The 121,896-nt window shown below is 45.5% G+C and overlaps 5 protein-coding genes across 11 annotated transcripts in view; 3 read left to right on the forward strand and 2 right to left on the reverse strand.

Moving 5' to 3' along the window:
* LOC109900052 (ras-related C3 botulinum toxin substrate 3-like) overlaps positions 1-8,030 on the reverse strand; it is a 16,292-nt gene extending 8,262 nt beyond the window's left edge. The window contains exons 1-5 of one of the 3 annotated variants that reach the window (XM_031835261.1): positions 7,871-8,018; positions 5,868-5,939; positions 3,273-3,390; positions 3,037-3,099; positions 2,397-2,560 (exon numbers count right to left, since the gene is read on the reverse strand). In XM_031835261.1, the coding sequence (XP_031691121.1) occupies positions 2,397-2,560; positions 3,037-3,099; positions 3,273-3,390; positions 5,868-5,939; positions 7,871-7,905 (452 nt within the window). In that variant the 5' untranslated portion in view covers positions 7,906-8,018. Of the gene's footprint in view, positions 1-2,396; positions 2,561-3,036; positions 3,100-3,272; positions 3,391-5,867; positions 5,940-7,870 lie in introns of all 3 variants that reach the window. The other 2 variants (XM_031835259.1, XM_031835260.1) reach the window with 2 other exon arrangements.
* A 14,217-nt stretch (positions 8,031-22,247) lies between these two features.
* Positions 22,248-44,346, forward strand: LOC109900040 (WD repeat-containing protein on Y chromosome). 3 transcript variants are annotated; one of them, XM_020495759.2, is made up of 20 exons: positions 22,248-22,985; positions 24,243-24,480; positions 24,568-24,714; positions 24,921-25,043; positions 25,159-25,330; positions 26,280-26,326; positions 26,482-26,619; positions 29,531-29,719; positions 30,557-30,748; positions 31,452-31,739; positions 31,943-32,107; positions 32,319-32,468; positions 34,439-34,623; positions 34,722-34,861; positions 36,132-36,277; positions 36,409-36,626; positions 37,937-38,091; positions 38,695-38,825; positions 41,945-42,091; positions 43,197-44,346. In XM_020495759.2, the coding sequence occupies exons 1-20, from the start codon at positions 22,915-22,917 to the stop codon at positions 43,338-43,340; spliced, it is 3,186 nt and encodes a 1,061-aa protein (XP_020351348.2). In that variant the 5' UTR covers positions 22,248-22,914; the 3' UTR covers positions 43,341-44,346. The 3 variants fall into 3 exon arrangements, with proteins under 3 accessions (XP_020351348.2, XP_020351349.2, XP_031691110.1); XM_020495760.2 differs by having other exon boundaries at positions 36,132-36,235; XM_031835250.1 differs by having other exon boundaries at positions 38,734-38,825; positions 43,197-43,447.
* A 10,890-nt stretch (positions 44,347-55,236) lies between these two features.
* Positions 55,237-86,509, forward strand: LOC109900043 (pseudokinase FAM20A). The gene is made up of 11 exons (XM_020495763.2): positions 55,237-56,326; positions 63,190-63,383; positions 63,571-63,621; positions 68,282-68,360; positions 68,456-68,548; positions 76,173-76,288; positions 76,466-76,646; positions 82,842-82,951; positions 83,086-83,167; positions 83,257-83,316; positions 83,481-86,509. Exons 1-11 carry the CDS (start codon positions 55,932-55,934, stop codon positions 83,758-83,760), a joined length of 1,641 nt encoding a protein of 546 aa, XP_020351352.1. The 5' UTR covers positions 55,237-55,931; the 3' UTR covers positions 83,761-86,509.
* Positions 86,510-87,275: 766 nt separating this feature from the next.
* On the reverse strand, positions 87,276-99,208 carry LOC109900049 (cAMP-dependent protein kinase type I-alpha regulatory subunit). 3 transcript variants are annotated; one of them, XM_020495773.2, is made up of 11 exons: positions 99,065-99,201; positions 97,645-97,845; positions 97,296-97,463; positions 94,806-94,897; positions 94,617-94,678; positions 94,464-94,510; positions 93,914-94,072; positions 91,446-91,506; positions 91,124-91,245; positions 90,949-91,030; positions 87,478-90,736 (listed from the first exon to the last, which is right to left on the reverse strand). In XM_020495773.2, exons 2-11 carry the CDS (start codon positions 97,816-97,818, stop codon positions 90,564-90,566), a joined length of 1,140 nt encoding a protein of 379 aa, XP_020351362.1. In that variant the 5' UTR covers positions 97,819-97,845; positions 99,065-99,201; the 3' UTR covers positions 87,478-90,563. The 3 variants fall into 3 exon arrangements, with proteins under 3 accessions (XP_031691118.1, XP_020351362.1, XP_020351361.1); XM_020495772.2 differs by having other exon boundaries at positions 97,645-97,871; positions 99,065-99,180; XM_031835258.1 differs by having other exon boundaries at positions 87,276-90,736; positions 97,645-99,208.
* A 1,452-nt stretch (positions 99,209-100,660) lies between these two features.
* LOC109900046 (WD repeat domain phosphoinositide-interacting protein 1) lies at positions 100,661-114,893 on the forward strand. The gene is made up of 12 exons (XM_020495766.2): positions 100,661-101,018; positions 102,956-103,038; positions 103,879-104,048; positions 104,262-104,358; positions 104,450-104,547; positions 104,795-104,887; positions 105,286-105,356; positions 112,246-112,353; positions 112,530-112,694; positions 112,779-112,886; positions 113,237-113,385; positions 113,675-114,893. Exons 1-12 carry the CDS (start codon positions 100,942-100,944, stop codon positions 113,794-113,796), a joined length of 1,341 nt encoding a protein of 446 aa, XP_020351355.2. The 5' UTR covers positions 100,661-100,941; the 3' UTR covers positions 113,797-114,893.
* Positions 114,894-121,896: the final 7,003 nt, after the last annotated feature.

Below are 121,896 nucleotides of genomic sequence, written 5' to 3' on the forward strand. Positions count from 1 at the left end.
CAATTACTTTAATTTTTATTTTTCATTGGCAAGATTAGCAAACTTAGTCATGACATGCCAGCAACAAACGTTGCCACTACACAAAGTATATCTGACCAAACTATGAAAGACAAGTATTGTCATTTTTACACCCCCTGCTATATTGTGGATAAAGAGTGTCTAACAGAACACAGAGGGTGTTTTTTAATGGAAGCCTCTCCAACATATAGGAGAAGCTTCTTCAAAAAATGGCTTAACAAAGAGCTGCAGTTAGTTTCAGAGTGGTTAGCAAGGAATAAGTTAGTCCTAAATATTTATAAAACTAAAAGCATTGTATTTGGGACAAATCATTCACTAAACCACAACTAAATCTTGTAATAAATAATGTGGAATTTGAGCAAGTTGAGGTGACTAAACTGCTTAGAGTAACCCTGGATTTTAAACTGTCATGGTCAAAACATGTTGATACAGTCAGAGATCAGGTGAAGTCTGTCCATAATAAAGTGCTGCTCTACCTTGTTAACAAAACGATCAACAAGGCAGGTCCTATAGGCCCTAGTTTTGTTCCACTTGGACCACTGTTCAGTCGTGTGGTCAGGTGCCACAAAAAAAGGACAAGGACAAAAGGAAAATTACAATTGGTTCAGAACGGGGCAGCCCGGCTTGACATGTTGAGTGCACCATGGTGTCTGTTTGGGCTACTGGCGCATAGCTCGGAAACCCATGCACACCCCACAAGACGTCTCTTCACAGTCCCCAAGTCCAGAACAGACTATGGGAGGCGCACAGCACTGCATAGAGCCAGGACTACATGGAACTCTATTCCACATCAAGTAACTGATGCAGGTAGTAGAATGTGATTTAATAAACAGATAAAAATACAGCATAGGCAACATAGGCACAGACACATGCATACATACGATAACATACGCACTATACACACGGACATGTGGTAGTGGTGGAGTAGGGGCCTGAGGGCACACAGTGTGTTGTAGATATGTGGTAGTGGTGGAGTAGGGGCCTGAGGGCACACAGTGTGTTGTAGATATGTGGTAGTGGTGGAGTAGGGGCCTGAGGGCACACAGTGTGTTGTAGATATGTGGTAGTGGTGGAGTAGGGGCCTGAGGGCACACAGTGTGTTGTAGATATGTGGTAGTGGTGGAGTAGGGGCCTGAGGGCACACAGTGTGTTGTAGATATGTGGTAGTGGTGGAGTAGGGGCCTGAGGGCACACAGTGTGTTGTAGATATGTGGTAGTGGTGGAGTAGGGGCCTGAGGGCACACAGTGTGTTGTAGATATGTGGTAGTGGTGGAGTAGGGGCCTGAGGGCACACAGTGTGTTGTAGATATGTGGTAGTGGTGGAGTAGGGGCCTGAGGGCACACAGTGTGTTGTAGATATGTGGTAGTGGTGGAGTAGGGGCCCGAGGGCACACAGTGTGTTGTAGATATGTGGTAGTGGTGGAGTAGGGGCCTGAGGGCACACAGTGTGTTGTAGATATGTGGTAGTGGTGGAGTAGGGGCCTGAGGGCACACAGTGTGTTGTAGATATGTGGTAGTGGTGGAGTAGGGGCCTGAGGGCACACAGTGTGTTGTAGATATGTGGTAGTGGTGGAGTAGGGGCCTGAGGGCACACAGTGTGTTGTAGATATGTGGTAGTGGTGGAGTAGGGGCCTGAGGGCACACAGTGTGTTGTAGATATGTGGTAGTGGTGGAGTAGGGGCCTGAGGGCACACAGTGTGTTGTAGATATGTGGTAGTGGTGGAGTAGGGGCCTGAGGGCACACAGTGTGTTGTAGATATGTGGTAGTGGTGGAGTAGGGGCCTGAGGGCACACAGTGTGTTGTAGATATGTGGTAGTGGTGGAGTAGGGGCCTGAGGGCACACAGTGTGTTGTAGATATGTGGTAGTGGTGGAGTAGGGGCCTGAGGGCACACAGTGTGTTGTAGATATGTGGTAGTGGTGGAGTAGGGGCCTGAGGGCACACAGTGTGTTGTAGATATGTGGTAGTGGTGGAGTAGGGGCCTGAGGGCACACAGTGTGTTGTAGATATGTGGTAGTGGTGGAGTAGGGGCCTGAGGGCACACAGTGTGTTGTAGATATGTGGTAGTGGTGGAGTAGGGGCCTGAGGGCACACAGTGTGTTGTAGATATGTGGTAGTGGTGGAGTAGGGGCCTGAGGGCACACAGTGTGTTGTAGATATGTGGTAGTGGTGGAGTAGGGGCCTGAGGGCACACAGTGTGTTGTGAAATCTGTGAATGTTTTGCAATGTTTTTTAAATTGTATAACTGACTTAAATGTTGCTGGATCCCAGGAAGAGTAGCTGCTGCCTAATGGCGATCCATAATAAATACAAATACCAATACAAATACATTAGCTGTTCCGAATGTGGGCGATGGATGGTTAGACATCCACACAGACTGACCTATCTCCCGTGCCATGGCCAGGCCCTGGGGGTAGGTGATGGGGGACAGCTTCTTGTCCCTCAGCCTCTCCGTGGTGTCCTTGTCATCTCTCAGATCCAGCTTGGTGCCCACCAGGATGATGGGGGTGTTGGGGCAGTGGTGTCTCACCTCTGGGTACCACTGAGACACACCACATACAGAGGGTAAAGGTCATTAGGTCAAATATGGAGATTAAGGCTGGGTAGGACAGAGATATAGAAATATAACCTCTAAATCTGATCTATGGACATAGATGGCTTATAGGACTATTATGGATAGTGTAGAACAGAATAGCAGAACGCAGTGAAACACAATAGAACACCATTAGACACTGCTGAAAAACCTCACACATTACTTTAAAAACACCAAATCAAATTTAGTGAATCATAACTTAACCAGAGTCATATACAGAGAGAGTTTGACACACAGAAAGGTGTGTGATGTCATCTAAGAGCATCGTAATGCTTTTGAGTTGAAACCACAATGGCCAAACTCTCTCTATATCAGGACTATAGCTATAGAACATGAACCAGGGAGAGCTATAGATGTGCTTCTTTAGGTCAGGCTCGGCATGTCCCCTGTTCCTGTGTCTGTGAGCAGGTAGGTTCAGTACTGACCTTAGCTCGGACGTTCTCAAAGGAGGCGGGGCTGACCAGGGAGAAGCATATCAAGAACACATCCTGGGGAGAACCATAGAGAGACAGACCTTAGGGTGAAACCACTGAGATCAACCAACCATGGAATCCCCTGACTCCACATGGGACAGACTGGAAGAATAGCTCTTCTGTGATTAGTAGATAGCAAATCAATCCTTCACAGAAAGATAATGGGTTAGAAGCTGTGTGTGTGTTACCGTCTGTGGATAGGACAGTGGTCGGAGTCTGTCGTAGTCTTCCTGTCCTGCTGTATCCCATAGACCCAGATTCACTGGTTTCCCATCGACCATCACATTTGCAGAGTAGTTGTCAAAGCTGCAGGGAGAGGAAACCATCTCTTTATATCCAGATGCCAGCTCTGTGTATAGCATAGACGCCTAATATACAGCTCTGTGTGTAGCATAGACGCCTAAAATACAGCTCTGTGTATAGCGTAGATGCCTAATATACAGCTCTGCGTAATAGTAGACACCTAATATACAGCTCTGTGTATAGCGTAGACACCTAAAATACAGCTCTGTGTATAGCATAGATGCCTAATATACAGCTCTGTGTATAGCGTAGATGCCTAATATACAGCTCTGTGTAATAGAAGACACCAAAAATACAGCTCTGCGTAATAGTAGACACCTAATATACAGCTCTGTGTATAGCGTAGATGCCTAATATACAGCTCTGTGTAATAGTAGATACCTAATATACAGCTCTGTGTATAGCGTAGATGCCTAATATACAGCTCTGTGTAATAGTAGATACCTAATATACAGCTCTGTGTATAGTATAGATGCCTAATATACAGCTCTGCGTAATAGTAGACGCCTAATATACAGCTCTGTGTAATAGTAGATACCTAATATACAGCTCTGTGTATAGCATAGATGCCTAAAATACAGCTCTGTGTATAGCATAGACACCTAAAATACAGCTCTGTGTATAGCATAGACACCTAATATACAGCTCTGTGTATAGCATAGACACCTAAAATACAGCTCTGTGTATAGCATAGATGCCTAAAATACAGCTCTGTGTATAGCATAGACACCTAATATACAGCTCTGTGTATAGCATAGACACCTAATATACAGCTCTGTGTATAGCATAGACACCTAAAATACAGCTCTGTGTATAGCATAGATGCCTAAAATACAGCTCTGTGTATAGCATAGATGCCTAAAATACAGCTCTGTGTATAGCATAGACACCTAAAATACAGCTCTGTGTATAGCCTAGAAACCTAAAATACAGCTCTGTGTATAGAATAGATGCCTAAAATACAGCTCTGTGTATAGCATAGACACCTAAAATACAGCTCTGTGTATAGCCTAGAAACCTAAAATACAGCTCTGTGTATAGCATAGATGCGTAATATACAGCTCTGCGTAATAGTAGACGCCTAAAATACAGCTCTGTGTAATAGAAGACACCTAATATACAGCTCTGTGTAATAGTAGATACCTAATACACAGCTCTGTGTATAGAATAGATGCCTAATATACAGCTCTATGTATAGCATAGATGCCTAATATACAGCTCTGCGTAATAGTAGACACCTAATATACAGCTCTGTGTATAGCATAGATGCCTAATATACAGCTCTGCGTAATAGTAGACACCTAATATACAGCTCTGTGTATAGCGTAGACACCTAAAATACAGCTCTGTGTATAGCGTAGATGCCTAAAATACAGCTCTGTGTATAGCGTAGACACCTAAAATACAGCTCTGTGTAATAGTAGACACCTAATATACAGCTCTGTGTATAGTATAGATGCCTAAAATACAGCTCTGTGTATAGCGTAGATGCCTAAAATACAGCTCTGTGTATAGCGTAGACACCTAAAATACAGCTCTGTGTAATAGTAGACACCTAATATACAGCTCTGTGTATAGTATAGATGCCTAATATACAGCTCTGTGTATAGCATAGATGCCTAAAATACAGCTCTGTGTATAGCGTAGACACCTAAAATACAGCTCTGTGTAATAGTAGACACCTAATATACAGCTCTGTGTATAGTATAGATGCCTAAAATACAGCTCTGTGTAATAGTAGACACCTAATATACAGCTCTGTGTATAGTATAGATGCCTAAAATACAGCTCTGTGTAATAGTAGACACCTAATATACAGCTCTGTGTATAGCATAGATGCCTAAAATACAGCTCTGCGTAATAGTAGACACCTAAAATACAGCTCTGTGTAATAGTAGATACCTAATATACAGCTCTGCGTAATAGTAGACACCTAAAATACAGCTCTGTGTAATAGTAGATACCTAATATACAGCTCTGTGTATAGTATAGATGCCTAATATACAGCTCTGCGTAATAGTAGACACCTAAAATACAGCTCTGTGTAATAGTAGACACCTAAAATACAGCTCTGTGTAATAGTAGATACCTAATATACAGCTCTGTGTATAGTATAGATGCCTAATATACAGCTCTGCGTAATAGTAGACACCTAAAATACAGCTCTGTGTAATAGTAGACACCTAAAATACAGCTCTGTGTAATAGTAGATACCTAATATACAGCTCTGTGTATAGTATAGATGCCTAATATACAGCTCTGCGTAATAGTAGACACCTAAAATACAGCTCTGTGTAATAGTAGACACCTAAAATACAGCTCTGTGTAATAGTAGATACCTAATATACAGCTCTGTGTATAGTATAGATGCCTAATATACAGCTCTGTGTATAGTATAAATGTAAAATACAAACACTTCATAGAGGCAAGCAGACTCACTCACTTGCATCCATGCATTGTGTGTGTGTGTGTGTACTCACACAGTGGGTATGTACTCTCCGGGGAAGGCATTGGTGGTGTAGCTGATTAGCAAACAGGTCTTTCCCACAGCCCTGAGAAAAATAATGGGAAAACTAAAAGATCATTACTTGACACATTGGAAAAAACAGAGCAAACTAGAATACCATTTGGCCCTAAACAGAGAGTACACAGTGGAAGAATACCTGACCACTGTGACTGACCCAAACTTAAGGAAAGCTTTGACTATTTACAGACTTAGTGAGCATAGCCTTGCTATTGAGAAAGGCCGCCGTAGACAGGCCTGGTTCTCAACAGACTGCCCACAAAATGAGGTGGAAACTGAGCTGCACTTCCTAACCTCCTGCCAAATGTATGACAATATCAGAGACACATATTTCCCTCAGATTACACAAAGAATTTGAAAACAAACCCAATTTTCATAAACTCCCATATCTACTGGGTGAAATACCAGTGTGCCATCACAGCAGCAAGATTTTTGACCTCTTGCCTCGAGGGCAACCAGTTAAGAACAAACACTAACTATTTGCACATAGTATGACATTTGTACGGTCTTTATTCTTTTGGAAATTGTGTGAGTGTAATGTTTACTGTTAATTTGTATGGTTTATTATCTAGTTCACTTGCTTTGGAAATGTTAACATATGTTTCCCATGCCAATAAAGCACTTCAATTAAATGTAAAAAAAAATAATAATAAATAAAGAGAGACAGACACATACTTGCTTTACTCACTGCTAGAGAAAACACAAGCCTAATAATGAGACCCTAAAAAAAAGCTGCTGAGGTAGGTAGACTTCTAGGTAGGCTGGCACTCAGTTTGTGCATGTCTGCTGCCTTTGTCTCTCTCTCAGGTTAAGTATCACACAGACATTGGCCTATTTTCACTTTGCATGAGAGACATACTACTCCCTCACGCCCTACTACCCCATCCCTGTTATCGCCAAACACACAACACAGGAAGGGTTGGTGACAGCGGTGTCTGTGTGTGTGTGTCTATGAGTCTGTGTATCCAGTACGTCAGAATGATATGAACAGATTGATGGTGGATTTGCAGGGTAGGAGGTGAATGGACTGCGTAAGAATGAGTGTGTGTGTGGATGAACGGAGGGAGCAGTAGTGAGACAGACTGACAGTTTAAGTGCTACTATAAAACTGATTTGGGGTCATTGAGTTTGCTTGGCTGGGGGTAAGGAATATGAGGGAACTGGGAAAGAGGGGAGGAGGGAGGGGTAGTGAAAACGTAGTTTTTTTGGAGCAGGCCACTAATAGTATATTCTGGGTTGCTCTGGGAAATACAGATTAACAGATGGAATATTAATATATTACGCTAATGCTCTGATTGATTCTTGCATGGCTAAACATGGAGTGTTCTAGCTGAAGTATATGTTCATTAAAAGTAGTTAAACCTACGCCCCGGTTTGTTATTATATAAAGGAACAAACACAGATTAATAACCCTTAGTTTTCACAAATCCTCCAAATGGGATTTGGCATTAGTATGGCATTGTAAATATCAACATTTCGCCAAGGCTTAGGGGAGTTAAGGACAAAATCAGTCCGATAAAGGATCAATGCTTCCTGCTGTATCTACGTAGACCTGCTGTACCATCTCGCCTTTTTTAATCCAACTCCCAAATACTGTAGCGAACATGGTAGTAAATGATGGAAGGAAAATAAAAACGGAATAAATGAATAGATTCCTTCATAAAACATGGGAAGAAAGGGCTGTACATTGAAATGATTATAAAACAACGCCTAGAAATTCCTTAGCCCGCATCAGAACTGATGTAGCCTGATTCCCGATGGCCTACAAGGCGAGTATGTTTCCCATAGCATCGCTACAGCCTGGGCGTTTTCTCAGGGTGAAAATACACAACTCCACATTTTACACATCCCGACGTCTCACATTATATTACAATCATCTCCTAAACATGACCGCATCGCTGGTCTCACGCACACACACAGGATGAGGATATTCTCTACGTTTATCAATGAGATTCTTACCCGTCCCCGACCACCACACATTTAATTGCTTGCATTTGCAAAGGTCTATGCAGTTTCAGAAAGCCTACAGAAGTGGTTGCTGTATCTCACAATGAGCGCTAGCAGTGATTTAGATCAGAAGCGGGTCAGTCCGCTCTGCTTTCGAGCCGCAGTGAAAGGGGTAGGTGACGAGAGACGCCTGAAAAGACCGAGCGTACTTAAAGGGCCAGTGAGCATCAGAAGTCAATTTTCCCCTTTCCCTTGTTTGAGGAGTTTGTATTTCCCCCAGTGTTTCGACAACAACCTTGGATTTAAAACACGGAATCTTTGTTGACAATTTAGCCAAAAATGTATGCAATAATTATGAAATCCAACAAAAAAGAAGCACAGTATCAATCCAAAAACTGCAGTACAAATTATTATTTAAAAAAATAGTATATTCTTTACACACAATTAAATGTTTGATTTGTTGATGTTTCAATACAAGCTTAAAATCTGATATGTAAATTAATCGTTGTCAGATATTGATATCAGTGACTACAACTTCAAATCTGATGTAGTAGCGTGTGAACATAAAAATGTATTACTTTCCCTGACTGGGACAGTCAGAGAAACTACACCTGTGCTGTTTACATTTTTGTCAACATTATTGTCTGCAGACAGTGGGAAAGACCACATACTTTATTCTGCTGGGATGGTTTGGACGGACTGAAGAGGAGAGTGGGTTAGGCAGGAGAAGAACACAATACATGGAGGATGGGTGGGATGGAAATGTTTGGGTCACTTTAGTGAGGATGTTTAGGTACAAGGTTGTAGGAGAGAGGTAAATGAGACAGGGTTGAGCTGTTATTTATTGGGACTGTAGTACCCTAGTGGTGACCCCTGTACTCAGTCCCTATATGATGGTGGTTAGGGTCAAATATTAGATGTCAGAGGTCATAAATTAAGGGTAATTTCTTAGGACTGTAGTCTGGAGACCACATGTTGAGTGTCTCGGTCTTGTCTTGGTGTCGGGTACTCGGTCTTGACTCGGTCTCAGACAGGGAGGACTCATCTTTTCTTCATGAGATCAGCAGAGTAAAAAACTAATTATTAGCTTCCATTCAGTCACCTTTTGTAAAGCACAAAGCGCCAGTGGTGTAGTGGAGGGTGTACGCAGGTATAAACCATATACTCACTTTTTTTCAGTGGGCATTGCTTATACTCACTTCTTAATCCCTATTGATGCATATCAAAGTAGTGTAGTGGAGGTATACGATTTATCAATTATGTAGTACAATAGAGAAATCATTCACAAACTGGCCTACACAATTGCAAAGCACATGAAATATATTCACATGCGCGCAGCACACACAGCCTACTTTCAGCAGATTTGCAGCTCTCAACTGGCTTTGGCATGGAGCAGTTCACAGAAGAATGACATCGGTAGCCGGTAGGGTAGAAAATACGTTTCAATGTATGATATCGACCAGTAAAATGCTAACAATGGGTATGTAAACCAGGTATTGAAAGAGTTTAATCCAAAGTGTTGGTTAGTAGACTGTTTGTGATGCACAATTGTCATAATGCACTGTTTGCATCAGGTGTAGTGCGTCAGGTGTAGACATCAGTGTAGACATAGATGGGCCTGGGTGGACAGAGGCCCACCCACTAGGGAGCCAGGCCTTTCTGGCCAACCCGATCAGATTGATGTGGTTTAAGCATTGCTGTGGACTTACCACCATCACATTTTTGTATTTTTTTATATATTAAAAAAAGTGTGATTTTGAGAGTAAAAATATTTGAAAACTCATTAAAAAAAACCATAACAAAACATAGTATTTTTCACACAGTGCCTTGGCTATGGTGCACCGGTCTGTGTAGACTCCGGTCCTGGAAAAGACAGACGTTTTTATTCCGTTTTATTTACTGCATTGTCTATTAATTGTCCAAACCAAACCAACTGCCACTTTCCCACTCTGTATTGCTATAGAATTTTCACAAATGCCTTTGTATACATAATTTCCAAACATAATAATTAATGAAAACGTGAAAACGACCACTGGTCGCTTTGTCAGAATTATATATATTTTTTAAGTGTTATATTCTTCCTGGGGATGTATATTAACAGATTTGAATAAGATTTCATGTTGCTAAAATGCTGTCAGTTCCACTTTAAATGCAACCTTGTTTATTTAAGTTGTTTTCAAAGAGATGGCTGACAGCAAGCGGGCCGCAATAAAAAACACAGTTCCGCTCATTAGATGATGATAATTTGAAACTTAACTTCTTGTTGCAAGTTATTATTGAAAAGGGAAATGCTAACAAATTAGCAACAACATCCTCTTTGTTAACTTAGCGCTAGGCCCCTTTTTTCTCAATTTCTGTCCTGAAAAACGTGCCCAAAGTAAACTGCCAGTTGCTCAGGTTCTGAAGCCAAGATATGCATATAATTGGTACCATTGGAAAGAAAACACTTTGAAGTTTGTAGAAATGTTACAATAATGTAGGAGAATAACACAGATATGGTAGGAGAAAATCAAAAGAAAAACCAACCGGAATTATTTTTTTTGAGAGAGAGACCATCTTCTTAGAATGGCAAGTATAAGGTCATATTGAAAATTAGCTCCCTGTATGCAATTCCTATGGCTTCCACAGGGTGTCAGAAGTCTATGTTCAAGGTGTCAGGCTAGTAACTTCAAAAACGAATAAGAAATATCAGTTTTAGTACAGGGACACAGTCTTGGAAATTCGTGTTTGCGCACGCCATGAAAACAGGACGCATCTACTAAAATCGGTTTCCTATTGAACATACTTCTTTCCGTAAGAAATATTATAGTATCTGAGGAGTGAATAGAAACATGTTTTGACTTGTTGAAACAAAGTTAAGGGTAGATTTTCGCCATCGATTTGCGGATTCCACTCGTTCAACATGCAGAGAAAGGAATCCGCACATCGATGGCGCCAACTAAACAGACCTTTTGGGATATAAAGAAGGATTTTATCTAACAAAACGACACTACATGTTATAGCTGGGACCCTTTGGATGACAAATCAGAGGAAGATTTTCAAAAAGTAAGTGAATATTTAATCACTATTTGTGAATTTATGAAACCTGTGCCGGTGGAAAAATATTTTGATGTGGGGCGCCGTCCTCAAACAATCGCTTGGCATGTTTTCGCTGTAATAGCTACACTATACTTGATAGTGCAGTTAGATTAACAAGAATTTTAGCTTTCAGCCGATATAAGACACTTATATGTACCTAAATATTTAATATCCATAATCTGTATGATTATTTATTTGAATTGCGTGCCCTCCAGTTTCACCGGAAGTTGTCCCGCTAGCGGGACGCTTAACACTAAGAACACCTGCTGCAGCCGCTGCAAACTAGCCGACAACAAAAGCTAGCTAGCTAGCTAAACCATGGCAAATCTACTGCTTGCTATTGCGCAGTGACCTGTTGGCCTTCAAGGCAGAAGTTTCCATTAGTTTTTTAACCCTTTCCTTTCGAACAAAAATTGAAGAGATTAAATCAGAACATTTAAAATAATAAATAATAATCATTATTATAATCATTATTTTATGAATCCTTAGCCCTTCTTTGAAGGTGTAGAAGGCCCATTGTTCCGCATTGTGTTTAGGTTAGTAATCATTTGTAGAGGGGCTCTATTTTCCCTCAGCATGCATTTTTTTCACTATTCTGATGTCTAAAGAATCCATATGTTGTTCTGAAATATGAACACAGAAATACTGGACATTTTGAACTCGTATTATGGTGGGGATTTAACAATATTACAATCATGGTCTTATTAAATTGGAATCACATTTTTCTGGTCTCTGTCTTGATTCGGTCTCGAACCCCATATCCCCCTCTAGGTCTTGGTCTCGAACCCCATATCCCCCTCTAGGTCTCGGTCTTGACTCGGTCTCGCACCCCATATCCCCCTCTAGGTCTCGGTCTTGGACCCCATATCCCCCTCTAGGTCTCGGTCTTGGACCCCATATCCTCTTCTAGGTCTCGGTCTTGACCCCCATATCCCCTTCTAGGTCTCGGTCTTGACTCGGTCTCGGACCCCATATCCCCCTCTAGGTCTTGACTCGGTCTCGCCCCCCCTCCGGTCTTGGTCTTGACTCAGATTTGATTTGCTCTGGTCTTGAATCGGTCTCTGCTTTAGGTAGTCCCCTGCACATACACTACAGTCTGAAAATATGTGTACACCTGCCCGTTGTATTCCAAAATCCTGGGCATTAATATAGAGAGAATGTGTTTCCACTGCTCCAGAGTCCAATGGTAGCTCTAGCAGGGCAGAAATTTGACACACTGACTTGTTGGAAAGGTGGCATCCTATGACGGTGCAACGTTGAAATTCATTGAGCTCTTCAGTAAGGCCATTCTACTGCCAATGTTTGTCTATGGAGATTGCATGACTGTGTGCTTGATTTTATACACCTGTCAGCAACGAGTCCAGCAACGAAATAGCCAAATCCACTAATTTGAAGGGAGTTTGAAGGGAATGTCCACGTACTTTTGGCCATGTAGTGTATGTGAGTATAGCTGGCTCTCTGGGCCTCGCCCTCTCTCATCCTCTGAATCTCAGCCTCTCTCAGTCTCAGCTTCTCAAACAGAGACGAGATCTCATTCTCCTTATCCAGGATGGCCTTTCTGTGGTTACTGACCAGCACTGTGGGAGAACATGTCACACTCATACAATCACAAACCAATGCAGACAAACACTGGGGTGATGTTTCATTCAAGTGGATGGGATTGTATAAGAGAGAGAAGGATAGGAGGGAAAATAACAGAAGAGGGTTTATAGACTAGAGGACAGAGAGAGAGGAGAAAGAGAGGGAGAGTTCCAGAGATTGCCAGAGAGATTGCCAGAGAGATTGACAGTGAGAGATTGACAGAGAGTGAGAGAGAGAGAAAAAGAGAAGAGAAAGGAAGGACAGAGGAAGGAGAAAATAAAATATAAAGACAGAGGAGACTGCATACCTTTCATCTCTCCAGAGCAGCGATGTTCTCCTTCAGTCCCTGAGCAGTCCTCTCGGCCTACAGGTGTTCTATCTGCTCCTTTAGCTCCTCTCTGACCTGGCAACCTTCTCCTGGTCCTTACCAGACCTGGCTAACCTCCGCAACCATCTCCTGGTCCTTACCAGACCTGGCTAACCTCCGCAACCATCTCCTGGTCCTTACCAGACCTGGCTAACCTCCGCAACCTTCTCCTGGTCCTTACCAGACCTGGCTAACCTCCGCAACCTTCTCCTGGTCCTTACCAGACCTGGCTAACCTCCGCAACCATCTCCTGGTCCTTACCAGACCTGGCTAACCTCCGCAACCTTCTCCTGGTCCTTACCAGACCTGGCTAACCTCCGCAACCATCTCCTGGTCTTACCAGACAACTACTGGTGGTGGGAGAGGACAAATTCTCTATATTACACTAGAAAGCAAATATTACCATCCTAGTAAACACACAACCACCACACAACTTTGTCTCTGCCCTTACTCACATGAACATCATTCAGTGCTGAAAATTCACCAACATGATTACGTCAATCAGTACAAATCAATGTAAGTTATTAGAATCATATTTCCCCAGACAAATGTGATTCTTATCAGACAACTACACTGTACTTGATCTAGGAGTTGTTTCAGTGTGTATAGTTGGTCATTTTGTGCCAGTGGTCTCTCTGACACATTTCTAATCGGACCTGCTGCATCTCCTCTATCCTGCGTCGTAGTCCGTCTGTCTCGATGCTCAGCTGTCTGCTGAGAGCCTGCAGCTCTGCTATGGTCTGTTTCTGCTGGGAGCAGTGGCTCTGGGACTCATCACGAGACTGACACAACTTCTCCTCTAACCCACTCACACTGCTGCTGCTCAGACAGAGGAGGGAAGGAGGGGAAGGGAGAGAGATAGGAAAGAGGTGATTAACCACATTGTTATTGCTTTTCCAATGCTCAAGCACATAGAAAGCCAGACAGGCAGACAGACAGAGGGACAGGCCGACAGACACACAGGTGTTTAACGAACCTCCTCCAGGTGAACCTGAGCCCGCACCTTTCCCAGTTCCTCCTCTGACTGGCTTCTCTCTGTAACACAGACAGCCTTGGCCCTGCTCAACTCCTATAGAACAGAAACAGTTACCCAGACAGCCTTGGCCCTGCTCAACTCCTATAGAACAGAAACAGTTACCCAGACTGCCTTGGCCCTGCTCAACTCCTATAGAACAGAAACACAGTTACCCAGACAGCCTTGGCCCTGCTCAACTCCTATAGAACAGAAACAGTTACCCAGACTGCCTTGGCCCTGCTCAACTCCTATAGAACAGAAACAGTTACCCAGACTGCCTTGGCCCTGCTCAACTCCTATAGAACAGAAACAGTTACCCAGACTGCCTTGGCCCTGCTCAACTCCTATAGAACAGAAACAGTTACCCAGACTGCCTTGGCCCTGCTCAACTCCTATAGAACAGAAACAGTTACCCAGACTGCCTTGGCCCTGCTCAACTCCTATAGAACAGAAACAGTTACCCAGACTGCCTTGGCCCTGCTCAACTCCTATAGAACAGAAACAATTACCCAGACTGCCTTGGCCCTGCTCAACTCCTATAGAACAGAAACAGTTACCCAGACTGCCTTGGCCCTGCTCAACTCCTATAGAACAGAAACAGTTACCCAGACTGCCTTGGCCCTGCTCAACTCCTATAGAACAGAAACAGTTACCCAGACTGCCTTGGCCCTGCTCAACTCCTATAGAACAGAAACAGTTACCCAGACTGCCTTGGCCCTGCTCAACTCCTATAGAACAGAAACAGTTACCCAGACTGCCTTGGCCCTGCTCAACTCCTATAGAACAGAAACAGTTACCCAGACTGCCTTGGCCCTGCTCAACTCCTATAGAACATAAACAGTTACCCAGACTGCCTTGACCCTGCTCAACTCCTATAGAACAGAAACAGTTACCCAGACTGCCTTGGCCCTGCTCAACTCCTATAGAACAGAAACAGTTACCCAGACTGCCTTGGCCCTGCTCAACTCTTACAGGACAGGGACACTCAGTTACACTTCCATGCCGTGTCATCTGGGAACACTTACAGTTGAGGGTTTCTAAACCATCCATTACAGCAAGAGGCTTTGGTATTCCTGGAGGTGATACATTATTAAAACATAAAATATATAGTGCTCTGTACTGGGTCATATACAGTCTAGGAGCTGCTTGGACTCCTATATAGCTCCTCTGTAGTTTAGACACCTCTATAGTTCCTCTGTGGTTTGTTACCAGTATTCTCCTCCTACCTTTCAGTCCCTCTGTTCCTCTCCAGATGCTCTGTGCTTCTTCAATCCCTCCTCCACCCCCTCAGTCTTTCTTTTCCTCTTTCTTTTGTTCCTCCCTGAACCCTCCTCTCCTACCCACACTGTGATGTTGCCCTGGCCTGATGGAGCTGTGGGGTGAAATGGGAGACAAGTGAGAACTTTAGGTTACGACCATACTCTGATAGTATGAGTGAGGGATTTCACTTATGGGATACGTCCCCAGCGTATTCATCAGAGGCCTTCATTACACTACGCCAGCTATGATTGATTGGTTCAATGAGTCGGACGGGAGGGATTTCTTTCAGACGCCCGACAGGGCCCTCATCCCCCGTAATTCGCAGGAGAAAGAGACAGAGGTGTAACGAGTGCGCTGAGGGTTGGGAAGCAAGTTCAGTGAGTGTTTTAATAAATAAAAGAAACAATGAACACGAAAGACAAACAACTCCCCGACAGAGTCAATAACACCTGAGGAAAGAACCAAGGGGAGTGACAGATATAGGGAAGATAATCAAGGAGGTAATGGAGTCCAGGTGAGTGTTATGAGGTGCAGGTGCGTGAGACGATGATAACAGGTGTGCGGGATAATCATCAGCCTGATGACCTAGAGGGCAGAGAGGGAGTATACGTGACAGTACCCCCTCCCAGACGCGCGGCTCCACCTGCAGGACCCTGTCAAAGGGGATGAACCTGGGGATCAGGAGCGGACCTGTCACCCCTGCTGATGCACGAGAACCTGTCACGCCAGCTGAGGCACGGGAAACTGTTGAGTCAGCTGGGGCACGAGAACCTGACAGATTGGTTGAGGCAGGGTAGCCTGGTGATCAAGCTGAGGCATGAGAACCTGACGAGCCGGTGGAAGCAGGAGAGTTTGTTATTTTTTTGCGTTTTGTGTAACTTATTTTTTAACTTATTGGGTACATAATGTTGCTGCTACTGTCTCTTATGACCAACAATAACTTCTGGACATCAGAAAAGCGATTACTCAGCACTGACTGGAAAAAACGTTTTCCTTTAACAAGTCTGACAAGAAGGATATCCTTCTTTCACTGGAACAGGCCCAGATCCATGCCTTTTGCGGGAAGAAAAGATGCAGGAAAAGGGGATGCAGATCGGGGATCCTTCTGAGAATCCCGTGACCGAGCAAACTCCCAATGCCTTCCATTCTCCTTGCTAACGTGCAATCGTTGGAAAATAAAAATTATGACCTACTAATAAGATTATCATACCAACGGGACATTAAAAATCCTGTAACATATTCCAGTCTGTGCTAGCAAAACTGTCCTGTAGTGTAGCATCTGCATCATCTGTCCACTTCAGTGTTGAGGGAGTCACTGGTTCTTCCTGCTTTAGTTTTTGCTCGTAAGCAGGAATCAAGACGATAGAATTATGGTCAGATTTGCCAAATGGAGGACGGGGGAGAACTTAGAATGCATCTCTGTGTTTGGAGTAAAGGTGGTCTAGGATTTTTTTTCTGGTTGCACGTGACATGCTGGTAAAAATGCATGGCCACTCATGCATGGCCACTCACACGTCAACACATCCACGCACATCCATGCATCCCGATCCCTCAGGGAAAAGAACAGTGAACACTGTGTATTCTCCATCGATGCATAAAGATCCACTTTTGGAATGCCGAAGAGTATCCAAACCTGATTGGCTACCTCTGGGTGGAGCTTACACTCCCCATATAGATGGTTCCCCCTGGAGAGTAAATACGCTCCCAGATTCAGTATTCCTGGTACATGAGTAGCTCTCAGTGACTGGAGATGCACACTGCTCCACATAATAAGTCTCTGTGCCAGTGTGTGTAAGTGAGGGGATCGTAGTCCCCCTTGTCTGTTAATGTAAATCACAACGGTGGTATTGTCTGTTCTGAATAGAACATGTCAAACCTCCAGAAATGGGAGAAATTACTTTAATGTAGGGACACTGCAAGGATTTCCAGGCAGTTTATGTTTGTGGAATGGAGATGGGGTCCCCATACCTGGTTAACCATTCTGTCCTTGGGTTGGGTCGCACCACAACCCGAGAGAGATGCATCCGTCGTGACTACCTTACTCACTAAAACAGTTCCCATCTGGACACCCTTTGACAGAAACTGAGATCTGTACACGGTGCAAATCAAATCAAATTCTATTGGTCACATACACATATTTAGCAGATGTTATTGCGGGTGTAGTGAAATGCTTGAAAACGTATGTTTGTGACGTATTAAGCACAGACCTAGAGAAGCGACCCAGCGCTGAAACCCTCTCCTATTCAAGTGTCCGAATGTTTTGAAAGAGACCATGCATGTTTTGAAAGAGACCATGATCTCTCTGTGAAACAGTGCAAGGCAATTCTGGAATGTTCTTATATGTTCCACAGAGAGACAAGCTTTGAACAATACCTAATCTAGGGTTAGACCTAGGAAAGAGATTGTTTGTGTGGGGATCAGAACGCTATTTACTGTGTTTATTTTGAAACCTAGAAATGTCAGGTATTCCAAGAGCAGCTAACTTTGTTCCAAGACATCCTGTCTCGATTGAGAGCACAGCAGCCAATCGTCTAAGTACATCAGGGTAGAGCTGCCGCTTTCAAGGTGCGGGACTCTAACCCGGAAGCTTACAAGAAATCCTGCTATGCCCTGCAACGAACCATCAAACAGGCAAAGCGTCAATACAGGGCTAAGATTGAATCATACTACATCGGCTCCGACGCTCGTCGAATGTGGCAGGGCTTGCAAACTATTACAGACTACAAAGGGAAGCACAGCTGCGAGCTGCTGTTAGTGGAATTCTAAATTCCTCTGTATTATTTCCCAATCAGAATTAATTACTCTGTCAATGCATTCTATGGGATTGTAAAACCCATATTATTATTATAGGAATGGACAGAGCCCCAGTCTTAAACTCAGGTAACAGCGTTTATTTCAAGAGAGTACTGCCACATACACATTTTTCCACAGGTTATAAACTGAAAATGACCTCAGCGTTTTCTAAATGTTCTATCTCTTTCATGACACCAGTAGAGAGGCCCTATAATTCTCGAGCCTTCACTCCACGCCTGAAGTCAAGGTCAGTCAGTATAAATCAGCATTCTAGACAGTCTGGAGATAGTCCGTCCCAGCCACCTGGAGATAGTACATTCATTTGTACAAGGAACAGACCGTCATTGTTACTAAACTCCTGACTACATTATATACAATTGGGAATGGGAGCAAGAGAGAAAATTAATATATGTACAGTACATTATAGCATTTGGACTAGTCAGTTCTGATTGGAATGTATACATAATTAGTCATTTCAACCATAATTTCCTCCAACAGCTGCCCAGTGACACGAGCTTACCAGACGAGCTAAATCACTTCTATGCTCGCTTCAAGGCAAGCAACACGGAGGCATGCATGAGAGCATCAGCTGTTCCGGACGACCATAGACCACCATAGTCCCTGTGCCCAAGGACACAAAGGCAACCTGCCTAAATAACTACAGACCCGTAGCACTCACGTCCGTAGCCATGAAATGCTTTGAAAGGCTGGTAATGGCTCACATCAACACCATTTTCCCAGAAACCCAAGACCCACTCCAATTTGCATACCGCCCAAACTGATCCACAGATGATGCAATCTCTATTGCACTCCACACTGCCCTTTCCCACCTGGCCAAAAGGAACACCTATGTGAGAATGCTGTTCATTGACTAGAGCTCAGCATTCAACACCATAATACCCTCAAAGCTCATCACCAAGCTAAGGATCCTGGGACTAAACACCTCCCTCTGCAATTGGATCCTGGACTTCCTGACAGGCAGACCCCAGGTGGTGGGGGTAGGTAGCAACACATCTGCCACGCTGATCCTCAACACTGGAGCTCCCCAGGGGTGCGTGCTCAGTCCCCTCCTGTACTCCCTGTTCACCCACGACTGCATGCCAGGCACGACTCCAACACCATCATTAAGTTTGCTGACGACACAACAGTGGTAGGCCTGATCACCGACAACGACGAGACAGCCTATAGGGAGGAGGTCAGAGACCTGGTGGTGCCAGAACAACAACCTAGCCCTGAATGTAATCAAGACTAAGGAGATGATTGTGGACTACAGGAAAAGGAGCACCGAGCACGTCCCCATTCTTACCGACGGGGCTGTAGTGGAGCAGGTTGAGAGCTTCAAATTCCTTGGTGTCCACATCAACAACAAACTAGATTGGTCCAAACACACCAAGACAGTCGTGAAGAGGGCACGACAAAGCCTATTCCCCCTCAGGAAACTAAAAAGATTTGCCATGGGTCCTGAGATCCTCAAAAGGTTCTACAGCTACAACATCGAGAGCATCCTGACCGGTTGCATCACTGCCTGGTACGGCAATTGCTCGGCCTCCGACCGCAAGGCACTTCAGAGGGTAGTGCGTATGGCTTAGTACATCACTCGGGCAAAGCTGCCTGCCATCCAGGACCTCTACACCAGGCAGTGTCAGAGGAAGGCCCTAAAAATTGTCAAAGACCCCAGCCACCCCAGTCAAAGACTGTTCTCTCCACTACCGCATGGCAAGCGGTACCGGAATGCCAGGTCTAGGACAAAAAGGCTTCTCAACAGTTTTTACCCCCAAGCCATAAGACTCCTGAACAGGTAACTAAATGGTTACCCGGACTATTTACATTGTGTGCCCCCCCCAACCCCTCTTTTACGCTGCTGCTACTCTCTGATGTACTTATATGCATAGTCACTTTAACTATAAATTCATGTACATACTACCTAAATTGGCCCGACCAACCAGTGCTCCCACACATTGGCTAACCGGGCTATCTGCATTGTGTCCCACCACCCGCCAACCCCTCTTTTTACGCTTCTGCTACTCTCTGTTCATCATATATGCATAGTCACTTTAACGATACCTACATGTACATACTACCTCAATCAGCCTGACTAACAGCTGTCTGTATATAGCCTCGCTACTCTTTTTTCAAATCTCTTTTTACTGTTGTTTTATTTCTTTACTTACCTACACACACACACACACACACACATATATATATATATTTTTTTTTTCTCGCACCATTGGTTAGAGCCTGTAAGTAAGCATTTCACTGTAAGTTCTACACCTGTTGTATTCGGCGCACGGACAAATAAACTTTGATTTGATTTGAACCGAATGCCGCTCTCTCTGAGTGAGGCTATGGCTCCGTCGGTACACTAAAAACCTGAGGGGATAGTGAGATGCTGGGAGGACCAGAAATTCATAGATTACACCTTGAAAAGCGAATCTGAGAAATTTCCTGTGAGGAGGGTATATTGAGATGTGAAAGTAAGTGTCCATCAGGTCGACAGATACGAACCAATCACCTGGGTGCCCAGAATGTAGCAGATCAGTGTGTCAACATTCTGAACATGTACTTTCTCATGTGCCTGTTCAGAGCACGTAGATCTAGGATCAGGCGTATGCCGCCCCCATTTGAACAAGTCCTGAAAATCAGATTTATTGAATTCTCCATTTGGTCTATATTAAAGGGCACTTCATGTCATATAACAGGCTTTTAAAATGCCGTATTTATGCATAATTTATACTATATCAAAGGAACGCAAAAGGCACTCATTTCATGGAATGACCCAGTAAACGTTAAGTTCTGCCCATTGGACGTTGGTTGCAATGCTCTCATCAAGTTTGTTTGTTTATTTGTCATATGCCCATGAAAGACATAGAGTCACTACATGACAGATAATGTACAATGTGTGTAGTCATTTTTGTAGTCATTTAAAAGCATGTTAGTGCTTTTGGTGTGTCAAGTACAATAAAAATGCATTTGACAAAATGTATTTTAGAGGCGGCAGACTATTAGAATACTTGGAGGCGTGGCTTGCTGGAGGCGTTGCTTTCTTTTAGTGCTTTTGGGCTTCCAATGAGATGGATTGTCATGCCAGTTCATGTGTTACGCTGTGTTCTATGATTAAAAGCTTTGCTTGTACACTGCCAGTTCTGCAGTTTTAATGAGACTGTCACGCCTGCTCCCGCTCTTCCCCCCTGGCGCTCGAGGGCACCAGGCTGCCCTGCACTCCTACCACCATCATTTACACACACCTGCCTTCCCTCGTCACGCGCGTCAGCAATATTGGACTCACCTGGACTCACTCATCACCTGTTTATTACCTCCCCTATATGTGTCAGTTCCCCAGCTCTGTTCCCCGCTGCTGCATTGACTGTCATATGCCTGTGTTACCAGTGTGCTGACGCTGTTCCTGTCTTGTTCTACGTCTGTTCCCGAATAAATGTCTGACTCCCCGTACCTGCTTCTCCTGTCCGGCGTTGGTCCTTACAGAGACTGATGTGATACTGAAGAGCCTGTTAAAGTTAAATTGTTAAGTCAACATTTTGTTACAATATGATATGGCCAGATCTTCATACTTGCTATACATTTTTTATAAAATAATATATATTATTACAACATACACGTCAGAATGCATGTAGGAATATATTTTATATAACATTTCCAAATACTTTAAAACATTTTTTTTTATATATATCAATAAATACATGTGAAAATACATTCTAAAATACATTCTTTCTTGTATTTCTGAATGTATTTTGAAATACATTTAAAAACATTTTACAATGCGTTTAATATATTGTAATGTGCATTTTATACACATTTATATACACATTTTAAATACATTCCGTGATATATGTTGGAATGTATTTTAAATGTATACAAAAAAAGTTTTAAATACATTATATGGGCCAAATTTAAAATACATGTATAAAAAATATATGTATAAAAAAACTATTTTTTTAAATATATATTTTTTCTTGTATGGGCCCTCTCCTAAAAAGGCCTACCGGTAGTATGGGCTCCAGTGTCCAAACATCAAGCTTTGAACGAGATACAGAGAACACAAGATATAATGTACAATCGACACACACATACTGTACATACCACCCCACACACCAAACCATGTTGCACGGTCTCAGTGGGGTAGTTAATGGTAAAGTGACCTAGGACCTGGGTTCTCTGCCATGGCTTTAGCTTAATGGCTCAGTAATCTGTTACTGAGACATTAGTGGTTTATCATTAGCCAGAGCCTGTCCCTTTGTTTGACTTACACTCTCAGACAGAAACCTGTACACACCTCCACTCTTTGAGTAACATTTAGGATCTTATGCACCTCCTGATCTTGGTCTCTTTAGCCTGGTTGAGATTTCTAAGACTTCCACATGGAAAGCTTTATGGATCGGTAGGCTACAGACTGAGAGGCTTCTTTCCCTCTTCCTTCTAATTATTCACTTCTGGAGGATTACTTGTCTTGACACCCTGGTGCCCATGCAGATTGTGGATAGTCTCGTCTCCTTGGTCCTCCGCTGAGGATGTGTTGACTTTCTCTCCCTGTGGTCTAACTCCTGTGATGGATGATGTATTGATCTGTGGAGCATTCCACCCTGTCTGAAAAGAAGCAGCTTTGTTTGACCTGAAATTGGATTTGTCCCAGAAGACAAAGGGGGAGAGAGAGACAAAGACTCTTATTTAAACCTAGAGGAGGGGAGAGAGGTATCAGATTGGGCTTAGGCTGTTGTGAGGTCAGTTTGTGTTTCAGCATCCTTCACTCTCTGACACATAAACAGAGGAACTTGGGCCCAAAGGTTCTGAGGGGCCCATCTGAGGCAAAGTCCAGAGGGAAGATCTAAAGCGATGAGTGAGGTTGTTTGTAAAGCTTGGTCCAGAGTGAAAATTCCCTCTGTTTAGCAACACACAATGGACTTAGCGCTAGACTAGTTTGATAGACAGACAGGAAGGTGTGTAGGAATGGGTACCCTAAGAGGTATCAGTGATCCATGGGAGGTCTATGAAACGGAAACCTCCAGCAGCAGCTCTTGGTGAGTTTTGTATTTTAAGAACAATATATAAGATATAACTCAAGATTTGACATAAAGTCTATTTTCATATTTAATGTTTAGCATAAGTAGAAGTTGACACACGTCAGCTTTTGTATCCCGGCTTAAATTTGGCTGAATCCTGTTATTTCAATTCCACAGATAATAATGTTATCAAAATATCATTATCATCAACAGAACCATTTTTTTTAGCATTTCTATATGAAAATATCTCTCTGAGTAGAGCTAATTAAAGTCTTATTTCCAAACCCTTTTGAAGTAAAACATGTGTCATTTACTGCACATCAATGATTACCTGGCTGTGCGGTGAGTTGATCGTGAGAACTACCCTTATCTAAAAGGAGCACTCATGCATGCCTTGATGAACCAGGAAGAGAGAGGAGAATGTGGAGACATGACCGATTGTCCTGTGGTTTCCCATGGCAACAGGGCCACACAAGGCTTGTCCTCATGAAGGTTGGCGACATACGATATGGGGGTTTTGGTCCTAGCAGTCTCCCTCACCCCCTCAAATCTCTCTTCAAGAACCTCTTAAATCCATACAATACAAAGAAAGAAAGCCTACCACAGCCAATCAAGCGCTTGGTTAGTTCACTATAAAACCCAAGGCATTTTTAAATCAAATACTTTTAGTAAGTTGAACTCAGTATCAATGAAAAGTCACTATTACTTCATGTTTATGTGGTAATGACTCAAATCTAAATGAGAAGTCTCATCAAATCTATTATTTTAAGTTATAATAACAAATTGATAACATCAAAATGTTGTCTGGCTAAATTCCCAAGCTGTCCCTAAAACCATCATGGTCACCTAATCATCCCCAGCTTACAATTGGCTCATTCATCCCCCTCCTCTCCCCTGTAACTATTCCTCAGGTCGTTGCTGTAAATGAGAACGTGTTCTCAGTCAACTTACCTGGTAAAATAACGGTAAAATAAATAAATAAAAAGTATTTTTGTCTGAAATTGGTCACAAAGCGTGCAGTCTCACTGCTGCCACAGGGGTGTGCTGTATGTTCATATTCTGTAAGACTTTCATATTATGCAGTAGTACTCTCAATAATGACCAGTATATGAATGTACACCACCGTTCAAAAGTTGGAAACTTGGAAATGTCCATTAAAATAACATCAAATTGATCAGAAATACAGAGTAGACGTTGTTAATGTTGTAAATGACTATCGTAGCTGGAAACGGCTGATTTTCTTATGGAATATCTGCATACTACTCCACTCCACAGTGATGCAGGCCAGAATGCCTGTACTCAGGAGGAACTCAAACTTAAACACCTGCTGTTACTGAGGGATGCGTTTACCCGTCGCACAACCTCGGACAGGGGGTCCCGGCGGAGTTGGAGAGGTGCACGGAAAAAGGGAGGAGGAGAAAGAGGGATGAGTCTGGAGGAGTTCCAGAATGCTCTGAGTGCTGTGATTGGTCCAGACAGCCAGAGCGGGTGGCTGGAGAGGGTCTTCAATGAGGTGACTATGGCCCTTTGTTACATACGGTTGAACTGCTTTTAGTTAGTTTACCCTTAGGAAATAAGAACATGTTCTCATTTCCAATAGATTGACGTGTCATGTGATGGCTATGTGGAGTGGGAGGACCTGTGTAGCTACCTGCTGCAGCAGTGCAGAGAGAGAGACCACACCTCCAGGCCAAGAGGCGCTCTACTAAACACTGAACCACTCATCAAACACTGCTCACACAACAAGGTGAGGGACGCCTGTCTAGTCATTGCTTATAGAGTGTGTTAATAGCTATGTAATGACTATGTAATAACTATGTAATAAGTAGTTAATTGCTCATACTGTATGTTAATTCATAAGTATGCAGCAGTCGCCATTGACCACTGTCTCTCTTTCTCTCATCAGCCACTCTCTCACTTCACCTGTAAACTTTTCTCTTCTCCCCCTTACAGCAGGAGCCCACTATCTGTGTAGTGGCTGTTCCCCATCCTCCCCCCCTCCGCTACATCAGTGTCAGTAAGAGGGGGCTGCTCACTGTGTGGAACAACCGACTACAAGTCCTCAAGACTCTGGAGGTGTGTGAGCTGATAAGCCACACACACACACACTCTCACACACACACACTCACTCACTCACAAAGACAGACACACACACACATTCTCTCTCTCTTTCTTTGATGTATCTCCTCAGCTGGCTGGAGACCCTGCAGAGCAGGGGGTTAACAGAAGGATGTTCAGGGGCTGGACCACTGATGCTGTCTACCTGCCCAAAGTCCACAAGGTCGCCATAGCAACCAGCAGCAGGGACCTCCACTTTATTGACGTGTCCACGGCCAGCTGCTTTGAAGACATCCACTTGTTTGGTATCTAACCAACTGTTAGAAAGACTCAAAGTAGAACTTTTGCTTTTGATTTGATCAATCAGTTCAAATTCTGACTTTATGTCCCTGTTGTTCTCTCATCTCTCATCTCTCATCTCATCTAAAAACCTGCCGGGTTTTGACTTTATGTCCCTGTTGGTCTCTCATCTCTGAACAGGGTTCTGACTTTACGTCCCTGTTGTTCTCTCATCTCTGAACAGGGTTCTGACTTTACGTCCCTGTTGTTCTCTCATCTCTGAACAGGGTTCTGACTTTATGTCCCTGTTGGTCTCTCATCTCTGAACAGGGTTCTGACTTTACGTCCCTGTTGTTCTCTCATCTCTGAACAGGGTTCTGACTTTACGTCCCTGTTGTTCTCTCATCTCTGAACAGGGTTCTGACTTTATGTCCCTGTTGGTCTCTCATCTCTGAACAGGGTTCTGACTTTATGTCCCTGTTGGTCTCTCATCTCTGAACAGGGTTTTGACTTTATGTCCCTGTTGGTCTCTCATCTCTGAACAGGGTTCTGACTTTACGTCCCTGTTGTTCTCTCATCTCTGAACAGGGTTCTGACTTTATGTCCCTGTTGTTCTCTCATCTCTGAACAGGGTTCTGACTTTATGTCCCTGTTGTTCTCTCATCTCTGAACAGGGTTCTGACTTTACGTCCCTGTTGTGCTCTCATCTCTGAACAGGGTTCTGACTTTATGTCCCTGTTGTTCTCTCATCTCTGAACAGGGTTCTGACTTTATGTCCCTGCTGGTCTCTCATCTCTGAACAGGGTTCTGACTTTATGTCCCTGTTGTTCTCTCATCTCTGAACAGGGTTCTGACTTTATGTCCCTGTTGTTCTCTCATCTCTGAACAGGGTTCTGACTTAATGTCCCTTTTGTTCTCTCATCTCTGAACAGGGTTCTGACTTTATGTCCCTGTTGTTCTCTCATCTCTAAACAGGGTTCCCCAATGTTCCAACCTCTCTCTGCTACTGGCATGACATAAAGGTACGGCTTCAGTACTCTGTCATAAACTAACGTACATTTGACCCATTCTAAACATTCAATTACTTGTCTTTTCATGAACCATGATAGATGTTTTTATAGTTCTGGTAGTTATATTCACATTGTCTTCCCCTGAGATCTGTTGTAATCCCTCCCAGTCTCCAGGGGGGCGCTCTTTGCTGCTCTGGGGAGATGAAAAGGGAGGGATCCATCTGTTGTGGTTCCTCCAACTCCAAAATGGACTGTTTGAGAGCCCCTTCACTGAGGACAATGTCCCTCAGAGGATTTACATGCAGGTAGGCCTCATTCACTCTTCATTCACTCTGTGCTGGACTGAAACAAAAAACTGGCACACAGTTATAATGCCAATAGCCTAGAGGTTAGAGAGACAGACCAGCAGCCTGAAGTTTGGGTGTTCAAGCCCCAGACTGGGTGGCTGAACTGGCAACCCATGTTCCATGTCCTGCCATTGTGTCCTTGAGCAAGTCTCTTAATCTAATATCAAATCAAATTGTATTTGTCATATGCGCCGAATACAATAGGTGTAAAACTTACATTGAAATGCTTACTTACAAGCCCTTAAACAACAATGCCGTTTTAAGAAAAATAGGTGTTACGTTTAAAATAACAAATCATTTAAGAGCAGCAGTAAAATAACAGTAGTGAGGCTATATACAGAGGTTACCAGTACAGAGTCAATGTGTGGAGGCACAGGTTAGACGAGGTAATTTAGGTAATATGTACATGTAGGTAGAGTTAGAGTGACTATGCATAGATAATAAACAGAGAGTAGCAGCAGCGTAAAAGAGGGGGGGCAATGCAAATAGTCTGGGTAGCCATTTGATAAACTGTAAATTTGATAAACTGCGGGTGTTCAAGAAGCCTTTTGGACCTAGACTTGGCACTCCGATACCGCTTCCCGTGCGACAGCAGACAGAACCGTCTATGAATAGGGTGGCTGGAGTCTTTGACAATTTGTAGGCCATTGGTTTGACACTGCCTGGTATAGAAGTCCTGGATGGCAGGAAGCTTAGCCCCAGTGATATACTGGGCCATACGCACTACCCTCTGTTGTCCCTTGCGGTCGTTGGCCGAGCAGTTTCCATAACAGGCATGGATGCAACCATTCAGGATACTTTCAATGGTGCAGCTGTAGAACTTTTTGAGGATCTGAGGACCCATGCCAAATCTTTTCAGACTCCTGAGGGGCAATACGCTTTGTCGTGCCCTCTTCACAACTGTCTTGGTGTGTTTGGACCATGATAGTTTGTTGGTGAAGGTTGTTGTCCTGGCACCACACGGCCAGATCTCTGACCTCCTCTCTGGCTGTCTCATCGTTGTCGGTGATCAGGCCTACCACTGTTGTGTTGTTGGCAAACTTAATGATGGTGTTGGAGTCGTGCCTGGCCATGCAGTCATGAGTGAACAGGGAGTACAGGTGGGGACTGAGCACGGACCCCTGAGGGACCCCTGTGTTGAGGATCAGCGTGGCAGATGCATTGTTACCTACCCTTACCACCTGGGGCGTCCCGTCAGGAAGTCCAGGATCCAGTTGCAGAGGGAAGTGTTTAGTCCCAGGGTCCTTAGTTTAGTGATGAGCTTTGAGGGTACTATGGTGTTGAACACTGAGCTGTAGTCAGTGAATAGCATTCTAACATACTGTAGGTGTTCCTTTTGTCTAGGTGGGAAAGGGCAGTGTGGAGTGCAATAGAGATTGCATCATCTGTGGATCTGTTTGGGCGGTATGCAAATTGGAGTGGGTCTAGGGTTTCTGGGATAATCGTGTTGATGTGAGCCATGACCAACCTTTCAAAGCACGTCATGGCTACAAACGTGAGAGCTACGAGTCTGTAGTCATTTAAGCAGGTTACCTTAGTGTTCTTGGGCACAGGGACTATAGTGGTATGCTTGAAACATGTTTGGTATCCCAGACTCAGTCAGGGACATGTTGAAAATGTCAGTGAAGACACTTGCTAGTTGGTCAGCGCATGCTCGGAGTACACGTCCTGGTAGTCCGTCTGGCCCTGCTGCCTTGTGAATGATGAGAAGTTTAAAGGTCTTACTCACATCAGCTACGGAGAGCGTGATCACGCAGTCATCCAGAACAGCTGATGCTCTCATGCATGCTTCAGTGATGCTTTCTTCGAAGCGAGCATAGAAGTAATTTAGCTCGGTCAGTAGGCTCGTGTCACTGGGCAGCTCACGACTGTGCTTCCCTTTGCTGTCTGTAATAGTTTGCAAGCCCTGCCACATCCGACGAGCATCGGAGCCAGTGTAGTACGATTCAATCTTAGCCCTGTATTGATGCTTTGCCTGTTTGATGGTTCGTCGAAGTGCATTTCTTATAAGCTTCCGGGTTAGAGTCTGCTCCTTGAAAGCGGCAGTTCTACCCTTTAGCCCAGTGAGGATGTTGCCTGTAATCCATGGCTTCTGGTTGGGGTATGTACGTACAGTCACTGTGGGGACGACGTCATCAATGCACTTATTGATGAGACCAGTTACTGATGTGGTGTACTCCTCAATGCCATCATAAGGAACCCGGAACATATTCCAGTCTGTGCTAGCAAAACAGTCCTGTAGCTTAGCATCTGCGTCATCTGACCACTTCTTTATTGACCGAGTCACTGGTGCTTCCTGCTTTAATTTTCGCTTGTAAGCAGGAATCAGGAGGATATAATTATCCCCCCATTGCTCTCCATCCAGGGGCGCTGCACTGACTTGGGCCTCTTAATGTGTGTCTGGGGGATGTTGGGAAAGGCAAAAGACAAAATTATGTTCCAACCAATGGACAGTAAAGTACAGTATCTATTCTGTAACCTTGCTACGTGTGTTACGGGCACTTCTAGGGTAGTTATTTGTCTTGGCACTGTGGTTAGCATGTGTTCCTTGGGACCAAAAGTTAATGTGTGTTCTTCAGATTTCTGCTGGACCAGGGTTGGTTAACTGGTATTTTATTTCACATTTATTTAACTAGGCAAGTCAGTTAAGAACAAATTCTTATTTACAATGACGGCCTATCCTGGCCAAACCCGGATGATGCTGGGTCAAATGTACGCTGCCCTATTGGACTCCCAATCATGGCCAGATGTGATGCAGCCTGGATTTGAACCAGATACTGTAGCAATGCATCTTGTACTGAGATGCAGTGCCTTAGACCGCTGAGCCACTCAGGATCCCCAATTATGGTGAGAACATGTCTCCTAACAGGATATTGGTGACCACAGCCGCCTAGTCTCCTACCAACATATCCCCACAGTCCACCAGGAACCAATCAACAGGATAATTTTCGAGCCCCACACTGACCTCATCATGACATCATCAGGAAGCGACGCCTCCTCGGTAGTCATCATGCATGTGTCACTCAGGAGAAAACCCTATGTTTGGAGAATCAATAAGGTAATAATATAACACAGTATCTACCCTATTATGAGTCTTTCATGTGTTGTTACTATGGAGAACACAATGAAGCCACCATTTATATGCGATTCTACAAAAAGGGTAGCTGTTATTTAAGCAATAAGGCCCTCAGAGGGTGTGGTATACAGTATGGCCAATATACCACGACTAAGGACTGATCTTCAGTACGATGCAAACCGGAGCACCTGGATACAGCCCTTAGCCGTGGTAAATTGGCCATATACCACAAACCCCCTGAATTATTTTGAGTCATAACTGTGTTTTATCTTGCTTACTGTTGCCAAGTCCCACCCTATAACCAATATAAACACACACACACACACACACACACACAAAGGATATAATTGCTGAAGAACAAAAACATGTAATGTGACTGGCCCTGCTGAGGAAGTGATTAAAGTGGGTGGGGTGTTTTGTATTGGTTGTTATGGCTTCTGAGCAGTGCTCCTATAAAACTGTCTAGCTTTGGTCAGTTGACCAATTAAGCTGTCCTCAACAGTTCCCCATTATAAACTAATACGAAAGGCAGTATTTTTAGAACATTTAGTCACGCTACCTTTTATTTTAGTGACCCACAAATCCTAACTTCCCTTTCTCTATGTCTGTCTCCTGTCCTGTCCTGTCCTGTCCTGTCCTGTCCTGTCCTGTCCTGTCCTGTCCTGTCCTGTCCTGTCCTGTCCTGTCCTGTCTGTCTGTCTGTCTGTCTGTCTGTCTGTCTGTCTGTCTGTCTGTCTGTCTGTCTGTCTGTCTGTCTGTCTGTCTTCCTCTGTTCTCTCTCTCTCGCTCTCTCTTCTCTCCTTTCTCCCTCCTCCGCAGGGTGTGACATGCTTTGATTTCAGCAGGTCTCTCAACCTATTGGTGACGGGTGGTCTGGACCCTGCGGTCAAACTGTGGAACTGCTTCATGACCGCTCGGCCAGTCGCGGTCCTACACGGTCACGGCACCACAGTACTGGACGTGGTCATCTACCAACCACTGGGACAGGTCCTCAGCTACTCCAAAGATGCTGTAAGTCAATAACCACCAGATAGCTTGGAGACACAACACTGGCCGTAGCTTCACGGGTAAGCTGTAAGCACTCACCTACGACAGGTAGAGGGAGGCAAACCTATCCCTAGACTGAAGTACCAATACTACACCACAAGGTATTCTGTCCTGGCTGTGGTCCAGCCCACCAGTACTACACCACAAGGTATTCTGTCCTGGCTGTGGTCCAGCCCACCAGTACTACACCACAAGGTAATCTGTCCTGGCTGTGGTCCAGCCCACCAGTACTACACCACAAGGTATTCTGTCCTGGCTGTGGTCCAGCCCACCAGTACTACACCACAAGGTATTCTGTCCTGGCTGTGGTCCAGCCCACCAGTACTACCCCACAAGGTATTCTGTCCTGGCTGTGGTCCAGCCCACCAGTACTACACCACAAGGTATTCTGTCCTGGCTGTGTTCCAGCCCACCAGTACTACACCACAAGGTATTCTGTCCTGGCTGTGGTCCAGCCCACCAGTACTACACCACAAGGTATTCTGTCCTGGCTGTGGTCCAGCCCACCAGTACACACCACAAGGTAATCTGTCCTGGCTGTGGTCCAGGTGGTTTTTGTTTTCCACTTTTTAATTTCTTTCAGAAGGGGTTTGTTTACCCACCTGGTTGTCTCTGTGCAGGAGCTTTCAGAAGGAGTTTGTTTACCAACCTTGTTGTCTCTGAGCAGGAGCTGAGGGTGTGGGACATCTCCTCCAATCACTGTCTGAGGACCGTCCACCTGCAGTTCCCCTGTCTGCAGCCAGGGCGCGCCCCAGAGCACGGCAACTTCCCTTTCCTGTTGGTGGCCCCGCCCTTCCTGTCGCAGACTCCGCCCCATATCCTGGTGTCCTGTCGAGACTACCTGGCCAGGCTGAGGCTGGAGAAAGGGGGGAGGGGGGAGGAGCAGGGAGGAGGGGGAAGACAATGCCATGGTGCCCCCCTCTCCTGTGCTCTGTACAACCCCACACTGAAACAGGTAGGTATGGAATCTTGTACACTGTCACAGCCATAAGGGTGTGCATACTGTATGTGTGTGTTAACGTAAATATGTCTGTAAATGTTTACATCTCTGTGTGTGTGTGTGTGTGTGTGTGTGTGTGTGTGTGTGTGTGTGTGTGTGTGTGTGTGTGTGTGTGTGTGTGTGTGTGTGTGTGTGTGTGTGTTTATATGTGTGTGTAGGTCATCGCCGGATGTGATGACTCGTCTGTATCAGTGTGGGACGTAGAAACAGGGAGGCTGCGTCTGAAGATCACCAGCGCTCATGGAGAGGAGGAGATTACCTGCATAGCGCTAGACTCCTCCCACAGACGACTCATCACAGGCGCACGCAACGGAACCATCAAGGTACCCCTGTGGTAAAAGCTAGTGCAGCCTATGCAGTGGAGCCTGTGCTTTCATCTATCCAATCATGTTACTGATGTCTGATAACTGAAGAAAAGGGGAAAAGCAGGAGACTTCTCCAAGTCTCCTCCTCCTTCACTACGGTTCAGTTAGAACAGCTTTAGATGGACACAGATGTGGTTTACTATGATGTGCTGTTTCTGTCTGTTAAAAGGTGTGGAACCTACTGAATGGCCTCAACCTACACAAGCTAGAGCCTGTCACCCTCTCAGATGTCACAGGGGTCATCTGTCTCCATGACAACCAGTTGCTGGCCGTGGGGTGGAGCCAGCAGGTCGCTCAGTATGACATCAAAGGGGCTAAGGTGAGAAAACACCTAGCCAAACGCACACTTTCCTTTTCAATAAAACGTTATTGTGTGCCAGCCAGGATAAACATGTACATTGCATTCTCAGGTGAAGAGTCCACCACACCTCAACCCCAATGTTATCTGTCACTATCGTGTCTGCTCCATGTGGTTACACTCATAGCTAACCAGCCTTCCTTACAAGAGAACTTTCAGGAATGATGTCTATTTACAGTTGAAGTTGGAAGTTTGCATACACTTAGGTCATTAAAACTCGTTTTTCAACCACTCCACAAATGTCTTGTTAATAAACTATTGTTTTGGCAAGTCGGTTAGGACATCTACTTTGTGCATGACACAAGTAATTTTAACCAACAATTGTGTACAGACATATTATTTCACTTATAATCCACAGTATCACAATTCCAGTGGGTCAGAAGTTTACATGCACTAAGTTGACTGTGCCTTTAAACAGCTTGGAAAATTCCAGAAAATGATGTCATGGCTTTAGAAGCTTCTGATAGGCTAGTTGACATCATTTGAGTCAATTGGAGGTGTACCTGTGGATGTATTTCAAGGCCTACCTTCAAACTCAGTGCCTCTTTGCTTGACATCATGGGAAAATCTAAATAAATCAGCCAAGACCTCAGAAAATGATTGTAGACCTCCACAAGTCTGGTTCATCCTTGGGAGCAATTTCCAAATGCCTGAAGGTACCACGTTCATCTGTACAAACAATAATACGTAAGTGTAAACACCATGGGACCACGCAGCCGTCATATCGCTCAGGAAGGAGACGTGTTCAGTCTCCTAGAGATGAACGTACTTTGGTGCAAAATGTACAAATCAATCCCAAAACAACAGCAGAGGACCTTGTGAAGATGCTGGAGGAAACAGGTACAAAATGATCTATATCTACAGTAAAACGAGTCCTATATCGGCATAACCTGAAAGGCTGCTCAGCAAGAAAGAAGCCACTGCTCCAAAACCACAAGACTACGGTTTGCAACTGCACATGGGGACAAAGATCGTACTTTTTGGAGAAATGTCCTCTGGTCTGATAAAACAAAAATACAACTGTTTGCCATAATGACCATCATTATGTTTGGAGGAAAAGGGGGAGGCTTGCAAGCCGAAGAACACCATCCCAACCGTGAAGCATGGGGGTGGCAGCATCATGTTGTGTGGGTGCTTTGCTGCAAGAGGGACTGGTGCACTTCACAAAATAGATGGCATCATGAGGTAGGAAAATTATGTGAATATATTAAAGCAACAGGCCTACAAACCTGACTCGGTAACACCAGCTCTGCCAGGAGGAATGGGCCAAAATTCACCCAACTTATTGTGGGAAGCTTGTGGAAGGCTACCTGAAATGTTTGACCGAAGTTAAACAATTTAAAGGCAATGCTACCAAATACTAATTGAGTGTATGTAAACTTCTGTCCCACTGGGAATGTGATGAAATTAATTAAAGCTGAAATTAGTCATTCTCTCTACTATTATCCTGACATTTCACACTCTTAAAATAAGTGGTGTTCCAACCTGACCTATGACAGGGAATTTTATTATAGGATTAAATGTCAGGAATTGTGGAAAACTGAGTTTAAATGTATCTGGCTAAGATGTATGTAAACTTCCAACTTCAACTATATATGCAGATCTGCTCTGAGGTTTCTTATTGTTGGGGTTTTTAAAGAACACTTATAAAACAACTTGGCTAAGAGGGGGTGTATGTAAATGACGTCATTGTGTGATGCAGAGTATGACCTCTGGGACTTATTATACGTACAGTATCAGTCACTAGAATTTGGAACTATAATTTTGCACGTGGTGCTCAGATGGGTAGACATAAAGCCATAGATATACAGCGGAAAACTTGGTTCGTTTTCACATTTGAATGAATGCAATGTTGGCACCAAGATGCAAATGAGAATATTATTCTGGTGATTATCTGGTTCCAATATGGCGCCCTGTTTGTGGTGGTGAAGGATGTGTTTGTGAGGGCAGACATGTCGTGGAAGTCAGGTCAGCAACACAGAGCTGACATCCTGGTGGTTGACCACTGCCCTGCCCTGGGGGTCATTGCTACGGGCAGCCATGATGGAGAGGTCATCGTCTGGACTTTGGACACACAGAGACCCCTGGTTCGCCTGCGGAGGGCCACTCACTCACTGTGAGTCAATGCTTTATGCAACATCAATGCTTTATTGCAAATTGAAATACAGTATTCAACATATGTTTACTGAGTGTGTATGTGATGCATGTGTGTAGGACAACACCGCCTGTGGACGCGTTGCTGTTCCTGCAGCGGAGGGGTGGGGACAAACACTGGAGGAACACACCTATCCTCCTCTCCTCACAGGCTGGAGGGATCTACTGGTGGAGCATCACTGGACACACACACACCCACGGTAACCAGGACACACACACCCACGGTAACCAGGACACACACACCCACGGTAACCAGGGCACACACACCCATGGTAACCAGGGCACACACACCCACGGTAATCAGGGCGCACACACTCAAGGTAATCAGGGCGCACACACTCACGGTAACCAGGACACGCACGCACACTCACGGTAACCAGGACACGCACGCACACTCACGGTAACCAGGACACGCACGCACACTCACGGTAACCAGGACACGCACGCACACTCACGGTAACCAGGACACGCACGCACACTCACGGTAACCAGGACACGCACGCACACTCACGGTAACCAGGACACGCACGCACACTCACGGTAACCAGGACACGCACGCACACTCACGGTAACCAGGACACGCATGCATACTCACGGTAACCAGGACACGCACGCACACTCACGGTAACCAGGACACGCACGCACACTCACGGTAACCAGGACACGCACGCACACTCACGGTAACCAGGACACGCACGCACACTCACGGTAACCAGGACACGCACGCACACTCATGGTAACCAGGACACACACACCCATGGTAACCAGGGCACACACACCCACGGTAACCAGGACACGCACGCACACTCACGGTAACCAGGACACACACACCCATGGTAACCAGGGCACACACACCCATGGTAACCAGGGCGCACACACCCACGGTAACCAGGGCGCACACACCCACGGTAACCAGGGCGCACACACCCACGGTAACCAGGGCGCACACACTCACGGTAACCAGGGCGCACACACTCACGGTAACCAGGGCGCACACACTCACGGTAACCAGGGCACACACACTCACGGTAACCAGGGCACACACACTCACGGTAACCAGGGCACACACACTCACGGTAACCAGGGCACACACACTCACGGTAACCAGGGCACACACACTCACGGTAACCAGGGCACACACACTCACGGTAACCAGGACACGCACGCACACTCACGGTCTGGAGTATACAGTATTATCATCTCTCTCTGTCTGGAGTATACAGTATTATCATCAAATCAAATGTATTTATATAGCCCTTCGTACATCAGCTGATATCTCAAAGTGCTGTACAGAAACCCAGCCTAAAACCCCAAACAGCAATCATCTCTCTATGTCTGGAGTATACAGTATTGTCATCTCTCTCTGGAGTATACAGTATTATCATCTCTCTCTGTCTGGAGTATACAGTATTATCATGTCTGTCTGGAGTATACAGTATTGTCATCTCTCTCTCTCGCTCTCCCTCTCAGGTCAGTTCTATGCCCCTGGTGGAGAGAAAGAGTGTGTGTTGGGGCTGACTTCAGACCAGGAGAACAACATCCTGGTCACTGGAGACACAGCAGGGTGTGTTCAGGTCTGGGACATCTCTCAGTACGCGCTATGCATCACACAGGAGGTCAGGGTTGGTGTGTGTACATGTATGTGAATGTGTGAGAGTTTTTGAGTATTGTAAATGCAAATGTAGGATACACCTCTGTTTTATGTGTTTTACACTGTACTCTATCTTCACCTGTTTCACCTCCCCAGCCCTCCTCAAGCCACCCTCCTCTCCTGCAGTCCTGGAGGGCCCATGAGGGGGCGATAGTGAGTGTTGAAGTGCTGGTGTACACAGAGAGACTCTTCTTCCTCTCTGGCTCTGTGGATGGGACCAGCAGAGTGTGGACGGGGGAGGGAGGGCATGTAGGTTTCTTTGGACAGGAACCACAGTGGAGCCTCGCTGACCCAGCCCCTCACCACACCTCCAGGTACTGAAGTGGTCTATTCTGTCAGTAATCCAGAAGTCCACTTGGATCAACCTCACTAAGTTCTAAACATCTACTGTTTTATGGGTCTCCATTTTTCCTAACTAGTTTTTGTTGTCCTCTTGTAACTTCTGAGCCTACCGAGGCTTTCTCAATCTACTCCTTTGTAGTCTTTTTTATATATATAACTCTAAAATGGCTCCCATTATAGATCTAAAAGTACCACAGAATTAAGCAGTCTGGCCTGGTGTGTCGATGTGGGCTGGCGAATATTTCTGTAAGAACTGGGTGTATTTCTAGACTCAGGGAAAAACACACAAAATGAGAGATTTGCATCACATGAATGATGTGGAATGATGTAAAATGTTGAAGAGGATTTGTAGGAGGCATAGAAGAGGGCTAGGCTGAACTGTAAAGTGTGTGTGTGTGAATTCTGATGGGAAGCCATGAGAAAGAAATCCTGATGAATTGGATAACTTTTTCGACAACCATATTGATTGACTCCTGTTGAAAGTTTACTGTAAACATAGCTAAATTAAACCAGATTGAGTTTGGTTCGGTATGGACGCTTTTCAGTAGTGTGTGAGTGAGTGACTGGATAGAGAGTCACCCATAGCAACCGTTTGCTGTTGTGGGGATGTGGTGAACAGAACGTCAGCAATCTTCCCAAGGGAAAGAGGCACACACACTAATCAATATGTTATCTGAGGGCAGGCCTGGTGTGACAGTGTGTGTGGTATGGTTTTAGTGGTCATGAGGCCACTGTGGTACAACCCTAGTAAACACTGTAGCATACAAAAACATGTCATTAGATGTTTACTGGACAATTAAGCTCCCTGAAACATACGTTCTCAAAAAACAGATCATTAGTCAAATGTTTTCTACAAAGTCTCTTGAAAGTGATTTATATCAATGATAAGTCAAGGTTAGATGTACATTTTATCAAACTCTGTTTTCTATACAGAGACCAGGTAAACAACCTGGCTCTTTTCTATACAGAGACCAGGTAAACAACCTGGTTGTTTTCTGTACAGAGACTAGGTAAACAACCTGGCTGTTTTCTGTACAGAGACCAGGTAAACAACCTGGCTGTTTTCTGTACAGAGACCAGGTAAACAACCTGGCTGTTTTCTGTACAGAGACTAGGTAAACAACCTGGCTGTTTTCTGTACAGAGACCAGGTAAACAACCTGGCTGTTTTCTGTACAGAGACCGGGTAAACAACCTGGCTGTTTTCTGTACAAGACCAGGTAAACAACCTGGCTGTTTTCTGTACAGAGACTAGGTAAACAACCTGGCTGTTTTCTGTACAGAGACCAGGTAAACAACCTGGCTGAGGAGGAGAAGGAAGAAAGGGAGAAGAAGATTGAGAGTGAAAGTGACCCATCACAGAGCAGCGAGGTCACAGGTCAAACATCTGACCTTTTCAGCGGGGGTCCGGGTTCACCGGAGGAATGGATTTATGAAGGTAACTATTAGCAACAAACAGGTGTTCATACACACAGTCCCCAACGCATGGACAGAAACACACACACACACACACACACACACACACAGTGGCCCTACGACAGCAGTCTGAAACAGTGGCCCTACGACAGGAGTCTGACGCACAATGGCCCTACGACAGGAGTCTGACGCACAGTGGCCCTACGACAGGAGTCTGACGCACAGTGGCCCTACGACAGGAGTCTGACGCACAGTGGCCCTACGACAGGAGTCTGACGCACAGTGGCAGTATTGAGGAAGGAGAAAGGTCACTGTAAAGCCAGAGGTCATAGCCAGACCCAATAAAACCTGATACTATAATTCAATTTAACTGCGTTATAAAGCATGGTCTCTGGACATTCTTGACATTCTAGAACAGTAGAATTGGAGCAGTAGTTTAGTATGTTTGGCAAATGTTCCAGTCAGAACCCAGAGGCTAGAATTGAGGTGTGTGTGTGTGTGTGTGTACACGTTCCTCTCCCAGTCTGCCTATGTCGCTGTCAAAATAATTGATTAGTTGTGCTCCTCTTTCAAGCCACACACACACACATGATTATACCCACATTAAACAGTTTCCTCCCTGCAGGGCCTGTAGAGGAAGCCCCAACACCAAAGAGCCAGACAGGGCCTGTAGAGGAAGCCCCAACACCAAAGAGCCAGACAGGGCCTGTCGGCACAGAGGAAAGCCCTGCTCCAAGTCACGCTCAACACATCAGGGTAAGACTGACTCCAACTCACGCTCCAACTCACGCTCCAACTCACGCTCCAACACACGCTCCAACACACGCTCCAACACACGCTCCAACACACGCTCCAACACACGCTCCAACACATCAGGGTAAGACTGACTCCAACTCACGCTCCAACTCACGCTCCAACACACGCTCCAACACACGCTCCAACACACGCTCCAACACACGCTCCAACTCACGCTCCAACTCACGCTCCAACTCACGCTCCAACTCACGCTCCAACACACGCTCCAACACACGCTCCAACACACGCTCCAACACATCAGGGTAAGACTGACTCCAACACACGCTCCAAAACACGCTCCAACTCATGCTCCAACACATCAGGGTAAGACTGACTCCAACTCACGCTCCAACTCACGCTCCAACTCACGCTCCAACACACGCTCCAACACACGCTCCAACACACGCTCCAACTCACGCTCCAACACATCAGGGTAAGACTCACTCCAACTCACGCTCCAACTCACGCTCCAACACACACTCCAACACACGCTCCAACTCACGCTCCAACTCACGCTCCAACTCACGCTCCAACTCACGCTCCAACTCACGCTCCAACTCACGCTCCAACACATCAGGGTAAGACTCACGCTCCAACTCACGCTCCAACTCACGCTCCAACTCACGCTCCAACTCACGCTCCAACACATCAGGGTAAGACTGACTCCAACTCACGCTCCAACTCACGCTCCAACTCACGCTCCAACACACGCTCCAACACACGCTCCAACACACGCTCCAACACACGCTCCAACACACGCTCCAACACATCAGGGTAAGACTGACTCCAACTCACGCTCCAACTCACGCTCCAACTCACGCTCCAACTCACGCTCCAACTCACGCTCCAACACACGCTCCAACACACGCTCCAACACACGCTCCAACACACGCTCCAACACACGCTCCAACACACGCTCCAACACACGCTCCAACACACGCTCCAACACACGCTCCAACACATCAGGGTAAGACTGACTCCAACACACGCTCCAAAACACGCTCCAACTCATGCTCCAACACATCAGGGTAAGACTGACTCCAACTCACGCTCCAACTCACGCTCCAACTCACGCTCCAACACACGCTCCAACACACGCTCCAACACACGCTCCAACTCACGCTCCAACACATCAGGGTAAGACTCATTCCAACTCACGCTCCAACTCACGCTCCAACACACGCTCCAACACACGCTCCAACTCACGCTCCAACTCACGCTCCAACTCACGCTCCAACTCACGCTCCAACTCACGCTCCAACTCACGCTCCAACACATCAGGGTAAGACTCACGCTCCAACTCACGCTCCAACTCACGCTCCAACTCACGCTCCAACTCACGCTCCAACTCACGCTCCAACTCACGCTCCAACACATCAGGGTAAGACTCACTCCAACTCACGCTCCAACTCACGCTCCAACTCACGCTCCAACTCACGCTCCAACTCACGCTCCAACACACGCTCCAACTCACGCTCCAACTCACGCTCCAACACATCAGGGTAAGACTCACTCCAACTCACGCTCCAACTCACGCTCCAACTCACGCTCCAACTCACGCTCCAACTCACGCTCCAACACACGCTCCAACTCACGCTCCAACACACGCTCCAACACATCAGGGTAAGACTGACTCCAACACACGCTCCAACACACGCTCCAAAACACGCTCCAACACATCAGGGTAAGACTGACTCCAACACACGCTCCAACACACGCTCCAACTCACGCTCCAACTCACGCTCCAACTCCAACACATCAGGGTAAGACTGACTCCAACACACGCTCCAACACACGCTCCAACACACGCTCCAACTCACGCTCCAACTCACGCTCCAACTCACGCTCCAACTCACGCTCCAACTCACGCTCCAACTCACGCTCCAACACATCAGGGTAAGACTCACGCTCCAACTCACGCTCCAACTCACGCTCCAACACGCGCTCCAACACGCGCTCCAACACGCGCTCCAACACGCGCTCCAACACGCGCTCCAACACGCGCTCCAACACGCGCTCCAACACGCGCTCCAACACGCGCTCCAACACGCGCTCCAACTGCCCGCTCCAACTGCCCGCTCCAAGCGCCCGCTCCAAGCGCCCGCTCCAAGCACCCGCTCCAAGCACCCGCTCCAGCACATCAGGGTAAGACTGACTCCAGCACACGCTCCAGCACACGCTCCAGCACCCGCTCCAAGCACCCGCTCCAAGCACCCGCTCCAACACTCACACACACACACTCCAACACAAACCCCAACACACAGCAACACGCACTCCAATACACAGCAACACACTGCAGAATTCTGCTTTCAAGTCATGTAAACTCAGAGCCTGTTCCGACTGTTCCGACATGATCACTGACTACCAGAGATTGTCAGACGTCTGACACTAGTCTCAAACAATAACAAACAATAACAGTGACTTGCTATGACAGTAATATGTGGTTGTCTCACCTACTGTAGCTATCTTAAGATGAATGGAACAACTGTAAGTCTCTCCCTCCCTCCCTCCCTCCCTCCCTCCCTCCCTCCCTCCCTCCCTCCCTCCCTCCCTCCCTCCCTCCCTCCCTCCCTCCCTCTCTCCCTCCCTCTCTCTCCCCCTCCCTCTCTCTCCCCCTCCCTCTCTCTCCCCCTCCCTCTCCCTCTCCCTCTCTCTCCCCCCTCCCTCTCCCTCTCTCTCCCTCTCCCTCTCTCTCCCCCTCCCTCTCTCTCCCCCTCCCTCTCTCTCCCCCTCCCTCTCTCCCTCTCCCTCTCTCTCCCTCTCCCTCTCTCTCCCCCTCCCTCTCTCTCCCCCTCCCTCCCTCTCTCCCTCTCTCTCCCCCTCCCTCTCTCTCCCTCCCTCCCTCTCTCTCTCCCTCTCTCTCCCCCTCCCTCTCTCCCTCTTTCTTCCTCTTTCTTCCTCTTTCTCCCTCTCACTCCCCCTCCCTCTCTCTCCCTCTCCCTCTCTCTCCCCCTCCCTCTCTCTCCCTCTCTCTCCCTCTTTCTCCCTCTCACTCCCTATCTCACAGACACACACAGACACTAGACCTGGTGGCACAATTGTTTCCCATTTACAACCAGATCCTAATCTCCCTCCCCCAGGTGTCTCAGTGTCACCAGCTGTATGGGGACATCCAGAGGAAGATGGCAGTTAGGAGAGAGAGGAAGCAGGTATTTGGTGACATCAACGTCAATAAGCTCTTCCCCATCGGGGGCTTGTGCACGCCCTTCCAGGCCCTGGCCGTGCAGGTGAGTGTAGGTCAAAGGTCATCAAACCTGGGTCCATCAGAGCGTGTACAGGCTTTTGTTGCAGCCCAACACTAACCCACCTAATTCAACTACTGTTGATGCATGCACTGTATTGCATTGTATTGTTACTGGGTTTATACACATTTGGCTGCTAATGAACTTGACTTTCAACTCTGTGTTTCTTACTCCAGCATTATTATAGTAATTGCCAGTAAATAGAACTGAAAGACACCAGTGATCAATGCAGAAGACATTTTACAGCGTAACTCCACATCCTTTAGGCAAAGACGGTGTGGCTGCAACATTCCATGGTCGGAAGGACTGGAGTAGTCCAAGAAAAAGCATGATGGATAGGGAAGAGTCATAAAAACAGAGCAGAATGAATGAATATTTGCTGTTCTATTTCAGAAGTTTTTGGGGAGAAATGTATTTGTCTGCACGGTTACATAGCAACAGACTCTGGATACAGTTTATTTTCTTCTCTTTCACAAGCTCTCTTGATTCCCTTCCTCTATTTCCCTCTCTCTTCCTCTATTTCCCTCTCTCTTCCTCTATTTCCCTCTCTCTTCCTCTATTTCCCTCTCTCTTCTTCTATTTCCCTCCCTCTTCCTCTATTTCCCTCCCTCTTCTTCTATTTCCCTCCCTCTTCCTCTATCTCCCTCTTCTTCTATTTCCCTCTCTCTTCCTCTATTTCCCTCTCTCTTCCTCTATTTCCCTCTCTCTTCCTCTATTTCCCTCTCTTTTCCACTAAAATTCCTCTCTCTGTCTGTCTTCCTGTGTTTGTTGTGAGTTTGTTGCCATGCTCTGCCTGACGTGAGGGATTTTAGCCTGCCGACTCAATGATGGTTGGTGAGGGAGAAAGGAAGGGATGGAAATAGAAAGGTAAAGAAAGAGAGGTTTAAAAAGAGTGTCAGGCCTTGAGGGAATATATGTTTTGTTGTTGGAACATCAGTCGTAAGCCTGCATGAGAAATGTATTCTCAACCTAAACTTTGAACCTCAAACTCTTCCTTTAACTCTTCCATTCCCCCTCATCCCCACATCACTATTCACCTACTTTACCTTCCTCTCCTCCGGTCTCCTTTCTCCCTCTCTCCCTCTCCCAGGACTGTCAGCAGGTGTTCCTGCCGGAGGATTTACCCATGAGCCCTTGGATGCAGCGTCAGACTCTGAGTTGTGTGAGTGAAGCGGGGCTTAGCTCCCTACAGCTGTCAATCAACAGCTCAGAGCAAGAACAGGAAGCCACCTGACCAGCCTCTCCCTTCTACTATTCTCCTCCTCCTCCTCCTTTCCTTCTCCTTCTCTTCCTCCTCCTCTTCCTCCTTATCCTTCACCTCCTTCTCCTCTTCCTCTCCTCCTCCTCCACTTCCTTCTCCTCTCCTCTTCCTCTCCACCACTCCTCCTCCTCCTCCACTTCCTTCTCCTCTCCTCTTCCTCTCCACCTCTCCTCCTCCTCCTCTTCTCCTATCAGATTATAGTGATATAATAATATGTAACATGCATGATATTATATACCTCACATGCGACTCATAATAAAAATAAATAATAAAACCAAATAATTAGCCCATGAAATTAATTATCAGCATATCTCAATTTCCTCTGACAAAATAACACACAAACAGACAAACAGTAGGCCGATGTAGCATCCACAGTTACAACCAATAGGAGGCACTAACAGACCAATTTCCAGAGACATTATAGGTGGTACTAGACCAATATATGGAGACATTATACACTACCAGCTAAAGGTTTTAGAACACCTACTCATTCAAGGGTTTCTCCTTATTTTACTATTTTCTACATTGCAGAATAATAGTGAAGACATCAAAACAATGAAATAACACATATATGGAATCATGTAGTAACCAAATAAGGGTTAAACTGTCATGCCCTGGTCGAAATATATTGTGTTTATCTTCATTTATTTGGTCAGGCCAGGGTGTGGCATGGGTTTTTGTATGTGGTGTGTTGGTATTGGGATTGTAGCTTAGTGGGGTGTTCTAGTTAAGTCTATGGCTGTCTGAAGTGGTTCTCAATCAGAGGCAGGTGTTTATCGTTGTCTCTGATTGGGAACCATATTAGGCAGCCATATTCTTTGAGTGTTTCGTGGGTGATTGTCCTTAGTGTCCTGATGTCCTTGTTCTGTGTTAGTTTACACAAGTATAGGCTGTTTCGGTTTTCGTTACGTTCCTTACGTTTATTGTTTTGTAGTGTTTGCGTTTAGTGTGTTTGTCATTAAACATGAATCGTAATCTACACGCCACATTTTGGTCCGATCCTTGCTACACCTCTTCGTCAGAGGAGGAGATAGAAGAAAACCGTTACATAAACAAATATATTTGAGATTCTTCAAATAGTCACCCTTGCAGTCTTGAAGGATTTCCCACATATGCTGAGCACTTGTTGGCTCCTTTTCCTTCACTCTTCGGTCCGACCCATCCCAAACCATCTCAATTTGGTTGAGGTCGGGGGATTGTGGAGGCCAGGTCATCTGATGCAGCACTCCATCACTCTCCTTCATGGTCAAATAGCCCTTACACAGCCTGGAGGTGTGTTTGGTCATAGTCCTGTTGAAAAACAAATGATAGTCCCACTAAACCTAAACCAGATGGGATGGTGTATCGATTTGGAGGTGGAGGGTCCGTCATGGTCTGGTGCGGTGTGTCACAGGATCATCGGACTGAGCTTGTTGTCATTGAAGGAAATATCAACGCTGTGCGTTATAGGGAAGACATCCTCCTCCCTCATGTCGTACCCTTCCTGCAGGCTCACCCTGACATGACCCTCCAGCATGACAATGTCACCATCCATACTGCTCGTCCTGTGCGTGATTTCCTGCAAGACAGGAATGCCAGTGTTCTGCCATGGTCAGCGAAGAGCCCGGATCTCAATCCCATTGAGCACGTCTGGGATCTGTTGGATCGGAGGGTGAGGGCTAGGGCCATTCCCCCCCAGAAATGTCCGGGAACTTGCAGGTGCCTTGGTGGAAGAGTGTGGTACCATCTCACAGCAAGAATTGGCAAATCTGGTGCAGTCCATGAGGCCGAGATGCACTGCAGTCCCTTTTGCAGGCCACACAAGCTCACAGAACGGGACCCCCTAGTGCTGAAGTGTGTAGCACGTAAAAATCATATGTCCTTGGTTGCAACACTGACTACCAAGTTCCAAACTGCTTCTGGAAGTAACAATAACTGTTCGTCAGGAGCTTCATGAAATGGGCAAAGATTACCATGCGCCATGCCAAGCGTCGGCTGGAGTAAAGCTCGCCGCCATTGGACTCTGGAGCAGTGGAAACGTGATCTCTGGAGTGATGAATCACGCTTCACCATCTGGCAGTCCGATGGACAAAACTGGGTTTGGCAGATGCCAGGAGAATGCTACCTGCCCGAATACATAGTGGTGACTGTAAAGTTTGGAGGAGGAGGATGAATGGTCTGGGGCTATTTTTCATGGTTCAGGCTAGGCCCCTTAGTTCCAGTGAAGGGAAATCTTAACGCCACAGCATACAATGACATTCTAAATGATTCTGTGCTTCCAACTTTGTTGCAGTAGTTTGGGGAAGGCCCTTTCCCTGTTTCAAGATAACAATACCCCCGTGCACAAAGCGAGGTCCATACAGAAATGGTTTGTCAAGATCGGCGTGGAAGAACTTGACTGGCCTGCACAGAGCCCTGACCTCAACCCCATCGACACTTGGGATGCATTGGAACGCCAACTACGAGCCAGGCCCAATCGCCCAACATCAGTGCCCAGCCTCACTAATACTCTTGTGCCTGAATGGAAGTAAGTCCCCGCAGTAATGTTCCAACATCTAGTGGAACGCCTTCCCAGAAGAGTGGAGGCTGTTACAACGACAAGGGGGGGACCAACTCCATATTAATGCCCATGAGTTTGGAAACAGTGACTGGAGTCAGATAAAGCCACACGCTTCAAGGATTTTAATGGCTTTGAATGGATGGAAAGAAAGGCATGAATATCCTGCTGCCTTTCCTGAGGTTTTGATGCACTTTTGGCACATATTTTTTTTTGTATAAAAACTAACCAGAACAATATTAAATAACAAAGAATGACTTTTTTAATATAATAACAAATTGTTTTGGGCTTTTCATAACAGCTTTTTTTATTAGATTACCACAGGGTTAGTACTGCCTATCCTGACTTCACATCACTGCCTACCCTGATGGCATGTAACTGGGTGCTATGCTATGACATGGCTTGCGTCCTGCCAGCGTAATGACTAAACTACTGGCTGGAACTCCTCTCTAGAGCATCAAAGGATTTTCTTCTCTCTCGTCCTTTATCTATTCATCTATTAATTTTATCACCTCTCCCCCCTCGTTCTCTCTCGCTCTCTCTCTCTCTCTCCTCCTCATCCTCCAATCTTTCCCAACTATCTATCCAACCTGTTTGGCATTATCATCTCCAACAACATGTTCTGGTTCTCATGACATCATTGCAAAAACTCAATAACAGGAACCATGTGATGTCGTGTCAACATAAAACACACCAGGCTTCACTTTGTGTGAATGAAAGGGTAGAGAGACACATTTATGACTGATTGAATGAATACATGGACACATCATCAGTAATGTAACCTGGGCACACCAGGCTTCACTGTGTTAGAATGAAATGGTAGAGAGACACATTTATGAATGATTGAATGAATACATGGACACATCATCAGTAATGTAACCTGGGTCATAGGGTGTTTTGGGTCTTTCAACATCAGACACCCTCACCCAGGCGATCCAGTCGAGGTTGATCAGACCCGGACTTGTGTCCAGGTGGCATGTCGCTGCTCCCCATGGATCTCCTCTCTTGATCCAGAACCATCTTGAGGCTTTTTCAGCTGCCTCGATGGTGTTGCTGATGGCTCTCCTCCTCTTCGTTCCATTGATGCCTAGTGTGTTGCAGGCTCTGTAGAGGGATTGCCCAGCAAAACCCCTGCATCCTACCTCGATAGGCATCACCTAGCCTTCCAAACCTGCTTCTGACGGTCAATGACCAGTCCCTCGTACTTGGCCATCTTCCTCTCGTATGCCTCCTCAAGACAATCTTCCCAAGAGACTGTCAACTCCAGAATAATGATGGTCTCCGTGGACTCTGAGACCAGGGCTATGTCTGATCTCAGGATTGTCTTGACAATGTGATGCAGGAACTTGAGCTGGTTCCCAGACCAGCTCTTCCCCAGGTCGCCGCTCCCACCAGGACACTAAACCTTTATCAGCACAATTCATTTTTGTACAATATTATCTATCCTATCCTTTTCACTGCAGATTTGAATATAGAAATAAAACCGTACAACCGGGGGTTGTTTGGTTGTGGTCTTTTCTAATTCAATTCCCCCCAATGTATTTCCTGTATGTGTCTTCCTTGTGTGTTTCCCCAAAACCAGGGTTAGGCTATTTTAAGCTTGGTTATGGCTTTCTGGGGAGATAGGGAAAACGTTGTTAGTAGGAAAAAGCAGTGTTTGGGATAAAACAGTCACAGACAGGGTTAGCTCACAGCTAGTAAACAACTCATGGTTCATAACACAGACATTAGATGATAATCTGAAGGAAGTATGGATTGAACTCTTATTATATATATTTTTTAATGATTTCTCTCTATCACTGTTAGCCTACCAAGGTTTATTTCGGGGGGGACATTTAGAATGGGCCAACTTTGTCTTCGCTAAATAAACACTGTGACAACGGCATTTTAACGAACCACATACTGTCACACCCTGACCTTTGAGAGACTTTTTATTTCTCTATTTGGTTGGGTCAGGGTGTGATTAGGGTGGGCGTTCTAGTTTTTTGTTTTCTATGTTGGCCTGGTATGGTTCCCAATGAGAGGCAGCCGTCTATCGTTGTCTCTGATTGGGGATCATATTTAGGCAGCCTTTTCCCAACTGTTTGTGGGATCTTGTTTTTGTATAGTTGCCTTGAGCACCGCAATACTGCACATTTGTTATATTCTTTGTTGTTTTTGTTGTAAGTTTCACTATTAAATATCATGTGGAACTCTACGCACGCTGCGCCTTGGTCCTCTCATTTCAACAAGCGTGACACATACAAACGACAGTTTGATTCAATGGAAATCTCAGTCATTTGTGAAAAAGTGTGGTCGCCGCCTATCTAAATAAAATGTGTATTTTTACATAAAGCATTTATGTTTGTTAGAACAATAGCTAATCATATTTAACTTTTTTTGTGTCATTTAGCAGATGCTCTTATCCAGAGCCACTTAGAGGAGGAATTAGATTTAAGTCCTTTACTCAAGGGCACATAGACCAATTTTTCACCTACTTGGCTTGGGGATTTGAACCAGCAACCTTTCGGTTACTGGCCCAAAGTGTAAGGTTCTCTATTTATTTTCTTAGTCAACCTTGTGTTCTGTTTCTTTGTGTTCTTGAACGTAGCCCTGTGTTTCATTTTTGTTAATTGATTTCACCTGTGTTAGTTACTCACCTGGTCTCATCAGCTCCTTACTTAGTTCAGTTCATTCTGTTTGTGCCTTTGTGAGGTATTGTTCGTCTTGACTCTACAATGCGTTTTCCTAGCTCGTTTGTGAGAACGAGCCTTCACCCCTAGTTTTGATTCATCTGCCTGTTTGCCTACCTGTGTATGACCATTGTCTGCCTGTGACTACAATTCCTGCCTTCTGCAAAGGCGAAATGAACACCTGCCGCGCTCTGCACGTGAATCTACACCTTTTTCTCCCTGAGCGTTCATTACACAATGCTCTTAACTGACATAGTTGTGGTATTCCTAGCTATTCTATGGCTTGTTCACTCACTGTTGAGTGTCTTCACACAGAAGCACTTTAACAGATCAAATGTCAGGTCACGGATGCCTTTCGCTCATTTCCAACATCAATCAAGGAGTGTCTGGGTACATTTTTTCCTTCTTAGAATGAGAGAGACAGAGGCAAATACAAATCTTAGAATCAAATGTTTAAGACTACCAGATCCCACTGGATTCTCCAATTACATTGAATGAATTACAGCACAAAATACAAACCCATGAAATTCACCCCAATCCACAAAAGTGGAGACAAATTTGACCCCAATAACTACAGTGGGATATGCGTCAACAGCAACGTTGGGAAAATCATTTCCTCAGAGAAAACAATGCAATGAGCAAATGTCCAATTGGCTTTTTACCACAGGTAACTTCTCATGCTTTGTTGATAAAAAAAAATATTTTGATTCTATTCAAATTGATGGAAAGTGGTGTTCGGGGATAAACATGATAAAATCCTTGTACACAATTGGCCAAAAACACACATTTCTTTCCACATGGCCGTGGGGTAAGACAGAGATGTAGCTTAAGCCCCACGCTCTTCAACATATATATCAACGAATTGGCGAGGGCACTGGAACAGTCTGCAGCACCAGGCCTCACCTTAATAGAATCTGAAGTCAAATGTTTGCTGATGATCTGGTGCTTCTGTCACCAACCAAGGAGGGCCTACAGCAGCACCTAGATCTTCTGCACATATTCTATCAGACCTGTGCCCTGACAGTAAATCTCAGGAAGACAAAAATAATGGTGTTCCAAAAAAGGTCCAGTTGCCAGGACCACAAATACAAACTCCATCTAGACATCGTTAACCTAGAGCACACAAAAAACTATACATACCTCGGCCTAAACATCAGCGCCACAGGTAACTTCCACAAAGCTGTGAACGAGCTGAGAGACAAGGCAAGAAGGGCCTTCTATTTGATTTATTGATTTATTTAACCTTTATTTAACCAGGTAGGCTAGTTGAGAACAAGTTCTCATTTACAACTGCGACCTGGCCAAGATAAAGCATAGCAGTGTGAACAGACAACACAGAGTTACACATGGAGTAAACATTAAACAAGTCAATAACACAGTAGAAACAAAAGAATCTATATACATTGTGTGCAAAAGGCATGAGGTGGTAGGCAATAAATAGGCCATAGGAGTGAATAATTACAATTTAGCAGATGCCATCAAAAGGAACATAAAATTCAACATACCATTTAGGATCTGGCAAAAATTACTTGAATCAGTTACAGAACCCATTACCCATAATGGTTGTGCGCTCTGGGGTCCGCTCACCAACCAAGAATTCACAAAATAGGACAAACACCGAATAGAGACTCTGCATGCAGAATTCTGCAAAAAATCCTTAGTGTACAACGTGAAACACCAAATAATGCAAAATCCAGAAAAGACCCATTCAATTCTACAACCACTTCCATAACCAAACCTTCCATAACAAAGCCATCACCAACAAAGAGATGAACCTGAAGAAGAGTCCCCTAAGCAAGCTGGTCCTGGGGCTTTGTTCACAAACACACCCCACAGAGCCCCAGGACAACAGCACAATTAGACCCAATCACAAGAAAACTAAAAAAGAATGACTTGACACATTGGAAAGAATTAACAAAAAAACATAGCAAACTAGAACGCTATTTGGCCCTAAACAGAGAGTACACAGTTGCAGAATACCTGACCACTATGACTGACCTTAAATTAAGGAAAGCTTTGACTATTTACAGACTCGGTGAACATAGCCTTGCTAATGAGAAAGGCCGACGTAGGCAGACCTGGCTCTCAAGAGAAGACAGGCTATGTGCACACTGACAACAAAATGAGGTGGAAACTGAGCTGCACTTCCTAACCTCCTGCCAAATGTATGACAATATTAGAGACACATATTTCCTTCAGATTACACATATCCACAAAGAATTTGAAACTAACCCAATTTTGATAAACTCCCATATCTACTGGGTGAAATACCAGTGTGCCATCACAGCAGCAAGATTTGCGACCTGTTGCCACAAGAAAAGGGCAACCAGTGAAGAACAAACACCATTGTAAATACAACCTATATTTACGTGTATTTATTTTACCTTTTGTACTTTAACTATTTGCACATCGTTACAACACTGTATATAGACATAATTTGACATTTGAAATGTCTTTATTCTTTTGGAACTTTTGTGAGTGTAATGTTTACTGCTAACTTTTGTTTATTATCTACTTCACTTGCTTTGGCAATGTTAACATATGTTCCCATGCCAATAAAGCCCTTAAATTGATATTGATATGAGAGAGAGAGAGAGAGAGAAAGAGAGAGAGAGAGAGAGAGAGAGAGAGAGAGAGAGAGAAAGAGAGAGAGAGAGAGAGAAAGAAAGAAAGAGAGGAAACACCCCAGAGAATGAGTTGGAGACGTCATAGCGTAGCTTTGCCAGAGTTCCTCACACACACCCAAACACACGACTGATGTTTCTAAAATACCACGGTAACAACAGTCTGGGAAATACCCTCTGAGTTTCTTGCTGCTGAAAGAATTAGAATGACAAATGCAGTCTACTGTGACTTTTAGTAGTGCCATTGAAGGATCTTCTCACTGAAACAGTAGAAGAAAGCCAGAGTGCCTGTCTGTAAACACTGTCTGACTGTGACTTTTAGTAGTGCCATTGAAGGACCTTCTCACTGAAACAGTAGAAGAAAGCCAGAGTGCCTGTCTGTAAACACTGTCTGACTGTGACTTTTAGTAGTGCCATTGAAGGACCTTCTCACTGAAACAGTAGAAGAAAGCCAGAGTGCCTGTCTGTAAACACTGTCTGACTGTGACTTTTAGTAGTGCCATTGAAGGACCTACTCACTGAAACAGTAGAAGAAAGCCAGAGTGCCTGTCTGTAAACACTGTCTGACTGTGACTTTTAGTAGTGCCATTGAAGGACCATCTCACTGAAACAGTAGAAGAAAGCCAGAGTGCCTGTCTGTAAACACTGTCTGACTGTGACTTTTAGTAGTGCCATTGAAGGACCTTCTCACTGAAACAGTAGAAGAAAGCCAGAGTGCCTGTCTGTAAACACTGTCTGACTGTGACTTTTAGTAGTGCCATTGAAGGACCTTCTCACTGAAACAGTAGAAGAAAGCCAGAGTGCCTGTCTGTAAACACTGTCTGACTGTGACTTTTAGTAGTGCCATTGAAGGACCTTCTCACTGAAACAGTAGAAGAAAGCCAGAGTGCCTGTCTGTAAACACTGTCTGACTGTGACTTTTAGTAGTGCCATTGAAGGACCTACTCACTGAAACAGTAGAAGAAAGCCAGAGTGCCTGTCTGTAAACACTGTCTGACTGTGACTTTTAGTAGTGCCATTGAAGGACCATCTCACTGAAACAGTAGAAGAAAGCCAGAGTGCCTGTCTGTAAACACTGTCTGACTGTGACTTTTAGTAGTGCCATTGAAGGACCTTCTCACTGAAACAGTAGAAGAAAGCCAGAGTGCCTGTCTGTAAACACTGTCTGACTGTGACTTTTAGTAGTGCCATTGAAGGACCTTCTCACTGAAACAGTAGAAGAAAGCCAGAGTGCCTGTCTGTAAACACTGTCTGACTGTGACTTTTAGTAGTGCCATTGAAGGACCTTCTCACTGAAACAGTAGAAGAAAGCCAGAGTGCCTGTCTGTAAACACTGTCTGACTGTGACTTTTAGTAGTGCCATTGAAGGACCTTCTCACTGAAACAGTAGAAGAAAGCCAGAGTGCCTGTCTGTAAACACTGTCTGACTGTGACTTTTAGTAGTGCCATTGAAGGACCTTCTCACTGAAACAGTAGAAGAAAGCCAGAGTGCCTGTCTGTAAACACTGTCTGACTGTGACTTTTAGTAGTGCCATTGAAGGACCTTCTCACTGAAACAGTAGAAGAAAGCCAGAGTGCCTGTCTGTAAACACTGTCTGACTGTGACTTTTAGTAGTGCCATTGAAGGACCTTCTCACTGAAACAGTAGAAGAAAGCCAGAGTGCCTGTCTGTAAACACTGTCTGATTGTGCATGTGTGTTACTTGTTCTAGCTCTCTTTTACCATTCCCTCGCTGTCTCCCTCTCTCCCTCTCTCCCTCTCTCCCTCTCTCCCTCTCTCCCTCTCTCCCTCTCTCCCTCTCTCCCTCTGGCAAGTGTGACGGAGCAGGGCAGGTGTGTGTGTGTGTGTGTGTGTGTGTGTGTGTGTGTGTGTGTGTGTGTGTGTGTGTGTGTGTGTGTGTGTGTGTGTGTGTGTGTGTGTGTGTGTGTGTGTGTGTGTGTGTGTGTGTGTGCATGCATGGGAAGTGGGAGGGGAAGGAAAGTGCTGTTGTAACAGCGCATTGGAGCTGAACAGAGCGGAGCGGAGACAAAAGTAAGGATCAGTGTAGAAGAGAGGAAGAGAGAGGGATCAGTGTAGAAGAGAGGAGGAGGAGGAGGAGGAGAGGAAGAGAGAGGGATCAGTGTAGAGGAGAGAAAGAGAGGAGGAGGAGGAGGAGAGGAAGAGAGAGGGATCAGTGTAGAGGAGAGGAAGAGAGGAGGAGGAGGAGGAGAGGAAGAGAGAGGGATCAGTGTAGAGGAGAGAAAGAGAGGAGGAGGAGGAGGAGGAGGAGAGGAAGAGAGAGGGATCAGTGTAGAGGAGAGGAAGAGAGGAGGAGGAGGAGGAGGAGGAGAGGAAGAGAGAGGGATCAGTGTAGAGGAGAGGAAGAGAGGAGGAGGAGGAGGAGAGGAAGAGAGAGGGATCACTGTAGAGGAGAGGAAGAGCAGAGGAGGAGGAGGAGAGGAAGAGAGAGGGATCAGTGTAGAGGAGAGGAAGAGAGGAGGAGGAGGAGGAGAGGAAGAGAGAGGGATCAGTGTAGAGGAGAGGAGGAGAGGAGGAGGAGGAGAGGAAGAGAGAGGGATCAGTGTAGAGGAGAGGAAGAGAGGAGGAGGAGGAGGAGAGGAAGAGAGCGGGATCAGTGTAGAGGAGAGGAAGAGAGAGGGATCAGTGTAGAGGAGAGAAAGATATAGAGTAAAGAGAAGATGAGAGAGTGAATCTGATTGAGGAAAAGGTGAGAGATTGCAGGAGATGGAAGGAAGTGAAAAGGGGGAGGAGGGGAGAAAGAAGTGGAGAGAAGAGAGAATGTTGAGGGGGTGTTGAGAGGCTGTTGAGGGGGTGTTGAGAGGTTGTTGAGGGGGTGTTGAGAGGTTGTTGAGGGGTTGTTGAGGGGGTGTTGAGAGGTTGTTGAGGGGGTGTTGAGAGGTGGTTGAGGGGGTGTTGAGAGGTTGTTGAGGGGTTGTTGAGGGGGGTGTTGAGAGGTTGTTGAGGGGGTGTTGAGAGGTGGTTGAGGGGGTGTTGAGAGGTTGTTGAGGGGGTGTTGAGAGGTTGTTGAGGGGGTGTTGAGAGGTGGTTGAGGGGATGTTGAGAGGTTGTTGAGGGGTGTTGAGGGGGTATTGGGTGGGTGTTGAGAGGTTGTTTGGGCGGTTTTGAGGGGGTGTTGAGAGGTTGTTGAGGGCATGTTGAGAGGTTGTTGAGGGGGTGTTGAGGGTGTGTTGAGGTGGTATTGGGGGGTGTTGAGAGGGTGTTGAGGGGGTGTTGAGGTGGGGTTGAGAGGGTGTTGAGAGGTTGTTGAGGGGTTGTTGAGAGAGTGTTAAGAGGGTGTTGAGAGGATGTTGAGACAGTGTTAAGGGGGTGTTGAAGGGTGGTTGAGGGGGTGTTGAGAGCGTGTTGAGGGGTTGTTGAGAGGGTGTTGGGAGGTTGTTGAGGGGTTGTTGAGGGAAGGGTGTTGAGGGGGTGTTGAGGGGAGGTTGGGAGGGTGTTGAGGGGGTGTTAAGAGGTTGTTGAAAGGGTTTGTTTTCACACCTGACACTCCTCTCCCCTGTAACTATTCCCCAGGTCGTTGCTGTAAATGAGAACGTGTTCTCAGTCAACTTACCTGGTAAAATAATGGATACATAAAATTTTTAAAAAAAACAGAGGAGAGGAGAACAGAAGACATGACCAGAAACAAGGCAATTACAATGAGAAGGATTACCTAGCACACACACCACACACACACACACACCACACATACACACACACCACACACACACACCACACACACACACACACACACACACACACACACACACACACACACACACACACACACACACCACACATACACACACACCACACACACACACACACCACACATACACACACACACCACACATACACCACACACACACCACACATACACACACACACCACACATACACCACACACACACATACACCACACACACACACCACACACACCACACATACACACACACCACACACACCACACATACACACACACCACACATACACACACACCACACACACCACACATACACACACACCACACACACACACACACCACACACACACACACACCACACACACACACACACACCACACATACACCACACACACATACAAAGAGACCAACTCAGACACATGCACAAACACTTGTAAATATGTTGACAGAAACACACCAAACACAAACACGCACTCAGATTTCTTTGCTCAGAGAACACTGTTCGCCAGAGCCAGTTCCAGATCAAGAGGAATGTGTTCAGGAGGACGAAAGGCAGCCAGGATATTCACACACATACACACACACTGGACTTAGACCTGCAACCTCCCACTTACAGCGAGCAACAAATACACACACATCATCAGAGCAAGACCAGGAAGGCAGAACTGAACTGCACTCTACATACTGCTTTGACAAGAGGTGGACACACACTCTCTTAACAAAGCCAAGTGGACCTCTGCTTGGAGCCACATTGCAACTTATCACTTGGCGTGAGCAACACAGTCTCTCATCTGGTCTGAGCCAGAACAAGTACCTGGAACCTGGAACATTGACTGTGTCCAACACGTTTGGGGCTTTGACCGCCTTCATCCAGGAAGATTACATACAGATAGAGACCCGGATCTGACCTTTGTCTCTCCTCTCCATCATTCTCTCTGGTCTCTCTCTGTCTCTCCCCTCCATCTCCCTGTATTTCTCTGTCTCTCCCCTCCATCTCTCTCTCTTTGTCTCCTCACTCTTCCATCCTCCCAGTATGATGATGAGAAGAGATCGTCTGCTCCTGGCTGTGACCCTCACAGCCATTTTCACCGCTGACCTCTACTTCGTCCTGCTCCCCAAGCTCCGCCAAAGACAACCAGGACCAGGGAATGGAGCCTGCCTCTGTCCCTCCTCCAGGGGGACTAACTTCACCCTTGCTGGATACAGTGGCCTCACTATCCCCTGGTTCTCCAACATCACCTCCATAGACCTCCAGGGTAAGGGGGTCGGAGCTACGGACGACCCCACAGATTGGGGCTCGAAGCTGGGGAGGCTGTTTGCTCACCCCCTGTATAACATTCAGACACCGGAGCTGGGGCTGGAAGAGAGGCTGATGCAGTCTGAAGAGCTAATGGAGTATTACAGGAGGAAGGTCTCGCGCTGGGAACGGTGAGTACAGTACACAGAGACCAGAGTTTAGACCTTTCTCAATGTTTTATGGTTGTGATTTAGTTTGGTGGGACTAGACATTTTCCCTACTGTGGCTTGGCTGTGGTGGAGGGGTAGGGTCACTGACACGACGGCTGTGGATCCCTGACACATGCAGAAACACACACACGCACAGGCACTCAAGCACAGGCACGTCAACAACTCAACACTTTTTCTCTTCGGCAAGCAATTTTCCCATAAAGACTAATCCTATAAACTGTCTCTAAAGTCGATGTCATGAACAGCATTTAATGGAGGGCTGGTAGCAACGCTCACATGTCATTGAGAGCCTATGTCTGGATCTCCCTGTGCTAGGTAAACAAGACCCTTAAACCCGATCAAACCCTTTAAACCAGTAAGAGCTGAACAGACTGTAGCTGTCTTCGTCCTGTTTAACCCTGTCAATCACAGGGCATTTCTCTCAGAGAAATCCTGTTTGGGCTCCAATGGTGGAAAAACACAAGAAATATGAAGAGAGAATATTTCTCTCCCTTAGCTGTGTTTTAAACATGCACATAACAATGGTTCCTCTAGGGATTAGTGGGAGTGTCTTGTAGCAGCTTGTTAACAGAAGAGAAATGCACTTAGTGAGAGGATGGATGGTTTTTAGGGGGACTTCTGGGGACAGTTTGGACTGTTTCATCTGGACGCTGAAAATAGGCAGTTATAGTATACTGTAGACCTTCCAGGTCAACCACTATGGTTATGGTGCATGTGTGTGGCATACATTATCATAGTCTGAATCAAGAGCACTGAAAGAGGAGGGTGATGTGGTTGTGCAGCTAGCTGCTTGCTCCCTGGTCTGTGGGTTTGTGGTATTTGGTTGTGGTCTGTGGTCAGCCTTCCTGATTACACAGACATGTCACTGTGGGCCAGTTGGGTCAGGAATACTCTGAATGAATACACTTGCTTTGACGACCCCTCCTATCATCTGACCACAACAGCTGATGATCCTTAAACACAGTGAAACAACCAACCCTCCCACTCACCGCAGTCAAAACTGGCACAACAGTGCAACAATGCAACATGCTTCCCCAGCCTCCTCAATAGTCTGAATGTTTGCTTTGGATCAGGAGTGATTCCTGCCCATACCGTTTCTGTGGTGTTATGTATACAGAAGTGTCAGGAGAGGAGGAGAGGAAGGAAGGGAGATTCCTAAGGGAGGGCGAACAGCTTGGAAGCTCCGACAGGGAGTCAGAGAGTCCAAGAGGGAGGTGGTGTGTAGACTTTGCCACTACAAATGTTTTCCTCAGAGAATACTCTGCATTTCTCTTTGACTGTTCTCCTCTCAGCCTGTTCTCCCTCTCAGTCTGTTCTCCCTCTCAATCTGTTCTCCCTCTCAATCTGTTCTCCCTCTCAGTCTGTTCTCCCTCTCAGTCTGTTCTCCCTCTCAATCTGTTCTCCTCTCAGTCTGTTCTCCCTCTCAGTCTGTTCTCCTCTCAATCTGTTCTCCCTCTCAATCTGTTCTCCTCTCAGTCTGTTCTCCTCTCAGTCTGTTCTCCCTCTCAATCTGTTCTCCCTCTCAATCTGTTCTCCTCTCAGTCTGTTCTCCCTCTCAGTCTGTTCTCCCTCTCAATCTGTTCTCCTCTCAGTCTGTTCTCCCTCTCAGTCTGTTCTCCCTCTCAATCTGTTCTCCTCTCAGTCTGTTCTCCTCTCAATCTGTTCTCCTCTCAGTCTGTTCTCCCTCTCAGTCTGTTCTCCTCTCAATCTGTGCTCGCTCTCAGTCTGTTCTCCTCTCAGTCTGTTCTCCCTCTCAGTCTGTTCTCCTCTCAATCTGTTCTCCCTCTCAGTCTGTTCTCCTCTCAGTCTGTTCTCCCTCTCAGTCTGTTCTCCTCTCAATCTGTTCTCCTCTCAGTCTGTTCTCCTCTCAGTCTGGTCTCCTCTCAGTCTGTTCTCCTCTCAATCTGTTCTCCCTCTCAGTCTGTTCTCCTCTCACTCTGTTCTCCCTCTGTCTGTTCTCCTCTCAGTCTGTTCTCCTCTCAGTCCGTTCTCCCTCTCAGTCTGTTCTCTTCTCAGTCTGTTCTCCCTCTGTCTGTTCTCCCTCTCAGTCTGTTCTCCTCTCTGTCTGTTATCCTCTCAGTCTGTTCTCCTCTCTGTCTGTTCTCCTCTCAGTCTGTTCTCCTCTCAATCTGTTTTCCCTCTGTCTGTTCTCCTCTCAGTCTGTTCTCCTCTCTGTCTGTTCTCCTCTCAGTCTGTTCTCCTCTCAATCTGTTTTCCCTCTGTCTGTTCTCCTCTCAGTCTGTTCTCCTCTCAGTCTGTTCTCCTCTCAATCTGTTCTCCCTCTCAGTCTGTTCTCCTCTCACTCTGTTCTCCCTCTGTCTGTTCTCCTCTCAGTCTGTTCTCCTCTCAGTCTGTTCTCCTCTCACTCTGTTCTCCCTCTGTCTGTTCTCCTCTCAGTCTGTTCTCCCTCTCAGTCTGTTCTCCTCTCAGTCTGTTCTCCTCTCAGTCTGTTCTCCTCGCAGTCTGTTCTCCCTCTGTCTGTTCTCCTCTCAGTCTGTTCTCCCTCTCAGTCTGTTCTCCTCTCAGTCTGTTCTCCTCTCAGTCTGTTCTCCTCTCACTCTGTTCTCCCTCTGTCTGTTCTCCTCTCAGTCTGTTCTCCTCTCTGTCTGTTCTCCTCTCAGTCTGTTCTCCTCTCAGTCTGTTCTCCTCTCACTCTGTTCTCCCTCTGTCTGTTCTCCTCTCAGTCTGTTCTCCTCTCAGTCTGTTCTCCCTCTGTCTGTTCTCCTCTCTGTCTGTTCTCCTCTCTGGTTGTTCTCCTCTCAGTCCGTTCTCCCTCTCAGTCTGTTCTCTTCTCAGTCTGTTCTCCCTCTGTCTGTTCTCCTCTCAGTCTGTTCTCCTCTCAGTCTGTTCTCCTCTCACTCTGTTCTCCTCTCAGTCTGTTCTCCTCTCAGTCTGTTCTCCTCTCACTCTGTTCTCCCTCTGTCTGTTCTCCTCTCAGTCTGTTCTCCTCTCAGTCTGTTCTCCTCTCAGTCTGTTCTCCCTCAGTCTGTTCTCCTCTCAGTCTGTTCTCCTCTCAGTCCGTTCTCCCTCTGTCTGTTCTCCTCTCAGTCTGTTCTCCTCTCAGTCCGTTCTCCCTCTGTCTGTTCTCCTCTCAGTCTGTTCTCCTCTCAGTCTGTTCTCCTCTCACTCTGTTCTCCCTCTGTCTGTTTCTCCCTCTCAGTCTGTTCTCCTCTCTGTCTGTTATCCTCTCAGTCTGTTCTCCTCTCTGTCTGTTCTCCTCTCAGTCTGTTCTCCTCTCAATCTGTTTTCCCTCTGTCTGTTCTCCTCTCAGTCTGTTCTCCTCTCTGTCTGTTCTCCTCTCAGTCTGTTCTCCTCTCAATCTGTTTTCCCTCTGTCTGTTCTCCTCTCAGTCTGTTTCTCCTCTCAGTCTGTTCTCCTCTCAATCTGTTCTCCCTCTCAGTCTGTTCTCCTCTCACTCTGTTCTCCCTCTGTCTGTTCTCCTCTCAGTCTGTTCTCCTCTCAGTCTGTTCTCCTCTCACTCTGTTCTCCCTCTGTCTGTTCTCCTCTCAGTCTGTTCTCCCTCTCAGTCTGTTCTCCTCTCAGTCTGTTCTCCTCTCAGTCTGTTCTCCTCGCAGTCTGTTCTCCCTCTGTCTGTTCTCCTCTCAGTCTGTTCTCCCTCTCAGTCTGTTCTCCTCTCAGTCTGTTCTCCTCTCAGTCTGTTCTCCTCTCACTCTGTTCTCCCTCTGTCTGTTCTCCTCTCAGTCTGTTCTCCTCTCTGTCTGTTCTCCTCTCAGTCTGTTCTCCTCTCAGTCTGTTCTCCTCTCACTCTGTTCTCCCTCTGTCTGTTCTCCTCTCAGTCTGTTCTCCTCTCAGTCTGTTCTCCCTCTGTCTGTTCTCCTCTCTGTCTGTTCTCCTCTCTGGTTGTTCTCCTCTCAGTCCGTTCTCCCTCTCAGTCTGTTCTCTTCTCAGTCTGTTCTCCCTCTGTCTGTTCTCCTCTCAGTCTGTTCTCCTCTCAGTCTGTTCTCCTCTCACTCTGTTCTCCTCTCAGTCTGTTCTCCTCTCAGTCTGTTCTCCTCTCACTCTGTTTTCCCTCTGTCTGTTCTCCTCTCAGTCTGTTCTCCTCTCAGTCTGTTCTCCTCTCAGTCTGTTCTCCCTCAGTCTGTTCTCCTCTCAGTCTGTTCTCCTCTCAGTCCGTTCTCCCTCTGTCTGTTCTCCTCTCAGTCTGTTCTCCTCTCAGTCCGTTCTCCCTCTGTCTGTTCTCCTCTCAGTCTGTTCTCCTCTCAGTCTGTTCTCCTCTCACTCTGTTCTCCCTCTGTCTGTTCTCCTCTCAGTCTGTTCTCCTCTCAGTCTGTTCTCCTCTCAGTCTGTTCTCCCTCAGTCTGTTCTCCTCTCAGTCTGTTCTCCTCTCAGTCTGTTCTCCCTCTGTCTGTTCTCCTCTCTGGTTGTTCTCCTCTCAGTCCGTTCTCCCTCTGTCTGTTCTCCTCTCAGTCTGTTCTCCTCTCAGTCTGTTCTCCCTCTGTCTGTTCTCCCTCTGTCTGTTCTCCTCTCAGTCTGTTCTCCTCTCAGTCTGTTCTCCTCTCACTCTGTTCTCCCTCTGTCTGTTCTCCTCTCAGTCTGTTCTCCTCTCAGTCTGTTCTCCCTCTGTCTGTTCTCCTCTCTGTCTGTTCTCCTCTCTGGTTGTTCTCCTCTCAGTCCGTTCTCCCTCTCAGTCTGTTCTCTTCTCAGTCTGTTCTCCCTCTGTCTGTTCTCCTCTCAGTCTGTTCTCCTCTCAGTCTGTTCTCCTCTCACTCTGTTCTCCTCTCAGTCTGTTCTCCTCTCAGTCTGTTCTCCTCTCACTCTGTTCTCCCTCTGTCTGTTCTCCTCTCAGTCTGTTCTCCTCTCAGTCTGTTCTCCTCTCAGTCTGTTCTCCCTCAGTCTGTTCTCCTCTCAGTCTGTTCTCCTCTCAGTCCGTTCTCCCTCTGTCTGTTCTCCTCTCAGTCTGTTCTCCTCTCAGTCCGTTCTCCCTCTGTCTGTTCTCCTCTCAGTCTGTTCTCATCTCAGTCTGTTCTCCTCTCACTCTGTTCTCCCTCTGTCTGTTCTCCTCTCAGTCTGTTCTCCTCTCAGTCTGTTCTCCTCTCAGTCTGTTCTCCCTCAGTCTGTTCTCCTCTCAGTCTGTTCTCCTCTCAGTCTGTTCTCCCTCTGTCTGTTCTCCTCTCTGGTTGTTCTCCTCTCAGTCCGTTCTCCCTCTGTCTGTTCTCCTCTCAGTCTGTTCTCCTCTCAGTCTGTTCTCCCTCTGTCTGTTCTCCTCTCTGGTTGTTCTCCTCTCAGTCCGTTCTCCCTCTGTCTGTTCTCCTCTCAGTCTGTTCTCCTCTCAGTCTGTTCTCCCTCTGTCTGTTCTCCTCTCAGTCTGTTCTCCTCTCAGTCTGTTCTCCTCTCAGTCTGTTCTCCTCTCAGTCTGTTCTCCTCTCAGTCTGTTCTGTCTGTTCTCCTCTCTGTCTGTTCTCCTCTCTGGTTGTTCTCCTCTCAGTCTGTTCTCCCTCTCAGTCTGTTCTCTTCTCAGTCTGTTCTCCCTCTGTCTGTTCTCCTCTGTCTGTTCTCCTCTCAGTCTGTTCTCCTCTCTGTCTGTTCTCCCTCTGTCTGTTCTCCTCTCTGGTTGTTCTCCTCTCAGTCTGTTCTCCCTCTGTCTGTTCTCCTCTCTGTCTGTTCTCCTCTCTGGTTGTTCTCCTCTCAGTCCGTTCTCCCTCTGTCTGTTCTCCTCTCTGGTTGTTCTCCTCTCAGTCCGTTCTCCCTCTGTCTGTTCTCCTCTCAGTCTGTTCTCCTCTCAGTCTGTTCTCCTCTCAGTCTGTTCTCCTCTCAGTCTGTTCTCCTCTCAGTCTGTTCTCCCTCTGTCTGTTCTCCTCTCAGTCCGTTCTCCCTCTGTCTGTTCTCCTCTCTGGTTGTTCTCCTCTCAGTCCGTTCTCGCTCTGTCTGTTCTCCTCTCAGTCTGTTCTCCTCTCTGTCTGTTCTCCCTCTGTCTGTTCTCCTCTCAGTCTGTTCTCCTCTCTGTCTGTTCTCCTCTGTCTGTTCTCCTCTCTGGTTGTTCTCCTCTCAGTCTGTTCTCCCTCTGTCTGTTCTCCTCTGTCTGTTCTCCTCTCAGTCTGTTCTCCCTCTGTCTGTTCTCCTCTCAGTCTGTTCTCCCTCTGTCTGTTCTCCTCTGTCTGTTCTCCTCTGTCTGTTCTCCTCTCTGGTTGTTCTCCTCTCAGTCTGTTCTCCCTCTGTCTGTTCTCCTCTGTCTGTTCTCCTCTCAGTCTGTTCTCCCTCTGTCTGTTCTCCTCTCAGTCTGTTCTCCTCTCTGTCTGTTCTCCCTCTGTCTGTTCTCCTCTGTCTGTTCTCCTCTCTGTCTGTTCTCCCTCTGTCTGTTCTCCTCTGTCTGTTCTCCTCTCAGTCTGTTCTCCTCTCAGTCTGTTCTCCCTCTGTCTGTTCTCCTCTCAGTCTGTTCTCCTCTCAGTCTGTTCTCCTCTCAGTCTGTTCTCCTCTCAGTCTGTTCTCCCTCTGTCTGTTCTCCTCTGTCTGTTCTCCTCTCAGTCTGTTCTCCCTCTCAGTCTGTTCTCCTCTATGGAAATATGCTAGTTTGGATGATTGTTGGTCCTGTGCAGCAACTGTTGCTCTGACCGTGGGAGTTGGATTTTTAAAGGCGCTTTCAATAAAGTTTGATTTGATTTGATACTGTATGAGTTTCACAGTGCGTATCGCAGGTTTTCAAGGATAACTCGTTTGGCGTACCCTAACCATGACCTCATTTTGACCACCTCTCTTTCCCCCTCAGCCATACAATATGATGTTGTACAGCAAGGGCAAGGCTATGCATAACCCTAACCCCACTCCCACGCTCTCCCTCTCTCTCTCCCCCCACCTCTTTCCCTTAGGCATATGAAGCTGTACAGTGAGGCTGCAGCGGCCCTCAACGTGACAATGCTGGAACACCAGGTGACCTTTGACCCTGAGGCCAGCTGGCTGAAGTTCCACCTGGGCATCAACCGCTATGCCCTGTACGCCCGTGATGACCCCGCCATCACCCGCCTGCTGCAAGACATGCAGGCCACCACTGTCATCAGCGCAGGTAGGACCTGTCTTGTGGGAGTTATAACCATTCATATAAGTGGTATTCATATGAGTGTTATAACAATTCATATGAGCATTAACGTCACCGTCAACAGTGCATGTAGGTGCTATAGGACCTTGTGCTTAAAGAATTAACCATTTATATAATTGTTATAGGTATTCATTGCAGAAATGTCTTTATGCAGATTACACTCAAGATGAAAAGGCCCTCAAAGGAGCATGTGACTGTACCCAGGGTAAGGTCCTGTCATGTCAACATAGCTGCACTGTTCTGTGTCTGCATTATTTGTGTGTTTTGTGTTCGAACATACATTCCTTTTACAACGTGTTCTATTATGCTTTTGGCGTGTCAATGGTTGTTTTGAGGAGAACAGGGAGAGAAATGAGAGGAAAGAGAATCAGTTGACACAGTCCTCTTCATGACTGGTTCTTTTGTAGTTTCTTTCTCCCTGTTATATCCTTCAGTGCTCAGTCGTGCTATCAGAGCCGAACACCCTGTTGCACCACTGACAAGACATTGGTTTTCATCCAAGGCCCATAAAGTAGCATCTCCAGAACTTCATAAGTCACATCCCTGGAGGCAGAGAGCAGAGACAGACTCATTTAGGTCAAAGGCAGAGTGTTCTTTAAAAAGCTTCATCTCAGAGAGTAGGAGTGTGGTGATGCCACAGCAGTCTACACACCAGAGATTGGGGTGATGCCACAGCAGTCTACACACCAGAGATTGGGGTGATGCCACAGCAGTCTACACACCAGAGATTGGGGTGATGCCACAGCAGTCTACACACCAGAGATTGGGGTGATGCCACAGCAGTCTACACACCAGAGATTGGGGTGATGCCACAGCAGTCTACACACCAGAGATTGGGGTGATGCCACAGCAGTCTACACACCAGAGATTGGGGTGATGCCACAGCAGTCTACACACCAGAGATTGGGGTGATGCCACAGCAGTCTACACACCAGAGATTGGGGTGATGCCACAGCAGTCTACACACCAGAGATTGGGGTGATGCCACAGCAGACAGTCAGACAGACAGACAGACAGACACACACACACACACACACACCACACACACACTGGTGGTTCCAACCTCAGCGACAACACACACACACTGGTGGCTCCAACCTCAGCGACAACACACACACACTGGTGGTTCCAACCTCAGCGACAACACACACACACTGGTGGCTCCAACCTCAGCGACAACACACACACACTGGTGGCTCCAACCTCAGCGACAACACACACACACTGGTGGCTCCAACCTCAGCGACAACACACACACACTGGTGGCTCCAACCTCAGCGACAACACACACACACTGGTGGCTCCAACCTCAGCGACAACACACACACACTGGTGGCTCCAACCTCAGCGACAACACACACACACTGGTGGCTCCAACCTCAGCGACAACACACACACACTGGTGGCTCCAACCTCAGCGACAACACACACACACTGGTGGCTCCAACCTCAGCGACAACACACACACACTGGTGGCTCCAACCTCAGCGACAACACACACAAATCCTCTGTTCCTCCGTCCTACTTTTATTCGTACATGGCTTTTTCAACCAATTCTTCTTGAACGGCTGAAAAGCGACAGTGTGCCCTTTGCTCTTCAAAGCTTGTTTGTGTCTGTTTGATTCCCCTCCAGTTAAACACAGCAGAGAGAGATTGTAAACAACGAATAAGATACAACTTCAGAAGACTAAGCTGAATCAGCTGGAATCAGGAGGAGAAGCGTGTGTCTTTATGAATACTGGTTAGCTTTGCTCTGTGACGCAGCATGCTGAGTACCGAGACATAAAGAAACCCTGCTGAAGGTAGTTCTCCATCTGGCCTTATCATTGGGACTTGGTCCAGGCAGAAACAGATGTAGAGCAGGGAAAATAATATTGAACAGAGTCAACAATAAACCACAAGGATTGGAACTTCAAAATTAACTTGGGTCAGATTCCAAACCAACTATGTGTTTTTTGGATAGGTTTTTATAACTAGCTAAGGTTGGCCAAGACGGCATTCTGAGAGCAGCTGAGGGAGACACAGCAGTCTGAGAGCAGCTGAGAGAGACACAGCAGTCTGAGAGCAGCCAAGAGAGACACAGCAGTCTGAGAGCAGCTGAGAGAGACACAGCAGTCTGAGAGCAGCCAAGAGAGACACAGCAGTTTGAGAGCAGCTGAGAGAGACACAGCAACTGAGAGCAGCAGAGAGAGACACAGCAGTCTGAGGGCAGCTGAGAGAGACACAGCAGCTGAGAGCAGCTGAGAGAGACACAGCAGTCTGAGGGCAGCTGAGAGAGACACAGCAGTCTGAGGGCAGCTGAGAGAGACACAGCAGCTGAGAGCAGTTGAGAGAGACACAGCAGTCTGAGAGCAGCTGAGAGAGACACAGCAGTCTGAGAGCAGTTGAGAGAGACAGAGCAGTCTGAGGGCAGCTGAGAGAGACACAGCAGTCTGAGAGCAGCTGAGAGAGACACAGCAGTCTGAGAGCAGCTGAGAGAGACACAGCAGTCTGAGAGCAGCTGAGAGAGACACAGCAGCTGAGAGCAGCTGAGAGAGACACAGCAGCTGAGAGCAGCTGCGAGAGACACAGCAGTCTGAGAGCAGCTGAGAGAGACACAGCAGTCTGAGAGCAGCTGAGAGAGACACAGCAGCTGAGAGCAGCTGAGAGAAACACAGCAGCTGAGAGCAGCTGAGAGAGACACAGCAGCTGGGAGCAGCTGAGAGAGACACAGCAGTCTGAGAGCAGCTGAGAGAGACAGCAGCTGAGAGCAGCTGAGAGAGACACAGCAGTCTGAGAGCAGCTGAGAGAGACAAAGCAGCTGAGAGCAGCTGAGAGAGACACAGCAGTCTGAGAGCAGCTGAGAGAGACACAGCAGCTGAGACCAGCTGAGAGAGACAAAGCAGCTGAGAGCAGCTGAGAGAGACACAGCAGTCTGAGAGCAGCTGAGAGAGACACAGCAGTCTGGGAGCAGCTGAGAGAGACACAGCAGTCTGAGGGCAGCTGAGAGAGACACAGCAGCTGAGGGCAGCTGAGAGAGACACAGCAGCTGAGGGCAGCTGAGAGAGACACAGCAGCTGAGGGCAGCTGAGAGACAACAGTCTGATGACAGCTGAGAGACACAGCATTCTGAGGACAGCTGAGAGACACAGCAGTCTGAGGACATCTGAGAGACACAGCAGTCTGAGGACAGCTGAGAGAGACACAGCAGCTGAGAGCAGTTGAGAGAGACACAGCAGTCTGAGAGCAGCTGAGAGAGACACAGCAGTCTGAGAGCAGTTGAGAGAGACAGAGCAGTCTGAGGGCAGCTGAGAGAGACACAGCAGTCTGAGAGCAGCTGAGAGACACAGCAGTCTGAGAGCAGCTGAGAGAGACACAGCAGTCTGAGAGCAGCTGAGAGAGACACAGCAGCTGAGAGCAGCTGAGAGAGACACAGCAGCTGAGAGCAGCTGCAAGAGACACAGCAGTCTGAGAGCAGCTGAGAGAGACACAGCAGCTGAGAGCAGCTGAGAGAGACACAGCAGCTGAGAGCAGCTGAGAGAGACACAGCAGTCTGAGAGCAGCTGAGAGAGACACAGCAGCTGAGAGCAGCTGAGAGAGACACAGCAGCTGAGAGCAGCTGAGAGAGACATAGCAGCTGGGAGCAGCTGAGAGAGACACAGCAGTCTGAGAGCAGCTGAGAGAGACAGCAGCTGAGAGCAGCTGAGAGAGACACAGCGGTCTGAGAGCAGCTGAGAGAGACAAAGCAGCTGAGAGCAGCTGAGAGAGACACAGCAGTCTGAGAGCAGCTGAGAGAGACACAGCAGCTGAGACCAGCTGAGAGAGACAAAGCAGCTGAGAGCAGCTGAGAGAGACACAGCAGTCTGAGAGCAGCTGAGAGAGACACAGCAGTCTGGGAGCAGCTGAGAGAGACACAGCAGTCTGAGGGCAGCTGAGAGAGACACAGCAGCTGAGGGCAGCTGAGAGAGACACAGCAGCTGAGGGCAGCTGAGAGAGACAACAGTCTGATGACAGCTGAGAGACACAGCATTCTGAGGACAGCTGAGAGACACAGCAGTCTGAGGACATCTGAGAGACACAGCAGTCTGAGGACAGCTGAGAGACACAGCAGTCTGAGGACAGTTGAGATACACAGCAGCTGAGGGCAGCTGAGAGAGACACAGCAGTCTGAGGACAGCTGAGAGACACAGCAGTCTGAGGACAGCTGAGAGACACAGCAGTCTGAGGACAGCTGAGAGACAGCAGTCTGAGGACAGCTGAGAGACACAGCAGTCTGAGGACAGTTGAGATACACAGCAGCTGAGGGCAGCTGAGAGAGACACAGCAGTCTGAGGACAGCTGAGAGACACAGCAGTCTGAGGACAGCTGAGAGACACAGCAGTCTGAGGACAGCTGAGAGACAGCAGTCTGAGGACAGCTGAGAGACACAGCATTCTGAGGACAGCTGAGAGAGACACAGCAGTCTGAGGACAGCTGAGAGACACAGCAGTCTGAGGACAACTGAGAGACACAGCAGTCTGAGGACAGCTGAGAGACACACAGCAGTCTGAGGACAGGTGGTTGGCGGAGTGGTTCATGTCTGATATGTATTGTCTTTCTCTCTCTGTCTCTCTCTCTGTCTCTCTCGGTCTGTTTCTGTACCTATCTCTCTCTCTCTGTACCTATCTCTCTTTCTCTGTCTCTGTACCTATCTCTCTCTCTCTCTCTCTCTCTCTCTCTCTCTCTCTCTCTCTCTGTCTCTGTACCTATCTCTCTCTCTCGCTCTCCCGCTCTCCCGCTCTCTCTCTCTCTCTCTCTCTCTCTCTCTCTCTCTCTCTCTCTTTCTCTCTCTCTCTCTCTCTCTCTCTCTCTCTCTCTCTCTCTCTCTCTCTCTCTCTCTCTCTCAGTGGTAAAGCCCAGTGGACACCACCTCAAGCTGGCCCTGAAGATGCAGAACTTTGGCAAGGCCATGTTCAAACCCATGAGGTGAATGTTTCTGGGGAAACCAATCAGGGGGAGTGCTCTGGTTTGTAGTGATATTTTGAAAAGTACTGTAATTCTATGAATCATTTGTTCCTCAGACAGCAGAGAGACCAGGAGACTCCTGGTGATGTGTTCTACTTTGTCGACTTCCAGAGACACAATGCTGAGATTGCTGCTTTTCACCTGGACAGGTGAATTTGAAAACATGTACTCTCCTAATATTAATATTGACTAATATTGACTAATTAATATTTACTAATGACTAAACCTTTATCTTCCCCTCTCATGCTGTATCTCCTACTGTATCCACTACCGTATCTCCTACTGTATCTCCTACTGTATCCACTACTGTCCCTCATACTGTATCTCCTACTCTATCCACTACTGTATCTCCTACTGTCTCCACTACTGTATCTCATACTGCATCTCATACTGCATATCATACTCTATCCACTACTGTAACTTCTACTGTATCCACTACTGGTTCTCATACTGTATGTCATACTGTATCTCATGTTCTATCTCATACTGTATCTCATACCGTATCTCATACTGTATCTCATGATGCATCTCATACTATATCTCATGTTCTATCTCATACTGTATCTCATACTGTATCTCATACTGTATCTCATACCGTATCTCATACCGTATCTCATACTGTATCTCATGTTGTATCTCATACAGTATCTCATGCTCTATCTCATATTCCAACTCCTACTGTATCTCCTACTGTATCTCATACCGTTTCTCATACTGTATCTCAGAATGTATATCATACTTTATCTCCTACAGTATCTCATGCTGTATCTCATGTTTAAAATGGCACCGGAAAGAAATGGCAGCAGTTTTATGGGCGTCCAACCAATTGTACTACAATGTGTTTTTTTGTGCATTATTTGTAACTTATTTTGTACATAATGTTTCTGCAACCGTATCTTATGGAAAAAAAGAGCTTCTGGATGTCAGGACAGTGATCACTCACCTCAGACTAGACAAAGATTTTTGTCGCACAGGACGTTCTCCAAACACCCGACAGGGCCAACATCCCCATTATTTGCAAGAGGAAGAAACGCAGGTACAGAGGACACAGAGCGGGATGCCTCGTGAGGACCCACAGAAGGCGAGTGGGAAATCTGCCATTACCGTCAATATTACTCGCCAACGTGCAATCATTGGACAATAAACTAGACGAGGTATGATCATGAATATCCTACCAACAGGACATCAAAAATGGTAATATCCTATGTTTCACGGAATCGTGGCTGAATGACGACATGCATATTCAGCTAGCGGGAAATACGCTGCACCAGCAGGATAGAACAGCACACTCCAGTAAGACGAGGGGGGGCGGTCTGTGCATATTTGTAAACAACAGCTGGTGCACGAAATCTAAGGAAGTGTCTAGATTTTGCTCACCTGAAGTAGAGTATATTGTGATAAATTGCAGGCCACACTACTTGCCTACAGAGATACTTTTTGTGGCTGTTTATTTCATACCACAGACAGATGCTGGCACTAAGACCGCACTCAGTCAGCTGTATAAGGAAATAAGCAAACAGGAAACCACTCACCCAGAAGCGGCGCTCCTAGGGGCCGGAAACTTTAATGCAGGGAAACTTAATCAGTTCTACCAAATTTCTATCAACATGTTAAATATGCAACACACACAGAGACGCATGCAAAGCTCTCCCTCGCCCTCCATTTGGTAAATCCGACCACAACTCTTTCCTCCTGATTCATTCTTACAAGCAAAAATTAAAGCAGAAAGCACCAGTGACTCGGTCTATAAAAAAGTGGTCAGAAGAAGCAGATATTAAACTACAGGACTGTTTTGCTAACACAGACTGGAACATGTTCCGGGATTCTTCTGATGGAATTGAGGAGTACACCACATCAGTCATTGGCATTATCAATAAGTGCATCGAAGACGTCATCCCCACAGTGACTGTACGTACATACCCCAACCAGAAGCCATGGATTACAGGCAACATTCGCACTGAGCTAAAGGGCAGAGCTACCGCTTTCAAGGTGCGGGACTCTAACCCGGAAGCTTACAAGAAATCCTGCTATGCCCTGAGACAAACCATTAAACAGGCAAAGCGTCAATACAGGGCTAAGATTGAGTCATACTACACCGGCTCCGACGGTCGTCTTATGTGGCAGGGCTTGCAAACTATTACAGACTACAAAGGGAAGCACAGCCGCGAGCTGCCCAGTGACACAAGCCTACCAGACGAGCTAAATCACTTCTATGCTCGCTTCAAGGCAAGCAACACTGAGGCATGCATGAGAGCATCAGCTGTTCCGGAAAACTGTGTGATCACGCTCTCTGTAGCCGACGTGAGTAAGACCTTTAAACAGGTCAACATACACAGGCTGCTGGGTCCAGACGGATTATCAGGAAGTGTGCTCCGGGCATGTGCTGACCAACTGGCAGGTGTCTTCACTGACATTTTCAACCTGTCCCTGATTGAGTCTGTAATACCAAAATGTTTCAAGCAGATCACCATAGTCCCTGTGCCCAAGAACACGAAGGCAACCTGCCTAAATGACTACAGACCCGTAGCACTCACATCCGTAGCCATGAAGTGCTTTGAAAGGCTGGTAATGGTTCACATCAACACCATTTTCCCAGAAACCCTAGACCCAGTCCAATTTGCATACCGCCCAAACAGATCCACAGATGATGCAATCTCTATTGTACTCCACACTGCCCTTTCCCACGTGGACAAAAGGAACACTTATTTGAGAATGCTGTTCATTGACTAGAGCTCAGCGTTCAACACCATAGTACCCTCAAAGCTCATCACTAAGCTAAGGACCCTGGGACTAAACACCTCCCTCTGCAACTGGATCCTGGACTTCCTGACAGGCAGCCCCCAGGTGGTGAGGGTAGGTAGCAACACATCTGCCACGTTGATCCTCATCACTGGAGCCCCCCAGGAGTGCGTGCTCAGTCCCCTCCTGTACTCCCTGTTCACCCACGACTGCATGGCCAGGCACGACTCCAACACCATCATTAAGTTTGCAGACACAACGGTGGTAGGCCTGATCACCAACAACGACGAGAGAGTCTATAGGGAGGAGGTCAGAGACTGTACCCTGCTGTATCTCATATTCCAACTCATACTGTATCTCATACTGTATCATGTTCTATCTCATAATGTATCTAATGCTGTATCTCATACTGTATCTCATTTTCTATGTCATGATGTATCTCATACTGTATCTCATGTTCTATCTCATACTGTATCTCATTCTGTATGTCATACTGCATCTCATGTTCTATCTCATATGGTATCTCATACGTTATCTAATGTTCTATCTCATACTGTATCTCATACGGTATCTCATACGGTATCTCATACTGTATCTCATGCTGTATCTCATATGGTATCTCATATGGTATCTCATACTGTATCTCATACTGTATCTCATAATGTATCTCATATGGTATCTCATATGGTATCTCATACTGTATCTCATACTGTATCTCATACTCTATCTCATGATGTATCTCATACTGTATCTCATGTTCTATCTTATACTGTATCTCATGTTCTATCTCATACTGTATCTCATACTGTATCTCATATCATATCTCATACTGTATCTCATACTGTATCTCATGCTATATCTCATACTGTATCTCATGCTATATCTCATACTGTATCTCATGCTATATCTCATACTGTATCTCATGCTATATCTCATACTGTATCTCATGCTATATCTCATACTGTATCTCATGCTATATCTCATACTGTATCTCATGCTGTATCTCATACTCTATCTCATACTGTATCTCATACTGTATCTCATATCATATCTCATACTGTATCTCATACTGTATCTCATGCTATATCTCATACTGTATCTCATGCTGTATCTCATACTGTATCTCATGCTGTATCTCATACTCTATCTCATGCTGGAGCTCATACTGTATCTCATGCTGTATCTCATACTGTATCTCATGCTATATCTCATACTGTATCTCATGCTATATCTCATACTGTATCTCATGCTGTATCTCATACTGTATCTCATGATATATCTCATGTTCTATCTCATATGGTATCTCATGCTCTATCTCATACTGTATCTCACACTGTATCTCATTTTCTATCAAATTTTCTGTCATGCTGTATATCATACTGTATCTCATGCTGTATCTCATGCTGTATCTCATGCTGTTGTATCTCATGCTGTACCTCATACTGTATCTCATGCTGTATCTCATACGGTATATCATACTGTACCTCATACTGTATCTCATGCTGTATCTCATACTCTATCTCATGCTGTATCTCATGCTGTTGTATCTCATGCTGTTGTATCTCATGCTGTACCTCATACTGTACCTCATACTGTATCTCATACTGTATCTCATACTCTATCTCATGCTGTATCTCATACTGTATCTCATGCTGTATCTCATACTGTATCTCATGCTGTATCTCATACTGTATCTCATGCTGTATCTCATACTGTATCTCATGCTGTTGTATCTCATACTCTATCTCATGCTGTATCTCATGCTGTTGTATCTCATGCTGTACCTCATACTGTATCTCATACTGTATCTCATGCTGTATCTCATACTGTATATCATGCTGTATCTCATACTCTATCTCATGCTGTATCTCATGCTGTTGTATCTCATGCTGTACCTCATACTGTATCTCATGCTGTATATCATGCTGTATCTCATACTCTATCTCATGCTGTACCTCATACTGTATCTCATGCTGTATCTCATGCTGTTGTATCTCATGCTGTACCTCATACTGTATCTCATGCTGTATCTCATACTCTATCTCATGCTGTACCTCATACTGTATCTCATGCTGTATCTCATGCTGTTGTATCTCATGCTGTACCTCATACTGTATCTCATGCTGTACCTCATACTGTATCTCATGCTGTACCTCATACTGTATCTCATGCTGTATCTCATGCTGTTGTATCTCATGCTGTACCTCATACTGTATCTCATGCTGTATCTCATACTCTATCTCATGCTGTATCTCATACTGTATCTCATGCTGTACCTCATGCTGTATCTCATACTCTATCTCATACTGTACCTCATGCTGTATCTCATGCTGTACCTCATACTGTATCTCATGCTGTATCTCATACTCTATCTCATGCTGTATCTCATACTCTATCTCATGCTGTATCTCATACTGTATCTCATGCTGTATCTCATACTGTATCTCATGCTGTATCTCATACTCTATCTCATGCTGTATCTCATGCTGTATCTCATACTGTATCTCATGCTGTATCTCATACTCTATCTCATGCTGTATCTCATGCTGTTGTATCTCATGCTGTACCTCATACTGTACCTCATACTGTATCTCATGCTGTATATCATGCTGTATCTCATACTCTATCTCATGCTGTATCTCATGCTGTTGTATCTCATGCTGTACCTCATACTGTACCTCATACTGTATCTCATGCTGTATATCATGCTGTATCTCATACTCTATCTCATGCTGTATCTCATGCTGTTGTATCTCATGCTGTACCTCATACTGTACCTCATACTGTATCTCATGCTGTATATCATGCTGTATCTCATACTCTATCTCATGCTGTATCTCATGCTGTTGTATCTCATGCTGTACCTCATACTGTACCTCATGCTGTTGTATCTCATGCTGTACCTCATACTGTATCTCATGCTGTTGTATCTCATGCTGTACCTCATGTTGTATCTCATGCTGTACCTCATACTGTATCTCATGCTGTATCTCATACTCTATTTCCAAGTGGTCTCCTAACAAACAAAGCCTGAAACTTGTACCTACATCGCTGAGTTTCTGAACGGTAGTTTCCTTGGGAGATTGTGGTCTCTCCACTATTTCAACATGTGTCCTTCCCCAGCAAGGCATTTCATTTCCACGCACACAGGTGTAATTACGGATGTCTACTGTAAAGTCTCTAACCTCCATGCCTCCAGGTTACTACACATTAACTCAAGTGAGTCATCAGTCAAATACAGTCATTAGAGTCACAGCTTGTCAACCCAAAATCAAACAAGACAGCAAGTCAATGGGGTTGTTATACCTTGAGACAAAACAACAGCATGGATGGGTGTAACTGGGTGTAGGCTAAAAACCACAAATAAAGCTCAAGTACAGTACCAGTCAAAGGTTTGGACACACCTACTCATTCAAGGGTTGTTCTTTATTTTTACTATTTTCTACATTTTAGAATAATAGTGAAGACATCAAAACTATGAAATAATACATGGAATCCTGTAGTAACCAAAAAGTGTTAAAAAATCTAAATATATTTTATATTTGAGATTCTTCAATGTAGCCACCCATTGCCTTGATGACAGCTTTGCACACTCTTGGCATTCTCTCAACCAGCTTCACCTGGAATGCTTTTCCAACATTCTTGAAGGAGTTCCCACATATGCTGAGCACTTGTTGGCTGCTTTTCCTTCACTCTGCGGTCCAACTCATCCCAAACCATCTCAATTGGGTTGAAGTTGGGTGATTGTGGAGGCCAGGTCATCTGATGCAGCACTCTCCTTCTTGGTTAAATAGCGCTTACACTGCCTGGAGGTGTGCTTTGGGTCATTGTTCTGTTGAAAAACGAATTATAGTCTCACGAAGCGCAAACCAGATGGGATGGCATATGATTCCATATGCATTATTTCATAGTTTTGATGTCTTCACTATTATTCTACAATGTAGAAAATAGTACAAAATAAAGAAAAACCCTTGAATGAGTAGGTGTGTCCAAACTTTTGACTGGTACTGTAAGTTAAGTTATTATATTAAATACATTTTTACCTCACAATATATAGTTTTGTAAATTCACATTTGAATGAAGTGGAAAAGAAGAGAAGAAAAGCAAAGAGTACATGCTCTGTTGTCATTCCTTCATTGAACACCGTGGCTCTACACTACAGTACTGTCTAGCACTGAATATGTCTGGTTATTCTGTGTGTTCCCACCACAGTCTGTGTCTCTGTGTCTGTGTATGTGTGTCTGTGTCTCTGTCTCTGTGTCTCTGTATCTCTGTGTCTGTGTGCTGTGTCTCCATGTCACTGTCTCTGTCACTGTGTCTCTGTGTTTCTGTGTCTCTGTGTCTGTGTGCTGTGTCGCTGTGTCTCTGTGTCTCTGTGCTGTGTCTCTGTCTCTGTGTCTCTGTGTCTCTCTGTCTCTGTACTGTGTCTCTGTACTGTGTCTCTGTGCTGTGTATCTGTCTCTTTGTCTCTGTGTCTCTGTACTGTGTCTCTGTGCTGTGTATCTGTCTCTTTGTCTCTGTGTCTGTGTTTCTCTGTCTCTGTGTCTGTGTCTCTGTACTGTGTCTCTGTGCTGTGTATCTGTCTCTATCTCTTTGTCTCTGTGTTGTGCCAGAGGCCTTATCATTATCAGACCCAATCAGCAGGTGAGATATGCCAGCCAAGACAGCACCTCAATAACATCTCTTTATCCAGCCTCAGATACTGACTGATGACTGTTATTGAGACACACAGGCCTGTCAGACTGTCAATATGGCCCTGGGGGAAGTGGCTGTTGCTACACGTCAACACCTGCTAGATTACACAGCGGAGAACAGAGACAATCACATAGCTGCTATTATGTATACAAATAATTCAAGATTAATTAATTTCCTGTGACTTTGTGTGTCAACTGAGGTGAGAGATTGCAGGTGTTCATCTGACTTTATATTGTGTGTTCTGTTCAGAATGGAACTCTTTCTTCTAGAACTGTGAGTCGTAGAAGATGTATGAGTTTGTGTTCATCAGAATGGAACTCTTGTCTTTCTCTCTTCTAGAATCCTGGACTTCCGGAGGGTACCGCCGGTGGTGGGCAGGCTGGTGAACGTGACGGGGGAGATTCTCCTGACCACTCACAACGAGGACCTAAGGAGTGTGTTCTTTACTTCTCCAGGTAGGCATTACCCCTTCAGGTAGGCATTACCCCTTCAGGTAGGCATTACCCCTTCAGGTAGGCATTACACTGCAACCTAGGTCTTAAATAATCAGTCTATGATTAAAAGACAATGATGAAATCGGCGTACTGCTTGTTTAAACCAATCTACATCTATGTCTATTCTCTTTCAAACAGCAAACAACACATGTTTCTTTGCCAAGTGTCTGTACGTGTGTAAGACTGAGTATGCAGTGTGTGGGAGCCCTGACCTGCTGGAGGGCTCCATGTCAGCCTACCTCCCCGGTCTCAGCATTGCCCCTCGTATCTCCCTCCCCAACCCCTGGATACGATCATACACCTTCACTGGCAGGGAGGAGTAAGCATACAACCCTTAACCCTGAGACCTGAGACCCTAACCCTGAGACCGTAACCCTGACACCGTAACCCTGACACCGTAACCCTGAGACCTTAACCCTGAGACCTTAACCCTGAGACCGTAACCCTGAGACCGTAACCCTGACAGCTTATCCCTGAAACCGTAACCCTGACACCTTAACCCTGACACCTTAACCCTGAGACCGTAACCCTGACACTTTAACCCTGAGACTGTAACCCTGACACTGTAACCCTGACACCTTCACCCTGAGACTGTAACCCTGACACCGTAACCCTGAGACCGTAACCCTGACACTGTAACCCTGACACCTTAACCCTGACACCTTAACCCTGAGACTGTAACCCTGAGACCTTAACCCTGACACCTTAACCCTGACACCTTAACCCTGAGACTGTAACCCTGAGACCTTAACCCTGACACCTTAACCCTGACACTGTAACCCTGACACTGTAACCCTGAGACCGTAACCCTGACACCTTAACCCTGAGACTGTAACCCTGACACCTTAACCCTGAGACCTTAACCCTGAGACCTTAACCCTGAGGCCGTAACCCTGACACCTTAACCCTGACACTGTAACCCTGACACTGTAACCCTGACACCTTAACCCTGAGGCCGTAACCCTGACACCGTAACCCTGACACCATAACCCTGAGACTGTAACCCTGACACCTTAACCCTGAGACTGTAACCCTGAGACCTTAACCCTGACACCTTAACCCTGACACCTTAACCCTGCGACTGTAACCCTGAGACCTTAACCCTGACACCTTAACCCTGAGACTGTAACCCTGAGACCTTAACCCTGACACCTTAACCCTGACACTGTAACCCTGACACTGTAACCCTGAGACCGTAACCCTGACACCTTAACCCTGAGACTGTAACCCTGACACCTTAACCCTGAGACCTTAACCCTGACACTGTAACCCTGAGACCTTAACACTGACACCTTAACCCTGAGGCCTTAACCCTGACACTGTAACCCTGAGACCTTAACCCTGAGACCTTAACCCTGAGACCTTAACCCTGACACCTTAACCCTGACACCTTAACCCTGACACCTTAACCCTGAGACCTTAACCCTGAGACTGTAACCCTGACACCTTAACCCTGACACCTTAACCCTGAGACTGTAACCCTGACACCTTAACCCTGAGACCTTAACCCTGAGACTGTAACCCTGACACCTTAACCCTGAGACCTTAACCCTGAGACCGTAACCCTGACACTGTAACCCTGACACCTTAACCCTGAGACCTTAACCCTGACACTGGAACCCTGACACCTTAACCCTGAGACTGTAACCCTAACACCTTAACCCTGACACCTTAACCCTGACACTGTAACCCTGACACCTTAACCCTGACACCTTAACCCTGAGACCTTAACCCTGACACTGTAACCCTGACACCTTAACCCTGACAATGTAACCCTGACACCTTAACCCTGAGACCTTAACCCTGACACCTTAACCCTGACACCTTAACCCTGACACCTTAACCCTGAGACCTTAACCCTGAGACTGTAACCCTGACACCTTAACCCTGACACCTTAACCCTGAGACCTTAACCCTGAGACTGTAACCCTGACACCTTAACCCTGAGACCTTAACCCTGAGACTGTAACCCTGACACCTTAACCCTGAGACCTTAACCCTGAGACCGTAACCCTGACACTGTAACCCTGACACCTTAACCCTGAGACCTTAACCCTGACACTGTAACCCTGACACCTTAACCCTGAGACTGTAACCCTAACACCTTAACCCTGACACCTTAACCCTGACACTGTAACCCTGACACCTTAACCCTGACACCTTAACCCTGAGACCTTAACCCTGACACTGTAACCCTGACACCTTAACCCTGACAATGTAACCCTGACACCTTAACCCTGAGACCTTAACCCTGACACCTTAACCCTGACACTGTAACCCTGACACCTTAACCCTGACACCTTAACCCTGAGACCTTAACCCTGACACTGTAACCCTGACACCTTAACCCTGACAATGTAACCCTGACACCTTAACCCTGAGACCTTAACCCTGACACCTTAACCCTGAGACCTTAACCCTGAGACTGTAACCCTGACACCTTAACCCTGAGACCTTAACCCTGAGACTGTAACCCTGACACCTTAACCCTGAGACCTTAACCTGAGACCGTAACCCTGACACTGTAACCCTGACACCTTAACCCTGAGACCTTAACCCTGACACTGTAACCCTGACACCTTAACCCTGACACCTTAACCCTGACACCTTAACCCTGAGACCTTAACCCTGAGACTGTAACCCTGACACCTTAACCCTGACACCTTAACCCTGAGACCTTAACCCTGAGACTGTAACCCTGACACCTTAACCCTGAGACCTTAACCCTGAGACTGTAACCCTGACACCTTAACCCTGACACCTTACCCTGACACTGTAACCCTGACACCTTAACCCTGACACCTTAACCCTGAGACCTTAACCCTGACACTGTAACCCTGACACCTTAACCCTGACAATGTAACCCTGACACCTTAACCCTGAGACCTTAACCCTGACACCTTAACCCTGACACCTTAACCCTGACACCTTAACCCTGAGACCTTAACCCTGAGACTGTAACCCTGACACCTTAACCCTGACACCTTAACCCTGAGACCTTAACCCTGAGACTGTAACCCTGACACCTTAACCCTGAGACCTTAACCCTGAGACTGCAACCCTGACGCCTTAACCCTGAGACCTTAACCCTGAGACCGTAACCCTGACACTGTAACCCTGACACCTTAACCCTGAGACCTTAACCCTGACACTGTAACCCTGACACCTTAACCCTGAGACTGTAACCCTAACACCTTAACCCTGACACCTTAACCCTGACACTGTAACCCTGACACCTTAACCCTGACACCTTAACCCTGAGACCTTAACCCTGACACTGTAACCCTGACACCTTAACCCTGACAATGTAACCCTGACACCTTAACCCTGAGACCTTAACCCTGACACCTAACCCTGACACTGTAACCCTGACACCTTAACCCTGACACCTTAACCCTGAGACCTTAACCCTGACACTGTAACCCTGACACCTTAACCCTGACAATGTAACCCTGACACCTTAACCCTGAGACCTTAACCCTGACACCTTAACCCTGAGACCTTAACCCTGAGACTGTAACCCTGACACCTTAACCCTGAGACCTTAACCCTGAGACTGTAACCCTGACACCTTAACCCTGAGACCTTAACCCTGAGACCGTAACCCTGACACTGTAACCCTGACACCTTAACCCTGAGACCTTAACCCTGACACTGTAACCCTGACACCTTAACCCTGAGACTGTAACCCTAACACCTTAACCCTGACACCTTAACCCTGACACTGTAACCCTGACACCTTATCCCTGACACCTTAACCCTGAGACCTTAACCCTGACACTGTAACCCTGACACCTTAACCCTGACAATGTAACCGTGACACCTTAACCCTGAGACCTTAACCCTGAGACCTTAACCCTGACACTGTAACCCTGACACCTTAACCCTGACAATGTAACCCTGACACCTTAACCCTGAGACCTTAACCCTGACACCTTAACCCTGACACTGTAACCCTGACACCTTAACCCTGACACCTTAACCCTGAGACCTTAACCCTGACACTGTAACCCTGACACCTTAACCCTGAGACCTTAACCCTGACACCTTAACCCTGACACCTTAACCCTGACACCTTAACCCTGAGACCTTAACCCTGACACTGTAACCCTGACACTGTAACCCTGACACCTTAACCCTGAGACCTTAACCCTGACACCTTAACCCTGACACCTTAACCCTGAGACCTTAACCCTGACACTGTAACCCTGACACCTTAACCCTGAGACCTTAACCCTGACACCTTAACCCTGACACCTTAACCCTGAGACCTTAACCCTGACACCTTAACCCTGAGACCTTAACCCTGACACCTTAACCCTGACACCTTAACCCTGAGACCTTAACCCTGACACCTTAACCCTGAGACCTTAACCCTGACACCTTAACCCTGACACCTTAACCCTGAGACCTTAACCTTAACCCTGACACCTTAACCCTGACACCTTAACCCTGACACCTTAACCCTGAGACCTTAACCCTGAGACTGTAACCCTGACACCTTAACCCTGAGACCTTAACCCTGACACCTTAACCCTGAGACCTTAAACCCTGACACCTTAACCCTGACACCTTAACCCTGACACCTTAACCCTGAGACCTTAACCCTGACACCTTAACCCTGAGACCTTAACCCTGACACCTTAACCCTGAGACCTTAACCCTGACACCTTAACCCTGAGACCTTAACCCTGACACTGTAACCCTGAGACCTTAACCCTGACACCTTAACCCTGACACCTTAACCCTGAGACCTTAACCCTGACACTGTAACCCTGACACCTTAACCCTGACAATGTAACCCTGACACCTTAACCCTGAGACCTTAACCCTGACACCTTAACCCTGACACTGTAACCCTGACACCTTAACCCTGACACCTTAACCCTGAGACCTTAACCGTGACACTGTAACCCTGACACCTTAACCCTGACAATGTAACCCTGACACCTTAACCCTGAGACCTTAACCCTGACACCTTAACCCTGAGACCTTAACCCTGAGACTGTAACCCTGACACCTTAACCCTGAGACCTTAACCCTGAGACTGTAACCCTGACACCTTAACCCTGAGACCTTAACCCTGAGACCGTAACCCTGACACTGTAACCCTGACACCTTAACCCTGAGACCTTAACCCTGACACTGTAACCCTGACACCTTAACCCTGAGACTGTAACCCTAACACCTTAACCCTGACACCTTAACCCTGACACTGTAACCCTGACACCTTATCCCTGACACCTTAACCCTGAGACCTTAACCCTGACACTGTAACCCTGACACCTTAACCCTGACAATGTAACCCTGACACCTTAACCCTGAGACCTTAACCCTGAGACCTTAACCCTGACACTGTAACCCTGACACCTTAACCCTGACAATGTAACCCTGACACCTTAACCCTGAGACCTTAACCCTGACACCTTAACCCTGACACTGTAACCCTGACACCTTAACCCTGACACCTTAACCCTGAGACCTTAACCCTGACACTGTAACCCTGACACCTTAACCCTGAGACCTTAACCCTGACACCTTAACCCTGACACCTTAACCCTGAGACCTTAACCCTGACACTGTAACCCTGACACCTTAACCCTGAGACCTTAACCCTGACACCTTAACCCTGACACCTTAACCCTGAGACCTTAACCCTGACACTGTAACCCTGACACCTTAACCCTGAGACCTTAACCCTGACACCTTAACCCTGACACCTTAACCCTGAGACCTTAACCCTGACACCTTAACCCTGAGACCTTAACCCTGACACCTTAACCCTGACACCTTAACCCTGAGACCTTAACCCTGACACCTTAACCCTGAGACCTTAACCCTGACACCTTAACCCTGACACCTTAACCCTGAGACCTTAACCCTGACACCTTAACCCTGACACCTTAACCCTGACACCTTAACCCTGAGACCTTAACCCTGAGACTGTAACCCTGACACCTTAACCCTGAGACCTTAACCCTGACACCTTAACCCTGAGACCTTAACCCTGACACCTTAACCCTGACACCTTAACCCTGACACCTTAACCCTGAGACCTTAACCCTGACACCTTAACCCTGAGACCTTAACCCTGACACCTTAACCCTGAGACCTTAACCCTGACACCTTAACCCTGAGACCTTAACCCTGACACTGTAACCCTGAGACCTTAACCCTGACACCTTAACCCTGACACCTTAACCCTGACACTGTAACCCTGAGACCTTAACCCTGAGACCTTAACCCTGAGACCTTAACCCTGACACCTTAACCCTGACACTGTAACCCTGAGACCTTAACCCTGAGACCTTAACCCTGACACCTTAACCCTGACACTGTAACCCTGACACCAACATATCTCTTCCCATTTTCCATTTTGGAGCATCTTATTTCCATTTTGAAAGTTAATTTATGATAAGTCAATATGGCAGACAGAACATTCATATTTTGTTACAATTCATATCTTGTTATAATATCTTATAATATCTTGTTATAATCTGTCTGTCTCTACCAGGTGGGAGGTGAACCCCTTCTACTGTGACACCATAAAGCGTCTGTATCCCTACAACTCAGGGAACAGGCTGCTCAACATCATAGACATGGCCATCTTTGACTTCCTCATTGGTACGTACTTCCCACCCATCACCCCTGATTAACCCCTGTCCTCATCCCATTTGACACCCTATTACCTGTGCAGTGCTCTACTTTTCTCTGTCGTCCTATGTGAGTGAACATTTGTTCTTGGCTCATTCCCCCAGGTAACATGGACAGGCACCATTATGAGATCTTCACTAAGTTTGGCGATGAAGGTTTCCTTCTTCATTTTGACAACGCCAAAGGGTGGGTACTAGAGTTGTTATATAACTTCAGTCATTGTACAAGTGAATATTTGTCGTTGCCTTATGATGACATCACTTCCTGTGTTTCAGGTTTGGGAAGCATTCTCATGATGAGATGTCCATACTGGCTCCACTGTCACAGTGCTGCATGTAAATATGGAGAGCATACACTAGTCACTAATACAGATTAACTAACACCAATATTGAACCTTAATTGAAAACATTTGGCATGGCAACTGTCGAGTCAAGTCTAACTCTCTGCCCATCTCTCGTGCACTCTCTCTCCCCCTCTCCCGCCCCTCTTCACCTCTCAGTATAAAGCGTTCCACGTTGCTGCGGCTGCAGCTCCTCTCACAGGACCACTATAGGCTCAGTGACGTGATGAGGGAGTCCCTGGGAGGAGACGCACTGCAGCCGGTCCTCGCTGAGCCCCACCTGCAGGCCCTGGACCGCCGGCTGCAGCGCGTCCTGAAGACAGTCCACAGGTGTGTCCGCAGGCTGGGAGAGGCTCAGGTGATCACCACAGACTTTGTTGATACCTCCGTCATGTCTGAGTCTGTCAAACCAGTGGCTATGCCCAACAAGGAGAAGTAATTAAGGTTACTAAGGAATCCAAACAGGGAAGTGCACTATAATAGAGGATTAGGGTGGCATTTTGGACATATCCCCAAGTCCTGCAAGGGAAGATAACTATAGACCAAGGACAGCCTGAGGATCATAATGGCAGGTGAACCTGTCCTGTAAAGCAGGAAGCACAGAGTCTGGTCTCTCTCACAGAGTAATACATTCTGCACTCTTTTTCAGTGGTGTCTATTCATGGATGCCAAGGGAAGACAGGCTTCCCCCAAAATTAGAAGAAAAAAATATATATATATATATGTATAAAATAATGTATCTTTTGTCTCTCTGTTTTCATAATTTTCCGTCAATTCGCAAGTGTCTGAATCTCACAGGAGAAATATTCTGAGGGAGGGAAACAGCGCCCCTCTGTCTCAGTATGTGTAGTATGTGTAGTATGTGTCAGTATGTGGTGTATGTGTCAGTATGTGTAGTCTCAGTATGTGTATCTGATGCTGTCTGGACCAAAAGAGTATGACATGGTGCCGCCGTAGCGTTTGATTGATTGATGTCAACAAGCATTTGGCCTCCCTTGATAAAAAAAAGTATAACATAATTAGCCAATCAGCATTGAGCTGAGCTCAACTGTGGGTTGTACTGCTGCAGCAAAACACCTCCAAGGGAGCCCAGTTTGGATTTGGCTTCACACCAATCAAATCTCAAATCTCATCCTGAGCAAATCGTCAGAAAGGTGTGTGTGTTTCTGGTCTGCTTGTGTTGATGTCCTGCAGTAGCTAGCTTGCTAAATCGTCGCTTTCCCAAGCCATGGATGGAGATGGGAATTTGGACTTGTGATTTTGATGGCGATTCTCTCTACAGGCCAATGGTTATGACGGCAATTCCAATCTAACCATAGATCCATATATTGTTCCACTGGCCTGAGACGATTGAAGTTCAATATGTAGTCTAGTAGTCTCACATTAACTAGCTAGCTACCTCAGCTGGTTCATTGCTACCCATGCGAGGAAGTTAGGCTAGCAAGCATTTTAGCTAGGTAGCCTATGAAAACAAAAACTAAAAGAGTACAAAACCATAGATCGTTCTGCCAACATGAAAGAGAGAAGGACGGCATTGGCGTTCAACTAGTCTATAAGCAGTGAGTCCCCACGCAAGCACACACACACCGACAGAAATCAGTACCATGGACAGCCATATGATATTTAACAATATTGATTGGACAAAATTGTTTTTGGCATCTTTGTTTGTTTTCAATATTAAACTAAGCATATATAGCCTTGTTGGTTTGATGATGTTTAAATGGTTAATATGGAATGGTGCTGCAATAGAGGAGGCAGTGCTTCCGTTGTCTTTGTGCTGACATGCAGTAACTCAATATTTTCTTTGTGGACTTCACCAGACAGATGTTGCTCTTTGGTTTTGTGATGAAACAAATGTATGTGTAGTTTAATTTATTCCGCCACTATGTGACTGTTGTCTTTTTGTTGTCACAGCCTTATTGTAAATCACGGTGGTGTATGAACGAATGGGTTATAGAGCAAACAATGCAAGTATCGCATCATAGGTTTACCCCTACCTACATGTACAAATGACCTCGACTTACCTGTACCCCCGCAGATTGGCTCAGTACCGGTACCCCCTGTATATAGCCTCGTTATTGTTATTTTATTGTGTAACTTTTTATTGTATTTTTTACTTTAGTAAATATTTTCTTAACTTTATTTCTCGAACTGTGGATTAAGGGCTTGTAAGTAAGCATTTCACAGTAAGGTCTACACCTGTTATATTCGGTGAGTGTGACAAATAACATTTGATTTGATTTGAATATATATTTTTTATTGGCTTGGCTTCCCCAGTGGTTTAACCCACACAGCGCTACTGCTCGTCTTTCAAGTCCAACGTTTGAAATGATACAGCCTGTTTTGTCAGTAGACAGCAGCACTGTCAAAATGTCTCCTGTGCCCTTGGGCTATGTGGTCACCTGTATGTCACCGGGCACCTTGGAGTACAAACAAGACGTCATCTTTGGGGGGGGAAAGAGAGAAAGCTATTTAAAAGAGGTTGTGACTGAGAGAAGGGGGTGAGTGGTGGGGGAGACAGACAGCATTTAATCCCTGTCTGTCTCATCAGAAGGTGTCTGTCTGTCTTTCTGTCTGTCTCATCAGGAGGTGTCTGTCTTTCTGTCTGTCTGAACAGGTGTCTGTCTATCTGTCTCATCAGGTGTCTGTCTTTCTGTATGTCTGAACAGGTGTCTGTCTGTCTGTCTGATCAGGAGGTGTCTGTCTTTCTGTCTCATTAGGAGGTGTCTGTCTTTATATCTGTCTGAACAGGTATCTATCTGTCTGTCTCATCACGGGGGTGTCTGTCTTTGTCTGTCTGAACAGGTGTCTGTCTGTCTCATCAGGATGCGTCTGTCTCTTTCGTTGTCTGTTTGTTTGTCAGTGGTTTCACAACACCAACCCAACCATAACACACCCTGACATAGATACCTCCTCATCACAGCTACAGTACTGTATGTGGACATGCAGCTTATCAACAAGCTCTACTTTGTTCTAACTAGTCTGAAACAAAGCTTTGTCTTCAAGCAACATTCTGTTGGATGCCATTTCACCACAACATGTCTGGACCTTTTGCTTTGAGCTGTTTTCATTACTGTCCTGACTACAAATCCAATGCATCCTGATGTTTTTGATGAGAGGGAGAATAACTATTTTAAAGAGCCTATATTAAATCATGCCAAATGAAGTTTGGCTTCTGCCCAACACTACTGAAGGGAGCCTGTTTGCCAGTTTTATAAGGTGTCAGCAACAAGAATAAACCCAGAGTGGGTTCTGGGTTTACCAACTTTATAAGCTTTCTGATGAAGTGTGTATCAGTTTCATTCAACCTATTTCAAGCCTTTTTGTGGTCATTGCTCACACCATCATGCTTGGTAATTGTTCAAAATACTATTCTTACAAAACAGTAATCCACCAACAGTTAAACATCTCATTTCAGTGACCACCATCAATGGGGTGCATCTCAATAGTCTGAAGGGGCTTCCTTTATCTCCTTCCTTCATATGCACTGAAACAAAACAGAATGTGAGGCCCCCCCCAGGGTATTTTCCTTCATCTGTCCTGTCGGTTTATGTGGGTGTAGTGACTAATGGGCAACATCTGTCAGGAAGTGGTTGCTGGTATTAAATCCTAGATGCCATTACGCCCTTGAGCAAGGCACTTAACCCCCCACAACAGCTGCCTGGGCACCCAGTGTGCCAGCCCCCCACACCTCTCCAAAACCTGTATGTGTGTCTTTCAGAGGGGTTAGCTCAAATTTTAGTTGGACCTTGTGGGCAATCGACCAATAAAGTGACCTTAACCTTACAGAAAGCCCTGAAGACTTGAGGCACTGCACTGCCCTCCAGAGTTCAGAGATGATATTGCACCTTATTTACTACAGGATAGTCACTGTCTTCCAATTGGGATTATTTCACCCTTATAGTATAGACATATTCAGACAAACAATGAGTAAAGACGTACAAGACTCACAGGTAATTTTACCTTTTTATTGCTTAAACTGCCATCTGGAACAATCTATACCAAAAGGATAAACATCTTTGCACATACAGGAAGTCAAACAGAGTACAGTCATTGGGTAGAATAGAAAAAGAATGGTCCTCAGATGACCTGCAGCACTCAGAGCCTGCTGCAGGCCCCACAAACTTGCTGAAGGTCAGGCTAGCAGGAGTGTCTATGCCCGGGTTACATAAGCTAAGGCAAACCGGGTGGATTGCAGTGTGCCTACTAGTGAGCACTAATCTTGTGATGTGTTTTACCATATCAGTACTTCTATGTGAAGAAACACCAGCAAACCACTGGTGGGTTGTGATCTGTCAGCAAATAGACACCTGCAATATTCCAGAACATCAACCATCTGAAAGCAATACAAAAGTTTTGGACCAAGTAGGCAACACTGCAATCGACTCAGTATCATGTTGATTGGTTACACAAGTCCATCCATCCATCCAGTCAGCCACACTGTTTTGTACATAAGATTCAAATTGGAAACATGACAGAACCTCAGAAAGGGATAAAAGCATTAACGTATGTAAGGGTCCTTTCTGTTAGAAAGGGGTGAGGGGCAAGCTGTGAGGCAGGAATGAACAGGAATACAACTTAGACTATAGATTTCTGCAGGAGTTAGAAGAAAAAGAGCTAATGACATGTGTTCTTAAGATTCAAGGGGTGAAGCCGATAGTGAATGACCAACTGTTTGATCGACAGGGGCAGTTTGAGAATACCATTACTTTACACTATGCTGTAGGTAGGCATAGAGTAGATAACAAATCATTTTCACTATGCTTTAACAGCGAAGCTGCTTTAAAATAAAATATATAATCATGACAATTTAATCTGATGTCTGAATTACCACAGTTGGGATGCTTTCTAACGCTTTTTAACTTTTGCACTCAAATACATAAATAATTAAGTCTTAAAACCATCTACAATTCAAATGTATATGAATTACTTTAAAGCCCTTTCGCCTACTTTTAAGAGGTTAACCCATGACTTTGTCACAATACAACTACATACTGTTTTGTCAGTTGACAAGAATAAGCATTTATTTACGCTGTGGCACTGAACACCTAAAATAGAATTTATGGAAAAATAAGCATTTACAAAAAGACATTTAAACGTACTTAACTTTACCATCACTCCAAACCATAACCATAACATTAGTTTGTTCAGTCAATAAAGAACTTTAATAGTCATAATAATAATAATTCTGTTTAAAAACATAGCAATTAAGTTATTTGGTGTATACTGAAATGCTGAATACTGAAAACCATTTAATAATATTTTTCACCTCTATTGTAGCCAATAATGTACCAACAAATCAGAGGTGAGTGTTAACATGGGGATACTTCCTGTTTTGAGTTCCACTGCTTCTGACAGAATAAGAATCTTCTATGCGTTCTGAGTTGTGAAAACAATTACTAACATTTAGCTCTAGTTTGGTAGCTTTCCAACAGACAACTTTCTGGTTGCATTAAGTTGTACAAACTCTCTCAAACTAGATAAAATAACAGTGAATTGGATTGATGGACCAATCAATGGAAACAATATGAGAAAATGTAAAAATGTCTGCAATTTAATGTACAGTAACAATGGAGGATAACCATTGGTTATCACTGGATGAAAGCTACATAAGTAATTAGATGCAATCATTATGCTCCCAGCATTCTTGTAATTCTAAAAAGTACAATTTTATGAATTATTTTGTAAGGATGTCAACATTGACACATTTTTATTGGAACTGAACTAGTTAAAAATATCTGAACAATATTCAGCATGGACGCTTACTTCACCATGTTACGTTTGATTGTCCCATCTGATCATTGGCCTGTCCTAACCTCGGCCAATCCCCTACTAATCACTGCTCGTGTTTAAACTATAGGAAAACAACTCTAGATTCAGTGAATGCAGTGAAAGCATACCATATGAATTTGGTACATTTAAACTGTAACATAACTGTGCTCCTATAGGTGACTATGATAGCTAGGTGATGGGCAGCATAACATTTAGATGAGTAAAAAAAAAAAAAGCTAAGCAAATGGAAGATAATTTTAAGTGACATTGAAGCAAAATTGCTTTGGTGGACCCTGGTTCTAAAACAGGCGTTATGGGGTTACATCAGGGATTAGGGGGTGGGTACAGGAGGCGTTATGGGGTTACATAGGGGGTGGGTACAGGAGGCGTTATGGGGTTACATAGGGGGTGGGTACAGGAGGCGTTATGGGGTTACATAGGGGGTGGGTACAGGAGGCGTTATGGGGTTACATAGGGGATGGGTACAGGAGGCGTTATGGGGTTACATAGGGGGTGGGTACAGGAGGCGTTATGGGGTTACATAGGAGATAGGTACAGGAGGCGTTATGGGGTTACATAGGGGATGGGTACAGGAGGCGTTATGGGGTTACATAGGGGATTAGGGGATGGGTACAGGAGGCGTTATGGGGTTACATAGGGGATGGGTACAGGAGGCGTTATGGGGTTACATAGGGGATTAGGGGGTGGGTACAGGAGGCGTTATGGGGTTACATAGGGGATGGGTTATGGGGTTACATAGGGGATTAGGGGGTGGGTACAGGGGTACAGGATGCGTTATGGGGTTACATAGGGGATTAGGGGGTGGGTACTAGAGGGTACAGGGAGTGGGTGTGTTATGGGGTTACATAGGGGATGGGTACAGGAGGCGTTATGGGGTTACATAGGGGATGGGTACAGGATGCGTTATGGGGTCACATGGGGGATTAGGGGGTGGGTACAGGGGTAGGGGATGCGTTATGGGGTTACATATGGGATTAGGGGGTGGGTACAGGGGTACAGGATGCGTTATGGGATTACATAGGGGATTAGAGGGTGGGTACAGGGGTAGGGGATGCGTTTTGGGGTTACATTGGGGATTAGAGGGTACAGGGAGTGGGTGTGTAATGGGGTTACATTGGGGATTAGGGGGTGGGGTAGGGTGTGTTCTGGGGTTACAAAGGGGATTAGGGGGTACAGGGTGTGTTATGGGGTTACAAAGAGGATTAGAGGGCACAGGGTGTGTTATGGGGTTACAAAGGGGATTAGGGGGTACAGGGGGTGTAATGGGGTTACAAAGAGGATTAGGGGGTACAGGGTGTGTTATGGGGTTACAAAGGGGATTAGGGGGTACAGGGGGTGTTCTGGGGTTACAAAGGGGATTAGTGGGTACAGGGGGTGTTCTGGGGTTACAAAGGGGATTAGGGGGTACAGGGGGTGGGGATTAGGGGGTACAGGGGGTGGGGAAACCCCTCAGACAGACAGTGACACGAAGCTGTTGTACTGTTGGATGTTGCGTTTGAGAATGTCCGAGCAGGGTCCCAGGACACGCTCGAACCGCGGTCGGTCCAGCTTCACACACTTCAGAGGACCGCGGGCGACCACAGTGGCAGCACGGGGACGGTTCATCAGCAGGGCAATCTCACCTGGAGGAACAGAATACATGTTCAATACAAAACAGGCTTCAGAAATCTGGTTAATTTAAATAGAACCGTCCCGTGAGAAGCTTCCCAACTCAGGTTAGAGCTTTGTGCTTTTTCATCATACCACCATAAAATGTGAGATTCAGGATTAAATAGTGCATACATAAACAAATCAATATAGAAAGAAACTTGATGCCTGAAGAGGTTCTTCTTACCAAAGTAGTCAGACGGTTGTAACCTCCCAACTTCCACAAACTCCTCGTTCTCAGAGCGACGCTGCAATACAGCTGCAGAACCCTATAGAACACCAACATTAGGGTAGTGTTCAGTAGGGAGAAACGGTGTTGAAACAGAGTGAAACGGGGAGGTACTTTAGTGTGATGTGCACACCTCCAGTATGATGAAGAACTCGTCGCCAGGCTCTCCCTGCACCACAATCTTCTGTCCATCATCAAACTGCACCGGCTCCAGAGAGTCAGCCACCGTCAGACGCTCCCATTTGTCCAGAGACTCTGAGGGGGTGGAGTCACAAGACGGGGGCGTATGTAACGTCACAATACTGAACCAAAAGGAAACTGTACAGTACAGCTAGGTGGTAGAGGAAGGGTTATTAACCCCTCTGGAAATGAACAGCATCTTGAAAGCCACTGTTTGAAAGTTGCTATTATCATTATTATTACAGGGAAAGATGAGAAGAAACAGTGAGCCTTACCTAAGATGGAGACTTTGCTGAGGAATTCCTCATACATCTTCCTCTTCCTCAAAGTGCTGCCCTGTAAACAACAACAGTGAACACTAAGGCTGTACACCCTTTGAACTACAGGTAGGCCACTGTGGCTATTTGATCATAATGTACAGTAGACCTACCAGAGTGGCCTACCATCAAAAACAATAGAGAAAATGCATGCCATAGCACTTCAAAATGGAAAAGGCTGTGGCAGCCAATGTGTTGTGTTCAATGTAGGCCTACATTCCATGAGACTTTAGGAGAAAAAAAAAGAGGGCTTGACATTAACCTGTTTATCCACTTGTCCTTCAGACATGGAGGTGACTGAAAAACTTGTGTTGTTTGATGAAAGAAACCACTTTACAAAATAAAATGCATTATCATTCCCATACCATTATTACAGAGAATCAGACAAATTATGCTACCCTCTGTATATTAACTACTGTATATTAGCTACTTAGCTCATTCAACCCGGTGTCAAAATACAACACTGCCCATTTACAAAAAACAATTAAAATAAAGCTCTTTTCTTGACTCGCTTTTCAAAGATGTCTAGAAATGTACACGTTTTGTTCTCTTGTAGGAAGCAATCACTCCCCTATTACTGACTACAAATGATCTAGAACTGGACTAATAACTCACTAACTAGTAATCACTCCCCTATTACTGACTACAAATGATCTAGAACTGGACTAATAACTCACTAACTAGTAATCACTCCCCTATTACTGACTACAAATGATCTAGAACTGGACTAATAACTCACTAACTAGTAATCACTCCCCTATTACTGACTACAAATGATCTATAACTGGACTAATAACTCACTAACTAGCAGAGGATGTGAACAAAATGTGCACACGTGGCTACATGCAGCTCTCACTTTGATCTCAAAACAAGAGTACAGACTCACGACCGCTCATGCTGTAAACAGTCCAGTTCAAATATGGTACAAATCCATATACGGCACGGGTCTATTTGCATATAGACCTACTGCAGCTATGATTGGTTATGCCACACCGGTCTGTGTAAAGCACGGGCTGAGTCGTGTGTGTCAATGCAATAGAAACCTACTCGGATGCGTTCCGCCTACAACTAAATCTCTTGCATAGTTTATTATGTTGCATTGAAAATGGATAATAATGCATTGATTGGAATCACAATTGCCACAGTAAAGGGAATCATTGATAGTGTTAACAGGGAAAACTGTAGAACAGTGGTAAACCAACCTTTTCTGAGTCAAAATGCACGCTCAGTTTTTAACGTGACTAATAAAATAAACATAACCCTATGCAACATTAACCAATTAAAAACAGTACTGTAGCAATGAGGTTGCTCAGTATGCTATAGGCCCAATACATTATAACCGCATATTAGCTTTACTTGAATTGCCAATGCATTGTTGTTTGGGCAATTTTTGACCACACCAGTAATAGATCCGTTGTTGTATTACTTGTATTCTCACTCAGCTGTATGGAGGGTCCGTCTCTCAACATCCCTCCACTGACCAAAAAGGGTCACTGTCTTCCAGCTGATGGTACAACTTGAGTCACACTGCATTATTTCTGCCTTATGAAGAAATTCATGTTATTACTCCTATGAGGAAAGTGCAATATTATTCCATATTAAATAAGACCCAAGACGCTAATAATAACAGCCTATCTACTTTCCTACTCATTCATTACTGCTGCAGCGCTTGTTGTAGCACCGAGTGGAAATAGGAAGAACATGCATTTTATGGCTTTTAAAAGTGTTGAATACAAAGTGTTGACAGTACGGAGTACGAATTTAACATCAACTCACTCATAAAAACAGCATATCTTTGCTGTACTCGTTGACAGTCTCTCTCTAGCCATGGTTTTAAACATTTAGAAATCTCACCGAATCAAATTTACTGCAGTCACTGTAATCTGAGCCACCCGATTGGCCAGCGGTAGACCTTTCGTGCACTTGATTTGCTCTCAGGGCACGCTGGTAAGCCAGAGTTTGTATCTTCAGACACATCAAAATGGCAACAGTTGGCCTACCCGGCGCATAGGACAGCTGAATCAGGTGCACCGACCGCCAACAGCCAGAGACAAATAAAAAAAACTAACAAGGCTTTATCATTGAGGTTTTAACAGAAATGTTTGCAGATCAACTAGGAATGTTTTGGAGATCGACGTGACCACTGCTCTAGAAAGTTGATAAGTTCAATCTTGTGCTTCTCTCTGTGGGCTGATATTTCTGCACGGCAGTCCCGGGGGAGCTGTGCCGACAGTCTCTGGGCTACTGCGCGCATGCAGCTTAGAGGGAACATTGGTTGTCTGTATATTCAATTAATTAAATATAGCAGTTATAAAAATCATAGCAATTCCACCTTTCCCTACTCCTCGTTAATTATTAGTATTGAAAGTAAATTGAACAAATTGAGTCAGTCGGGTGAAGTGTCAGCAGAGCAGGGCGAGGCTCACCATGAGTATCCTCCTGTAGCTGTCTCTGTCAATGCCCCACAGTTTAACGTTGGTCTTGGCTCGGACGGTGGCAGCCCTGGGGGTCCCGTAGATCAAGGCCAACTCTCCAAAGCTGCCCCCCTCCCCGATATTGGTCACCCACTCATTGTTGACATACACCTGGCAGGAAGGTGGGGGGGGGGGGGGTTAAGATATTAAGACCAGGTAAGGTTAGTGTGTTGCTGTCTCTATTAGATGTAGTCATTTCTGCCTATGTCGTTTCATGTATTGTGTAGAAATAATTAGGTTTGGCCATCTAATTAGAAACCTATTTCTATGAGAGTAGGCATGCTAAGGTAACAGATGACAAAAAACAACATATAAACGGTATAAAAAGGGAGAGTTTCAAAAGTAAGCCTGTCATATTCCGGGGGGAAAAAACAAGACAAGCTTTCAACTTGGGGCCTGTCTTCTTTTAAACTGGAACGCTTGTGTGTGTGTTAACATGCGAGTCATTGTGTAAAAGCAAAAAGAGTGCTGTTGGTTGCTAAAATAGATCAAAGAGACGTACATCCGTCTCTCCTTGGTCGATGACGTAGAAATTATCCCCCTCATCACCTGACGGGGAAGAGAGGATATTGTTAATATTTTCTCTGGAATAAAAAGACATTCAGGTCTAATTGAATTTCAACTGAATCTAAAGAAAAATAAGATCCTACTGTACCTTGCATAATGATAGTCTCTCCAGCGATGTAGGTAACTGAAAACATGGCATCAAATATGTCACTGCGAATAAAGATTGGATTTGTTAAGCTTTTGTAAAAATATAAAAGTTTGTGACTTGATCAGTGGGATTGATAAACTCATTGACAACCAAACTTTACAGACAAATCAAAGCCTGTTAACAACATACCTCCTCTCGTTGTCATCCAAGTGAGAGAATAGCACATTCTTTTCGATAGCTTTAGCCAGGGCAGCCATTGTTTTGTAGTCTTTAGGAATGACCTTGAAAACAAAATGCATCCAAGATTAGGAATTTCACCCTAGCTATTCACAAGCTCTCCAGCCAGCCCATAGATGACTAAGTAGAGGATACTTTTGTGGACTAGTCTGAGCAACTGTGTTTTGTGGACTAGTCTGAGCAACTGTGTTTTGTGGACTAGTCTGAGCAACTGTGTTTTGTGGACTAGTCTGAGCAACTGTGTTTTGTGGACTAGTCTGAGCAACTGTGTTTTGTGGACTAGTCTGAGCAACTGTGTTTTGTGGACTAGTCTGAGCAACTGTGTTTTGTGGACTAGTCTGAGCAACTGTGTTTTGTGGACTAGTCTGAGCAACTGTGTTTTGTGGACTAGTCTGAGCAACTGTGTTTTGTGGACTAGTCTGAGCAACTGTGTTTTGTGGACTAGTCTGAGCAACTGTGTTTTGTGGACTAGTCTGAGCAACTGTGTTTTGTGGACTAGTCTGAGCAACTGTGTTTTGTGGACTAGTCTGAGCAACTGTGTTTTGTGGACTAGTCTGAGCAACTGTGTTTTGTGGACTAGTCTGAGCAACTGTGTTTTGTGGACAAGTCAGGGATGCAAACTGGGGAGGGCCCAAAAAGGTGACTTTTTTTTGCATGTTTCAGTGCAAAACATATATATATCCCTGCTAGGAGGAAGTGCAGGTTTTTACTAATTAAACAAAGATTATGATCTACATGATCAGTCTCTGTGTGTAAAATAAGTGGTTAATGTGAACCCAACTCATAGGTAACCTAACTCATGTTGCCTCGACTTTACTGCAAATGACACTCAAGTCTTGAGAAGAAAAAAAAACACTTATATTGCAGTTAGCCATGACAGCCTTTATAATAGAACGCTTGTGATCACACACACACAAACATTGCACTTGGGAAAAAACATCTTAAAGTAGAAATACAATGAAACAAAAAGGCATTCTATTTTTGCTCTATAATAGTGGCCACTTATAGTAGACATCAATCAAGTACACAAGGCTACATGTGTGCAAAAATAACATTCACTAAGTAAAAAAATGTAATAATCCCCCTCACTCACAAATGTTACTGTCAAGCGCAACACAACAAAAGCAATATCTTTGGGCTACACTGCACATTATTACATTTCTGCCTGTGGACATCTGTCCTACAATGTGCCAGCAGAGCATGATACCCTTTGTTGGCATAATTCACCTCTTTCAGGCAGAGTACACCTGTCATACCTCTTTTTATCCACTGTACTGAAAAAGTGAGAAAGAGGGAAAGTGTGTGGTGTTCCTTTCACCTCTATAGTGGCATCCAGCTTAAGCCAGGCCCAGCTCCAGCTACACTTGATCCCTGAATCCACTTGTTTAACAAGCAACACCTCATTTTCACCTAATTCTCTTTCTGAAAATTAACCACATACTGTAGAGGTTAAACATTACTTCACAGATCGTAGTTAGTTCGTTAGCAAATTAACTAGTCAACATTTCACACAGATTGCCAGGGTCCAGTAAGCAACTAACGTGTTATAACTTGAGGAACGGCAAGGAGTCATATACCAGTTAAAACTACAGCGAATTGGTTAGGTTTACTAACGTTAGCTCATCTGATGTTGTAACGTTAGCTAACTAACGTTATCTGTCTGACTTTATTAGCCAGATAATTTTCACACCATAAACTCAGTTATTTGATCAGTTAAGCTGGCTAATGTTGCTCAACATTTCTCTGACTATCTAATGGAGTATTCGATCCAGCTAGCAAGATAACATTACTCAATGCTAACAATACTTGTTCCACCACACTCTCCCTCACCTCAAACTATCCAAATGCAAGTTGTTTTTCAGTAACAGCTCATGAGGCACTGATGCTGTAACGAGCAAATTGGTTGTCTCTTCTCTCTTCAGTAGCATGCTGCATTCTGTTGCTATGTGAACGATGGATACAGCCTTGGATACAGCAAGTACTGCGCTGAAAGCGCATCACTCGTTTGCTTACAGACAGTGGTGTGATCCAAAGCCAAGCATCCCTGGGACTAGTCCGAGTGACTGTGTTCTGTGGGCCAGCCCGAGTGACTGTGTTCTGTGGGCCAGCCCGAGTGACTGTGTTCTGTGGGCCAGCCCGAGTGACTGTGTTCTGTGGGCCAGCCCGAGTGACTGTGTTCTGTGGGCCAGCCCGAGTGACTGTGTTCTGTGGGCCAGCCCGAGTGACTGTTCTGTGGGCCAGCCCGAGTGACTGTGTTCTGTGGGCCAGCCCGAGTGACTGTGTTCTGTGGGCCAGCCCGAGTGACTGTGTTCTGTGGGCCAACCCGAGTGACTGTGTTCTGTGGGCCAACCCGAGTGACTGTGTTTTGTTGATGCTGTGTTGTTTTAGTAGAGCCATGTGTTTGAAGGCGATTTCCTTTTTTTCCTGCATGCGTTTCCTCACCTTTCTGACATAGGATGCAGCGTCCTCCTCTGTGTAGACCTCAGCGCTGATGGCTCCTCTCCGCCGGCGACCTTTGACAACGGGGTTCATGGGAGGAGACACCTCCTCATCCCTGGAGTCAGAACGGCTGCTGGCCTTCTGCTGGTTTAGGATCTGCTTGGCCTCCTCCTGCACGAGGTCACAAACATCCAATCAGCTGCCCGGGGAATTCTTTCCAATATAAAAGGCACTAAAATGGTAAAAATACTTTCATGGAAGGGCCTGTCAGGTCTGGAGGTACACAGCTAGACGGTACGCATGCATGCACGCAGTTGCACGCATACACACCACCCTACCCACCCAGACTCACCTTCTCCAGCCTCTCAAAGTACTCTCTGAGGAATGCCATGGGTCTGTCAGGCCTGGAGGTACACAGCTGGACGATGCAGTCCTTCAGCAGCTGCTGGATGTTGTGTTTCTGCACGTAGAGCTCACACTCCCTCAGACTCCTCTCCTCCTCACTGCTCGTACTGCTCGACGCCATCACGATGTGCTCCTGCTCCGCTACAACCTGGTAAACAAACTCTGACCTTTGAACTAGAGATGGAGAGACAACTTGGATGGTTACTTCTGTCATTTTCTGAAAGAGTAACAATGCTCTTCTAATGTGGTTGTTATTGTCTTCTAAAATGAGGGCGCATGTGAGACAGAAATAAAGTGAAGAGAGGTGTTGCAGGGATGCTTGATGGAAATGCGGTCATATGATGGTGTGGTAAACCCACTGTATCCTTGCTTGATGTCATCTGACATTTATCAAGTTTCATAATGCAGAGGTCGGGATTACTGTATATCATAAACAGTAAATAGCACCATGTCATTCCTATTCTAACAAAGTAGATTATCAAAGACAGAGCCAGATAGCTAGCACGCCATGCTGCTTTACTACTAAAGAGAGGATTTATTGCATTGGTAAAGATAAGTCCTCCACCAAAGGGTTACATTGTACTGTTCATACGGTTCAGTCGCATCACTCTAAGGCAGATCATGAGGTCACAATTATAAATTAGAACTTGTTCTCAACTTGCCTACCTGGTTAAATAAAGGTGAAAAAAATGAAGATAAAAATTATAGAAACAACCATTTACATCAAGCATTAATAAACTAAATATCTAGCCGAGCTAATGTTGAATAGGTTTTCAGACGGTTCTTGAATTTCCTGTTATCTAGTGATGCTTATTGCTCTGGCGTTTACTGCTTGTGAACTTTCTCCTGTAATATTATGAGAGATGTCAAAAAGAAAAGAAAAAAGGCCTTACTTCCAAACCGTTGATTGGAGCAGTAACGTTTACCAGCTGGAAGGGTCAATTATAAAGCAAATACTGGTTGGCTATAATGCTAGTTAGCTAGCTATGATATTAGCTATTGCCTTCAAATACAACAGGGAGCATAACAGATGACAGCACTCGAGACCTAGCTAGTTAGCTAAGTTAGGCCTTTAATACGTAGTTAGCTAGGTACTAGAGTTAGTACACGTCACATCGCTGTTTGGTCGCAGATTACTGGTACGTTAGCTAGTTAGTTAACTTAAACATACTAAATGACGAAGCTAGCTTGCTCAAACTGTATTGATTGATATCAAATCTAGCTAACTAGTTGGCATTTAGGCCTGCAAAGCCCTCTTGGCAATGACGCCATCTTGAGCTCTATCATAAACAAATACGAGGCGGAGGCTACATATCCGGCAATTGCAAGGATATCAATTTTCAACGACGAAGCATGTAAATACTTACAAGAACCCGCGAATTCTTACCGAGCCCTTCGTCACTGACTCGGTTTTGGATGTTATTTCCACAAGCGTACCAAATTTCTCCCTTCGACTTTTCCAAATCCTTGAACCGCTGCCCCACCGGATACGGATTTAGGACCAATCACGAGCCGTCATTGACGTCAATTCGCCTCGTTCTGACATGTGAGCCGTAACCCTTGGCAACATTAAAGGGGAACGCACGGAAATCATGACGTCAATGGGAAAATTATTAAAATGATAGCGGATAGAAGGACCCGATAGTCGCCTATTCAAAATGTCCCAGGAACAGTGGGTGGAGCGTCCTCTATTCAAATAAATCTCAATATAGGAATCTTTTTTGGGATGAGATTGTTGTTTTATATTAATGTCTGCATGCTATGCCTCAAAGATGGGCAGCAAAACATTCGATGGGTCCATCCATTTGATGCAGCACACTCCAACCGATCAAAACAATTCCTCGTGCCCAGAATGAAGGTGATATTAAATAATCGCAATCGTTTCATGTATAATGGGCGGTGCTCCCTGTACTTTTTCTGGAGAGTTGTATTGTAAATGAGGGGATTCGATTAATCTCGGCCGGGCGACCGAGTAGGCGTGTTTTGCACCGGGTGAAAGTTGATTGCATTCGTTGCTGTCTCCCTGGTGTCGGCTCAAAACAAAGTGATTTATAGCACGTGGAGTAACGCTGAGTGTTACACCTTGATTACACTGACAGGATCATCGAGATTTGGTACACCAGAAATACATTAATTTCCAATGGAACGCTGCATTGCATTGCAGAGCGTTCTGTGTGGTACATGCATTGGATTTATTGTATCTCTATGCATCAAATTGTATGCATAGGCAGATTGACGAAATGGTAGCAGAAGGTGAATGTTGAACTTTTGCTGCGTACTATTTTCGCAATGATGCTGTAGGTGCGACCAGGGCCTTCTTGCCATACAGTATACATTTTACTTAGTCTTCACAATTACATGCCGCATCACAACAAAAATTATAATTGTACACATTAGCAACGTCTTCCGTAGTTTACTACTGGTACCGCACACAAGTCAAAGCAAAGCACAAGTTGAAAAAATCCAACACGTGCGACACACTGCACACAGTGAACGCCACGCACCGCAACCATTCCTGCAGATGAGTCGCAGTGGTGTGTATTGCCTCCCAATGAAATCAATGAATTTCTGCCTGAACACATACAGTTGACACAACCGATGTGCGTAATGAGTAGGATTCTGTGTTTTCACATGCAAAAGTGATTAGCTTTACCAATGAAAACGAGAATTAAAACATTCATTTTTATTGAAAATATATGTTGTATGTTTCTGGACGATGCACTATGCCTTGTAGACAAAATTACCGAGCAGCACATACTGTTCGATTTGAGAAGGGCGCTCCTGCTCCTCCCTCCCCGCTTTCGACCGATCACGTAAAAGGCCTTTACCCAGTGCCGCGGTGCAGCATAATCGAATCTACCCAATCATATACATGTTTTGAAAAGGTTGTGCAATCTGAGTGGTGCAGAGGTAGTCTCCAAATTCCAACCAGCCAATAGAAAAGGGCACTAAAGTGACGCATCTAGCCCTCAGCTGTTTTTGTTTTTGTCTGCCTCCTGTTAACTCTAGAAGTTAGGGTTAAAACAGAATACAAGCGCCGTGTTCTAAAATAGAAGAAACAACAAATACTTTTAGTTTCAGGATTCAAGCCAACAATTTCCAATTTGTATAGCATGTATTACATTGTAATAACTAATCCCAAGTGCATACGTGTGTAGAGGAGCTGGGTTTCGGAGTGATCGATCCGAACACAGGCCACTGAACTAGGGCAGTGGAGCAGGACAGGATAATCACTGTGGACGAGATGGAGGAACGGGAGACACCCGACGGTCCGGGAGGGCCTCAAGGCTTGATCAGCGCCTCGTTCAACCAGGACACCACGTAAGCAAGCTCCCTGTCTGCCAACTCGGGCCAGTTCTAGCGTATTCAACTTGTCACACTGTTAGAAGGTTCTTCTTGCATAATCTAGGCAGTAAATCTGTATGCGTCCGTCTAGCTGTAATATGGTCTGTCTGTTGGTCTGTAGCAGACATATGTTAATGTATGAATTATATCTTCTTACCTAACCCACTTGTGCATGTAGTTTATCAATGTTAATACAATTGTCCCATGGTGTCTCATCAACACAGTTCCTAAATTATAGGTTAGTACCTTGTGAAGTACGCCAACATACTACGAAGGCTTATAGATAGATGGCCAGAAAAGGTATCCAGGCAAGATTTGACCTACAGTAGAGATACTGGCCAGCACAGCAGACTATTGTGCAAATTTATTTTTTGTCTCGGATGATGACACATGCAATGAGTTGTGGAACTGTCATGATTTCTTGAATCACTAAGGCTATCGCCACTGCATGCATGGGGCGGTTGGATGAATTGCATTATGACAAAGGGTCTTTGGGTATGGGATCCCATGCTTAGTAACATTATGACAAAGGGTCTTTGGGTATGGGATCCCATGCTAGGTAACATTATGACAAAGGGTCTTTGAGTATGGGATCCCATGCTAGGTAACATTATGACAAAGGGTCTTTGGGTATGGGATCCCATGTTAGGTAACATTGTGAATGTTGGAAGTTGAGTGTGAGTGATAGAGGAGTAGCCAGACACTGTTGAGCTACAGGGCGGTTACAGGTGTAGTAACAGCCAGGTGGTCAAACACACATGTTCATGTTAGATCTCTGCCATTTTCCATCATCCTCAGACATGATAAGATAAGACAAGCAGCAGTTAGGCTATATGTTGCCTGGGATAGGCCTATATACCACTCACCCTCCACATAGCATAACCTAAACCACAAGGGGGAAAATGTTAAACTGATATTAGATCAGTGTCTACTCTAGAATGAATATGATCCTATATCTTCCTAGTCCATCCTATTCCACCTGTTGACAGATGCCTGCCCCTCCTTCACAGTATCTCTGTATATGCCCATAGTGTGCTTGATTATCAGGGGTGTTTGAAGTGCCTAGGGTGATCACATGACCCGAGTCAACTCTTGCTGTGTTGACTATACAGCACACGGTGTATCCTTCATTTCCCCCTGACTGCTATATATAGCTCAGTGGGTAGTGAGGCATTTCATGTATCCCCTACATTTCCTGGTAAGCGGAGTGTGTACAAAGGCTTTCCTTAGAAAACATCCTCTGCCTTTAGTGGTCCAATCAGCCTTGGTCCAATCAGCCTTTCCACTCATAAGCGTGTAGTAATTTAAGAATGCACTGAGTAAAGGTAGTAGCTGATACAGGTGTCCCGGTTAGAGAACAAGGATAGGGAGAGAGACTTTTCTCCAATCAAATATCCATTTCATTTCCATTAATTACTTGTGTGGTTTTGATATTGGACTCACAGATAACAAAAAGATAAATGCTGGAGTTTTTTTTTACAACTGCCTGAATTGTTTGTCACTGAAGTCATTCGATTTTATTGTATGGTTTTTCCATTGTTTGTTCATTTAGTTTAAGAGGTATAGCGTGCGTAACTCTGTGTTGTTGTATGTGTCGAACTGCTTTGCTTTATCTTGGCCAGGTCGCAGTTGTAAATGAGAACTTGTTCTCAACTAGCCTACCTGGTTAAATAAAGGTGATATAAAAACAAGGTAGATGATTATTTAGATTATGGCACAACAAGTGAACATCCAGCCTATTTGGTTACATCATATTAACAAACTGTAACCTTCAAGCAAACCTTGAGAGGAGATTATGATGAAACCATTATGGTGGTGTACAACACTACACCCCTATAGTGGATTATTAAACTACACACATAGTGGACACCATCTTGGATGTGTAACAACAGTTGGGTCTCTGTGTGTTTCAGGTCTCTATCAGTGGGCACTAAGTCAGGCTACAGACTCTTCTCTGTCACCTCAGTGGACAAGATGGACTGCATCCACGAAGGAGGTGAGTGAGTGTCCTTATAGCCTGTGTGTACTGGTAGCTACAGTTAAACACCTAGCTGGTATCCTAGCACCGGGACAAAACAAACACCCAATAAGCTGTGGTCAGGTCAACTAGCATGGTTGAACAGTAGTCTTGTAACCAGAGAACAAGTTGTTCTAAGCTGACATAGCCCTCCCTCTCCCACATATGTAAACAATGGTAGAAAGCAGTGTGTTACACCATAAGCCTGTTCCCAGTAATGCATTCTGCAAGTATTTGACCAGTGTTTCATATCACAGAGAGAGGAAAGTGTGTGATCCTATGAATGTTTTAGTTTGAATGAATGATGGAATGAATGATGCAAAGTGTGTGTGTGAGTGGTGTGTGTGTATTCTATGCGCAGTGTGTTTTATATTAGCACTTGTATGTGATTTAACCCTTCCGTCCTCCCTTCCCCTCCCCTCCCTCCCTCTCCCCTCCCCTCCCTCTTCCTCCCTCTTCCTCCCTCTTCCTCCCTCTTCCTCCCTCTTCCTCCCTCTTCCTCCCTCTTCCCTTCCCTTCCCTTCCCTTCCCTTCCCTTCCCTTCCCTTCCCTTCCCTTCCCTTCCCTTCCCTTCCCTTCCCTTCCCTTCCCTTCCCTTCCCTTCCCTTCCCTTCCCTTCCCTTCCCTTCCCTTCCCTTCCCTTCCCTTCCCTTCCCTTCCCTTCCCTTCCCTTCCTCTCCCTCTCCCCTCCCTCCCTCCCTCCCTCCCTCCCTCCCTCCCTCTCTCCCCTCCCTCTCCCTTCCTCTCCCTCTCCCCCTCCCCCTCCCCTCCCCTCCCCTCCCCTCTACCCCTCCCTCTCCCCTCCCCTCCCTCTCCCAGCGGAGTGTCCAGACGTGTATATTGTGGAGCGGTTGTTCTCCAGCAGTCTGGTGGCGGTGGTCAGTCTCTCCATGCCCCGACGTATGAACGTCTACCACTTCAAAAGGGGAACAGAGATCTGCAACTATAGCTACTCTAACAACATCCTCTCAGTCCGGCTCAACAGACAGGTAATGGACATATTCCAAACCCATTCCTCACCGCTACACTATTAGAAAAAAGGTGCTATCTAAAATGTTAAAGGGTTCCCCAAAGGACAGCAAAATAACCCTTTTTTCTAAGACTGTATACTTAGGTCAGATTGAGGCCCCATTCCAATCCAATCTCTCTCACCAATCCTGAGATCAGTTCAGTTGAAAAGTTTCCCTGTCTGTCCCCTGTAGAGGCTGGTGGTGTGTCTGGAGGAATCAGTCTACATCCACAACATCAAAGACATGAAGCTGCTGAAGACGCTGCTCAACACGCCCCACAACCCCTCAGGTACTGAATACGGACACAAACACACACACAATTCATCATACCCTCAACTATGCTCAGTTTCTAAACACAGACAAACCCTCCAACCCGCCAGGTCTCTGTGCCCTCTCTGTGAACCATGGTAACTCCTACCTGGCGTACCCTGGCAGTCAAACCATCGGCGAGATCATGGTCTATGACACCAACAACCTGGTAAGACCTGATATTCAATTGACTTCTGCCACCGCTACTATTCAAACCACTGTCTGCACAGCACAACGCAGGGGGTATTCATGTTGACCCCAATGGCAGCTTGTGGCTTAGGTAGTAGAGTAGTTGGAGAGGTAGTTGAGCTGCCTTAATACTTTTGGGTACATGAAGTACAGTCATTGCATGTCACGGCTGTGGAAGTGGTCACAGGTTGACGATGTTACTAATGTGTGACCTGTGTTTTCCTCAGAGCAAGGTGACGATGATCCCAGCCCATGACAGTCCCCTGGCTGCCCTCACATTCAACGCTTCAGGAACCAAACTCGCCAGTGCCTCCGAGAGGGTGAGTCTGACTGTTCCTTTCTCTCTCTTTCTGGTTGTCTCCACCTATCTTTCAACTATACCTCTCTCTCTCTATATATATATATATATACACTGAGTGTACACAACATTAGAACACTTACACCTTTTGTCTCACCCATTCACCCTCTGAATGACACACATACACAATGCATTTCTCAACTGTCTCAAGGCTTAAAAATCCTTCTTTAACCTGTCTCCTCCCCTTCATCTACACTGGTTGAAGTGGATTTATCAAGTGGCATCCATAAGGGATCATAGTTTTCACCTGGATTCACCTGGTCAGTCTGTCATGGAAAGAGCAGATGTTCCTAATGTTTTGTGCACTCAGTGTACATCTCTGTCTACAGTTCTGTCTGATCATCTCCTCCTCCAATCCAGGGTACAGTGATCAGAGTGTTCACCATCCCAGAGGGACAGAGGCTGTTTGAGTTCCGTAGAGGGATGAAGAGGTCCGTTTATACCAGACTACAGATACTACATGTGTAGACAGACTACAGATACTACATGTGTAGACAGACTACAGATACTACATGTGTAGACAGACTACAGATACTACATGTGTAGACAGACTACAGATACTACATGTGTAGACAGACTACAGATACTACATGTGTAGACAGACTACAGATACTACATGTGTAGACTACAGATACTACATGTGTAGACAGACTACAGATACTACATGTGTAGACAGACTACAGATACTACATGTGTAGACAGACTACAGATACTACATGTGTAGACAGACTACAGATACTACATGTGTAGACAGACTACAGATACTACATGTGTAGACAGACTACAGATACTACAGATACTACATGTGTAGACAGACTACAGATACTACAGACACAACAGACACAACAGATCAAATGAACAGTTATTTGTCACATGCGCCGAACAGGTGTAGACCTTACCATGAAACGCTTACTTATAAGCCCTTAACCAACAATGCCGTTTTAAGAAAATATTTACTAAATAAACTAATAAAAAAACATGTAACACAATAAAATAACAATAGAGAGGCTATATACAGGGGGTACCGATACCGAGTCAATGTGGAGGCTATATACAGGTGGTACCGATACCGAGTCAATGTGGAGGCTATATACAGGGGGTACCGATACCGAGTCAATGTGGAGGCTATATACAGGGGGTACCGATACCGAGTCAATGTGGAGGCTATATACAGGGGGTACCGATACCGAGTCAATGTGGAGGCTATATACAGGGGGTACCGATACCGAGTCAATGTGGAGGCTATATACAGGGGGTACCGATACAGAGTCAATGTGGAGGCTATATACAGGGGGTACCGATACCGAGTCAATGTGGAGGCTATATACAGGGGGTACCGATACCGAGTCAATGTGGAGGCTATATACAGGGGGTACCGATACAGAGTCAATGTGGAGGCTATATACAGGGGGTACCGATACCGAGTCAATGTGGAGGCTATATACAGGGGGTACCGATACCGAGTCAATGTGGAGGCTATATACAGGGGGTACCGATACCGAGTCAATGTGGAGGCTATATACAGGGGGTACCGATACCGAGTCAATGTGGAGGCTATATACAGGGGGTACCGATACCGAGTCAATGTGGAGGCTATATACAGGTGGTACCGATACCGAGTCAATGTGGAGGCTATATACAGGGGGTACCGATACCGAGTCAATGTGGAGGCTATATACAGGGGGTACCGATACCGAGTCAATGTGGAGGCTATATACAGGTGGTACCGATATAGAGTCAATGTGGAGGCTATATACAGGGGGTACCGATACCGAGTCAATGTGGAGGCTATATACAGGGGGTACCGATACCGAGTCAATGTGGAGGCTATATACAGGGGGTACCGATACCGAGTCAATGTGGAGGCTATATACAGGGGGTACCGATACAGAGTCAATGTGGAGGCTATATACAGGGGGTACCGATACCGAGTCAATGTGGAGGCTATATACAGGGGGTACCGATACAGAGTCAACGTGGAGGCTATATACAGGGGGTACCGATACCGAGTCAATGTGGAGGCTATATACAGGGGTACCGATACCGAGTCAATGTGGAGGCTATATACAGGGGGTACCGATACCGAGTCAATGTGGAGGCTATATACAGGGGGTACCGATACCGAGTCAATGTGGAGGCTATATACAGGGGGTACCGATACCGAGTCAATGTGGAAGCTATATACAGGGGGTACCGATACCGAGTCAATGTGGAGGCTATATACAGGGGGTACCGATACCGAGTCAATGTGGAGGCTATATACAGGTGGTACCGATACCGAGTCAATGTGGAGGCTATATACAGGGGGTACCGATACCGAGTCAATGTGGAGGCTATATACAGGGGGTACCGATACCGAGTCAATGTGGAGGCTATATACAGGTGGTACCGATACCGAGTCAATGTGGAGGCTATATACAGGGGGTACCGATACCGAGTCAATGTGGAGGCTATATACAGGGGGTACCGATACCGAGTCAATGTGGAGGCTATATACAGGTGGTACCGATATAGAGTCAATGTGGAGGCTATATACAGGGGGTACCGATACCGAGTCAATGTGGAGGCTATATACAGGGGGTACCGATACAGAGTCAATGTGGAGGCTATATACAGGGGGTACCGATACCGAGTCAATGTGGAGGCTATATACAGGGGGTACCGATACAGAGTCAATGTGGAGGCTATATACAGGGGGTACCGATACCGAGTCAATGTGGAGGCTATATACAGGGGGTACCGATACAGAGTCAATGTGGAGGCTATATACAGGGGGTACCGATACCGAGTCAATGTGGAGGCTATATACAGGGGTACCGATACCGAGTCAATGTGGAGGCTATAATCAGGGGGTACCGATACAGAGTCAATGTGGAGGCTATATACAGGGGGTACCGATACCGAGTCAATGTGGAGGCTATATACAGGGGGTACCGATACCGAGTCAATGTGGAGGCTATATACAGGGGGTACCGATACCGAGTCAATGTGGAGGCTATATACAGGGGGTACCGATACCGAGTCAATGTGGAGGCTATATACAGGGGGTACCGATACAGATTCAATGTGGAGGCTATATACAGGGGGTACCGATACAGAGTCAATGTGGAGGCTATATACAGGGGGTACCGATACCGAGTCAATGTGGAGGCTATATAACAGGGGGTACCGATACCGAGTCAATGTGGAGGCTATATAACAGGGGGTACCGATACCGAGTCAATGTGGAGGCTATATACAGGGGGTACCGATACAGAGTCAATGTGGAGGCTATATACAGGGGGTACCGATACCGAGTCAATGTGTGTGGGTACAGGTTAGTCGAGGTCATTTGTAGATGTAGGTAGGGGTAAAGTGACTATGCATAGATATTAAACAGTGAGTTGCAGCAGTGTAAAAACAAGGGGGGGGGGGGGGTTACCAGCCTCAGCATCCCAAATAAATGCATCACAGATTTCAAGTAATAGACACATCTCAACATCAACTGTTCAGAGGAGACTGCGTGAACCAGGCCTTCATGGTTGATTTGCTGCAAAGAAACCACTAGTAAAGGACACCAGTAAGAAGAAGAGACTTGCTTGGGCCAAGAAACACAAGCAATAACATTAGACCGGTGGAAATCTGTAATTTGGTCTGATGAGTCCAAATTTGAGATTTTTGGTTCCAACCGCCGTGTCTTTGTGAGACGCAGAGTAGGTGAACGGATGATTTCCGCATGTGTGGTTCCCACCGTGAAGCATGGAGGAGGAGGTGTAAGGGTGTGGGGGTGCTTTGCTGGTGACAGTGTTTGTGATTTATTTAGAATTCAAGGCACAATTAACCAGCATGGCTACCACATCATTCTGCAGCGATAAGCTATTGGCTATTTGGCCAAGAAGGAGAGTGATGGAGTGCTGCATCAGATGACCTGGCCTCCACAATCACCCGACCTCAACCCAATTGAGATGGTTTGGGATGAGTTGGACCGCAGTGTGAAGGAAAAGCAGCCAACAAGTGCTCAGTATAAAATAAGGCTGTAACGTAACAAAATGTTTAAAAAGTCAAGGATTCTGCATACTTTCCGAATGCACTGAATATAGGGCAGCAGCTTCTAAGGTGCAAGGTTGAGTACCGAATGGTAGCCGGCTAGTGAAAGCTATTTAACAGTCTGATGGCCTTGAGATAGAATAGGTTTTTCAGTCTCTCGGTCACAGCTTTGATGCACCTGCACTGACCTCGTCAACTGGATGATAGCGGGGTGAACAGACACTGGCTCGGGTGGTTGATGTCCTTGATGATATTTTTGGCATTCCTGTGACATCGGGTGCTGTAGGTGTCCTGGAGGGCAGGTAGTTTGGCCATTGTGATGCGTTGTGCAGACCGCACCACCCTCTGGAGAGACTTGCGGTTGTGGGTGGTGCAGTTGCCGTACCAGGCGGTGATACAGTACGACAGGATGCTCTCAATTGTGCATCTGTAAAAATTTGAGGGTCTTAGGAGCCAAGCCAAATTTCTTCAGCCTTCTTAACCACACTGTCTGTGTGGGTGGACCATTTCAGATGGTCAGTGATGTGAACACCGAGGAACTTGAAGCTTACCACCTTCTCCACTGCGGTCCCGTCAATGTGGATAGGGGGGTGCTCCCTCTGCTGTTTCCTGAAGTCCACGATCAGCTCCTTCGTTTTGTTGATATTGAGTATGAGGTTATTTTCCTGGAAATACTTCCCCAGGGCCCTCACCTCCTCCCTGTAGGCTGTCTCGTCATGGGTGAACAGAGAGTACAGGAGGGGGCTGATCACGCACCCTTGTGTGGCCCCAGTGTTGAGGATCAGCGAAGTGGAGGTGATGTTTCCTATCTTCACCACCTGGGGGCAGCCCGTCAGGAAGTCCAGGACCCAGTTGCACAGGGCGGGGTTCAGACCCAGGGCCCCGAGCTTAATGATGGACTTGGAGGGTACTATGGTGTTGAAGGCTGAGCTATAGTTAATGAACATCATTCTGACGTAGGTATTCCTCTTGTCCAGGGCAGTGTGCAGTGCGATGGTGATTGCATCCTCTGTGGGTCTATTGGGGCAGTAAGCAAATTGAAGTGAGTCTAGGGTGTCAGGTAAGGTAGAGGTGAAATTATCCTTAATTAGCCTCTCAAAGTACTTAATGATGACAGAAGAGGGTGCTACGGGGCGATAGTCACTTTGTTCTGTTACCTTTGCTTTCTTGGGTACAGGAACAATGGAGGACATCTTGAAGCAAGTGGGGACTGTAGTGTCTGTGGTATCTGTAGTCTGTCTACACATGTAGTGTCTGTAATATATGTAGTGCCTGTAGTGTCTGTGTCTGTTGTATCTGTAGTGTCCCCTTCTGAGGGGGAAAAGGCGTTGTCGTGCCCTCTTCACAACTTTCATGGTGTGTTTGGACACTACAGATACAACATGTGTAGACAGACTACAAATACTACAGACACTACTGTTACTAAACTCAGCAAAAAAAGAAACGTCCTCTCACTGTCAACTGTATTTATTTTCAGCAAACTTGTGTAAATATTTGTATGAACAAAACAAGATTCAACAACTGAGACATAAACTGAACAAGTTTCACAGACATGTGACTAACAGAAATTTAATAATGTGTCCCTGAACAAAGGGGGGGTCAAGTAACAGTCAGTATCTGGTAAAAAAAAGTAACAGTCAGTATCTGGTGTGGCCACCAGCTGCATTAAGTACTGCAGTGTATCTCCTCCTCATGGACCGCACCAGATTTGCCAGTTCTTGCTGTGAGATGTTACCCCACTCTTCCACCAAGGCACCTGGAAGTTTCTGGGGGGAATGGCCCTAGCCCTCACTCTCCGATCCAACAGGTCCCAGATGTGCTCAATGGGATTGAGATCCGGGCTCTTCACTGGTCATGGCAGAACACTGACATTCTTGTCTTGCAGGAAATAACACACAGAACAAGCAGCATGGCTGGTGGCATTGTCATGCTGGAGGGTCCTGTCAGGATGAGTCTGCAGGAAGGGTACCACATGAGGGAGGAGGATGTCTTCCCTGTAACGCACAGTGTTGAGATTGCCTGCCATCTCAGTCCGATGATGGTGTGACACACCGCCCCAGACCATGACGGACCCTCCACCTCCAAATTGATCCCACTCCAGAGTACATGTCTCTGTGTAATGATCATTCCTTCGACGATAAACGCAAATCCGACCATCAGCTCTGGTGAGACAAAACCGCAACTCGTCAGTGAAGAGCACTTTTTGCCAGTCCTGTCTGGTCAAGCAACAGTGGGTTTGTGCCCATAGGCGACGTTGTTGCCGGTGATGTCTGGTGAGGTCCTGCCTTATAACAGGCCTACAAGCCCTCAGTCCAGCCTCTTTCAACCTGTTACTGATGAAGGGATTGTGCGTTCCTGGTGTAACTCGGGCAGGTGTTGTTGCCATCCTGTCCCGCAAGTGTGATGTTCGGATGTACCAATCCTGTGCATGTGTTACACGTGTCTTAACGACCGTTCCACAGGTGCATGTTCATTAATTGTTTATGGTTCACTGAACAAGCATGGGAAACAGTGTTTAAATCCTTTACAATGAAGATCTGTGAAGTTATTTGGATTTTTACAAATTATCTTTGAAAGACAGGGTCCTGAAAAAGGGACGTTTCTTTTTTTGCTGAGTTTGTGTAGACCGACTACAGATATTGCAGACACTGCAGATATTAGACACTACATACTGCAGATATTACAGAGACTACATACACTGCAGATATTAGACACTACATACACTACAGATACTACATACACTGCAGATATTACAGAGACTACATACACTACAGATATTGCAGACACTGCAGATATTAGACACTACATACACTACAGATACTACATATACTGCAGATATTACAGACACTACAGATACTACATACACTGCAGATATTACAGACACTACATACACTACAGATACTACATACACTGCAGATATTACAGACACTACATACACTACAGATACTTACATACACTGCAGATATTAGACACTACATACACTACAGATACTACATACACTGCAGATATTACAGACACTACATACACTACAGATACTACATACACTGCAGATATTACAGACACTACAGATACTACATACACTGCAGATATTATAGACACTACATACACTACAGATATTACTGATAATACAGAACAGACACTACATGTGCAGACAGAATACAGATATGACAGACACAAATACGACAGACAGGTACTACATGTGTAGACAGACTACAGAACGATTCCAAGGTATTGTAGTGGTAGTTTTGGTATCTTGCGGGATGATCACTCTTACCATGTGTGTCTGTGTCTCAGGTATGTGAGTATCAGCTCGTTGTCCTTTAGTTCAGACGCACAGTTCCTCTGTGCCTCCAGCAACACAGAGACGGTCCATATCTTCAAACTGGAACAGCACAGCCCCAGGTACTCACTGTTTACTCTCCAGATTTTGTTGTGTTGATCGTCTTACGACTTGTCCCTTTCTGGTCCTCAGTGGCTAGTTGTCAGGTGTGTTCATGTTTTATGTTAGTTTTGTTTCTGTAGTCAGTCAGGAAGAGCAGTGTGATTGACTCCTGCCTGTCTCCTCTGCCTGTCTCTAGTCGAGATGGCGAGTCTCCTACGTGGGGTGCCTATGTGGGGAAGATGTTCACAGCAGCCAGCACCTACCTTCCCTCCCAGGTCTCTGACATGATGCACCAAGACCGGGCCTTTGCCACCGTACGACTCAACATGTTCGGACTCAAGAACGTATGCGCCTTGTCCACGTAAGTTTGTGTGTTTGCGGGGGGATGCAGGGCGGGATGGTGTGTCACTTTATTTTACAGTCCTATTACTTGCTATATTTTCAGGGTTCAGAAGCTACCTCGGCTGCTGGTGGCATCATCAGATGGACATCTCTACATCTATAACATTGACCCACAGGACGGAGGAGAGTGTGTTCTGGTCAGGAAACACAGGTGAGGGACTGGGTTCTGGTCAGGAAACACAGGTGAGGGACTGGGTTCTGGTCAGGAAACACAGGTGAGGGACTGGGTTCTGGTCAGGAATCACAGGTGGGGGACTGGGATCTGTGTGTGTGAGCCTCAGAGTTGGGGTCAATAACATTTCAATTCCAGTCCATTCAGGAAGCAAAATGACATTCTAATTAATTTCAATGCTTTTCAATGAGGGAAATGTGGAATTTAATTTACTTTCTGAATTGACTGGAATTGAAATGGAACTGACCCCAACCCTGGTGAGCATATGTGTGTGCTTAAGCATGTTTGTATATGTGCGTGAACTCAGGCTCTCTTTGTGTTTTCTCTAGGCTATTTGCAGGAGGTGAGGCGCCACAGGAAGCACAACAGGAAGAGAAGGAGTCAGAGGATGGAAGGTCCCTCCCACCGTCAACCAGCCCATCATATGCTGCCACTGTGTCCCTCCCCTCGACTGCACCCTCTTCTACCACTCTCACAGGTAATGTGTGTGGTTTGCTTCATGAATGTAGTATGTCTTACCTTGTGTGATTTAAGGACTTTTTTCAATCCGTATCACAGAAGTTTAGCTTTACTGCGTGATTGAAATTTAAGGAAATGTTCCCGCTTTAGGAAACTGCATCACGGTAAACGCTGCATATGTCGGCTCAATTGGAAATGACCTTTAAATGTGTATTGTGGAATCTGTAAATCTTCAGCTTTATAGACTGAATACAGTCCTTAGTCTGGTGACGTGCCCTGTAATCTCTCTTCTTCTATCCTCTTCCCAGGCTACTCAGAGGATGGAGGGGCTGAGAAAGGGGATGTGATTCCTGAACATGAGTTTGCCGAGGGACCCGTCTGTCTGGATGATGAGAACGAGTTTCCCCCCGTCAGCAAACAGACCAACTGACCCACCACTTCCCTGGAACCAATCAACTGGAGCCATTCACGCAAGAAGGAAGTATATCAGTGTTAAGAGAACCCCCCACCCCATGTCCCCAACGAGCCCATGTCCCCACCGATCAAATGGGAGAAACGTAGATGCCACAGTGTTGATTGGTTACTCGAATGTGCCATTCAGAAGTAGAGTGTGGCTAGATAGTGGACCTGTCTCTGTACATTGTCTTATACCTGGAACTAAAGGTCAGTATGAATACAATTTAAATCCATTCCCTAACTATCAGAAGGGAAGCAGGTCTGGGCTATGAATTTGTAGCCTTCCTCTAGTCTAATATTAACCAATATTTAACCTGGTTAAAAAGGGACTTTAATATTGAATTGCAATCATATAGAGCTATTGAGAAGTGCTCTGAGCTTTTTACTTTTATAACCTGTTTAGTATCATTTAGTGATTTATAACACTGACTGGATAGTGGGGTCCGAGTCGTATTCTGCTGCTTGATGCAGATTGGCTAGAACCCAGTGTAGGGTGGAAGAGGGCAGAGAGGGGCATGGACAGAGTGTGTCTTATCAGTGGGCTATAGCTGTGCCACGCCCCGAGAGAGAAGAGGGGGAGGGAAAGAGAGGGGATGGTGGAATAGAGAAGGAGAGAGACGGCGTTCTATCATATGTCTTGAGGTGATGTTTTTGAACTTATCTCTAGAAAAAAGGTGGGAAGAATAATAAAATACTGATAATGTGAAAAAGTTGATTAATAGTATTGTAGATCCTTACAGGTCCTTTTATTTCACTGATAAAATTATTAACACCATTGACTAAATAATGTTGAATATTGTAACATTTCAGACATGACGTAGATGTTTTTACTTTGTAAAAAATTATGTTGACTTGTACTAAATATTATTTTGGAATATGAAATTACAATTATTCATCAATGCATTAGACCTACGGTAATTAAGTGAAGGTCTTGGCGGAAAGTGGATTTTTATTGTTTGTGTATAATGTGTATGTATATATTATATGTGTGTGTGTATATATACAGTTGAAGTCGGAAGTTTACAAACACTTAGGTTGGAGTCATTAAAACTTTTTCAACCACTCCACAAATTTCTTGTTAACAAACTATAGTTTTGGCAAGTCTACTTTGTGCATGACAAGTTATTTTTCCAACAATTGTTTACAGACAGATTATTTCACTTTTAATTCACTGTATCACAATTCCAGTGTGTCAGAAGTTTACATACACTAAGTTGACTGTGCCTTTAAACAGCTTGGAAAATTCCAGAAAATTATCTAATTGCTTTAGAAGCTTCTGATAGGCTAATTGACATCATTTGAGTCAATTGGAGGTGTACCTGTGGATGTATTTCAAGGCCTACCTTCAAACTCAATGCCTCTTTGCCTGACATCATGGGAAAATCTAAAGAAATCCGCCAAGACCTCAGAAAAAATATTGAAGACCTCCACAAGTCTGGTTCATCCATGGGGAGCAATTTCCAAATGTCTGAAGGTACCACGTTCATCTGTACAAACAATAGTATGCAAGTATAAACACCATGGGACCACGCGGCTGTCATACTACTCAGGAAGGAGAAGCTTTCTGTCTTCTAGAGATGAATGTACTTTGGTGCGAAAAGTGCAAATCAATCCCAGAACAACAGCAAAGGACCTTGTGAAGATGCTGGAGGAAACAGTTACAAAAGTATCTATATCCACAGTAAAACAATTCCGAATCGACATTATCTGATAGGCCGCTCAGCAAGGAAGAAGCCACTGCTCCAAACCCGCCATAAAAAAGCCAGACTACGGTTTGCAAATGCACATGGGGACAAAGATCATAATTTTTGGAGAAATGTCTGATGAAACAAAAATAGAACTGTTTGGCCATAATGACCATCGTTATGTTTGGAGGAAAAAGGGGGAGGATTGCAAGCCGAAGAACACCATCCCAACCGTGAAGCATGGGGGTGGCAGCATCATGTTGTGGGGGTGCTTTGCTGCAGGAGGGACTGGTACACTAAACAAAATAGATGGCATCATGAGGTCGGAAAATTATGTGGAAATATTGAAGCAACATCTGAAGATAGTCAGGAAGTTAAAGCTTGGTTGCAAATGGTTCTTCCAAATGGACAATGACCCCAAGCATACTTCCAAAGTTGTGGCAAAATGGCTTAAGGACAATAAAGTCAAGGTATTGGAGTGGCCATCACAAAGCCCTGACCTCAATCCTATAGAACATTTGTGGGCAGAACTGAAAAAGCGTGTGCTAGCAAGGAGGCCTATAAACCTGACTCAGTTTCACCAGCTCTGTCAGGAGGAATGGGCCAAAATTCACCCAACTTATTGTAGGAAGCTTGTGGAAGGATACCTGAAATGTTTGACCCAAGTTAAACAATTTAAAGGCAATGCTACCAAATACTAATTGAGTGTATGTACATTTCTGACCCACTGGGAATGTGCTGAAATAAAGAAAAGCTGAAATAGATCATTCTCTCTACAATTATTCTGACATTTCACATTCTTAAAATAAAGTGGTGATTCTAAGACATGGAATTTTTACTAGGATTAAATGTCAGGAATTGTGAAAAACAGAGTTTAAATGTATTTGGCTAAGGTGTATGTAAATTTCCGACTTCAACTGTATGTATGTATATATACATACAGTGTATGTATATATACACACACACACATGTATATATATATATATATATATATATATATATATATATATATATATATATATATATATACACATGTATATATACAGTGGGGAGAACAAGTATTTGAAACACTGCCGAAACACTGCCGATTTTGCAGGTTTTCCTACTCACAAAGCCTGTCATTTTTATCATGGGTACACTTCAACTGTGAGAGACGGAATCTAAAACAAAAATCCAGAAAATCACATTGAATGATTTTTAAGTAATTAATTTGCATTTTATTGCATGACATAAGTATTTGATCACCTACCAACCAGTAAGAATTCCGGCTCTCACAGACCTGTTAGTTTTTATTTAAGAAGCCCTCCTGTTCTCCACTCATTACCTGTATTAACTGCACCTGTTTGAACTCGTTACCTGTATAAAAGACACCTGTCCACACACTCAATCAAACAGACTCCAAGCTCTCCACAATGGCCAAGACCAGAGTGCGGTGTAAGGACATCAGGGATAAAATTGTAGACCTGCACAAGGCTGGGATGGGCTACAGGACAATAGGCAAGCAGCTTGGTGAGAAGGCAACAACTGTTGGCGCAATTATTAGAAAATGGAAGAAGTTCAAGAAGACGGTCAATCACCCTCGGTCTGGGGCTCAAATCAAATGTATTTATTTATATAGCCCTTCGTACATCAGCTGATATCTCAAAGTGCTGTACAGAAACCCAGCCTAAAACCCCAAACAGCAAGCAATGCAGGTGTAGAAGCACGGTGGCTAGGAAAAACTCCCTAGAAAGGCCAAAACCTAGGAAGAAACCTAGAGAGGAACCAGGCTATGTGGGGTGGCCAGTCCTCTTCTGGCTGTGCCGGGTGGAGATTATAACAGAACATGGCCAAGATGTTCAAATGTTCATAAATGACCAGCATGGTCCAATAATAATAAGGCAGAACAGTTGAAACTAGAGCAGCAGCACGGCCAGGTGGACTGGGGACAGCAAGGAGTCATCATGTCAGGTAGTCCTGAGGCATGGTCCTAGGGCTCAGGTCCTCCGAGAGAGAGAAAGAAAGCGAGAAAGAGAGAATTAGAGAGAGCACACTTAAATTCACACAGAACACCGAATAGGACAGGAGAAGTACTCCAGATATAACAAACTGACCCTAGCCCCCCGACACATAAACTACTGCAGCATAAATACTGGAGGCTGAGACAGGATGGGTCAGGAGACACTGTGGCCCCATCCGAGGACACCCCCGGAGAGGGCCAAACAGGAAGGATATAACCCCACCCACTTTGCCAAAGCACAGCCCCCACACCACTAGAGGGATATCTTCAACCACCAACTTACCATCCTGAGACAAGGCCGAGTATAGCCCACAAAGATCTCTGCCACGGCACAACCCAAAGGGGGGGGGGGGGGGGGGCTCCATGTAAGATCTCACCTCGTGGGGCATCAATGATCATGAGGAAGGTGAGGGATCAGCCCAAAACTACACGGCAGGACCTGGTCAATGACCTAAAGAGAGCTGGGACCACTTTCTCAAAGAAAACCATTAGTAACACACTATGCTGTCATGGATTAAAATCCTGCAGCGCACGCAAGATCCCCCTGCTCAAGTCAGCGCGTGTCCAGGCCCGTCTGAAGTTTGCCAATGACCATCTGGATGATCCAGAGGAGGAATGGGAGAAGGTCATGTGGTCTGATGATACAAAAATAAAGCTTTTTGGTCTAAACTCCACTCGCTTTGTTTGGAGGAAGAAGAAGGATGAGTACAACCCCAAGAACACCATCCCAACCGTGAAGCATGGAGGTGGAAACATCATTCTTTGGGGATGCTTTTCTGCAAATGGGACAGGACGACTGCACCGTATTGAGGGGAGGATGGATGGGGCCATGTATCGCGAGATCTTGACCAACAACCTCCTTCCCTCAGTAAGAGCATTGAAGATGGGTCGTGGCTGGGTCTTCCAGCATGACAACGACCCGAAACACACAGCCAGGGAAACTAAGGAGTGGCTCCGTAAGAAGCATCTCATGGTCCTGGAGTGGCCTAGCCAGTCTCCAGATCTGAACCCAATAGAACATCTTTGGAGGGAGCTGAAAGTCTGTAGTGCCCAGCGACAGCCCCCCGAAACCTGAAGGATCTGGAGAAGGTCTGTATGGAGGAGTGGGCCAAAATCCCTGCTGCAGTGTGTGAAAACCTGGTCAAGAACTACAGGAAATGTATGAACTCTGTAATTGCAAACAAAGGTTTCTGCTTTTCTGATGTATCAAATACTTATGTAATGCAATAAAATGCAAATTAATTATTTAAAAATCATACAATGTGATTTTCTGGATTTTTGTTTTAGATTCCGTCTCTCACAGTTGAAGTGTACCTATGATAAAAATTACAGACCTCTACATGCTTTGTAAGTTGGAAAACCTGCAAAATCGGCAGTGTATCAAATACTTGTTTTCCCCACTGTATATACATACATACATACATACATACATATTATGTGTGTGTATGTATGTAAACAGTATGCCTATTGTTATTACCTTGTGACTGATTTGCCAAAGGGTGGAGCTTTGAGAACACTAATGTTCTTTTGAAGTTTTGATTTAAGATTTTAAACCACAAATTAAAGGTAATGTGAATCAAACAAGTCTCCTGTGTTTCATTTCATTGAAATGTCTCAGGTTAAAGTGAAGTTAACCTTGGAAGAAAGCTCTTTGTCTAATTAAATTAAACCCAGCTATTAGTGGGACAAACTACACTTGTCTTAGGTCAGTGTGTATTGGCAATTTCATCCTACTTATTGCTTTGTCATATACTCCCCACAAGAGAGGGGTATACCCAACCCAGTGCAACCCAGAAGCCTCAGTGGTATTACTGTACAAGAAGTCTGTGTACAGGAAAACACTGTTAATATTGGGAATAATAGTGTGAATATTGTTTTCACTATATATTTGACCTCTTGGTGATGTCATTCGGAAACATAATGTTAACTTTCACTGCTATGCGGATGACACACAGCTGTACATTTCGATGAAACATGTTGAAGCCCCAATATTGCCCACGCTAGAAGCCTGTGTTTCAGACATAAGGAAGTGGATGGCTGCAAATGTTCTTTTAAACTCGGACAAAACAGAGATGCTTGTCCTAGGTCCCAAGAAACAAAGAGATCCTTAGTGGGTCGTACCTCATGTCCTATTATGACTAGCTCTGATCACTCCTTAGTGGGTTGTACCTCATGTCCTATTATGACTAGCTCTGATCACTCCTTAGTGGGTCGTACTTCATGTCCTATTATGACTAGCTCTGATCACTCCTTAGTGGGTCGTACTTCATGTCCTTCTATGACTAGCTCTGATCACTCCTTAGTGGGTCGTACCTCATGTCCTTCTATGACTAGCTCTGATCACTCCTTAGTGGGTCGTACCTCATGTCCTTCTATGACTAGCTCTGATCACTCCTTAGTGGGTCGTACCTCATGTCCTGTTAGGACTAGCTCTGATCACTCCTTAGTGGGTCGTACCTCATGTCCTGTTAGGACTAGCTCTGATCACTCCTTAGTGGGTCGTACCTCATGTCCTGTTAGGACTAGCTCTGATTACTCCTTAGTGGGTCGTACCTCATGTCCTTCTATGACTAGCTCTGATCACTCCTTAGTGGGTCGTACCTCATGTCCTGTTTCTTTGCCATGTAGAAGGTCATCGGTGGCATCGATACCGTCATAGCTTCTGTCTGATGGGGATTCACTCCACCCAGGGAGTGGAGGGTGGGGAAGATATCCAGACCCCTGGGAGAAGGGAGAGGGAGATGAGGAGAAACAGAGGGTCAACTCTGCACGAATAACTCAAAAGTGTAACCTATTCATCCATCTATCTTGGTAAATGTACCTTAGCAGTTATTTTTAATATACACCTGTGTTTTGTATCTGAGCTGGGTGTAGCTTCAGATATATCTGTACTGTAATGACTATACTGAGCAGGGCAGAGCTGCTGCTGTTGGATGGTACCCTGACAGGCCAGTGGGACACCGTAGGCACCCTGTGCCCCCCATCCCAGGTGGTCCGCTTGGCAGAGCTACCATTTTATGTTTAGACACATATTCTGCTCACCATTTTAGGTTTAGACACACATTCTGCTCACCATTTTAGGTTTAGACACACATTCTGCTCATCATTTTAGGTTTACTCACACATTCTGCTCACCATTTTAGGTTTACTCACACATTCTGCTCACCATTTTAGGTTTAGACACACATTCTGCTCAACATTTTAGGTTTAGACACACATTCTGCTCACCATTTTATGTTTAGACACACATTCTGCTCAACATTTTAGGTTTAGACACACATTCTGCTCACCATGTTATGTTTAGACACATTCTGCTCACCATTTTAAGTTTAGACACACATTCTGCTCACCATTTTAGGTTTAGACATTTGTCACAGTCTAGAGCAGTGTTTTGCCAACTGGCGGCCTGTGGGCCTAATTTGTCCAACAGGTGGTTTTATTATATTTTATAAGCAAAAACAAGTTCATTTCATTTTTAATTGTTGGGTATAAAATACTGTAAAAACACTAGCAAATCAGCCCCAAATGATCTGTTCCAAAGTATTCCCACGCAAATACAAATGTAAGCAAGGTTTGAAATGATTATGTTTTCGTCAAACATTATATCTGTTTGAGCTTCTTGCGGTCAATGTGTAGTCTACAAATGATTTATAATTATGTTCCGGCACACTGACCATCTGCTCAAGAAGAAATCGTCCCGCGGCTGAATCTAGTTGATGATTCTTGGTCTAGAGGCAGCTTTGCTCTGACATGAGAGTACGGAACACCATCTTTGCCTTTGGAATCAGAATGTTGACATAGACACAGAAAAAAAAGTTTCTGAAATGGGGTCCTGAAAATGAACCGCACGTCCACTTACCAAAACATGTTGACATTTCTGTTCTAATGATCAGGGCTACACGTTTAGAACTATGTTCCCTTTGCACTAACCTGTAAACTTCTCACACCATGACCAACATACAACTGTCTCAATGAGTAGGTAGGCTATATCAACAGCTGCAACCCAAGTTACAGTATACCAGGGTTGTGTTCTACTAAATAGCTGTATCTTTTTCCCCGTCACATTTAGATTGTTAAAGGGCATATTTGACCTATCTGTGTGTATAATATTGAGTGCATGGGAGTTGTATCGCTGCGTTAGCCTCCTAAGGTCCAGAGGCTCCCCTCATCAATCTATACAGAATAGCCCATAATGACAAAGCAAAAACAGGTTTTTAGACATTTTTGCAAATGTATTAAAAATTAAAAACTGAAATATCACATTTACATAAGTATTCATACCTTTTACTGAGTACTTTGTTGAAGCACCTTTGGCAGCGATTACAGCCTTGAGTCTTCTTGGGTATGACTCTACAAGCTTGGCACACCTGTATTTGGGGAGTTTCTCCCA

The sequence above is a fragment of the Oncorhynchus kisutch genome, linkage group LG11, assembly GCF_002021735.2.
Source record: "Oncorhynchus kisutch isolate 150728-3 linkage group LG11, Okis_V2, whole genome shotgun sequence".
NCBI lineage: Eukaryota > Metazoa > Chordata > Actinopteri > Salmoniformes > Salmonidae > Oncorhynchus > Oncorhynchus kisutch.

What these genes read in the sequence shown, in the direction of transcription:
- LOC109900043 (XM_020495763.2), top strand. Translation starts at nt 55,932, where the DNA reads ATGATGATGAGAAGAGATCGTCTGCTCCTGGCTGTGACCCTCACAGCC. An exon ending in AAGGTCTCGCGCTGGGAACG is followed by an intron (nt 56,327 to 63,189) that starts GTGAGTACAGTA and finishes TCTTTCCCTTAG; the next exon opens with GCATATGAAGCTGTACAGTG. An exon ending in ACCTTCACTGGCAGGGAGGA is followed by an intron (nt 76,647 to 82,841) that starts GTAAGCATACAA and finishes TGTCTCTACCAG; the next exon opens with GTGGGAGGTGAACCCCTTCT.
- LOC109900046 (XM_020495766.2), top strand. Translation starts at nt 100,942, where the DNA reads ATGGAGGAACGGGAGACACCCGACGGTCCGGGAGGGCCTCAAGGCTTG. An exon ending in CACGCCCCACAACCCCTCAG is followed by an intron (nt 104,359 to 104,449) that starts GTACTGAATACG and finishes CCAACCCGCCAG; the next exon opens with GTCTCTGTGCCCTCTCTGTG. An exon ending in AACGTATGCGCCTTGTCCAC is followed by an intron (nt 112,695 to 112,778) that starts GTAAGTTTGTGT and finishes CTATATTTTCAG; the next exon opens with GGTTCAGAAGCTACCTCGGC.
- LOC109900040 (XM_020495759.2), top strand. Translation starts at nt 22,915, where the DNA reads ATGGGTACCCTAAGAGGTATCAGTGATCCATGGGAGGTCTATGAAACG. An exon ending in CTCAGAGGATTTACATGCAG is followed by an intron (nt 26,620 to 29,530) that starts GTAGGCCTCATT and finishes GTCTCCTAACAG; the next exon opens with GATATTGGTGACCACAGCCG. An exon ending in TCCAGGCCCTGGCCGTGCAG is followed by an intron (nt 42,092 to 43,196) that starts GTGAGTGTAGGT and finishes TCCCTCTCCCAG; the next exon opens with GACTGTCAGCAGGTGTTCCT.
- LOC109900049 (XM_031835258.1), bottom strand. Translation starts at nt 97,911, where the DNA reads ATGACAGAAGTAACCATCCAAGTTGTCTCTCCATCTCTAGTTCAAAGG. An exon ending in TTGGATGACAACGAGAGGAG is followed by an intron (nt 94,679 to 94,805) that starts GTATGTTGTTAA and finishes CTTTATTCGCAG; the next exon opens with TGACATATTTGATGCCATGT. An exon ending in AGAGACTATCATTATGCAAG is followed by an intron (nt 94,511 to 94,616) that starts GTACAGTAGGAT and finishes CTTCCCCGTCAG; the next exon opens with GTGATGAGGGGGATAATTTC.